This window comes from Olea europaea, chromosome 13 (assembly GCF_002742605.1).
Source record: "Olea europaea var. sylvestris chromosome 13, O_europaea_v1, whole genome shotgun sequence".
Classification (NCBI taxonomy): Eukaryota; Viridiplantae; Streptophyta; class Magnoliopsida; order Lamiales; family Oleaceae; genus Olea; species Olea europaea.
Window position 1 is genome coordinate 16,383,706 of NC_036249.1, and position 142,351 is coordinate 16,526,056.

General features: G+C 34.8%; 5 protein-coding genes and 1 pseudogene across 11 annotated transcripts; 3 read left to right on the forward strand and 3 right to left on the reverse strand.

Moving 5' to 3' along the window:
• Positions 1-43,555: 43,555 nt before the first annotated feature.
• LOC111408484 lies at positions 43,556-81,761 on the forward strand (annotated as a pseudogene).
• Positions 81,762-89,991: 8,230 nt separating this feature from the next.
• Positions 89,992-92,420, forward strand: LOC111407732 (copper transport protein ATX1-like). The gene is made up of 3 exons (XM_023037377.1): positions 89,992-90,214; positions 90,969-91,044; positions 92,048-92,420. Exons 1-3 carry the CDS (start codon positions 90,206-90,208, stop codon positions 92,188-92,190), a joined length of 228 nt encoding a protein of 75 aa, XP_022893145.1. The 5' UTR covers positions 89,992-90,205; the 3' UTR covers positions 92,191-92,420.
• Positions 92,421-93,906: 1,486 nt separating this feature from the next.
• LOC111408485 (pentatricopeptide repeat-containing protein At2g27610-like) lies at positions 93,907-96,060 on the forward strand. Its single transcript, XM_023038236.1, has one exon. It carries the CDS (start codon positions 93,907-93,909, stop codon positions 96,058-96,060), a length of 2,154 nt encoding a protein of 717 aa, XP_022894004.1.
• A 1,497-nt stretch (positions 96,061-97,557) lies between these two features.
• Positions 97,558-105,481, reverse strand: LOC111407733 (histidine-containing phosphotransfer protein 2-like). 3 transcript variants are annotated; one of them, XM_023037381.1, is made up of 6 exons: positions 105,200-105,476; positions 104,377-104,507; positions 104,208-104,276; positions 103,642-103,713; positions 101,056-101,128; positions 97,558-97,845 (listed from the first exon to the last, which is right to left on the reverse strand). In XM_023037381.1, exons 1-6 carry the CDS (start codon positions 105,272-105,274, stop codon positions 97,804-97,806), a joined length of 462 nt encoding a protein of 153 aa, XP_022893149.1. In that variant the 5' UTR covers positions 105,275-105,476; the 3' UTR covers positions 97,558-97,803. The 3 variants fall into 3 exon arrangements, with proteins under 3 accessions (XP_022893149.1, XP_022893148.1, XP_022893146.1); XM_023037380.1 differs by lacking the exon at positions 97,558-97,845 and adding an exon at positions 100,803-100,913 and having other exon boundaries at positions 105,200-105,480; XM_023037378.1 differs by lacking the exons at positions 97,558-97,845; positions 101,056-101,128 and adding an exon at positions 101,722-101,889 and having other exon boundaries at positions 105,200-105,481.
• Positions 105,482-106,562: 1,081 nt separating this feature from the next.
• Positions 106,563-108,131, reverse strand: LOC111408486 (serine/threonine-protein kinase D6PK-like). Its single transcript, XM_023038237.1, has 3 exons — positions 107,794-108,131; positions 106,763-106,781; positions 106,563-106,643 (listed from the first exon to the last, which is right to left on the reverse strand). The coding sequence occupies exons 1-3, from the start codon at positions 108,129-108,131 to the stop codon at positions 106,563-106,565; spliced, it is 438 nt and encodes a 145-aa protein (XP_022894005.1).
• A 2,936-nt stretch (positions 108,132-111,067) lies between these two features.
• On the reverse strand, positions 111,068-116,328 carry LOC111407734 (alkaline/neutral invertase E, chloroplastic-like). 5 transcript variants are annotated; one of them, XM_023037382.1, is made up of 7 exons: positions 116,201-116,328; positions 114,946-115,693; positions 113,829-113,994; positions 113,518-113,729; positions 112,274-112,767; positions 112,118-112,166; positions 111,068-111,706 (listed from the first exon to the last, which is right to left on the reverse strand). In XM_023037382.1, exons 2-7 carry the CDS (start codon positions 115,606-115,608, stop codon positions 111,380-111,382), a joined length of 1,911 nt encoding a protein of 636 aa, XP_022893150.1. In that variant the 5' UTR covers positions 115,609-115,693; positions 116,201-116,328; the 3' UTR covers positions 111,068-111,379. The 5 variants fall into 5 exon arrangements, with proteins under 5 accessions (XP_022893150.1, XP_022893154.1, XP_022893151.1 ...); XM_023037386.1 differs by having other exon boundaries at positions 116,308-116,327; XM_023037383.1 differs by lacking the exon at positions 116,201-116,328 and adding an exon at positions 116,028-116,171.
• Positions 116,329-142,351: the final 26,023 nt, after the last annotated feature.

The following is a 142,351-nucleotide window of genomic DNA, read 5'->3' on the forward strand; positions in this document are numbered from 1 at the left end:
ATGTATGATGGATTTTGGCACATTGAATTCGTGTGGAGGAACAGGTGCTTGCGCACATAGAACGCTTGGATTGTCGACATTGAAGAAATTAGCATAACTTTCGCATACGCTGTTCGTTTTGGAGCCATGACCCCATTTTTGAAAGTGATGACGACTCTGAATGAATCATAGCTTTGTTGTGATGTATGATGGATTTTGCCACTATGAATTTTTGCGGAGGAATAGGCGCTTGATTACGTGGAACACTTGAATTGTCGATGTTCAAAGAAATTGGCATAACTTTTGCATACGGTGCCTGATTTGGGCCCATAACTCTATTTCAGAAAGCTCACGATGATTGTAAATGATCAATTAGCTTAACCATGATGTATGATGGATTTTAACAGTTCGAATTCGTGTGGAAGAATAGGCGCTTGCATACATGGAACGCTCGGATTGTCGATGTTCGAAGAAAATGGCATAACTTTCGCATACTGTGTCCATTTTGGGCCCACAACCCCATTTCGAAAATCTCACAATGATTCTAAATGAATAGATAGCTTCACCATGATGTATGATGGATTTTGGCAATTCAAATTCGTGTGGAAGTACAGGCGCTTGCGTACATGGAACGCTTAAATTGTCGACGTTCGAAGAAATTGACTTAACTTTCGCATACGATATCCGTTTTGGGCCCATAACACCATTTTCGAAAGGTCACGATGATTTCGAATGAACTTATAGCTTCGCCATGATTTATGATGGATTTTAACAGTTCGAATTCATGTGGAACAACAAATTCTTGCATACAAGGAACGCTTGGATTTTCGACGTTCGAAGAAATTGGCATAACTTTCGTATACAATGTCCGTTTAGGGCTCATAACCCCATTTCGAAAAGTTCACGATGATTCTTAATAAAGTAATAGCTTCGTTATGATGTAAGATGGATTTTAGCACTTTGAATTTGTGTGGAAGAATAGATGCTTGCGTACATGGAACGCTTGGATTGTCGATGTTCGAAGAAATTACCATAACTTTCGCATACGGTGTCCGTTTAGGGCCCATAACCCCATTTCAGAAAGCTCATGACGATTTTGAATGAACTCATAGCTTCACCATGATACAAGATGGATTTTAACACTTTGAATTCATGTGGAAGAATAGGTATTTGCATACATGGAATGCTTGGATTGTTGACGTTCGAAGAAATAGGAATAACTTTCGCATACGGTGTCTGTTTTAGGCCCATAACATAATTTCAAAAAGCTCATAATGATTCTGAACAAACTCATAGCTTCATCATTATGTATGATGATTTTTGGTAGTTTGAATTCATGTAGATGAACAGGCGCTTGCTTACATGGAAAGCTTGGATTGTCGACGTTCGAAGAAATTGGCATAACTTTTGCATACGGTGTCCGTTTAGGGCCCATAACCCCATTTTGAAAAGCTCTCAACGATTTTGAATCAACTCCTAGCTTTAACATGATGTATGTTGGATTTTGGTAGTTTGAATTCGAGTGGAAGAACAAGCACTTGCGTACATGGAACGCTTGGATTGTTGACATTCGAAAAAATTGGCGTAACTTTCACATGAGTTGTTCGTTTAGGGCCCATAACCCTGCACATCGAAAAGCTCACGATGATTTTGAATGAACTCTTAGCTTTGCCATGACGTATGATGGATTTGACATTTTTGAATTCGTGTAGAAGAACAGGCGCTTGCATACATGGAACGCTTGAATTGTCGAAGTTTGAAGAAACTGGCATGACTTTCGTATACGGTGTCCATTGTGGGCCCATAACCCCATTTCGAAAAGTTCACGATGATTTTCAATGAATTTGTAGCCTCTCCATGACGTATGATAGATTTTGACAGTTTGGATTCGTGTGGAAGAACAGGCGCTTGTGTACATGGAACGCCTGGATTGCCGACGTTCAAAGAAATTGGAATAACTTTTGCATACGTTGTCCGTTTTGGGCCCATAATCCCATTTCGAAAAGTTCACAATGATTCTGAATGAACAATTAGGTTCACCATGATGTATCATGGATTTTAACATTTTGAATTCATGTGGAAGAATAGGCGCTTACGTACATGGAATGCTTGGATTGTTGACGTTCGAAGAAAGTGGCATAACTTTCGCATACTATGTCTGTTTTGAGCCCACAACCCCATTTCAAAAATCTCACGATGATTCTAAATGAATAAATATTTTCACCGAGATGTATCATGGATTTTAGCAGTTTGAATTCGTGTGGAAGTACAGGCACTTGCATACATGGAACGTTTGAATTGTCGACGTTCGAAGAAATTAGCATAACTTTCGCATACGGTGTACATTTTGGGCCCATAACACCATTTTGGAAAGGTCACGATGATTTTAAATGAGCTCATAGCTATGCCATGATGTATGATAGATTACAACATTTTGAATTCATGTGGAACAACAAACTCTTGCGTACACGAAACACTTGGATTGTCGACGTTCAAAGAAATTAGCATAACATTTACATACGGTGTCCCATTTAGGGCCCATAACCCCCCACATCGAAAAGCTCACGATGATTTTGAGTGAACTCATAGCTTTGCCATAACATATGATGGATTTTGGAAGTTTGATTTCATGTGGAAGAACAAGCGCTTGCGTACGTGGAGCACTTGCATTGTCGACGTTCGAAGAAATTGGCATGACTTTCGTATACGGTGTCCGTTTTGGGCCCATAATCCTATTTTGAAAAGCTCACGATGATTTTGAATGAACTCATAGCCTTGCCTATGACGTATGATCGATTTTGGTAGTTTGAATTCGTTTAGAAGAACAGGCGCTTGCGTACATGGAACCATTAGATTGTCGACGTTCGAAGAAATTGGCATAATTTTTGCATACGGTGTCCGTTTTGGGCCCATAACCCCATTTCGAAAAGCTTACGATGATTTTGAGTGAAATCACATCTTTGCCATGATGAGGATAGATTTTGACAATTTGAATTTGTGTGGAACAACAGATGCTTGCATACATGGAATGCTTGGATTGTCGATGTTCGAAGAAATTGTTATAACTTTCTCATACGGTGTCTGTTTTGGGGCCATAACCCCATTTCAAAATGTTCACAATGATTCTGAATGAACTCATTGCTTTTCAATGATGTATGATGGATTTTGGCAGTTTAAATTCGTGTGGAAGAATAGGTGCTTGCGTACATGGAATGCTTGGATTGTTGACGTTCGAAGAAATTCGCATGACTTTTATACACAGTGTCCATTTTGGGCCCATAACCCTCCACATTTCGAAATGCTCACGACGATTCGAAATGAACTCATAGCTTCACCATGACATATGATGAATTTTGGCAGTTTGAATTCGTGTAGAAGAATAGGTGCTTGCGTACATGGAACGCTTAAATTGTCGACGTTTTAAGAAATTGGCATAACTTTTGCATTCACAGTCCATTTTTGGCACATAACCCCATTTCAAAAAAAGCTCACAATGATTCTAAATGAAGAAATAGCTTCATCATGATGTATGATAGATTTTTCCAATTTGAATTCTTGTGAAAGAACAGGCGCTTGCATACCTAGAACGCTTTGATTGTCAAAGTTTGAAGAAATTGGCATAACTTTCGCATAGAGTGTCCATTTTAGGCCCATAACACCATTTCGAATAAGCCACGATGATTTTGAATGAACTCATAGCTTAACCATGATGTATGATGTATTTTGATAGTTTCAATTTGTGTGGAACAATAGACTCTTGCATATATGGAACGCTTGGATTGTCGATGTTCGAAGAAAATGGTATAACTTTCACATACGGTGTCCTTTTTCGGCCCATGACCCCATTTCGAAAAGCTCACAATGATTCTAAAAGAACTCATAGCTTTGCTATGATGTTTGATGGATCTTGACAGTTTGAATTCACATGGAAGTATAGGCACTTGCGGACATGGAACGCTTAGATTGTCGATGTTCGAAGAAATTGGCCTAACTTTCGTATACGGGGTCAATTTTGGGCCTAAAACGCCCCACAATTCGAAAAGCTCACTACAATTAGGAATGAACTCATACCTTCACCAGGATGTATGATGGATTTTGGCAGTTTGAATTCGTGTAGAAGAACAGGTGCTTGAGTACATGGAATGGTTGGATTGTCGATGTTCGAAAAAATTGGCATAACTTTTGCATACGGTGTTCGTTTTGGGCCCATAATACCATTTTGGAAAAGTCACGATGATTTTGATTGAACTCATATCTTTTCCATGATGTTTGATGGATTTTTGTAGTTTGAATTCACGTGGAAGAACATGCGCTTGCGTATACGGAATGCTTAGATTGTCGATGTTCAAAGAAATTGGCATAACTTTTACATACAGTGTCCGTTTTGGGCCAATAACACCATTTCTGAAAGCTCACGACAATTCTAAATGAACTCATAGTTACACTATAATGTTTGATAGATTTTAGCACTTTGAATTCGTGTAGAAGAACAGGCAGTTGCGTACATGGAATGCTTAGATTGTTGACGTTCGAAGAAATTGGCATAACTTTCTCATACTGTGTCCATTTTGGGCCATAACCCCATTTCGAAAAGCACAAGATTATTTTGAATGAACTCATAGCTTTGTTATGACAAATGATGGATTTTGGCAGTTTGAATTCGTGTGGAGGAATAGCCGCTTGTGTACATGGAACGCTTGGATTGTCGACATTTGAAGAAATTAGCATAACTTTTGCATACGATGTCCGTTTTGGGCCCATAACACCATTTCAAAAAGCTCGTGATGATTTTGAATGAACTCATAGCTTCATCATAACGTATGATTGATTTTGGTAGTTTGAATTCATGTGGAAGACAGAAGCTTGCGTACATGGAACACTTGTATTGTTGACGTTCGAAGAAATTGGCATAACTTTCACATACGGTATTCGTTCTAGGCTCATAACCCCATTTCAGAAAGTTCACGATGATTTTAAATGAACTCATAGCTTGACCGTGATGAATGATGGATCTTGGCAGTTTGAATTCGTGTGGAAGAATAGGCGCTTGCATACATGGAATGCTTGGATTGTCGATGTTCGAAGAAATCGGCATAACTTTCGTATACGGTGTCCATTTTGGGCCCATAACACCATTTCAGAAAGTTCACGATGATTTTAAATGAACTCATATCTTTCCTATGACGTACGATGGATTTTTGTAGTTAGAATTTACGTTGTAGAACATGCGCTTGCGTATATGGAATGCTTGGATTGTCGATGTTCGAAGAAATTGTCATAACTTTTGCATACGGTGTCCATTTTGGGCCCATAACACCATTTCGGAAAGTTCACGACAATTTTAAATGAACTCATAGCTACATCGTAATATTTGATGGATTTTAGCACTTTGAATTCGTGTGGAAAAATAGGAACTTGCGTACATGGAACGCTTGGATTGTCAACGTTCGAAGAAATTGGCATAATTTTGGCATACTGCGTCCATTTTTGGGCCCATAACACTGTTTCGAAAAGGTCACGATGATTTTGAATGAACTCATAGCTTTGTCTTAATGGATGATAGATTTTGGCAATTTGGATTCGTGTGGAAGAATAGACGCTTGCGTGGATAGAATGCTTGGATTGTCGACATTCGAAGAAATTGGCATAACTTTTGCATACAGTGTCCATTTTGGGCCCATAACACCATTTTGAAAAGCACATGATGATTTTGAATGAACTCGTAGCTTCGCTATGATGTATGATTGATTTTGGCAATTTGAATTCATGTGGAAGAATGGAAGCTTATGTACATGGAGCGCTTGGATTGTCGACGTTCGAAGAAATTGGTATAACTTTCACACACGGTGTCCATATTTGGCCCATAACCCCATTTTAGAAAGTTCACGATGATTTTGAATGAACTCATAGCTTCACTATCATGAATGATGGATTTTGGCAGATTAAATTCATGTGGAATAATAGGCGCTTGTGAACGTAGAATGCTTAGATTGTCGATATTCAAAGATATTAGCATAACTTTCGCATACGGTGTCCATTTTGGGCCCATAACCCTTGGTTTCGAAAAACTCATGATGATTCTAAATGAACTCGTAGCCTCATCATGACATATGATGGATTATGATAGTTTGAATTCGGGTAGAAGAATAGGCACTTGCGTACATGGAACGCTTGGATTGTCGACGTTCAAAGAAATTGGTATAACTTTCGCATACGTTGTCCATTTTGGGCCTATAACCCCTTTCGGAAAGCTCATGATGATTCTGAATGAATGACCAGCTTCGTCGTGACGTATGATGGATTTTGATAGCTTGAATTCATGTGGAAGAACAGTCGCTTGCATACATTGAACGCTTGGATTGTCGACGTTCGAACGAAATGGCATGACTTTAGCATACGTTGTCCATTTTGGGCCCATAAGCCCATTTTGAAAAGCTCACGATGATTCTGAATGAACAACCAGCTTCACTGTGATGTATGATAGATTTTGGCATTTTGAATTCATTTGGAAGAACAGCTGCTTGCGTACATGGAATGTTCTGATTGTCGACATTCGAAGAAATTGGCATAACTTTCGTATACAGTTTTCGCTTGTGCCCATAACCCCCCACATCAGAAAGCTCACAATGATTTTGAATAAACTCATAACTTTGTCATGACGTATGATGGATTTTGGAAGTTTGAATTCGTGTGGAAGAACAGGCGCTTGCATACATGGAACGCATGGATTGTCGACGTTCGAAGACAATCGCATAACTTTCACATACGTTATCCATTTTGGGCCCATAACCCTATTTTCGAAAGCTGACGACGATTTTGAATGAAAAAATAGTTTCGTTACAACGTATGATGGATATTGACAGTTTGAATTTGTATGGAAGAACAGGAGCTTGTGTACATGGAACGCTTGGAATTTCGACGTTCGAAGAAATTGGGATAACTTTCGCATATGGTGTTAGTTTTGGGCCCATAATCCCCCACATCAGAAAGTTCACGATGATTTTGAATGAGCTCATAGCCTTACCATGATGTATGATGGATTTTGGAAGTTTGATTTCGTACGGAACAACATGCGCTTGCGTACATGGAATGCTTACATCGTCGACGTTTGAAGAAATTGGCATAGCTTTCGCATACGGTGTCCATTTTGGGCCCATAACCCCATTTCAAAGAGCTCATGATGATTTTGAATGAACTCATAGCTTTGTCGTGAAGTATGATGGATTTTGGAAATTTGAATTTGTGTGGAAGAACAGGCACTTGCGTACATGGAACGCTTGGATTGTCGACGTTTGAAAAAATTGGCATAACTTTCACATACGGCGTCCATTTTGGGCCCATAGCCCCCCACATTTCAGAAAGCTCACGATGATTCTAAATGAAATCGCATCTTTACAATGATGTATGATGGATTTTGGAACTCTGAATTCTTGTGGAAGAATAGGCACTTGCGTACATAGAACACTTGGATTGTCGACGTTCGAAGAAATTGGCATAACTTTCACATACGGTGTTCGTTTTGGGTCCATAACCCCATTTCAAAAAGCTTATGATGATTTTAAATGAACTCACAGCTTCACCATGTTGTATAATGGATTTTAGTAGTTTGAATTCGTGTGGAAGAACGAACGCTTGCGTATATAAAATGATTAGATTGTTGAGGTTCGAAGAAATTGGCTTAACTTTCGAATACGAGGTCAATTTTGGGCACAATACCCCCACATTTCGAAAAGCTCACCACAATCAGAAATGAACTCGCAGCTTTTTCATTGTGTATGATGGATTCTGGCAGTTTGAATTCATGAAGAAGAACAAGCGCTTACGTACATGGAACGCTTTGATTGTCGATGTTTGAAGAAATTGGCATAACTTTTGCATATGGTGTCCATTTTGGGCCCGTAACACCATTTTGAAATGCTCACGATGATTTTGAATGAACTGTAAGCTTTGACGTGATGTATGATTGATTTTGGCAGTTTGAATTAGAGTGGAAGAATAGAGACTTGCGTATAACGAACGCTTGGATTGTCGACGTTCGAAGAAATTGGCATAACTCTCGCATACGGTATCCATTTTGGACCCATAACGCCATTTCAAAAGGCTAACGATGATTTTGAATAAACTTATAGCTTCACCATGATGTAAGATTGATTTTAACAATTTGAATTCGTGTGGAAGAATAGGCGCTTGCGTACACGGAACACTTGGATTGTCGACGTTCAAAGAAATTTGCATAACTTTTTCATACAGTGTCCGTTTTGGGCCCATCATCCCCGACATCAGAAAGCTCATGATGGTTTGAAGTGAACTCATAGATTTACCATGACGTATGATGAATTTTGGCAGTTTGAATTCGTGTAGAAGAACAGGCGCTTGGATACATGGAATGCTCAAACTGTCGACGTTCGAAGAAATTGGCATAACTTTCGTATACGGTGTCCGTTTTGGGCCATAACCCCATTTCAGAAAGGTCACAACGATTTTGAATGAACTTATAGCTTTTTCATTACGTATGATGGATTTTGGCAATTTGAATTAGTATGGAAGAACAGGCGCATGCGTACATGGAACACTTGGATTGTTTACGTTCGAAGAGATTGGCATAACTTTCGTATACAGTGTCCGTTTTGGACCCATAACCCCATTTTGGAAAGCTCACGACCATTCTAAATGAAATCACATCATTGACATGATGTATAATGGATTTTAATAGTTTGAATTCATGTGGAACAACAGACGCTTACTTACATGGAACGCTTGGATTATCGACGTTCGAAGAAATTGGCATAACTTTCACATACGGTGTCCATTTTGGGCGCATAACCACATTTCGAAAAGCTCACAACAATCTTGAATGAACTCATAGCTTTTTCATAATCTATGATGGATTTTGTCAATTTGAATTAGTGTGGAAGAACAAGTGCTTGCATACATATAACGCTTGGATTGTCGACGTTCATTGGCATAACTTTCATATACAGTGTCCATTTTGGGCCCATAACCCATATGAGAAAGCTCACGATGATTTTGAATGAACTCGTAGCTTTGTCATGATGTATGATAGATCTTGGTAGTTTGAATTCATGTAGAAGAACAGAAGGCTGTGCACATGGAACGCTTTAATTCTTGACGTTCGAAGAAATTGGCATACTTTTCGCATACAGTATCCGTTTTGGGTCCATAACCCCATTTCAGATAGCTCACGATGATTCTGAATGAACTCAAAGCTTCACCATGATGTATGATGGATTTTTACAGTTTGATTTCGTGTAGTAGAAGAGGGAAATGCATACATGGAACGCTAGGATTGTCGACATTCAAAGAAATTGGCATAACTTTTGTATTCGGTGTCCATTTTGGGCCCATAACCCCATTTTGGAAAGCTTACGATGATTCTGAATGAATTACCATTTTGGGCCCATAATCCCATTTTGGAAAGCTCAAGATGATTCTGAATGAATTACAACTTTACCATGATGAATGATGGATTTTGGCACTTTGAATTCATGTGGAAGAACAAGGGCTTGTGTACATAGAATTCTTGGATTGTCAATGTTCTAAGAAATTGGCATAACTTTCGTATACGGTGTCCGTTTTGGTCCCATAACCCATTTTGGAAGGCTCACGATGATTCTGAATGAATTACATCTTCGTCATGATGTATGATGGATTTTACCACTTTGAATTTGTGTGGAAGAATAGACGCTTGCATATGTGGAATGCTTAGATTGTCGACGTTCATGGAAATTGGCATAACTTTTGCATACGGTGTCCATTTTGGGCCCATAACCCTCCACATTTTGAAAATCTCACAACGATTCTAATGAACTCATAGCTTCACCGTGATGTATGATGGATTTCGGAAGTTTGAATTCATGTAGAAGAACATGCGCTTGCATACATAGAACGCTTAGATTGTCTAAGTTAGAAGAAATTGGATTAACTTTTGCATACGGTGCCCACTTCGGGCTCATAACCCCATTTTAGAAAGCTCTCGAGGATTCTGAATGAACAAATAGCTTCAATATGATGTATGATAGATTTTAGTAGTTTGAATTCATGTGGAAGAATCGGCGCTTGCAAACGTGGAACGCTTGGATTGTCGAAGTTCCAAGAAATTGCCATAACTTTCGTATACTGTGTCCATTTTGTGCTCATAACACCATTTCGGAAAGCTCACGATGATGTTGAATAAAATCAAAGCTTTGTCGTGTTGTATGATAGATTTTGGCAGTTTGAATTCGTGTGGAACAACATACTCTTGCATATATGGAACGCTTGGATTGTCGATGTTCGAAGAAATTTGCATAACTTTCACATACGGTGTCCGTTTTAGGACCATAACCCCATTTCAAAAAGCTCACGACAATTTTAAATGTACTCATAACTTTACAATGATGTATGATGGATTTTAGCACTTTGAATTTGTGCAGAAGAATAGGCGCTTACGTGCATGGAAAGCTTAGATTGTCGACGTTCGAAGAAATGGGCATAACTTTCGTATACGGTGTCCGTTTTAGGCCCATAACCCCATTTGGGTAAGCTCATGATGACTTTGAATGAATTGATAGCTTCATCATGATATATGATAGATCCTGGTAGTTTGAATTCGTGTAGAAGAATAGGCGGTTGCGCACATGGAACGCTTGGATTATCGACGTTCGAAGAAATTGGCATAATTTTCGCATACGATGTTTGTTTTGGGTCCATAACCCCATTTCGGATAGCTCACGATGATTCTAAATGAAATCAAAACTTTACCATGATGTATAATGGATTTCTATTGTTTGAATTCGTGTGGAAGAACAGACGCTTGCGTACATTGAAAGCTTGGATCGTCGATGTTCAAAGAAATTGGCATAACTTTTGCATACTGTGTCCGTTTTGTGCCCATAACACCATTTCAGAAAGCTCATGATGATGTTGAATGAAATCAAAGCTTCTTCATATTGTATGATAGATTTTGGCAGTTTGAATTCGTGTGGAACAACAGACTCTTGCGTACGTGGAACACTTGGATTGTCGACATTCGAAGAAATTGCCGTAACTTTTGCATACTGTGTCCGTTTGTGCCCATAACACCATTTTGAAAAGCTCACGATGATGTTGACTGAAATCAAAGCTTCATCATGCTGTATGATAGATTTTGGCAGTTTGAATTCATGTGGAACAACAGACTCTTGCATACATGGAACGCTTAGACTGTTAATGTTCGAAGAAATTTGCATAACATTTGGATACGGTGTCCGTTTTGGGTCCATAATCCCATTTTGAGAAGCTCACGATGATTTTAAATGTAATCATAGCTTTATCATGATGTGTGTTAGATTTTGACACTTTGAATTCGTGTGGAAGAATAGGCGCTTGCGCACATGGAAAGCTTAGATTGTCGACGTTCGAAGAAATTAGCACAACTTTCGTATACGGTGTCCGTTTTGGGCCCATAACCCCATTTGGGAAAGGTCATGATGATTTTGAATGAACTCGTAGCTTTGTCATGATATATGATAGATCTCGGTAGTTTGAATTCATGTAGAAGAACAGGCGGTTGCGCACATGGAACGCTTGGATTGTCGATATTTGAAGAAATTGGCATAACTTTCGCATACGGTGACCGTTTTGGGTCCATAACCCCATTTAGGATTGCTCATGATCATTCTGAATGAAGTCACAAGTTTACCATGATGTATAATAGATTTTTGTAGTTTGAATTCGTGTGGCAGAACAGACGCTTGCGTACATTGAATGCTTGGATTGTCGATGTTTGAAGAAATTGGCATAACTTTCGCATACGGTGTCAATTTTGGGCCCAAAATTGCCCACATTTTGAAAAGTTCACAATGATTCAAAATGAACTCGTAGCTTCATCATGACATATGATGAATTTTGGTAGTTTGAATTCATGTAGAAGACCAGGCGCTTACGTACAAGGAACGCTTGGATCGTCGACGTTCAAAGAAATTGGCATAACTTTCGTATACGGTTTCTATTTTGGGCCCATAACCCCATTTCGAAAAGCTCACGATGATTTTGAATGAACATATATCTTGGTCATGATGTCTGATTGATTTTGATAGCTTGAATTCGTGTGGAAGAACAGGCTCTTGCATATATTGAACGCTTGTATTGTCGACGTTCGAAAAATTGGCATAACTTTCGTATACGGTGTCCGTTTTAGGTCTATAACCCCATTTCAGATAGCTCACGATGATTTTGAATGAAATCATAGCTTCGCCATGATGTATGATGGATTTCTGTAGTTTGAATTCGTGTGCCAGAACAGACGCTTGCGTACATTGAACGTTTGAATTGTCGACGTTCGAAGAAATTGACATAACTTTCGCATATGGAGTCCGTTTTGGGCCCATATCCCCATTTCGGAAAGCTCACAAAAATTTTGAATGAAATCACAACTTTTCCATGAGGTATGATGGATTTTGGCACTTTGAATTTGTGTGGAAGAACAGGCGCTTGCGTATATAGAACGCTTGGATTGCCAATGTTTGAAGAAATTGGCATAACTTTCACACATTGCCATGACATATGATGGATTTTGTCAATTTGAATTCATGTGGAAGAATAGGCGCTCGTGTATGTGGAATGCTTGGATTATCGACGTTCAAAGAAATTGGCATAACTTTCGTATAAGGTGTCCGTTTTGGACCCATAACCCCATTTGGGAAAGCTCAGGATGATTTTGAATTAACTCGAATCATTGTCATGATATATGATAGATCTTGTCGGTTTGAATTCATGTAGAAGAACAGGCGGTTGCGCACATAGAATGCTTGGATTGTCGACGTTCGAAGAAATTGGCATAACTTTCACATACGATGTCCGTTTTGGGTCCATAACCCCATTTTGGATAGCTCACGATGATTTTGAATAACTCAAAGCTTTTCCATGATGTATGATGGATTTCTTCAGTTTGATTTCGTGTGGCAAAATAGACACTTGCGTACATGGAACGTTTGGATTGTCGACGTTCGATAAAATTGGCATAACTTTCGCATACGGTGTGCGTTTTGGGTCCATATCCCCATTTTGGAAAGCTCACAATGATTCTGAATGAAATCACAACTTTTCCATGATGGGTGATGGATTTTGGAACTTTAAATTCATGCAGAAGAACAGGCACATGCATACATGGAACGCTTGGATTGTCGACGTTTGAAAAAATTGAGAGGGACGTGAGTACATGGAATGCTTTGGTGTGTTCTATGGAGTAAGTTAGGAACTAAGTTATTATTTTCTACAACTTGTCACCCACAAACAGATGGACAAACTAAGGTAGTTAATCGAACTATGACTCAACTACTTAGGACAGTGATCAATAAAAATCTGAAATCATGGGAAGAGTGTTTACCGTTTATAGAGTTTGCATATAATCGAGCTACACATTCTACTACTTCGTTTTCTCCTTTTGAAATTGTTTATGGTTTTAATCCACTAACACATATGGATTTAATGCCTTTGCCTGTGCATGAACGAGGAAGCTTGGATGGGAAACGAAAAGCCGAGATGGTCAAAACACTCCATGAAAAGGTCAGAATACAGATCGAAGAGAAAGGAAAGCTGATTGCATCAAAAGCAAATAAAGGAAGAAGACGCGTTACGTTTGAGCCTGGAGATTGGGTCTGGGTGCATTTCAGAAAAGAGCGTTTTCCAGAACAGAGGAAGTCAAAATTGCAACCACGAGGCGATGGACCATTTCAAATCATCGAGAGGATCAATGACAATGCATACAAAGTGAATTTACCTGGTGAGTATAATGTTTAAGCTACTTTTAATGTATTTGATCTCTCTCTGTTTGATGCAAGTTTAGATTCGAGGACGAATCCTTTTGAAGAGGGAGGGGATGATATGATCCAAGAGTCGAGCCCGACGAAGGCAAGTGCGAGACGAGACCCATTGATAGTCGATAGCGGACCAATAACGCGATCAAGGGAAAAACAAGTGAAACAAGCAATGGGATTGCTCGTTCAAGAAACCATTGATGGAACCATGTTCGGGACTCAAAACGGAGCAACTTTCATGTTCGGGTCGAAGGCCGAATCAACTTGGATCAATTTGTTATCAAGCGACAAAAGCGAATGCTGAAGACAACCCCATGCGGCCGCACATGCATACCGAAAACCAAAAGACTAATTCCTGTTGAACCATGCGACCACATGGATTTACAACATGCGGCCGCACAAGCCAAAAAAATTGGTGATTTTTCTAATTTTGGCCGAATTTCCTAGTTTCAATAGAATTCTTATGAAATCAAATTATTACCATAATTTGATGGTTTTGGACGTTTTTATTCATTAGTATAAATAGGAGATTACTTTTCATTGTAACAACTTTTGAACTTTTGACTTTTGAATTAATATTATAGAGAGAGAAATTTCTTCTTTCAATTTATTGTTCTTCTTGAACAATCTTGGAACTTATCAAAATTCAACTTCTTGTGGCGTTCTAATCAATCGGATTGTGGGTTCTTTTGATTGTAATTCAAGGGGTTTTAGGTTCGTCTCTAATCTAGGGTTTCTTGGTTCAATTCTTGGGGTTCAAGATCTAAAACTGGGTTAGTATTGGCGTTCTTGGGTTCCGCATCAATCTCGTTGTGGGTTTCGTAGTTTCCATTGCTACGGCGTTCACTCATTTCACATACCGTGTCTGTTTTGGGCCATAACCACATTTTGGAAAGCTCACAATGATTCTGAATGAATTACTACTTCACCATGATGTATGATGGATTTTGGCACTTTGATTTCGTGTGAAAGAACTGGCGCTTGTGTACATGGAACGTTTAGATTGTCAACGTTAGAAAAAATTGGCATATCTTTCGCATACGGTGACCATTTTGGGCCCATAACCCCATTTCGAAAAGTTCTCGATGATTCTGAATGAACAAATAGCTTTAATATGATGTGTGATGGATTTTAACAGTTTGAATTCATGTGCAAGAATAGGTGCTTGCGTACGTGGAACGCTTGGGTTGTCGACGTTCGAAGAAATTGTCATAACTTTCGTATACGATGTCCGTTTTGGGCCTATAACACCATTTCGAAAAGCTCACGATGATTTTGAATGAAATCAAAACTTCATCATGATGTATGATAGATTTTAGCAGTTTGTATTCATGTGGAACAACTGACTCTTGCGTACATAGAACAGTTGGATTGTCAACGTTCGAAGAAATTTTCATAACTTTCGCATATGGTGTCCATTTTGGGCCCCAAAACCCCATTTCGAGAAGCTCATGATGATTTTGAATGTATTCATAGCTTTACCATGATGTACGATGGATTTTTTCACTTTGAGTTCGTGTGGAAGAATAGGCGCTTGCGTACATGGAACACTTGGATTGTCGACATTCGAAGAAATTGGCAAAACTCCCGTATACGGTGTCCATTTTGGGCCCATAACCCCATTTGGAAAAGCTCACGATGATTCTGAATGAACTTGTAGCTTCGTCATGATATATGATAGATCTTGGTAGTTTGAATTCGTGTAGAAGGATAGGCAGTTGAGCACATGGAACGCTTGGATTGTCGAAGTTCGAAGAAATTGGCGTTCGCATACGGTGTCCATTTTGGGTCCATAACCCCATTTCAAATAGCTCATGACGATTCTGAATGAAATCACAGCTTTTTCATGACGTATAATGGATTTCTATAGTTTGAATTCGTGTGGCAGAACAGACGCTTGCGTATATTAAACACTTGGGTTGTCGATGTACGAAGAAATTGGCATGACTTTCACATATGGTGTCAATTTTGGGCCCAAAATTGCCACAATTCGAAATGCTCACGAAAATTCAAAATGGACTCGTAGCTTTATTGTGATGTATGATGGATTTTGACAGTTTAAATTCATGTAGAAGAATAGGTGCTTGCGTACAAGGAATGCTTGGATTGTCGACGTTCGAAGAAATTGGCATAACTTTCGCATACGGTGTCCGTTTTAGACCCATAACCCCATTTCGGAAAGCTCATGATGATTCTAAATGAAAATATATCTTGGTCATGATGTATGATTGATTTTGGTAGTTTGAATTCATGTGGAAGAACAGGCTCTTGCGTATATCGAACGCTTGGATTGTCGATGTTCGAAAAAATTAGTATTACATTCACATACAATGTCCGTTTTGGGCCCATAACACCATTTCGAAAATCTCATGATGATTTTGAATGAAATCATAGCTTCACCATGATGTTTGATGGATTTCGGTAGTTCAAATCCGTGTGGAAGAATAGACACTTCTGTACACAGAACGCTTGGATTGTCGATGTTTGAAGAAATTGGCATAACTTTCGTATACAGTGTCTATTTTGGGCCCATCACCCCCACGTCAGAAAGTTCACGATGATTTTGAATGAACTCATAGATTTGCCATGACGTATAATGGATTTTGGTAGTTTGAATTCGTGTAAAAGAACAGGCGCTTGCATACATAGGGCACTTGGATTGTAGACGTTCGAAGAAATTAGCATAACTTTCATATATGGTGTCTGTTTTGGGTCCATAACCCCATTTCAGATAGCTCAGGACGATTTTGAATGAACTCATAGCTTTGCCATGATGTATGATGGATTTCTATAGTTTGAATTCGTGTGGCAGAACAGATGCTTGCATACATTGAACGCTTGGATTGTCGACGTTCGAAGAAATTGGCATAACTTTCGTATACGGTGTCCGTTTTGGGCCCATATCCCCATTTCGGAAAACTCACGACAATTCTGAATGAAATCAAAAAATTTCCATGATGCATGATGGATTTTGACACTTTGAATTCATGTGGAAGAACAGGTGCTTGTGTATATAGAACGCTTGGATTGTCAATGTTCGAAGAAATTGGCATAACTTTTTCATACAGTGTCCGTTTTGGGCCCATAACCCCATTTTGTAAAGTCACGATGATTCCTAATGAACTCATAGCTTTGCCACGACGTATGATGGATTTCTTCAGTTTGAATTCATGCGGAAGAATAGGAGCTCGCGTACATGGAATGCTTGGATTGTCGACATTCAAAAAATTGGCATAACTTTCGTATACTGTCCATTTTGGGCCGATAAGCCCATTTCGAATAGCTCACGACAATTCAAAATGAACTATAGCTTTGCCATGATGTATGATGGATTTTGTTAGTTTTAATTCATCTGGAAGAACTGGTGCTCGCGTACATGGAACGCTTGGATTGTCGGGGTTCAAAAAAATTAGCATAACTTTCACACACAGTGTCCATTTTGGGCCCATAACCCCATTTCGAAAAGCTCCTGACGATTCTATATGAACAAATAGCTATGCTATTACGTATGATAGATTTTGATAGTTTGAATTTATGTGGAAAAACAAGCACTTGCGTATATGGAACGCTTGGATTGTCGACACGCGAAGAAATTAGCATAACTTTCACATACGATGTCCATTTTGGGCTCATAACCCTCCACAATTCGAAAAGTTCACGTTGATTCTGAATGAACTCATAACTTCATCATAACACATGATGGATTTTGACAGTTTGAATTCGTGTAGAAGAATAGGAACTTGCATACATGGAATACTTAGATTGTCAACGTTCGAAGAAATTTGCATAACTTTCGCATATAGTGTCCATTTTGGGCCCATACCCCCCACATTGAAAAGCTCACATTGATTTTGAATGAACTCATAGCTTTTCCACGACGTATGATTGATTTTGGCAGTTTGAATTCGTGTGGAATAACAGGCGGTTGTGTACATGGAACGCTTAGATTGTTGACATTTGAAGAAATTGGCATAACTTTCACATACGATGTCAGTTTTGAGCCCATAACCCCATTTCAAAAAGCTTATGATGATTCTGAATGAATTCCCAATTTTGCTATGATGTGTGATGGATTTTGGCAGTTTGAATTCATGTGGAAGAACAAGCGCTTGCGTACATGGAACGTTGGATTGTCGACGTTCGAAGAAATTGGAATAACTTTTACATACGGTGTTCATTTTTGGGGCCAAAAACCCATTTCGAAAAGCTCACGGTGATTTAGAATGAACTCATAGCTTCACAGTGACGTATGATAGATTTTGGCAGTTTGAATTCATGTGGAAGAACAGGCACTTACGTACATGGAACGCTTGGATTGTCGACGTTCGGAGAAATTTAGCATAACTTTCACATATGGTGTCCATTTTGGGCCCATAACCTCATTTCGAAAAGCTCATGATGATTCAGAATGAATTCACATTTATGCCATGATGTATGATGGATTTTAGGAATTTGAATTCGTGGAACAACAGACTCTTGCGTACATGGAACACTTGGATTGTTGACGTTAGAAGAAATTGGCAAAACTTTCGTATATGGTGTCCGTTTTGGGCCCATAACCATTTCGAAAAGCTAACGATGATTCTAAATGAACACCTAGCTTCACTGTGATGTATGATGGATTTTGGCAGTTTGAATTCATGTGGAAGAATAGGCGCTTGCGTATAAGGAATGCTAGGATTGTCGACGTTCGAAGAAATTGGTATAACTTTCACATACGGTGTCCGTTTTGGGCCCATAACCCCATTTCAGAAAGCTCACGGTGATTCTAAATGAACTCACATCTTTTCCATGATGTATAATGGATTTCAATAGTTTGAATTCTTGTGGAACAATAGACGTTTGCATACGTGGAACGCTTGGATTTTCGACGTTTGAAGAAATTGGCATAACTTTCGCATATGGTCTCTGTTTTGGGCCCATAACACCATTTTAGAAAGGTCACAATGATTTTGAATGAACTTGTAGCTTCTCCATGATGTATGATGGATTTTAGCAGTTTAAATTCGTGTGGAAGAACAGGCGCTTGCATACATTGAACGCTTGGATTGTCGACGTTCAAAGAAATTAGCATAACTTTCACATACAGTGTCTGTTTTGCACCCATAACTCCCCACATCAGAAAGCTCACGATGATTTTGAATGAACTCATAGTTTTCCCATGACGTATGATGGATTTTGGCAGTTTGAAATCGTGTGGAAGAACAGGCCCTTGCGTACACGAAATGCATGGATTGTCGATGTTCGAAAAAATTGGCATAATTTTCGCATCTACTATAACTGGAATATCAATGAACCCAATTATTGCAATTGCTCAGGATGCCCTTTTTTAGCTTCTATGGTTTGTTTCTTAGTTCAAGATCTCTCTTACTAACTGGAATCAAAGAATTAGTAGGTTTGGTCCGTTTTAGGCCCATAACCCCATTCGATAAGCTCAAGATGATTTTGAAAGAACTCATAGCTTTGCCATGACGTATGATGGATTTTGGCGATTCGAATTCATGTGGAAGTACAGGCGCTTGCGTACATGGAATGCTTGGATTGTGGACGTTCAAAGAAATTTGCATAACTTTCGCATACGGTGTCCGGTTTGGGCCCATAACCCCATTTCGGAAAGCTCACCATGATTCTGAATGAATTCATATCTTTGCCATGATGTATGATGGATTTCAACAGTTTGAATTCATGTGGAACAACAGACGCTTGCATACAGGGAACACTTGGATTGTCGATGTTCGAAGAAATTGGCATAACTTTCGCATACGGCTTCCATTTTGGGCCCATAACACCATTTCGGAAAGCTCACGATGATTCTAAATGAAATCCTAGCTTCTATGTGATGTTTCATGGATTTTGGAAGTTCAAATTCGTGTGGAAAAATAGGCGCTTCCGTAAATGGAACACTTGGATTGTCGATGTTCAAAGAAATTGGCATAACTTTTGCATACATTGTTCGTTTTGAGCCCATAACCCCCCACATTTTGGAAAGCTCACGATGATTCTAAATGAACTCATAGCTTCACCATGATGTATGATGGATTTTGGTAGTTTCAATTCCTGTGGAATAATAGGCGCTTGAATCCATTGAACGCTTGGATTGTCAACGTTCGAAGAAAATGGAATAACTTTCTAATACGGTGTCAGTTTTGGGTCCATAACCCATTTCGAAATGCTTATGATGATTTTGGATGAATTCAAAACTTTGCTATGACATATGATGGGTTCTAATAGTTTGAATTTGTGTGGAAGAACAGGCGCTTACGTACATAGAACACTTAGATTGTTGACGTTCAAAGAAATTGGCATAACTTTTTCATACGGTGTCCATTTTGGGCCCATAACACCATTTCGGAAAGCTCATGATGATTCTGAAGGAACTCATAGCTTCACCATGATATATGATGGTTTTAGCAATTTGAATTCATGTGGAAGAATAGGCACATACGTACATGGAACGCTTGAATAGTCGACGTTGAAAGAAATTGGCATAATTACGATGTCCGTTTTGGGCCCATAACACCATTTCGAAAAGTTCATGATGATTTTGAATGAACTCATAGCTTTGCCATGATGTATGATGGATTTAACAGTTTGAATTCGTGTGGAAGAATAGGCGCTTACATACATGGAACGCTTGGATTGTTGACGTTCGAAGAAATTGGCATAACTTTCGCATACGATGTCTGTTTTGGGCCCATAACCCCATTTCGATAAGCTCACGATGATTTTGAATGAATTCATAGCTTCACCATGATGTATGATGGATTTTAACAGTTTGAATTTGTGTGGAAGAATAGGTACTTGCGTACATAGAATGCTTGAATTGTCGACGTTCGAAGAAATTGGCATAACTTTCGCATACGGTGTCCGTTTTGGGCCTATAAACCCATTTCGAAGAGGTCACAATGATTTTGAATGAACTCATAGTTTTTCCATGATGGATGATGGATTTTTTTAGTTTGAATTTGTGTGGAAATTTAGGGGCTTGCGTACATGGAATGATTGGATTGTCAATGTTCGAAGAAATTGGCATAACTATCAGATACGAGGTCCGTTTTGGGCCCATAACACCATTTCTAAAAGATCACGATGATTTTGAATGAACTCATAGCTTTGGCATGATGTATGATGGATTTTAGCAGTTTGAATTTGTATGGAAGAATGGGCGATTGCGTACATAGAACACTCGGATTGTCGACGTTCAAAGAAATTGACATAACTTTTGCATACGGTGTCCGTTATGGGCCCACAACCCCATTTCAAAAAGCTCATGACGATTTTGAATGAACTACATCTTTACCATGATGTTTGATGGATTTTAACCATTTTAATTTGTGTGGAACAATATACGCTTGTGTACATGAAACGCTTGGATTGTCGACGATCGACGAAATTGGCATGAGTTTCACATATGATGTCTGTTTTGGGCCCATAACACCATTTTGAAAAGGTTACGATGATTTTGAATGAACAAATAGCTTCACCATGATGTATGATGGATTTAAGAGGTTGAATTTGTGTGGAAGAACAGGCGCATGCGTACATGGAACGCTTAGATTGTTGACGTTCGAAGAAATTGGCATAACTTTCATATACAGTGTCTGTTTTGGGCCCATAATGCCATTTTGAAAACCTCATGATGATTTTAAATTAACTCATAGTTTCATCATGATGTATGATAGATTTTGGTAGTTTGAATTCGTGTGGAAGAATAGGCACTTGCGTATATGAAACGCTTGGATTGTCGATGTTCAAAGAAATTAGCATAACTTTCGTATACGGTGTCTGTTTTGGGCCCATAACCATCTTAGAAAGCTAACAATGATTCTAAATGAACACATAGCTTTGCTGTGATGTATGATGGATTTTGGCTTTTTGAATTCATGTGGAAGAATAGGCGCTTGCGCATATGGAATGCTTGGATTGTTGACGTTCGAAGAAATTGGCATAACTTTCACATACGGTGTCCGTTTTGGGCCCATAACCCCATTTCGGAAAGCTCACGGAGATTTCGAATGAACTCACATCTTTTCCATGATGTATGATAGATTTGAGCAGTTTGAATTTGTCTGGAACAACAAACGCTTACGTACATGGAACGCTTGGATTTTCGACATTCGAAGAAATTGGCATAACTTTCGCATACGGTGTTTGTTTTAGGCTCATAACCCCATTTTGAAAAGACGAAGATGATTTTGAATGAACTTATAGCTTTAACATGATATATAAAGGATTTTTCCAGTTTGAATTTGTGTGGAAAAATAGGGGCTTGTCTACATAGAACGCTTGGATTGTCGACGTTCGAAGAAATTGGCATAACTTTCACATACGGTATCCATTTTGGGCCCATAACACAATTTTGGGGAGGTCAGGATGATTTTGAATGAAATCATAGCTTTGATCTAACGTATGATGGATTTCAGTAGTCTGAATTCGTATGGAAGAACGGGCGCTTGCATACATGGAATACTTGGATTGTTGTTGTTCAAAGAAATTGGCATAACTTTCGCATACAGTGTCCGTTTTGGGCCCATAACACCATTTTGGATAGGTCACGATGATTTTGAATGAACTTATAGCTTCACCATGATGTGTGATGGATTTTAGCAGTTTGAATTTGTGTGGAAGAATAGGCGCTTGCATATATGGAACGCTTGGATTGTCGTTGTTCGAAGAAATTTGCATAACTTTCACATAGGATGTCCGTCTTGGGACCATGACCCCATTTCAAAAAGCTCACATTGATTCTGAATGAACACACATCTTTTGATGGATTCAACAGTTTGAATTCGTGTGGAACAACAAATGCTTGTGTACATCGAACGCTTGGATTGTCGACGTTCGAAGAAATTGGCATAACTTTCACATACGATGTCTGTTTTATGACCATAACACCATTTCGGAAAGGTCACAATGATTTTAAATGAACTCATAGCTTCGCCATGATGTGATGGATTTTAGCAGCTTGAATTTGTGTGGAAGAACAGGCGCTTGTGTATATAGAACGCTTGGATTATTGACACTCAAAGAAATTGCATAACTTTCGCATATGGTGTCCGTTTTGGGCCTGTAATCCCATTTCAAAAAGCTCACGATGATTTTGAATAAAATCGCATCTTTCCCATGATGTCTGATGGATTTCAATTGTTTGAATTCGTGTAGAATAATAGACGCTTGCGTACATGGAACGCTTGGATTGTCGACGTTCGAAGAATTTGGCATAACTTTCGCATAAGGTCTCCGCTTTGGGCCCATAACACCATTTCAAAAAGGTCACGATGATTTTGAATGAACTCTTAGCTCTGCCATGATGTATGATGGATTTAACAGTTTGAATTTGTGTGGAAGAACAGGCACTTGAGTACACGTAACGCTTAGATTATTGACGTTCAACAAAATTGGCATAACTTTCGTATATGAGTCTGTTTTGGGCCTATAACTGTCATACCCCCAAATTAATATTGATATATATACACAACCTAGACATAGAATTTTACATATATTTTTTTTTTGTTTGTTAACTTCTAATCACCTGTGACACGATCATATAATATATCGAAACCCAAAATCATTCGCCATAATCCAACATCTATATTCAGAGCTTATAAACATGTCTATAGGCCATTTCAAAAGTACACTATATAGGATTCCAAAATATAACCCAACAGATGGCAGCCTACAAAATAACCCTACAGGTCGTCATCCATGTACATCGAACTCTGGAATCCTGTAGGAGCTCCACAGCTAGCCATGCTCTCTATGTAGTTCCATGTTCACCTACAATGCAAGAACTACATAAGCCAATGCTTAGTAAGCAAAATCATGCATGTCCTGAACATGAGTAATAATGACATATGACACCATGCCATTTACTTTAAATATCACGATAAAAAGTATCATATTTCAATATTCGTCAAAGTCGACTAGAAATCATTTCACTTGAAATCTTTCATTTCATTGGGCCCTTGACCCACCTACTATGTACCGGATAGAGCTCTGCATAATATCAATATCAATAATCAAGTGGCCAATATGAAATCGACACCGGCGAGTGGACCATCCTCTCGTGACCACTAGAGGCCCATCCCCTAACTACCCCTATGATCACTGAAGAAGTCTCCCACCCGACAGTGCCAATAATCATAACAAGGGCATAGTCGAGTTGTCCGCCCTCCCGTGATTACCAAAGGCCCATCCCCTATCTACCTTTGCAATCACACAGGAAGTAACACCCGCAATGCCAAACATATCACATAAACATGCCTTAGTGCCCTAGTAGTGGTCAATAAAACATTTATAATGAAACTCACTTTGAAATCATGTTTTGCATGCAGGATTTTCAACCATGTCACATGTCGTGCATGCATATGAAAATGCTCATGAATGACATGCTTAATGGAAGTTGTTGTCAATGTATTTTGCAATCGCATACTCAATGATCATAATCATCATATAGGGTACAACGAGCTTTCTTATCAAAGTATGAAAATATCCTAACATCACTATACCACAAATTTTAGGTTCTTGCATCGTAGTTGCAAAATGGATTTTTACTTACCTTTCGCCTTTATTTGTGTAAGCTCCTATGGAGTGTGTATCAATTCCCTTTTTCGCTCAACGTCGAAAAGTCGCCTGTATTATCATCTAATATTAAATACAATCCTCCATTTAATAATCTTAACACACACAATCCCAAAATACGTCCATTCACGCCAAAACAATTTAGACAAAATCATTATTTCAAGTTACCGATGGCATTACAAACTAATCCCATAAGTCTCGCTATTTCTCGAGTCCAATTATGAACGTCAACGTCATCCAATTTTTTTCGACAACCTAATATTCCTTAGGATATATTTTCTAGGCCCAAGAGTTCATTAGGGGACATCTAAATGTTGAAATCACATTAAATACCCAAATGGACAGAATCTGTTTTCTAGGTTTCCATCACCGTCCACTCATTTTTTCAAATTCTTTTTCATGTCCTTACCTACATTAACGGCTCCCAAACTTTGTGACGATAATCAGATCATAACGTTGTGACAAATGAAGTGTTTGGAGCTTCAAAAACAGTCCATTTTCCACTACACAAAATCAGGCAGTTTTTCCCTTTGACTGTTTTCAGTTTCCATTTTATTATTATAATATCAACAGAATTCTAGGCCATTAAAATCATTTCTACACTCCCTACTTACATATAAAAATGTTCATATTGATATATATATATATATATATACACTAAGTATCATCCCAAAATCAAGGTATAAATCACTCAATCCAGCAATTCCTCATCTCTGTCCAGATTACTTTCTTTCAAATCCTTGCAATTAATTACCCCTATTTAGGCATCATAACATCATTAAAAACACTCCAACTTAATCACAAACAAGTTCGGATGTTCAAGAAATCATAAGCCCCTTAAGAAATAATAGAAACAAACCTCAAAACTGTGGAGTAACAAAGCTGTTCAGAAATTCCAGCTTCTTGTTTCTATTTCTCTTTGACTGTTTCACCCTCTTTTCACTTGGAATCACTTAGGGATGAGTTAAGGGAGTTATATATTAAGGTGGCTTCTTGCAGCCAACTTTAACTTCTCCCTTGCACCACATGGAGCCATATGTGACTTAGAAGAGTTATAAATATCTTGTGTAAAGTTCTAAGGACTCATAGGACGTGTTGGAGGCTTAAGGTTGAAGGAGTTAGAGGTTAAAGTGGCAAGTCGTCACATGTTAAGTAGGTGTTGTCTCCTTTGATTAAATTCTGATTTTACATCTATCCTTGCAGGTATAAATCAAGTGTCATTCGTTTATTTTGATGTGCTTACAATCTATTTCACTTGCATTAAGATCCCAAAGTACTTTATAGATCTAATTCCTCAGCTGTTCATTTAATTTCTTACCCGATTCTCAATCGATTTCAACAATTCGCACCTCAATATTTATAATGTCATATGAGACTTATATTATTACGTTGTGATAATGTCACTTCATCCCTCATGTCCCAAATATGTGAATTACTTATCTAGGGTTTAAGGTGACCTCAATTAGCAGAATGGAAAGCTTGAACCTTCTTTAATACGAATTTTCGACCTTTCAAATATTACATTACTTACCAAGCCAATCTCCAACATTTAGTTAATCTAACTTCCTATCATAGCTCAATATAAAATTCACCACCTAAATTGAAGAGTCGAAGGTTATCACCATGTAAAGATTTTAAAGCCTTGATGATCAAATGCATTGTTTTAAGAGAAGGCAATCAGGAAATTGATACAAATGACAATGTAATTAGCATGAAATGCATGAATCATATTGGCTAAATGTAGAACGTGAAGTTCTGGGTATTACAATAACCCCATTTCAAAAAGCTCACGATGATTTTTAATGAACTCATAGCTTCACCGTAATGTATGATGGATTTTGGCAGTTTGAATTCATGTGGAAGAACAAGCACTTGCATACATGGAACACTTAGATTGTCGTCGTTCGAAGAAATTGGCATAACTTTCGTATATGATGTCCGTTTTTGGCCTATAACACCATTTTGGAGAGGCCACGATGGTTTTAAATGAACTCATAGCTTCATCATGATGTATGATCGATTTTACCAGTTTGAATTTATGCGGAAGAATAAACGCTTGTGTACATGGAACGCTTGGATTGTCGTTGTTCGAAGAAATTAACATAACTTTCGCATACGGTGTTCATTTTGGGCCCATAACCCCATTTCAGAAAGCACACAATGATTTTGTATGAACTCACATCTTTGCCATGATGTATGATGGATTTTAGCAGGTCAAATTCATATGGAAGAACAGGCGCTTGTGTACATGGAACGCTTGGATTATCGATGTTCGAAGAAGTTGGCATTACTTTTGCATACGGTATCTATTTTTGGCCCATTACCTCATCTCGAAAAGCTCACAATGATTTTGAATGAATCCATAGCCTCTTCATGATGTATGATGGATTTTGGCAATTTGAATGCGTGCGGCAGAATCGGTACTTGCATACATGGAACGCTTGGATTGTCGACGTTCGAAGAAATTGGCATAACTTTTGTATACGGTATCCGTTTTGGGCCCACAAACCCATTTCGAAAAGGTTACGATGATTTTAAAAGAACTTATAGCTTTTCTTTGATGTAAGATTATTTTTGGTGGTTTGAATTCGTGTGGAAGAATAGGCGCTTGCGTACATGGAATGCTTGCATTGTCGACGTTCAAAGAAATTGACATAATTTTCGTATACGGCATCCGTTTTCGGCCCATAACCCCATTTCAAAAAGTTCACGATGATTCAGAATGAACTCACATCTTTGCCATGATGGATGATAGATTTTAGCGGTATGAATTCGTATGGAGCAATAGACGCTTGCTTACATGGAACGGTTAGATGGTCGATGTTCGAAGAAATTAGCATAACTTTCGCATACAGTGTCCGTTTTGGGACCATAACACCATTTCAAAAAGGTCATGATGATTTTGAATGAACTCATAGCTTTACTATGATGTTTGATGAATTTTACCAATTTGAATTCGGGCGGAAGAACTAATACTTACGTACATGGAACGCTTGGATTGTCGACGTTTGAAGAAATTGGCATAACTTTCATAGACGGTGTCCATTTTAGGTCAATAACCTCATTTCGAAAAGTTCATGAAGATTTTGAATGAACTCATAGCTTCGCCATGATGTATGATGGATTTTGACAGTTTGAATTCGTGTGGAAGAACAGGCGCCTACGTACATGGAATGCTTGGATTGTCGACATTCGAAGAAATTGGCATAACTTTCACGTACAGTATCCATTTTAGGCCCGTAACCCCATTTTCGAAAGCTCGTGACGATTTTGAATGAACTCATAGTTTTGCTGTAATGTATGATGGATTTTTCCAGTTTGAATTCACGTGGAAGAACAGGCGCTTGCATACATGGAACGCTTGGATTGTCGACATTTGAAGAAATTGGCATAACTTTCGCATATGGAGTTCATTTTGGGCCCATAACACCATTTCAGAAAGGTCACAATGATTTTGAATGAACTCATAGCTTCACCATGATATATGATGGATTTTTCCAGTTTGAATTCATTTGGAAGAACAAGCGTTTGAGTAAATGGAACGCATAGATTGTCAACGTTCGAAGAAATTGGCATAACTTTCGCATATGGTATCCGTTTTGGACCCATAACCCCATTTCAGAAAGCTCACGATGATTCTTAGTGGACTCATAGTTTTGTTGTAATGTTTGATGGATTTTGACAGTTTGAGTTTGTGTGGAAGATCAGGTGCTTGCATACATCGAACTGGATTGTCGACATTTGAAAAAATTGGTACAACTTTCGCATATGGTGTCTGTTTTGGGCCCATAACACCATTTTAGAGAGGTATCGACGATTTTGAATGACCTCATAGCTTCTCCATGACGTATGATAGATTTTAATAGTTTGAATTCATGTGGAAGAACAGGTGGTTGCGTACATGGAACACTTGGATTGTCGTCATTCGAAGAAATTGGCATAATTTTCGCATACGGTGTCCGTTATTCGCCTATAATCCCATTTCAGAGAGCTCACAATGATTTTGAATGAACTCAAAGCTTCGTCATGATGTATGATAGATTTTGGCAGTTTGAATTCGTGTGGAAGAGCAGGCGCTTGCGTACATGGAATGCTTAGATTGTCGACATTTGAAGATATTGGCATAACTTTCACATACAGTATCCGTTTTAGGCCCGTAACCTCATTTCGGAAAGCTCATGATGACTTTGAATGAACTTATCATTTTGTTGTGATGTATGATGGATTTTGGCAGTTTAAACTCATGTGGAAGAATAGGCGCTTGCGTACATGAAATGCTTGTATTGTTGACATTCGAAGAAATTAGCATAACTTTCGTATACGATATCTGTTTTGGGCCCATAACACCATTTCAAAAAGGTCACGATGATTTTGAATGAACTCATAGCTTTGCCTTGATATATGATGGATTTTGGCAATTTGAATTCGTGTTGAAGAACAAGCGCTTGCGTACATGGAACGCTTAGATTGTTGACGTTTAAAGAAATTGGCATAACTTTCGCATACGATATCCATTTTAGGCTCGTAACCCCATTTCAGAAAGCTCACAAGATTCTGAATGAACTCATAGCTTCACCATGACATATGATAGGTTTTAGCAGTTTGAATTCATGTGAAAGAACAGGCACTTGCGTACATGAAACGCTTGAATAGTTGACGTTCGAAGAAATTGGCATAGCTACGGTGTCCATTTTGGGCCCATAATACCATTTCGGAAAAGCCATGATGATTTTGAATGAACTCATAGCTTCGCCATGATGTATGACAGATTTAATAGTTTGAATTTGTGTGGAAGAACAGGCGCTTGCGTGCACGGAACGCTTGGATTGTCGACGTTAGAAGAAATTGGAATAACTTTCATATACGGCGTCAGTTTTGGGCCTATAACCATTTTGAAAAAGCTTAGTATGATTCTGGATGAATTCAAAGTATTGCTATGACGTATGATGGATTTTGGTTGTTTGAATTCGATTGGAAGAACAGGCGTTTAAGTACATGGAACGCTTGGATTGTCGACTGTTCATGAAATATTTCTTTTGATTTAAATTATCGCAAGTGTACGGGTCGTGACAAGTAATAAAGTGGACTTTAGAAGTCTGAGTATCGTCCCACAGAGAAAGAGTAGTTCAATTTTATTTATTTTAGCCTTAACCGAAACTAATTGTCTTAAGATGAATTTTAGAATTAAAAGCCCTAATTTTGAGAGAAATCCCCAAATTGAAGAACCCTAATTTCAAATCAAACCCTAATTACTCAAATTCACTTAACGAATGACTCAATTACGAAATGTTATGAAAATAAATGAAATGTATTGTCAATTTATGAAAATCTATGTAAAACAAATGCACTATGATCACGAATCCCCAAATAATTATTAAGTAAACCCTAATTTCACAATTTTGATAATCCAAGGAGAATTTGACAAATCAATGCTCCTAAATCTATTCAATACTCTCTCTAGAGATGTATTGAACCTATTCTCATAAATCACCAGCCTATATTTCTATGACGGATGCAATTATACAAGAACGCATGTTTTTTTTTTTTTGAGCAATTAAAGATTTACATAGGGCATAGGGGTATATTTCTATCCCCTATCGGACCCTATGATGAATTATATATGTCGAGTTTAATCCAATTTTCTCAAATTCAGAATTAAACCACCAAATTCACACAAATTAAGCGCACATTAATTTATGGAAACAAATAAATCAATATAATTCATTCAAATAATCCCATCGAACTATGAATTCAAAGTCATGAAATAACAGGTTTAATAATAATTACATGGTTCATCGATCACCTAGTTACAGAAATCTAGCCTATCACGATAAAAATAACGAAATCTATCAAGTTTTGAATAAAATACATCACCGGGTTATCAAAACTTGAAGAAATCTTGTAAATCTTCGCGTCAATCCTTGTTCTTGCGCTCCAATCGTCTTTAAGAGATGTTTTTCAGCCTCCAATTACGTTTTTTCTCGGCTTCTGGACATTTTTTGCTATTTAAACCCGTCGAAATTAGGTTACCAAAGGAGTTGCAATCATATAAGAAAATTGCAAAAATCGGGCACAGATTATACCTATACAACCGCATAGGCATATGGATTTTGGCGTTTTTAATCCCTGGAGGGTTACTCGCGATCGCATAGCTTTTCTACTATGCGACCGCATAGTAGAGTGAACTTCCAAATTGAGTCATTTTGATCCTCAAGTTTCATTCCTTCACTCCTTAACCTCCTCTCTTATTTCTAGTTGCTCCAATGTTCCATTATAACTTCCAATTAGTGCTTAGCTTGATCAATTCCTTGATGTGTTCATTGGATCAACTTTCAGATAATTGCAATTTGGTCCCTGAATTTTCATTTTGCTCCAATTTGGTCCTTTTTTTGGCTCTTTTGTCCTAAATTCCACTATTTCCATAGACTCACCTACATTGCATGAATTCAGCAAAATTAAGTCACAATTCAATCATTTTACTTGTATTTAAGTCATGTTTGTGATGTAAATAAGTGTGCAAAAACACACTTATCATCGACGTTTGAAGAAATTGGTATAACTTTCGTATACGATGTCTGTTTTGGGCCCATAATGCCAATTCGAAAAGCTCACGAAGATTCAGAATTAACTCATAGCTTCTCCATGTTGTATGATAGGTTTTAGTAGTTTGAATTCATGTGGAAGAACAGGCACTTGCGTACATGGAATGCTTGAATAGTCGACATTCGAAGAAATTGGCAAAACTACGGAGTCCGTTTTGGTCCCATAATACCATTTTGGAAAGGTTATGATGATTTTGAATGAACTCATAGCTTTTCCATGACATATGACAGATTTAACAGTTTGAATTCATGTGGAAGAACAGGCACTTGTGTACATGAAATGCTTGGATTGTTGACATTCAAAGAAATTGGCATAACTTTCGCGTACGGTGTCTGTTTTGGGTCTATAACCCCATTTTGAAAAGCTCATGATGATTTTAAATAAACTCATAGCTTCATTATGATGTATGATAGATTTTGGCAGTTTGAATTCATGTGGAAAAACATGCACTTGCGTACATGAAATGCTTGGATTGTCGACATTCAAAAAAATTGGTATAACCTTAGTATACGGTGTCCGTTTTAGGTCCATAACCCCATTTCGAAAAGACCACATGATTATGAATGAACTCATAGCTTTACTATGATATATGAAGGATTTTTCTAGTTTATATTTGTTTGGAAGAATAGGCGGTTGCCTACATGGAATGCTTATTGGCATAACCTTCGTATACTGTGTCCGTTTTGGACCCATAACACCATTTTGGAGAGGTCACGATGATTTTGAATGAACTCATAGCTTCACTCTGACGTATGATGGATTTTAGTAGTTTGAATTCATGTGGAAGAATAGGCGCTTGCATTCATGGAACACTTGGATGCTTGCATATATGGAACACTTGGATTGTTGTCGTTCGAAGAAATTGGCATAACTTTCGCATACGATGTCCATTTTAGGCCCATAACACCATTTTGAAAAGGTCACAATGATTTTGAATGAACTCATAGCCTCGCCATAATGTATGATGGATTTTAGCAATTTGACTTCATGTGGAAGAATAGGCGCTTGCGTAAATGGAACGCTTGGATTGTCGTTGCTTGAAGAAATTGGCTTAACTTTCTCATACGGTGTCTGTTTTGGGCCCATGACCCCATTTCAGAAAGCTCACAATGATTCTGAAGGAACACACATCTTTTCTATGATGTTTGATGGATTTAATAGTTTGAATTCATTTGGAACAAAAGACACCTACGTACATGGAATGCTTAGATTGTCGACGTTCGAAGAAATTAGCATAACTTTCGCATACGGTGTCTGTTTTGGGACCATAACACCATTTAGGAAAGGTCACGATGATTTTGATTGAACTCATAGCTTCGCCATAATGTACGATGGATTTTAACAGTTTGAATTCGTGTGGAAGAACAGGTGCTTGCGTACATAGAACACTTGGATTGTCGACGCTCGAAGAAATTGCATAACTTTTGCATACGGGTGTCCGTTTTGGGCCCGTAACCACATTTCAAAAAGCTCACGATGATTTTGAATGAAATTACATCTTTTCCATGATGTGTGATGGATTTTAATAGTTTGAATTCGTGTAGAACAACATACGCTTGCATACATGGAACGCTTGGATTGTGGAGGTTCAAAGAAATTGGCATAACTTTCGCATAAGGTCTCCGCTTTGGGCCTATAACACCATTTCGAAAAGATCAAGATGATTTTGAATGAACTCATGGCTTTGCCATGATGTATAATGAATTTAACATTTTGAATTCATGTGAAAGAACAGGCACTTGAGTACACAGAAAGCTTAGATTGTTGACGTTCGAAGAAATTGGCATATTTTTCGCATATATCTCTATTTTGGGCCCATAACCCCATTTCGAAAAGCTCACGATAATTTTTACTGAACTCATAGCTTCACCATAACATATGATGGATTTTGGCCATTTGAATTTGTGTGGAAGAATAGGCACTTCCATACATCGAACACTTGGATTGTTGTCTTTCGAAAAAATTGACATAACTTTCGCATACATTGTCCGTTTTGGGCCCAGAACACCATTTTGGAGAGGTCACGATGATTTAGAATGAACTCATAGCTTCACCATGATGTATGATGGATTTTAGCAGTTTCAATTCATTTGGAAGAATAGGCATTTGCGTACATGGAATGTTTAGATTGTCATTGTTCGAAGAAATTGGCATAACTTTCGTATACAGTGTCCGTTTTGGGCCCATAACCCCATTTTAAAAAGCTCACGATGATTTTATACGAACTCACATCTTTTCCATGATTTATGATGGATTTTAGCAGTTCGAATTCGTGTGGAAGAACAGGCGCTTCCGTACATGGAACGCTTGGATTATCGACGTTTGAAGAAATTGGCATAACTTTCACTTACGGTACCTGTTTTGGGCCCACTACCTCATCTCAAATTGCTCACAATGATTTTGAATGAACCTATAGCCTCCTCGTGATGTATGATGGATTTAGCAGTTTGAATTCATTTGGAAGAATAGGTACTTGCGTACATGGAATGCTTGGATTGTTGACGTTCGAAGAAATTGGCATAACTTTCGTATACGGTGTCCCTTTTAGGCCCATAAACCCATTTCGAAAAGGTCATGATGATTTTGAAAGAACTCATAGCTTTTATTTGATGTATGATGGATTTTGGTAGTTTGAATTCGTGTGGAAGAACAGGCGCTTGTGTACATGGAATGCTTGCATTGTCAACATTCGAAGAAATTTGCATAAATTTCACATACGGTGTCCTTTTTGGGCCCATAGCCCCATTTCGAAAAGTTCACAATGATTTAGGATGAACTCACATCTTTGTCATCATGTATGATAGATTTTAGCAGTATGAATTCGTGTGGAACAACAGACACTTGCTTACATGGAACGCTTAGATTGTCAACGTTCGAAGAAACTAGCATAACTTTCGCATACGGTGTCCGTTTTGGGACCATAAAACACGATGATTTTGAATGAACTTATAGCTTCACTGTGACATTTGATGAATTTTAGCAGTTTGAATTAGGGTGGAAGAACAAGCGCTTGCGTACATGAAACGCTTAGATTGTCGAAGTTCGAAGAAATTGTCATAACTTTCGTGTACGGTGTTCGTTTTAGGCCCATAAACCCATTTCAAAACTCTCATGAAGATTTTGAATGAACTCATAGCTTCACCATGATGTATGACGAATTTTGATAGTTTGAATTCGTGTGGAAGAACAGGCGCTTGCATACATGGAATGCTTGGATTGTCGACGTTCGAAGAAATTGACATAACTTTCGCATACGGTGTTCGTTTTGGGCCCATAACACCATTTCAGAAAGGTCATGATGATTTTGAATGAGCTCATAGCTTCACCATGATATATGATGGATTTGGGCAGTTTGAATTCGTGTGGAAGAATAGGCGCTTGCGTACATAGAATGCGTGGATTGTCGACGTTCGAAGAAATTGGCATAACTTTCGCATATGGTATCCATTTTGGGCTCGTAAACCCATTTTGAAAAGTTCATGATGATTCTAAATGAACTCTTAGTTTTGCTATAATGTATGATGGATTTTGGCAATTTTAATTCGTGTGGAAGAACAGGCGCTTGCGTACATGGAACGCTCGAATTGTCGACATTCGAAGAAATTGGCACAACTTTCGCATATGGCGTCTGTTTTGGGCCCATAATGCCATTTCAGAGAGGTCACGATGATTTTGAATGAACTCATAGCTTCAACATGATGTATGATAGATTTTGGCAGTTTGAATTAGTGTGGAAGAATAGGCGCTTTTGTACATGGAATACTTGGATTGTCAACGTTCAAAGAAATTGACAAAACTTTCGCTTACAGTGTCCGTTTGGGCCCATAACCCCATTTCGAAAAGCTCATGAAGATTCTAAATGAAATCACATCTTTTCCATGATGTATGATAGATTTAAGCAGTTTGAATTCGTGTGGAACAACAGACGCTTGCGTATATGGAACGCTTGGATTTTCGACGTTCCAAGAAATTGGAATAACTGTCGCATTCAGTGTCAATTTTGGGCCCATTACACCATTTCAGAAAGCTCACAATGATTCTGAATTAATTCACAGCTTGGTCATGACGTTTCCTTGATTTTGGCAGATTGAATTCATGTGGAAGAATAGGCGCTAGCGTACATGGAATGCTTTGGTCTTCAACGTTTGAAGAAATTGGCACAACTTTCACATACGGTGTTCGTTTTGGGCCCATTACACCATTTCGAAAGGGTCACGATGATTTTGAATTAACTCATAGCCTTATCGTGACGTATGTAGATTTCGACATTTTGAATTCGTGGGGAGGAACAGGCACTTGCATACATGGAACATTCGGATTGTCGTCGATCGAAGAAACTGGTATAACTTTCGTATACGGTGTCCATTTTGGGCCCATAACCCCGTTTCAAAAAGGTCACGATGATTTTGAATGAACTCACAGCTTTTCCATGATGTATGATATATTTTGGTAGTTTAGATTCGTGTTCAAGGACAGGTGCTTACGTACATGGAACACTTAGATTGTTGACGTTCAAAGAAATTAGCTTAACTTTCGCATACGATGTCTGTTTTGGGCCCATAACCCCATTTCGATAAGCTCACGATGATTTTGAATGAACTCATAGCTTCGCTGTGATGTATGATGGATTTTGGCAATTTGAATTTGGGTGGAAGTACAGGCCCTTGAGTACATGGAATGCTTGGATTGTCGACGTTCGAAGAAATTGGCATAACTTTTGTATACAGTGTCCGTTTTGGGCCCATAACCCCATTTCGAAAAGCTTACGCAATTCTAAATGAAGTAACATCATTTCCATGATGGATGATGGATTTTAGCAGTTTGAATTCATGTGGAACAACAGACGCTTGCATACATAGAATGCTTGGATTGTCGACGTTCAAAAAAATTATCATAACTTTCGCATACTGTGTCCATGTTATTTTGGAAAGGACACAATGATTTTGAATAAACTCATAGATTTACCATGACATATGATGAATTTTAGCAGTTTGAATTTCGGGTGGAAGAATAGGCGCTTACGTACATGGAACTCTTGGATTGTCGACGTTCGAAGAAGTTGGCATAACTTTTGCATACGGTGTCCGGTTTTAGCCCATCAACCCATTTCAAAAAGCTCGTGATGATTTAGAATGAACTCATAGCTTCCCCATGACATATGATAGATTTTAGCAGTTTGAATATGTGTGGAAGAGCAAGCGCTTTCGTATATAGAATGCTTGGATTGTCGACGTTCGAAGAAATTGGCAAAACTTTCACAGACGGTGTCCATTTTGGGGCCCATAACCCCATTTTGGAAAGGTCACAATAATTTTGAATGAACACATTGCTTTGCCATGTCGTATGAAGAATTTTAGCAGTTTGAATTTGTGTGGAAGAACCGCGCTTGTGTATGTGGAACGCTTAGATTGTCGACGTTCGAAGAAATTGGCATAACTTTTGCATACGGTATCCGTTTGGGGCCTGTAACCTCATTTTGAAAAGCTCATAGCTTCCTTGTGACATATGATAGATTTTGGCAATTTGAATTCATGTGGAAGAACAAGCGCTTGCGTACATGGAATGCTTCGATTGTTGACGTTCGAAGAAATGGCATAACTTTCGCATACGGTGTCCATTTTGGGCCTATAATTTCATTTCGAAAAGCTCACAATGATTCTAAATGAAGAAATAGCTTCACCATGACGTATGATGGTTTTTGATAGTTTGAATTCTTGTGGAAGAACAGGCGCTTGTGTACATTGAATGCTTGGATTGTCGAAGTTCGAAGAAATTAGCATAACTTTCGCATACGGTGTCCGTTTTGGGCCCATAACACCATTTCGGAATGCTCATGATTATTTTGATTGTACTCATAGCTTTACCATGACGTATGATGGATTTCAGCAGTTTGAATTCCTGTGGAATAGCAGACGCTTGCGTACGTGGAATGCTTGGATTGTCGACGTTCGAAGAAATTAGCATAACTTTAGCATACGGTGTCCGTTTTGGGCCCATAACCCCGCACATCAAAATGCTCATGTTGATTTTGAATGAACTCATAGCTTTGCCATTATGTATGACTAATTTTGGCAGGTTAAATTCATGTGGAAGAACAAAAGCTTGCGCACATGGAACGCTTAGATTGTCGACGTTTGAAGAAATTGGCATAACTTTCGAATCTGGTGTCCATTTTGGGTCCATAACCCCATTTCAAAAAGCTCACGATGATTATGAATGAACTCCTAGCTTCGCTATGATGTATGATGGATTTTGTGCAGAACCCCAAATAATTTTAAACACCTTAGTGGCACTAAAACATGAATATTGGATGGCTAAAGTATACTTCAGATTTTTAGTCTCATTTGAGACCCATTTACAGCATAGAAAACATTTGATTTGGAGATATCTAGAAGATTTTAGCTCTTTGAGTTAGCTTTCCAACGCACTTTGAATTACCTCAATTGGATATCGGGAGAAGAAGTTATGATAGAAATACTAAAGGCTTTACAGTATCAACCGAAGTACGCGGAATATGAAAAGTCAAATTCCTACACGATTTTCTAGCACCTTCTTAAACCTATGACTCCCACATAAATGGCACCTGTATTAATGAGTATTAGGCCCTTCACTTGCCCTTAAGTTGTGAGATTTTCATCTATAAATAGGCCCCAATGCATACACATTTTTCACACCAAGACAAAAGCTTCTAAGCATAAAAGAGAGAGTTTTCAAGTCTAGAAAAAAAAGAAAGGAGAGGGAGGAAAATTAGTTTTTCCTAGAAGTTTTGGTGCTATCAAGAAGTATTTTCCAAGCATCAATTCTCAACGGAGTGTTTTTTTTTTGAAACATCAAAGGAGTACATTTTTCAACAAGGTTCAAAGCATCAATCAATGTAGGTAGAGGTGCAAAGTGTTAATTCGTGTGAAGTTATAAGTTTCTAACAATGAAGATTTATTTTAATGTTTGTATGTCTAATGGTACCTCCAGTACGGCATACACCTCCATGTCTAATGGTACCTCTTGGTACAGCATGTACTTCCGGTCGAGGCGTCGTGTTAAGTCATGACTCTACGTGTTTGGAATTCTACCAAAATTCTACTATGAAAAGGTTTCTAAAGTTACAGCTTTGAAATGTATAGCTTGATCACGAATGCACCAATGATGTCTATTAAGTTTTTTAACTCACGGGTTTAACCCCTTCTCTACAGATTGATATGATTCTACCTTGGGCCTGGATGTTGGAAAATATGGAGAGTGGTGCAACGAGCCCATGGAAAACCCGGTGAACAAGTTATTTAGATTTATTTTTGTGAACGTTTTTAATGTTATTTTTTTAAAGTATTTGAATAACGCTGAACGCGAGAACAAGTTGTGTTTTCTTCAAATAAATTACGTTCCGTTATTTTTTTATTCAGTGTTTTATTTAAAGTATTCGAAAGGTTTTTGTTAAAATTATCATTGTAAAAATTAAGCTTCCGCTAAAACATATTCTCCTATGACTAAACCACCGGTTAGTTAAGTAAAGTAAGTAGCGTTCCGGTCCACAAGGGGTCGGGGAGTTTCAACGTGGTATCAGAGCACGGTTTAGCTGGTTCTGTAGACTAAGTATATTTTTTTTTTAAATGAAAAAGTCTAAGCTGCTCCATGGCATCTTGCATCCATCCATCAATCTCATCCTACGGCCCAGGTATGTTCAAAGTTAATGTTTTCTTGAAAAGACTATGTTATGATGCTTTGCAATGCTATAGTACAACTTATGCTTATTTTCAAAGATATATTATGCCAGTTAGAAATGATTTCAAAGATATGTTTTTTTCAAAAGATACGTATTGGGCTAGAATTTATAGGTAGAATGTTATGTAACAGTAGCCATTTTTCCAAGAGTAAAAAAAAGTGTATGATATGTGAAAATGCAACAGATATGGCTCGTAGAACAGCTAGGGCATATAGAGGAGTATTGAATCGTAGAATCGCCATTCAGTCCTATGAGAATTACGTGATTGATCTACTTCGTCCACTTGACGAACATATACATGATGTCTATGAGAGATGCATGACAGCGGTGACAGTGGTGAATGCTGGAATGGATATAACGTATATTGAGTCTATAAATAACCTCATACACTCTCTTCCACCTCAATGGGGAGATATGGGAGTCATGATTAGGGATGTAATGGTAGAGGAGCACCCAAATATATTTGAATTTGAAGTGTATTGCCAATCACTTCTACACCTATGGAGGGAAAACTTAGAACCTCAACCGGAGATAGTAATTGAACTTGATGAAGAAGAAGGGAATGATCCTAAGCCCGAGCCACAGGTTGAGATGGACATAGAATCCAGACCTGAGGCGGAAGACTCCTCTGGAGATGAGGCTTCACCAAAGAAGATCCGTAAAACTTATAGGGATTAGATTTAAATCCTTGTAACAACTTCCTTTATGTCAAGAAATAAAAATTTATCTTCTTTGTTAGAATTGGAAGTATGAAACTAATAAGAACCATATGTTTTGTCTAAAGGAAAATGGCCCATGCAAACCAAACCAACTTGATAAGAGATCTCCTCCAAGCGGTCCAAGACCTTGGCAGGCAAAACCCGAACCAGGCTCAACCCCTACCACTAGCTCCTAATGCACCTCTAACCCATGCTTCAGTGGTCGAGCAATTTAGAAGACACAAGGCCCCTACCTTCAATGGAGCAGCTGATCCACTTGCAGTCGAGGAGTGGCTTCGCAAGTTGAAGAGAATATTCCAATTAATAGGGTGCACAGACACCCAGAAGGTCTAGTGTGCTGAGTTTATATTCTCTGATGATGCAAGCTACTGGTGGGACTCGATATGAAGGATGAGGACCCCAGAGCAACAAGCAGAATTGACTTGGGAGCGATTTAAAGAGGAAGTAATGGACAAGTACTTCCCACAGTCTTTGAAGGATCACAAAGAAAGTGAATTTCTCCAACTCAAGCAAAGGACTATGTCCCTGACTGAGTATGAAAGGAAGTTTGACCAACTTTCAAGGTATGCTCCACATCTGGTAGATACAGAGGACAAGAAAGTCAGGAGGTTTGAACAAGGGTTGAACCCAGATATAAGCATGATACTTATGTCCCATCGTTTCACCTTATACCGTGAAATGCTGGAAAGAGCTCATGCTATCTAGTACCAAAAGACTAGCACTGAGCAATATAGTCAACTGTTCAATCAACCAAACAATAGCAGTATGGGTAAAAGAAAATGGAATGGTCAGGACAAGGGAAAGGGCAAGTGGCAGAACAAGAAAGCTAATGGTGGAGCCAATGCCAACAAGAGCATTGTGCCAGTTATAGAGCCATATCCTAAGTGTGGAAAGATGCATCGTGGCATGTGTTTGCAAGGGAAGAATGTCTGTTTTAGATGTGGCAAGCCAGGGCATGTTTTTAAGGATTGCCCCACATTTACCCGAAGAAGGATGATAACAATGACCAGAACCAGAAAGGGAAAGCACGAGTTTTTGCAATGACTCAGAAAGATGCAGAGGAAAACTTGAACGTCATAGCAGGTACTTTATTGATAGCCAATACGCCTGCTTATGTATTGTTTGATTCAGAAGCCACACACTCCTTTGTATCGACAACTTTTATGGCTAAATCTAGTATTACCTGTGATAAGTCGGAAGGTACATTAGAGGTTAGTATTCCTTCGGGCAACCCTTTGAGTATTGATAGAATAGCCAAATTAGTAAGTATTGAAGTTGAGGGCAAACCAATGGAAGCAAACCTATACATGATAGAAATGAAGGATTTCAGAAACTAGGAGAGGAACCATTTTCGTTCCTTGGAATGAAGACGAAACCCCTTATTCCACTAGTATCGACTTTAGCTGAGAAGATGTTGAGAAAAGAAACATGTCAAGGATATTTAGTAAACATCTCAGGAAGGAAAATAGGAGACGATAAAGGTTGAAGACGTACCAATAGTACGGGAATTCGTAGATGTGTTTCCAGAAGATCTATCTGGTATTCCACCAGATAGGCAAGTGGAATTCACCATAGACCAAATTCTTGGAGTGGCACCAGTGTCAAAAGCCCCATACCGAATGGCCCCGAAGGAACTACAAGAGTTAAAGAAGCAGTTGCAAGAACTCCTAGATATGGGCTTTATACGGCCAAGCGTATCTCCATGGGGTGCGTCGGTGTTGTTCGTGAAGAAAAAGGATGGAAGCATGAGGATGTACATCGATTATAGTGAGTTAAATCGATTAACTACCAAGAATAAGTACCCACTCCCGAGAATCGAGGATTTGTTAGATCAACTTAAAGGAGCTAATGTATTTTCCAAGATCGACTTACGATTGGGATACCATCAATTGAAAGTAAAGTCAAAGGATATACCCAAGACAGCTTTCAGAACTCGTTATGGACACTACGAGTTTACAGTGATGCCGTTTAGGCTAACCAATGCACATGTAGTGTTCATGGACCTGATGAATCGTGTATTCATTAGTACTCGAATAAATTTGTCAGTCTTCATTAATGATATTCTGATATATTCCAAGAGTAAGGAGCAACATGAAGAGCACCTAAGAATAGCATTAGAGGTATTATGCAAGGAGAAGCTGTATGTCAAATTCAAGAAGTGTGAGTTCTGGGTTGAACGAGTTGGATTTCTTGGACATATAGTCACTGCCCAAGGGATTGAGGTAGATCCACTGAAACTGGAAGCAGTAACCAACTAAAAAGCACCAACTAATGCTGGCGAGGTACGGAACTTTCTAGGATTAGCAGGATATTATCTGAGATTCATAGAAGAATTCTCCAAAACAACTAAACCAATGACGCAGAAGGAAGGGAGTTTATTAGTGTCTAAAATTACTTCAATGATATATCATTTACAAGACATTTTACATTCACTTTGTTTAAAAACACTAATGTTAGTCTCTAATTTCAATTCTCTTGCCGTAAATTCAATTTCCATAAATAAATAGTTAAAAATGCAATTAATTGAAATACGTATTTACATACATGTCGGCATGAGTATTATACATTTGAAAGAGTATCTATTTGATGTATTTCACATGTATTTCCAATTTAGAACAAGTGGAGCACGTGGAGGAAAAAAAGTGTTGAAAAGTCAAGAATAGTGACTGTCTCAAGCAAGAAGCGGCTGTTTGTAAACTAATCATAACTTGAACTTAAGACATTGAACCGAGGTGATTAAAATTGGGTTGGAAAGATAAGGAATTTTTCTATAACTTTTATGTTTTGGAAGAAGTCAAATTCGTATCAAAAGGCAGCCAAAATTACCGTGCAAAGTCCAGCTTGTTACCTGCCGGATACAGCTTTTCTACCTGTGAAGCAGTACTCATTGTTTTTGTCATACCTGGAGTTATATAGATCCAATGAACCTGATATTTGTACCATTGGAAAGATAACTCAAGTGTAAATAATTTATCTGTTGATCATATGTCCAAATTCCCTGTACAATGTATCTGAAAATTGGCATCAACTTGCATGTTCCAGCTGTCTTGAAGCTGGACGGAAGTTGCATTGCCTACTTGCATTTTGGATGTTCCTCTGCCTATAAAAGGGGACCTTGGCCACGATTTTGAGGAAATCAATTCCTCTCCATCATATTCTAGTTTTCTTCATTTTCTTTGTAGCATTTCATTATATATTTCTAAACCATTAGTTAGAGCTAGGGGTGAAACTTCGGTGAATACATAGTATTGTCTTTGACCTTTCATTTTGTTCTTCAATGTTCATCTTCTTACTTGGTTGAAGTATATGTTCTACAAATGGTTTTGGTTTGTTAAAGACTTTGATTTATTGTTGAGAATTTTGGAACAATTAATGCTTAGATAATCTCTACATTCCAACAACTCATTTTGACATATTCTCTCAAACAATTATCAAGATCTATCTTTTAATATATTTGTGATTAATGTTTTATCTTCCATATGAGATCACTCCTTAGTTGATTTTCATATGAGTTAAATTAAAGATCAAGGGCAATTTCTACTCATTTATCCGAAGTGAATCCCCGATGCTCTAGTGTTGGCCTTCGTCGTATTTTCACCAACTGTTTATTACTCATAGAATAGTTTATTTCCTTCCAATTCCCTATGGTTCGACCTCGGACTTCCAAGATTTACTACTTACAACAACCTGTACTTGGGTTTGTAACCTTAAAGTTGTAGAAAGTTTTTGGCACCGTTGCCGGGGATTTGCGTCAAGGATTATTTTTTGCTACTTTCTATGAGGTTTTCTTCTCTTTCACAATCTTCATAAATCAGGTACACTCGTTCCTTTTTCAATCTTATTACTTTAGCTATTTTACTTTAAAGGAAGGCCGAGCCTCCTTCATTTTCTTATTTTCTGTTTATTTTCTTTCTTTAAAGGGAAGGCTGAGCCTCCTGATCTGCCGTTTCTTTATTATATGGTTGGCTATGCCACCTAATTTTTGTTCTTATTATATGGTTGGCCGTGCCACCTAATTTTCGTTCGTTATATCTACTTTTTGTTATTTTATGTCATATTGGTTTTATGAATTTAATTCTCATCGCTTAGTTAAATATAATTGTGAAACTTTCTTTAGTAATTTATTTGACTCACCTCAACACTCACTCACATCTTCCACCATGGCTAATAATGAAAGCATACACGATGAAAATGAAAACCAACAAGTACGAACCATGCGTGATTACTTGCAACCTCGTCGAAATTCTGCTCATTCATGTTTCATTTTCCTTCTTAATGCTAATAATTTTCGATTCAAGCCGGGTATGATTCCATTACTTCCTAATTTTCATGGCTTAGAATCCGAAAGTCCATATTTGCGTCTTAAAGAATTTGAGGAAGTGTGTGCCACATTTAACGATCAAACTTGTCCTAATGAAATTGTTAAGTTGAAATTGTTTCCTTTTTCTCCAAAAGATAAAGCAAAAACTTGGCTTAACTCTTTAAAACCTAGGTCGATTGGCACATGGCAAGAAATGCAAAGTGAGTTTTTAAAGAAATTCTTTCCAGCACATAAAACTAATGCTTTGAAAAGATAAATCCAAAATTTTTCTCAAAAAACCAATGAAGCATACTTTCAATGTTTAGAAAGATTTAAAGATTTGTTAAATACATGCCCACATCATGGTTTTGAAAAATGGCATACTATAAGTTTCTTTTATGAGGGCCTAACTCCTGAAACAAAACAATTTGTAGAAACGATGTGCAATGGTGAATTTTTAGATAAAGATCCAGAAGAAGCTTTGGAATTTCTAGATCATCTAGCTGAAAATTCTCAATCTTGGTAAATAGTAAAACCAATCGAAAACTCAATTAGATCTAGTCTTGCTAGTTCTAGTGGAGGAAAATATCAATTGAGTCAAGATGATGATCTAAATGCTAGGATTGCTAGTTTGTCTAGAAAGGTTGAAGCTATGGAATTAAGGAAAGTAAAGGAAGTTAAACCCGTGCAAAATGATGAAATTTGTAGCATTTGTGAAACTTTTGGTCATCTTACTCATGATTTTCCTAACATTCTACTTTTCAAAGAATCTTTACATGATCAAGCCAATGCTATGAACACTTTCAAAAAGCTTTTTTCTTCTCCATACTCAGAAACCTATAATCAACAATGGAGAAATCATCCCAACTTTAGTTGGAGAGATGATAATCGTGTTCATATAACACAACCTCAAGGGCTTTCAAAATTCCCTTCTTTTCCACCACCACAATCAAAGAATCTTGAGGAAACATTGCAGTCTTTTATGTAAGGACAAACAAATATTAATAATCAAACTTCACAAGCCATCAATAAAATCAAGAACACACTTTCTTCACTGACATCTTCTTTGCATTCTCAAGAGAAAGGCAAATTTCCTGCTCAACCTCAACCAAACCCTTCTGGGCAATTTAATGTAAATCTTCAAGTTCCTCTAAAAGTCAACAAGAAAATGCCAACTCCATCACGACTCTTCGTAGTGGAAAAATTATTGACAAAACCATCCCTTCAAAAGAACTAAAATTTGGTGGTACTTCAAAGCAAGAAAATGACGTTTCCAAAAGTGAGGAAAAGATCATTTCTGAACCTATTGTTGAAAAATATCCCATTCCAACTCCATTTCCTCAACGATTGCAACCAATTTCAAAACTCAACCATAATTTTGAAATTTTTGAACTTTTCAAACAAGTCAAAATTAACATACCATTATTGCATGCAATTAAACTAGTTCCTTCATATGCAAAATTTTTAAAAGACTTGTGCGCTGCCAAGAGGAAACTTAATGTTCAACAGAAAGCATTTTTAATAGAGAATGTGAGCTTAATCATTCAACAAAACACTCTACCTAAATTCAAAGATCCTGGTTGTCTAACAATTTCTTGTGTCATTGGGAATAATAGGATAGAGCGTTCTTTCCTTGATCTTGGTGCTAGTGTTAATCTATTACCTTTTTTTGTGTATAAGCAACTTGGTTTGGGAGAGTTTAAACCAACAGCAACAACACTTCAACTTGATGATTGTTCAGTAAAAGTTCCAAGAGGGGTTGTAGAGGATGTTCTAGTTCAAATTGATAAATTCTATTATCCTGTTGATTTTATAGTTTTGGACACACATCCTGTTTTAAATTCAAATGCACAAATACCTATCATTTTAGGACGTCCCTTTCTTGCTACTTCAAATGCATTGATAAATTGAAGAAATGGTATCTTGAAACTGTCTTTTGGAAATATGACCGTGGAAATGAATGTTTTTAACATTTGCAAGCAACATGGAGATAAAGATGATTTGCATGATGTAGTTTTTATTGAACAACTTGTTGATGATCAGTTTATCGCTACATCTTCATCTGATGTGCTAGAATTTGAATTTAATGATAATTCTGAAAATTCGCATATAATTTCTTTGTTGAATTCTTTTCAGGAGAAAAAGACAAGTGATTGGAAATCAAAGCTTGAAAAATTATCACAACAGACCAATATGTCCAATGTTTCAAGTGTTCAAATGCCAAAGCTGGACTTGAAGCCATTACCATCTAATTTGAAATACTCATTTTTGGGTGAAGATGAAACTTTTCCGATAATAATTTCTTCCCAACTTGATGCGCACCAAGAAGGTAAGTTGTTACAAACTTTAAAAATGCATAAAAATGTTTTAGGATGGACCAGAGCTAATATAAAGGGGATTAGTCCTTTGATTTGCACGCATAAGATTTATTTGGAGGAATATGCTAAACCTACAAGAGAAATGCAAAGAAGGCTTAGTCCTATTTTAAAAGAGGTGGTAAGAAATGAAGTCACTAAACTCTTAGATAATGAAATCATTTATCCTATTTCTGATAGTAGATGGGTAAGTCCAACCCATGTTGTACCAAAAAAATCTGGTGTTACTGTAGTCAAAAATGAAGAAAATGAGTTAATTCCAACTAGAAGTGTTACTGGTTGGCGCATGTGTATTGACTATAGGAAACTCAACTCAATGACTAAGAAAGATCATTTTCCTTTACCTTTTATGGATCAAATGTTGGAAAGAGTGGCAGGACATGAATTTTATTATTTTCTAGATGGATATTCTGGATATAACCAAATTGAAATTGCACCTGAGGACCAAGAAAAGACCACTTGCACATGTCCCTTTGGTACTTTTGCTTATCGTAGAATGTTTTTGGATTATGTAATGCATCAACTACATTTCAAAGATGCATGCTTAGTACCTTTAGCGACATGATTGAAAGATCTTTGGAAGTTTTCATGGATGATTTTACTATTTTTGGGGGTTCATTTGATAATTGTCTAACTAACTTGCAAAAAGTTTTAGTTAGGTGTGAAGAAAAGAATCTTGTGTTCAACTGGGAAAAATGTCATTTTATGGTCACTAAGGGCATCGTACTTGGTCATATTGTATCACCTAACAGAATTGAGGTAGACAAATCTAAAACTGAATTGATTTCTAATTTGCCTACTCCACATAGTGTTAAAGAGGTAAGATCTTTTTTAGGACATGCTGGTTTTTATAGAAGGTTTATCAAAGACTATAGTGCCATATCTAAACCATTGTGTAATCTCTTATCTAAAGACATGTCTTTTGAATGGACTAAGTCTTGTCAAGAAGCTTTTGTTAAACTTAAGAACATGCTTACTTGTGCTCCTATCATGCAACCTCCAGATTGGAATTTACCTTTTGAAATCATGTGTGATGCTAGTGATTATGCTATTGGAGCTGTCTTAGGCCAAAGAAAAGATAAAAAACCTCATGTCATTTACTATGCAAGTAAAATTCTAAATAATGCTCAAATGAATTATTCCACCACTGAAAAAGTATTGCTTGCTGTAGTGTTTGCTTTGGACAAATTTCGATCATATTTTGTTGGCTCACCAATTGTTATTTTTAGTGATCATGCAGCTTTAAAATATCTTCTCTGTAAAAAAGAAGCCAAACCTAGGTTGATTAGGTGGATTCTTTTACTCTAAGAATTTGACATCACCATTCGAGAAAAGAAAGTAGTAGAGAATGTTGTTGCTGATCACTTATCTAGGCTACTTGTGATGAATCATTTGAAACAACATCGATCGAGGATACTTTCTTTGATGAACAACTTTTTAGTGTTTCTAACTTGCCTTGGTTTGCTGATATTGCTAATTTTCATGTGACAGGTCAAATACCATCTCATTGGAATGCCCAGGACAAAAAGAAATTCTTCAAAGAGGTACGACATTTCTTTTTGGATGATCCTTACTTGTTCAAATATTGTCCAGACCAAATAATAATAAGATGTGTACCAAATAATGAAATCCAAAAGATAATTGCCTTTTGCCATTCTGAAGCATGTGGTGGTCACTTTTCTTCAAAGAAAACTGGTGCAAAAATCTTGCAGTCTGGATTTTATTGGCCAACTCTTTTCGAAGACACATATGAATTTTGTAAAGCTTGTGAATGTTGTCAAAAATTAGGTGGGATAACTCGTAGAAATATGATGCCACTGACACCCATACTAGTTATTGAAATATTTGATTATTGGGGTATCGATTTCATGGGTCCATTCCCATCATCTTTTGGTTATTTATACATCTTGGTGGGAGTTCATTATGTTTCTAAATGGGTAGAGGCAATTCCTTGTAAGCACAATGATCACAAAATTGTTTTGAAATTTTTGAACGAGAATATTTTGTCAAGATTTGGAATACCTCGAGCCATTATAAACGATGGGGGTTTACACTTCTGAAATAAACCTTTTAATGCCCTAATGAAAAAATATGGGATTACTCATAAAGTGTCTACTCCTTATCACCCAAACACTAGTGGTCAAGCTGAACTTGCAAATAGAGAGATTAAATGCATTTTGGAAAAAACAGTGAATCCAAATAGAAGAGATTGGTCTTTACGATTAACTGATGCTCTTTGGGCTTATCATACAGCTTTCAAAACACCCCTTGGTATGTCACCTTATCGACTTGTTTTTGGAAGGCCTTGTCATTTACCTGTTGAATTGGAACACAAAGCATTTTGGGCTATTAAAATGTTTAATTTCGATTTAGATGAGGTAGGTACACTTAGAAAACTTCAACTGAATGAGTTGGAAGAAATCAGGATTGAAGCTTATGAGAACTCTCAAATTTACAAGGAAAGAATGAAGGTATTCCATGATAAAAACATTGTTAGAAAAACTTTTGAGCCTTTCCAAAAAGTTCTTTTGTACAACTCAGGATTACATTTACTTCCTGGAAAATTACACTCCAAGTGGATGGGTCCCTTCATTGTCAAAACTATATACGCACATATAGCTATAGAAATTGAAAATCCAAGTAATGGAAATATTTTTAAAGTTAATGGACTTCGTTTGAAACCATTTTTTGAGAATTTCTCTAGATTAGAAGAGTCCATTGCTTTACATGATCCTAAAGATTAATATCCTTTTCTCATTGTTTTATTTTGTTATGTTTGTTTTCGATTTTATAATGTTGTTTGTTTTTTTTAGGTGTGTTTCTTTTATTGTCATTTTTTTTTACTAATGGAATTGAAGGTTCATTTAGGCCAAGTTTATGCAGACTTTCCAGGTAAAGCTCAAAACCCGTCAAATTTTTGCTCCTTATTGTCCTTCATACATTTTGCACATTTAATATTTACATTGAGGACAATGTTTCATTTAGTTTGGGGGAAAGGAATCAAAAACGTTACCAAAAAAAAAGTTCTTACCGACCAACAATAATATTTGAAATTGTTTTTATATTATTGTAACTAGGGGATGCTTCTTTGATTTAGTTTAGGCTTGTTCATGTTAGATTGATTTACATTGAGCACAATAATCATGAAAATCACATATTATTTAGATTGGATCAATGGATAGAATATGTAGAATTAACTATGAAAAAAAAATACAACTAAACCAATTCTAGGATAGTTTGGGGTGGTTGAGCTGTTGTGGGAAGACATTGAGATAGATGTGGATTCCATGTGTTTTAAATTTTGTGTGGATTGCTTAAGACCAATGAGATGATAATTAGGTGAAAATCTTAAGTTAAAGATCGATTTTCGAGAATAAGTGTTTAATAAGGGGCATTGCACTAATCATTGCATAAAAGGAAAAAAGCTGCCATGTTGTGAAGCTACCCTAAAAGAGCTCAATGAGGACAATTATATACATAACAAGAGATAGGCTAGTGCATGAAACAAAATACGCACGACAAACTTGAAAAAAAGCAAGTGCATTGAAAAGGAGACGCACTACATGCCTTGATTAAGTCCCAAACACTTATTTTAGAGAATTAGACCTTTGATAAGGGATAAGTAGCTTAGTCGATTCTTGGAGGTTGAATCAGTCAAAATTAAAGAGAATCCTCATTTATTGATGTGTTCAGCTACAATCAGTAAAATCTAACCAAACTAGAGAGGGTGAGTAATAGTATATAAATTTAACCATAAATCACACCCTGAGAAAATAGTTTCAAAATCAAGTTTGGGGTGTGCATCCCACGAGAAAAGAGAGAAATAGTTTTCCATTGAGGGTCGGGATGAGTCCAATTTGAAAATGGTATGTAATTGAATTGATTATGCACACACACACGTCGGTTGAGCATTGGACAAGTTAGACTATATTTTGGTAGCAAACCTCAGAAGAATTTTGATAAGCAATTTCAAATCTTAAGGCAAATGCAACAAGCTATATCATTTGAACTATTTTTGAATTTTTATTGCTAGAGTCTAGCAATATCTTGGTTGGGGAGTGTGATTAGTGTCTAAAAGTGCTTCAATGATATATCATTTACAAGACATTTTACATTCACTTTGTTTAGAAACCCTAATTTTAGTCTCTAATTTCAATTCTCTTGCCGTAAATTCAATTTTCATAAATACATGGTTAAAAATGTAATTAATTGAATACGTATTTACATACATGTCAGCATGAGTATCATACATTTGAAAGAGTATCTATTTGATGTATTTCACATGTATTTCCAATTTAGAACAAGTGGAGCAAGTGGAGGAAAAAAAAGTGTTGAAAAGTCAAGAATAGTGACTGTCTCAAGTAAAAAGTAGCTGTCAGTAAAATGATCATAACTTGAGCTTCAGACACTGTGCCGAGGTGATTCAAGTTGGGTTAGAAAGACAAGGCAGGTTTCTACAATTTTTATGTTTTGTAAGAAGTCAAATTCGTATCAAAAGGCAGCCAAAATTACCATGCAAAGTCTAGCTTGTTACCAGCCGGATACAGCTTTTCTACCTGTGAAGCAGTACTCATTATTTTTGTCATACCTGGAGTTATATAGATCCAATGAACCTGATATTTTCAGAATTGGAAAGATAACTCAAGTGGAAATAATTTATCTGTTGATCATATGTCCAAATTCGCTGCACAATGTATCTGAAAAATTGGCATCAACTTGCATGTTCCGGCTGTCTTGAAGCTGGACAGAAATAAGTTGCATTGCCTACTTGCATTTTGGATGTTCCTTTGCCTATAAAAGGGGACCTTGGCCACGATTTTGAGGAAATCAATTCCTCTCCATCATATTCTAGTTTCCTTCATTTTCTTTGTAGCATTTCATTATGTATTTCTCAACCATTAGCTAGAGCTAGGGGTGAAATGTTGGTGAATGCATAGTATTGTCTTTGATCTTTCATTTTGTTCTTCAATGTTCATCTTCTTACTTGTTAGAAGTATATGTTCTACAAATGGTTTTGGTTTGTTAAAGACTTTGATTTTTTGTTGACAATTTTGGCACAATAAATGCTTAGATAATCTCTACATTCCAACAACTTATTTTGACATATTCTTTCAAACAATTATCAAGATCTATCTTTTAATATATTTGTGATTAATGTTTTATCTTCCATATGAGATCACTCCTTAGTTGATTTTCATATGAGTTAAATTAAAGATCAAGGGCAATTTCTACTCATTTATCCGAAGTGAATCCCCGACGCTCTAGTGTTGGTCTTCGTCGTATTTCCACCAACCGTTTATTACTCATAGAATAGTTTATTTCCTTCCAATTCCCTGTGGTTCGACCTTGGACTTCCGAGATTTACTACTCGTGACAACCTACACTTGGATGGTAACCCTAAAGTTGTTGTAGCAAGAGTAAAATTTCAATGGACAGATAAATGTGAACAAAGTTTTCAGGAACTTAAACAGAGGTTGATATTAGCACCCGTGTTAACTATACCTGAGGGTACGGAAGGGTTTGTTATATACAGTGATGCATCCAAGCAAGGATTGGGATGTGTGCTAATGCAGAATGGAAATGTGATAGCCTTTGCATTAAGACAATTGAAGAAACATGAGCAGAACTACCCGACACATGATTTAGAACTTGCGGCGGTAGTACACGCCTTGAAGATATGGCGACACTACTTGTATGGAAGGAAGTGCGATATCTACACAGATCACAAGTCTTAAATATTTATTCACACAGAACGAATTGAATATGTGACAAAGACGATGGTTGGAATTGGTGAATGATTATGATTGCACTATCCATTACCATCCAGGTAAGGCTAATGTTGTGGCCGACGCCTTAAGTAGAAAATCAATGGGACAGTTGGCGTCACTACCCTCTTTTCAAATGGAGTTAGTCAAGGACTTGGAAAAGTTGCAGATCGAAGTGTTTACCATACCAGGACAAGTCACTGCTCGTCCAGCAGCTTTGATAATTCGACATATTCTTAGAGATCGAATTATAGAGACACAAGGTAATGACCCATTCTTGTTGAAGATCAAGAATGAAATTGGTACTGATAAGAGAAAGGATTTTGGAATAGCTTTGGATTAGGCACTGATGTTTAAGGGGAGAATTTGTGTGCCTAAGGATGAAGCCTTGAGAAATGAGATATTAAAAGAGGCCCATTCCACCCCGTACACCGCACATCCCGGTGGTAGAAAATGTATCGAGACCTCCGAGATACATTTTTGGTGGAGAAATATGAAAAGAAGTATAGGGTTGTACGTGGAAAAGTGCATGGTATGTCAACAGGTTAAGGCAAAACACCAAAGATCGGCTTGATTGTTAAATCCACTAGACATACCCGAATGGAAATGGGAAAATATCACAATGGACTTTGTGGTTGGATTCCCGAAGGCAGCAAGAGAAAACAACGATGTATGTGTAATAGTGGATCGATTAACAAAGTCAACTCATTTTCTTCTAGTGAAAATGGCATTCAGTTTAGACCAATTGGCACAGTTGTACATTAAGGAGGTTGTGAGATTAAACGACGTACCTATGTCCATTGTGTCTAACAGAGACCCAAGGTTCACGTCCAAGTTTTCGAAAAGTCTACAAGGAGCTATGGGAACGAAGCTGAACTTTAGTACAGCATATCACCCTCAGTCCGATGGTCAATCTGAAAGGACCATCCAAACTTTAGAAGACATGCTGAGAGCATGTGTCCTGGATCTAGGGGGTAGTTGGGAGTCATACATACCCATAGTAGAATTCACATATAATAACAGCTTTCAAGCAACTATTGGGATGGCACCGTACGAAGCTCTCTATGGTAGAAGATGTAGGTCCCCTATTCATTGGGATGAAGTAGGGAAGAAGAGAGTTTTGGGACCAGAAATAGTTGAAAGGATAGTTGAAGCAATCGATAAGATCCATGCAAGGATAAAGACAGCACAGGATTGATAGAAGAGCTATGCGGATACAAGGAGAAAGGATTTAGAATTTAAAGTTGGAGAAAAGTGTTTCTGAAAGTGACACCGATGAAAAGTGTACTTAGGTTTGGCAAGAAGGGAAAGCTACGACCCCGCTATATCGGACCATTCGAGATACTTGATAGGGTCGAAAATGTATCCTATCGGTTAGCTCTCCCACCTAGGTTATCGGTAGTACACAATGCGTTCCATGTATAAATGATCAAGAAACATGTGCATAATCCTAATCATGTAGTGAACTATCAATCCGTGGAAGTACAAAAGGACTTATCCTATGAAGAGGTACCAATTAGGATATTGGATCGAAAGGTGCATAAACTAAGGAACAAAGAAAATCAATTGGTCAAAATACAATGGAATAATCATGAAATAGAAGAGGCCACTTGGGAAGGGAAAGAGAAAGCCAAAAACAAGTATCCAACACTATTCGCCCAATCAGAAGGTAAATTTCGAGGATGAAATTTTAATTAAGATGTGGGGGATGTAGAACCCTGAATAATTTTAAACACCTTAGTGGCACTAAAACATGAATATTGGATGGCTAAAGTATACTTCAGACTTTTAGTCTCATTTGAGACCCATTTACGACATAGAAAACATTCGATTTAGAAAATGATATCTAGAGAATTGTAGCTCTTTGAGTTGTCTTTGCAACACACTTTGAATTACCTCAATCGGATATCGGGAAAAGAAATTATGATAGAAATACTAAAGGCTGTACAGTATCAACCGAAGTACGCAGAATATGAAAAGTCAAATTCCTACACGATTTTCTAGCACCTTCTTAAACCTATAACTCCCACATAAATGGCACCCGTATTAATGAGTATTAGGCCCTTCACTTGCCCTTAAGTTGTGAGATTTTCACCTATAAATAGGCCCCAATGCATACACATTTTTCACACTAAGACAAAAGCTTCTAAGCATAAAAAAGAGAGTTTTCAAGTCTAGAAAAAAGAGAAAGGAGAGGGAGGAAAATTAGTTTTTCCTAGAAGTTTTGGTGCTATCAAAAAGTGTTTTCCAAACATCAATTCTCAATGGAGTGTTTTTTTTGAAACATCAAAGGAGTGCATTTTTCAACAAGGTTCAAAGCATTAATCAATGTAAGTAGAGGTACAAAGTGTTAATTCGTGTTAAGTTATAAGTTTCTAGCAAATGAAGATTTATGTTAATGTTTGTATATCGAATGGTACCTCTGGTACGGCATACACCTCCATGTCTTATTGTACCTCCAGGTACGGCATGTACTTTCGGTCGAGGCGTCATGTTAAGTCATGACTCTAAGTGTTTGGGATGATGGAAAAGATGGAGAGTGGTGCAACGAGCCCATGGAAAACCCGGTGAACAAGTTATTTAGATTTATTTTTGTGAACGTTTTCAATGTTATTTCTTTAAAGTATTTGAATAACGCTGAACGTGAGAACAAGTTGTATTTTCTTCAAATAAATTATGTTCCGTTAATTTTTTTATTCAGTGTTTTATTTAAAGTATTCGAAAGGTTTTTGTTAAAATTATCATTATAAAAATTAAGCTTCCGCTAAAACATATTCTCCTATGACTAAACCACCGATTTGTTAAGTAAAGTAAGTAGTGTTCCGATCCACAAGGAGTTGGGGTGTTACATTTTGGTAGTTTCAATTCGTGTGGAATAATAGGTGCTTGCGTATATGGAACACTTGGATTGTCGGCGTTTGAAGAAATTTGCACAACTTTCGCACACGGTGTCCGTTTTGGGCCCATAACCCCATTTCGGAAAGCTCACAAAGATTCTGAATGAAATCACTTCTTTGTGATGATGTATGATGGATTTTAGTAGTTTGAATTTGTGTGGAACAGTAAACTCTTGCGTACATGGAACGCTTGGATTTCCGACGTTCGAAGAAATTGGCATAACTTTCGCACTCGGTGTCCATTTTGGGCCCATTACAGCATTTCGGATAGCTCACGATGATTCCAAATGAACTCATAGCTTTGTTGTGATGTTTGATTGATTTTAGCAGTTTGAATTTGTGTGGAAGAACAGGCGCTTGCGTACATTGAACGCTTGGGTCTTCGACGTTTGAAGAAATTGGCATAACTTTCATATACGGTGTCCATTTTGGGCCCATTACACCATTTCAGAAAGGTCATGATGATTTTGAATTAACTCATAGCATCTTCATGATGTATGATAGATTTTGGCATTTTGAATTCGTGGGGAAGAATAGGCACTTGTGTACATGGAACGCTTCGGATTGTCGACGTTCGAAGAAATTGGCATAACTTTCGTATACGATATCCATTTTGGGCCCATAACCTAATTTCAAAAAGGTCACGATGATTTTGAATGAACTCGTAGCTTTTTCATGATGTATGATGAATTTTGGTAGTTTGAATTCGTGTGGAAGAACAGGCAATTGCGTACAAGGAATGCTTGTATTGTCGACGTTCGAAGAAATTGGCATAACTTTCGCATACGGTGTCCGTTTTAGGCCCATAACCCCATTTCGGAAAGCTCACGATGATTCTGAATGAACTCACATCTTTGCTAGGATGTGTGATGGATTTTAGTAGTTTGAATTCATGTGTAACAACAGACATTTACATACATGAAATGCTTAGATTGTCGACGTTCGAAAAAATTGACGTAACTTTCACATATGGTCTCCGTGTTATTTCAGAAAGGACAAGATGATTTTGAATGAACTCATAGCTTTGCCATAATATATGATGAATTTTAACAGTTTGAATTTGGGTGGAAGAATAGGCGCTTGCGTACATGGAGCGCTTGGATTGTCGACGTTCGAAGAAGTTGGCATAACTTTCGCATATGGTGCCTATTTTTGGCCCATAACCCCATTTTAAAAAGCTTGTGATGATTTAGAATAAACTCATAGCTTTACCATGACGTATGATAGATTTTGGTAGTTTGAATTCAAGCGAAAGAACAGGCACATGCGTACATGGAACGCTTGGATTGTTGACGTTCAAAGAAATTTGGCATTACTTTCGCATACGGTGTCCATTTTGGGACCATAACCCCATTTCAGAAATTTCACGATGATTCTGAACGAACTCACATCTTTTCCATGATGTAAGGTGGATTTTGATAGTTTGAATTCATGTGAAAAAATAGACGCTTGCGCACATTGAATGCTTGGATTGTCGACGTTCGAAGAAATTAGCATAACTTTCGCATATGGTGTCCGTTTTGGGCCTATAACACCATTTCGAAAAGGTCAAAATGATTTTGAATGAACTCGTAGCTTCACCATAATGTCTGATGAATTTTACCAATTTGAATTTGCGTGGAAGAACAGGCACTTGCTTATATGGAACATTTAGATTATTGACATTCGAAGAAATTGGGATAACTTTCGCATACGGTGTCTATTTTGGGCCCATAACCCCATTTCGAAAAGCTCACAACAATTTTCAATGAAGTCACATCTTTCCCATGATGTATGATGGATTTCAATAGTTTGAATTCGTGTGGAACAACAGACGCTTGCGTACATGGAACGCTTGGATTGTCGACGTTCGGAGAAATTGGGATAACGTTCGTATACGGTTTTCGTTTTAGGCCCATAACACTATTTTGAAAAGCTAATGATGATTTTGAATGAACACAAAGCTTCACTGTGATGTATGATGGATTATGGCAGTTTGAATTCACGTGGAAGAATAGGCGCTTGCGTATATGGAATGCTTGGATTGTCGACGTTCGAAGAGATTGGCATAACTTTCACATACGGTGCCCGTTTTGGGCTCATAACCCCATTTCAAAAAGCTATCTTTGCCATGACGTATGATGGATTTCAATAGTTTGAATTCGTGTGGAAGAACAGGCGCCTACGTACATAAAACGCTTGGATTGTTGACATTCAAGAAAATTGGCATAGCTTTCGCATGTGGTGTCCGTTTTGCACCCATAACTCCCCACATCGGAAAGCTCACAATGATTTTAAATGAACTCATAGCTTTGCCATGACGTATGATGGATTTTGGCAGTTTGAAATCATGTGGAAGAACAGGCGCTTGCATACATGGAACGCTTGGATTGTCGATGTTCGTAGAAATTGTCATAACTTTCGCATCTACTATACCTAGAATATCAATGAACCCGATTATTGCAATTGCTCAGGATACCCTTTTTTAGCTTCTAGGATCTGTTTCTTAGTTCAAGATCTCTCTTACTAACTGGAATCAAAGAATTAGTAGGTCTGGTCCGTTTTGGGCCCATAATACCATTTCAGAAAGGTCGCGATGATTTTGAGTGAACTCATAGCTTCGTCATGATGTATGATGGATTTTAGCAGTTTGAATTCATGTGGAAGAATAGGCACTTGCGTACATGGAACACTTAGATTGTCGACATCCGAAGAAATTGACATAACTTTTCCATACGGTGTCCGTTTTAGGCCCATAACCCCATTTCAGAAAACTCACGACGATTCTGAATAAACTCACATCTTTTCCATGATGTATGATGAATTTCAGCAGTTTCAATTTGTGTAGAACAATAGACACTTACGTACAATGGATTTTGGCATCAAATTCGTGTGGAAGAATAGGCGCTTGCGTATATGGAACACTTGGATTGTTCACATTCGAAGAAATTGGCATAACTTTTGCATATGGTGTCCGTTTTGGCCTCATGACTCTCCACATTTCAGAAAGCTCATGACGATTCTGAATGAACTCGCAACTTCGCCATGACGTATGATGGATTTTGGCTGTCTCAATTCGTGTAGAAGAATAGGCGCTTGCGCACATTGAACGCTTGGATTTTCTACGTTCAAAGAAATTGGAATAACTTTCATATACGGTATCAATTTTGGGCCCATAACCCATTTTGAAAAGCTTACAACGATTCTAGATGAATTCAAAGTTTTACTATGAAGTATTATGGATTTTGGTAGTTTGAATTCGTGTGGAAGAACAGGTGCTTACGTGTAGCACCCCAAATAATTCTAGACACCGTAGTGGCACTGAGACATGAATATTGGATGACTAAAGTATACTTCAGATTTTTAGTCTCATTTGAGACCCATTTTTAACATAGGAAATATTCGATTTGGAAAATGATATCTGAGTAAAAGTTGTAGCTCTTTGAGTTAGCTTTCCAACGCACTTTGAATTACCTCAATCAGATATCTGGAGAAGAAGTTATGACAGAAACACTAAAAGCTATGCAGTGTCAACGGACTACAACCGGTTGACCGAAACTGCCTGAAATGAAAATTCTCGTTTTTCTCTAGAATTTAAATATTTATTTTCATCAATTATTTTCTCAAAGTGCCACCCACGTTTTTGGCAATAAAAACCCCCACTAAATTGAAGCATTTAACCTCAAACTTAAATGGCACCCATGTTTTCTCTCTTAAATAAAATTTGACCCTTCATTTGCTTTAAGTTATAGGATAATTACCTATAAATAGATACCTCATTTCACTCATTTTTTCTCACACCAAAAGCAAGAGCTTTTACATACTAGAGAACGAGTTTCCAAGAGAGAAAAAGAGAGGGAGGAAAACAATTTTTCCTAGAAGTTTAAGAAGTGTTTTCAAGCATTTTTCATAGAAGTCTTGGGTGCTATCAAGGAGTGTCTTCAAGCATCAATTCTCGACGGTTTTCAAACATCCAAGGAGTGCATTTCTTTCAACGTCCAAGTTTCATCGAAGTTTTCAATCCAAGTTTTCAAAGTTTCAAAAGCATCAATCAAGGTAGGTAGAGGTGCAATGTGTTTAATCGTGTTAAGTTATAAGTTTCGATTCATGTTAATATTTGTATGTCAAATGGTACTCCGGTACGGCATATCCCTCTATGTTAATGGTTGTATGTCAAATGGTACTCCGGTACGGCATACCCCTCTATGTTGAAGAAATGTTTGTATGTCAAACGGTGCCCTCGGGTACGGCATATCCCTTCATGTCAAATGGTGCCTCCAGGTACGGCATGTATGAAAAGTTATAAAGTTAATGTTCTGAAATGTATAGCTTGATCACGAATACACCTATTGAGTTTTTCAACTCACGGGTTTAATCCCATCTCTACAGATTGAAGGAATTCTACCTCGGGCATGGATGGAGGAGAAGATGGAGAGTGATGCAACAAGCCCATGAAAATCCGGTAAATAAGTGATTTGGATTTATTTTTATGAAATGTTTTCCAATGTTATTTCTTTAAAATTTTGAATAACGCAGAATGCGAGAACAAGTTATGTTTTCCTCAAATAAATTGCATTTTGTTGTTTTGAAAAATGATTCAGTGATTTTGTTTAAAGTATTTGAAGTATTGTTATTTAAATTATTATCCGAAAATGCAAGCTTCTGCTAAAACGTATACACTTGTTACTAAACCACCAGTTAAGTTAAGTAAAGTAAGTAGCGTTCCGGTCCACTAGGGGTCGGGGCGTTACATCAATGAACCATATTCAAGTGAAATTTTAGTCAAATTTGGTTGGAAACGCGCCAAACAACAAAATTTAGGTGAAATTTTAGTCAAATTTAACTGGAAACGCATCGATGAACTAAACTTAAGAGAACTATTAGTCAAATTTTATTAGAAGAGCACCAATGATCAAAATCTAGATGAAATTTTACACAAATTTGATTAAAACGCGCCATTTAACAAAACTCAGATGAAATTGTAGTCACATTTGATTTGAAGCGAGACGATGAACAAAATCCAGTGAACAAAATCCAGGTGAAATTTTAGTTAAATTTGATTGGAAACACACTAATGAACAAAATTCAGGTGAAATTTTAGTCAAATTTGATTGGAAACGCATCAATGAATCAAATACAAGTGAAATTTTAATCAAATTTGATTAAAAGTGCACCAATGAACAAAATTTAGGTGAAATTTTGGTCAAATTTGATTTGAAACGCGCCAATGAATCAAACTCAAGTGAAATTTTAGTCAAATTTGATTGGAAGCGCACCAATAAACAAAATCTAGACGAAATATTAGTCAAATTTGATTGAAAACACGCCAATAAACAAAATGCAGGTGAAATTTTAGTCAAATTTGATTGGAAACACACTAATAAATCAAACTCAAGTGAGATTTTAGTCAAATTTGATTTGAAATACGCCAATGACCTAAACCTATGTGAACGTTAAGTCAAGTTTGATTGGAAACACAACAATGAACAAAATCCAGAAATTTTTTTAGCCAAATTTGATTGAACACGTCAACAAACCATGCTCAAGTGAAATTTTAGTCAAATTTGTTTGGAAACGTGCCAACGAACTACATTCATGTGAAATTTTTATCAAATTTGATTGGAAACACGCCAATGAACAAAACATAGGTGAAATTTTAGTCAAATTGGATTGGAAACACGCCAATGAATTAAACTCAAGTGAAATTTTAGTCAAATTTTATTGGAAGCAAAATTCAGATGAAATTTAGTCAAATTTGATTTGAAACGTGCCAATGAACCAAACTCAAGTTAAATTTTAGTCAAATTTGATTGGAAACACACTAATGAAAAAAACTCATGTGAAATTTTATTCAAATTTGATTTGAAGCGCGCCAATGAACAAAATTCAGAAAAAAATTTAGTCAAATTAAATTGAAAACGCGTCAATGAACCACACTGAAGTGAAATTTTAGTCAAATTTGATTGGAAACGCACTAATAAACAAAATCCAGACGAAATTTTACTCAAATTTGATTGAGAATGCTCCATTTAACAATACTCAGATGAAATTATAGTCATATTTGATTTGAAGCGCGACAATGAACGATTTCGAGATGAAATTTTAGTCAAATTTGATTAGAAACACACCAATGAACAAAATCCAGGTGAAATTTTAGTCAAATTTGATTGGAAATGTGCTAATGAATCAAACTCAAGTGAAATTTCAGTCAAATTTGATTGGAAGCGCACCTATGAACAAAATCTAGACAAAATTTTAGTCAAATTTGATTGGAAATGCGCCAATGAACCAAACTCAAGTGAAATTTTAATCAAGTTTGATTGGAAACAAGCCAATGATCAAAATTCAGAAGAAATTTACTCCAAATTGATTGAAAACGACTCGTTTCACAAAACTCAAAGGAAATTGTAGTCATATTTGATTTGAAGCGCGACAATGAACTAAACTCAAGTCAAATTTTAGTCAAATTTGATTGAAAATATGCCAATGAACAAAATCCATGTGAATTTTAGTCAAATTTGATTTGAAATGCACCAATAAACTAAACTCATATGAAATTTTAGTCAACTTTGATTGGAAACGCACCAATGAACAAAATCCAGATGAAATTTCCTCAAATTTGATTGAAAATGCGCCATTTAACCAAACTCAGATGAAATTGTAGTCATATTTGATTTGAAGCGCGACAATGAACAAAATCCAGGCGAAATTTTAGCCAAATTTGATTGGAAACGCGCCAATGAACCAAACTCAAGTGAAATTTAGTCAAATTTGATCGGAAACATGCTAGTGAACAAAGTTCAGGTGAAAATTTAGTCAAATTTGATTGGAAACGCAATAATGAACAAAATCTAGAAGAAATTATAGTCAAATTTGACTGGAAACGTGCCAAACAAAAAAATTCAGGCGAAATTTTGGTCAAATTTGACTAGAAACGCGCCAATGAACCAAACCCAAGTGAAATTTATTCAAATTTGATTGGAAGAGCACCAATGATCAAAATCCATATGAAATTTTATTCAAATTTGATTGAAAACGCACCATTTAACAAAATCCAGATGAAATTGTAGTCATATTTTATTTGAAGCACGACAATGAACAAAATTCAAACGAAATTTTAGTCAAATTTGATAAGAAACGTGCCAATGATCCAAAATCAAGTGAAATTTTAGTCAAATTTGATTGGAAACATGCCAATTAACAAAATCCATGTGAAATTTTAATCAAATTTGATTGAAAACGCCCCAATGAGCCAAATTCAAAGGAAATTTTCGTCAAAATTGATTGGAAGCGCGTCAACGAACCATGCTCAAGTGAAATTTTAATCAAATTTAATTGGAAACATGCCAATGAACTACACTCAAGTGAAATTTTAGTCAAATTCGATTGGAAACACGCCAATGAACAAAACACAGGTGAAATTTTAGTCAAATTGAATTGGAAACACACCAATGAATTAAACTCAAGTGAAATTTTAGTCAAATTTTATTGGAAGCGTACCAATGAACAAAATTTAGATGAAATTTAGTCAAATTTGATTTGAAACGTACCAATGAACCAAACTCAAGTGAAATTTTAGTCAAAATTTGATTGGAAACACGTCAATGAATTAAACCCAGGTGAAATTTTAGTCAAATTTCATTGGCAACGCATCCATGAACCATACTCCAGTGAAATTTTAATCAAATTTGATTGAAAACACACTAGTGAACAAAATCAAGACGAAATTTTACTCGATTTTGATTGAGAATGCTCCATTTAACAAAACTCGAATGAAATTATAGTCATATTTGATTTGAAGCGTGACAATGAACGATATCCAAATGAAATTTTAGTCAAATTTGATTGGAAACACGCAATGAACAAAATTCAGGTGAAATTTTAGTCAAATTTGATTGGAAACGCGCCAATGAATCAAACTCAAGTGAAATTTCAGTCAAATTTGATTCGAAGCGCACCAATGAACAAAAATCTAGACGAAATTTTAGTCAAATATGATTGGAAACACGCCAATGATCAAAATTTAGAAGAAATTTTACTCCAAATTGATTAAAAACACGTTGTTCAACAAAACTCAAATGAAATTGTAGTCATATTTGATTTGAAGCGCTACAATGAACTAAACTCAAGTCAATTTTGATTGAAAGTACGCTAATGAACAAAATCCAGGTGAAATTTTAGTCAAATTTGATTTGAAACTCGCCAATGAACTAAACACGTGTGAAATTTTAATCAACTTTGATTGGAAACGCACCAATAAACAAAATCCAGATGAAAATTTCCTCAAATTTGATTGAAAATGCGCCATTTAACAAAACTCAAATGAAATTGTAGTCATATTTGATTTGAACCGCAACAATGAACAAAATCCAAGCGAAATTTTAGCCAAATTTGATTGGAAACGCTCCAACGAACCAAACTCAAGTGGAATTTAGTCAAATTTGATTGAACACATGCTAATGAACAAAGCTCAGGTGAAATTTTAGTCAAATTTGATTGGAAACGCAACAATGAACAAAATCTAGAAGAAATTTTAGTCAAATTAGATTGGATACGCGCCAAACAAAAAAATTCAGGTGAAATTTTGGTCAAATTTGACTAGAAATGCGCCAATGAATTAAACCCAAGTGAAATTTATTCAAATTTGATTGGAAGAGCACCGATGATCAAAATCCATTTGAGATTTTATTCAAATTTGATTGAAAACGCGTCATTTAACAAAACTCAGATGAAATTGTAGTCATATTTGATTTGAAGAGTGACAATGAATAAAATTCAAACGAAATTTTAGTCAAATTTGATGAGAAACGTGCCAATGATCTAAACTCAAGTGAAATTTTAGTCAAGTTTGATTGGAAACACGCCAATGAACAAAACCCAAGTGAAATTTTAATCAAATTTGATTAAAAACGCCCCAATGAGCCAAATTCAAAGGAAATTTTGGTCAAACTTGATTGGAAGAACACCAATGAACAAAATCTAGATGAAATTTTAGTCAAATTTAATTGGAAACGCACCAATAAACCAAATTCAAGTGAAATTTTAGTCAAATTTGATTGGAATCACGCTAATGAATAAAACCCCATTGAAATTATAGTCAAATTTGATTGGAAACGCACTAATGACCTAAACTCATTGAAATTTTAGTCAAATTTGATTGAAAACGCAACAATGATCAAAATCCAGACGAAATCTTAGACAAATTTGATTGGAAACATGTCAATGAACATACTCAAGTGAAATTTTAATCAAATTTGATTGAAAACGCGCCAATGAATAAAATTCAGATGAAATTTTAGCCAAATTTGATTGGAAGCACGCCAATGAACAAAATTCAAGTGAAATTTTAGTCAATTTTGATTGGAAATGCGTCCACGATTCATACTCATGTGAAATTTTATTCAAATTTGATTGGAAATGCGTAGAGGTGGCAAATGGGCCGAGCGGCTCGTCGGCTTGCCCGCTCGGCTCGCGAAAATGGAGCTCGTGGGTGGCTCGGGCTCGTTTACGAGTCCGAGCGCAAGCCGAGCAGGCCGGTTCGATGGGCGAGCCGAGTGCGAGTGACTCGTTTTAAATGAGCCACAAGCCTATATTGATGAAAATTTATTTTCTTATCGTTACTTTTAATTTTCTTTAAAAAATTGTACACGCTACAAAAAATTGTTCGTGTACAATTTTTAACTTCGTCTACTGAAAATTTAACTAGCCGGTCCCAAACTTGGATAAAGGAGGAGGGTTTATATTTTATCTATTTTAAAAAGAAAAATAAAAAAATAAAGATTTCATTTTTATTTTTTTTATCTCTTTTAGTTAAAAAAATAAAAAAAATTTCTTTCCACCAATATAGTTAACTTTTTGTTAGTACTTGGTATATTACTACTATATGTCTACATTTTAAATTCTTTTCTCGAACAACGCTGTGTGTACCTTTGCATATAATTTTCGAAGTAAATTCTTTCTAAAAATTGAAAGGGTAATCGAATGATTGCCCTTTCAATTGTCAAAAGTCTTTCACTTCGAAGATTATATATAATATTCGAAGTGAAAGACTTCTATACAATTTTCGAAGTGAAGACTTCTGACAATTGAAAGGGCATTCGATTACCCTTTCAGTTTTTAGAAGGGATTTACTTCAAAAATTATATGCAAAGGGACGCGCAGCGTTGTTTGAAAAAATAATTTTTAATACTGTTTTAAATTTTCTTTAAAAAATTGTACACGAACAAACAAACAAAACAATTTTTAACTCCGCCTACTCTAAATTTAAGTAGCCGGTCCCAAACCCAAATAAAGGATGAGAGTTTAAATTTTTTACCTATTTTTTTATATATATAAATTTTTTATATAAAAAATTCACGATTTAAAAATTCAAATTACTTTTTTATTTTTCAATTTACTGATTTGTTTCCAAAAAAAAAACGACAAACTCATGGGCCGAGCCGAGCTCGCCCATTTTTGGGTAAGCCGAGCTCGTGCTTTCATGGGCCAAACTAGCTCGGCCCATTAATACCCCTAGAAACGCGTCAATAAACTAAACTCATGTGAAATTTTAGTCAAATTTGATTGGAAGAGCACCAATGATCAAAATTCAGATGAAATTTTCTTCAAATTTTATTGAAATGTGCTATTTAACAAAACTCATATGAAATTGTAGTCATATTTGATTTGAAGACCGACAATGAACAAAATCCAGACGAACTTTTAGTTAAATTTGGTTAGAAACACGCCAATGAACCAAACTCAAGTGAAATTGTAGTCAAACTTGATTGGAAACATGCCAATGAACAAAACCCACGTGAAAACTTAGTCAATTTTGATTAGAAACGCGCCAATGAACTGAATCCAAGTGAAATTTTAAACAAACTAGATTGGGAACGCACCAATGAACAAAATCCAGATGAAATTTTTCTCAAATTAGATTGGAAACGCGCCATTTGACCAAACTCAAATGAAATTATAGTCATATTTGATTTGAAGCGCGACAATGAACGATATTCAGATGAAATTTTAGTAAAATTTGATTGGAAACGCGCCAATGAACCAAACCCACGCGAAATTTTAGTTTAATTTGATTGGAAACACGCCAATGAACAAAATCAAGGTGAAATTTGAGTCAAATTTAATTGGAAACGCGCAAATGAATCAAACTCAAGTTAAATTTTAGGCAATTTGATTGGAAGCGCGCCATTGAACAAAATTCAAACGAAATTTTAGTCAAATTTGATTTGAGACGTGCCAATGAACTAAACTCAAGTGAAATTTTAGTCAAATTTGGTTGGAAACATGCCAATGAACAAAATTCAGGTGAAATTTTAATAAAATTTGATTGAAAACGTATCGTTTAGAAAAACTCAGAAGAAATTGTTGTCATATTTGATTGGAAACACGACAACGAACAAATTTCTGACGAAATTTCAGTCAAATATGAATGAGAACACGCCATTGAACCAAACTCTAGTAAAATTATAGTCAAATTTGATTGAAAACACACCATTGAACAAACCTTAAGTGAATTTTTTGTCAAATTCGATTGGAAAGCGCCAATGAACTAAACCCATGTAAAATTTTAGTCAAATTTGATTAGGTACAAACAATGAAATTTTAGTCAAATTTGATTGGAAACGTGTCAATAAACCACACTCGAGTGAAATTTTAGACAAATTTGATTGGAAACGCGCCAATGAACTACATCCATGTGAAATTTTAGTCAAATTTGATTGGATACGGAACAATTAACAAAATCCAGAAGAAATTTTAGTCAAATTTGATTGGAAATGTGTCATTGAACCGTACTCAAGTGAAATTTTAGTCAAATTTGGTTGGAGACGCGCTAAACAACAAAATTTAGGTAAAATTTTAGTCAAATTTGAATGGAAACGCACCAATGAACTAAATGCAATAAATATTTTAATCAAATTTGATTGGAAGAGCACCAATGAACAAAATCCAGATGAAACTTTGCACAAATTTTATTAAAACATGCCGTTTAACAAAACTCAGATGAAATTGTAGTCATATTTGATTTGAAGCGTGACAATGAAAAAAATCTAGACGAAATTTTAGTCAAATTTGATTGGAAATGCACCAAGGAACTAAACTCAAGTAAAATTTTAGTCAAATTTGATTGGAAACACGCCAATGAACGAAATCCAGGTTAAATTTTAATCAAATCTGATTGAAAACGCATCAATGAATTAAACTCAACTGAAATTTTAGTCAAATTTAATTGAAAGCGCACCGATAAACAAAATCCAGGTGAAATTTTTGTCAAATTTGATTGGGAACATGCCAATGAATCAAATTCAAGTGAAATTTTATTCAAGTTTGATTGGAAGCGTACCAATGAACAAAGCCTAGGTGAAATTTTTGTCAAATTTGATTGGAAACGAGTCAACGAATCAAACTCAAGTGAAATTTTAGTCAAATTTAATCAGAAACACGCTAATGAACTAAATTCATGTGAAATTTTAGTCAAATTTGATTGGATACGGAACAATGAACAAAATTCAGAAGAAATTTTAGTCAAATTTGACTGGAAATGCGTCAATGAACCATACTCCAGTGAAATTATAGTCAAATTTGGTTGGTAACGTGCTAAACAACAAAATTTAGGTGAAGTTTTAGTCAAATTTGACTGAAAATACGTCGATGAACTAAACTTAAGAGAAATATTAGTCAATTTTGATTGGAAGAGCACTAATTATCAAAATCCAGATGAAATTTTACACAAATTTGATTGAAACCCGCCATTCAACAAAACTTAGATGAAATTATAGTCATATTTGATTTGAAGCGTGATGATGAACAAAATCCAGGTGAAATTTTAGTCAAATTTTATTGGATACACGCCAATGAAAAAAATTCAGGTGAAATTTTAATCAAATTTAATTGGAAACGCACCAATGAATCAAACACAAGTGAAATTTTAGTCAAATTAGATTGAAAGTGCACCAATGAACAAAATTTAGGTGAAATTTTTGTCAAATTTGATTGGAAACGCGCCAATGAATCAAATTCAAGTGAAATTTTAGTCAAATTTGAATGGAAGCGCATCGATGAACAAAATTTAGATGAAATATTAGTCAAATTTGATTGAAAACGCGTCAATGAACCAAACTCAACTGGAATTTTAGTCAAATTTGATTGGAAACACGCCAATGAAAAAAAATCAGCCGAAATTTTAGTCAAATTTGATTGAAAACGCACCAATGAATCGAATTCAAGTGAAATTTTAGTCAAATTTCATTTGAAATGCACCAATGACCTAAACTTATGTGAACGTTTAGTCAAGTTTGATTGGAAACACAACAATGAACAAAATCCAGAAAAAATTTTTAGCCAAATTTGATTGGAAATGCGTCAACGAACCATACTCAAGTGAAATTTTAGTCAAATTTGATTGGAAACGTGCCGATGAACTACACTCAAGTGAAATTTTAGACAAATTCGAATGGAAACACGCCAATGAACAAAACGCAGGTGAAATTTTAGTCAAATTAGATTGGAAACACGCCAATGAATTAAACTCAAGTGAAATTTTAGTCAAATTTTATTCGAAGCGCACCAATGAACAAAATTCAAATGAAATTTAGTCAAATTTGATTAAAAACGTGCCAATGAACAAAATCCAGGTGAAATTTTACTCAAATTTGATTAGAAACATGTCGATGAACTAAACTCAGGTGAAATTTTAGTCAAATTTGATTGGCAACGCATCCATAAACCGTACTCTAGTGAAATTTTAGTCAAATTTGATTGGAAGAGCACCAATGATCAAAATCGAAATGAAATTTTACTCAAATTTGATTGAAAATGCGCCATTTAGCAAAACTTTGATGAAATTGTAGTCATATTTGACTTGAAGCGCGACTATGTACAAAATTCAGACGAAATTTTAGTTAAATTTGATTGAAAACGCGCCAATGAACTAAACTCAAGTGAAAACTTAGTTAAATTTGATTGGAAACACGCAAATAAATGAAAAACCATGTGAAATTTTAATTAAATTTGATTGATAACATGACAATGAACTAAACCCATGTAAAATTTTTGTTAAATTTGATTAGAAGTGCACTAATGATCAAAATTCAGAATAAATTTTACTACAAATTGATTGAAAAACGTCGTTTAACAAAACACAGATGAAATTGTTGTCATATTTGATGTGAAGCGTGACAATGAACTAAACTCAAGTCAAATTTAGTCAAATTTGATTAGAAATGCGCCAATGAACAAAATTCAGGTGAAATTTTAGTCAAATTTGTTTTGAAATGCACCAATGAATTGAACCTGACGTAGCGAAAATATTATAGGGAAGATGAACAATCACAAATTGAGAAAACTCTCAAGGAAGATTTTATTGAATTCAAGAACTACTGCCTCTAAGGGCTTACAACTGATTAAATAGAAAAAACCTAGGAAAATTCGGAAAATAAAATAAAATAAAATAAGATATTTTTTTCCAAAAATGGAAAATATGAGATAATTACTAAGATGAAAAATACTTATCTTCGGGATCATCCTCCAACAAACGGAATCTAATTCCAAATTTCATGGAAAGAGATTGCAAAAATGAAAATTGCCATAAATAGCAAAAACGATTAAACGAGGGCCTAAACGATGGATTAAACAAGACCAATTTTGGGGAAAATTCATCGTTTAGGCCCTCGTTTATTCGTTTTTGTTATTTATGGCAATTTTCATTTTTGCAATATCTCTTTCCATGAAATTCGGAATTAGATTCCGTTTGTTAGAGGATGATCCCGAAGATAAGTATTTTTTATCTTAGTAATTATCTCATATTTTCCATTTTTGGAAAAAAATATCTTTTTTTATTTTATTTTATTTTCCGAATTTTCCTAGGTTTTTTCTATTTAATCAGTTGTAAGCCCTTGGAAGCAGTAGTTCTTGAATTCAATAAAATTTTCCTTGAGAGTTTTCTCAATTTGTGATTGTTCATCTTCCCTATAATATTTCCGCTACGTCAGAACCCATGTGAAATTTTAGTCAACTTTGATTGGAAATGCACCAATGAACAAAATTCAGATGAAATTTTCCTCAAATTTGATTGAAAATGCACCATTTAACCAAACTCAGATGAAATTATAGTCATATTTGATTTGAACCGCGACAATGAACAAAATCCAGGCGAAATTTTAGCCAAATTTGATTGGAAACACACCAATGAACCAAACTCAAGTGGAATTTAGTCAAATTTGATTGAAAACATGCTAATGAACAAAGCTCATATGAAATTTTAGTCAAATTAGATTGGAAACGCGCCAAACAAAAAAATTCATGTGAAATTTTGGTCAAATTTAACTAGAAACACGTCAACGAACTAAACTCAAGTGAAATTTATTTAAATTTGATTGGAAGAGCACCGATGATCAAAATTCAGAGGAAATTTTAGTCAAATTTGATTAGAAACGCACCAATGTTCCAAATTCAAGTGAAATTTTAGTGAAATTTGATTAGAAACATGCCAATGAACAAACTCAAGTGAAATTTTGATCAAATTTGATTCGAAACATTCCAATGAACCAAATTCAAGTGAAATTTAGTCAAATTTTGATTGAAAACATGCCAATGCAAAAAATTCAGGTGAAATTTTAGTCAAATTTGACTGGAGTCTCGCAAATGAATCAAACTCAAGTGAAATTTTAGTCAAATTTGATTGAAAACGTGTTAATGAACTAAGCCCATGTGAAATTTAAGTCAAATTTGATTGGAAATGCAACATTGAACAAAATCCAAAAGAAATTTTAGTCAAATTTGATTGGAAACGTATCAATGAACCATACTCAAGTGAAATTTTAATCAAGTTTGATTGGAAATGCGCAATGAACATAGCTCAGGTGAAATTGTAGTCAAATTTGATTGGAAACTTTCAATGAACAAAACTCAGGTGAAATTGTAGTCAAATTTGATTGAAAACGCGCCAATGAATGAAATCCACGTGAAGTTTTAGTCAAATTTGATTGGAAATTCACCAATGAACAAAATTCAGATGAAATTTTTCTCAAATTTAATTGGAAACGTGCCATTTAACCAAACTCAGATGAAATTGTAATCATATTTGATTTGAAGCACGACAATGAACAAAATTCAGACGAAATTTTAGTCAAATTTGAATGGAAATGAACCGATGAACCAAACTAAAGTAAAATTTTAGTCAAATTTGATTGGAAATACACCAATGAACAAAGCCCAGTTGAAATTTTAGTCAAATTTGATTGGAAACGCACCAATGAAACAAACTCAAGTGAAATTTTAGTCAAATTTTATTAGAAATGCACCAATGAACTAAACTCATGTAAAATTTAAGTCAAATTTGATTGAAAACGTAACAATGAACAAAATTCACAAGAAATTTTAGTCAAATTTGATTGGAAACGCGTCAACAAACCATATTCAAGTGAAATTTTAGTCAAATTTGATTGAAAACGCGCCAAACAACAAAATTCAAGGGAAATTTTATTCAAATTTGAATGAAAATGCGCCAATGATCTAAACCTAAGTAACATTTATTCAAATTAGATTGGAATAGCACCAATGATCAAAATCCATATGAAATTTGACTCAAATTTGATTTAAAATGCGTCATTTAAAAAAACTCAGATGAATTGTAGTCATATTTAATTTGAAGCGTGACAATGAACAAAATCCAAACGAAATTTTTGTCAAATTTGATTAGAAATGTGCCAATGATCTAAACTCAAGTGAAATTTTAGTTAAATTTGATTGGAAACACGCCAATGAACAAAATTCAGGTGAAATTTTAGTCAAATTTGATTGGAAATGCACCATTTAACAAAACTCAGGTGAAATTGTAGTCATATTTGATTTGAAGTGTGACAATGAACAAAATCCAGATGAAATTTTTTTAAAATTTTATTGGAAAAGCGCCAATGATCCAAACTCAAGTGAAATTTTAGTCAAATTTGATTGATAGCGCTCCAATAATCAAAATTCAGGTGAAATTTTTATCAAATTTGATTGGAAACGTGCCAATGAATCAAACTCAAGTGAAATTTTAGTCAAATTTGATTGGAAGTGCCCCGATGAACAAAATTCAGACAAGATTTTAGTCAAATTTGATTGGAAACACGCCAATGAACAAAACATAGGTGAAATTCTAGTTAACTTTGATTGGAAACGTGCCAATGAATCAAACTCAAGTGAAATTTTAGCCAAGTTTGATTGGAAATACGCCAATGATCTAAACACATGTAAACTTTTAGTTGAGTTTGATTAGAAACACAACAATGAACAAGATCTAGAAAAAATTTTAACCAAATTTGATTGAAAATTCGTCAATGAACCATACTCAAGTTAAATTTTAGTCAAATTTGATTGGAAACAAGCCAATGAACTACACTCAAGTGAAATTTTAGTGAAATTCGATTGGACACACGCCAATGAACAAGACACAGATGAAATTTTAGTCAAATTTGATTGGAAACACGTCAATGAATTAAACTCAAGTGAAATTTTGGTCAAAATTTATTTGAAGCGCACTAATGAACCAAATTCAGATGAAATTTTGGTCAAATTTGATTTGAAATGTGCCAATGAACCAAACTCAAGTGAAATTTTAGTCAAATTTGACTGAAAACATGCCAATGAACAAATTCAAGTGAAATTTTACTCAAATTTGATTGAAAATGCGTCAATAAACTAAACCCATGTGAAATTTTAATCAAATTTGATTGGCAACACGTCCATAAACCATACTCAAGTGAAATTTTAGTCTAATTTGATTGGAAACGCACCAAACAACAAAATTTAGGTGAAATTTTAGTCAAATTTGACTGAAAACTTACCAATGAACTAAATCCAAGTAAAAATTTTGTCAAATTTGATTGGAAGAGCACCAATGATCAAAATCCAAATGAAATTTTACTCAAATTAGATTGAAAATGCACCATTTAACAAAACTCTAAAGAAATTGTAGTCATATTTGATTTGAAGCGTGACAATGAACAAAATTCAGACGAAATTTTAGTTAAATTTGATTGGAAACGCGCCAATGAACTAAACTTAAGTGAAATTTTAGTCAAATTTGATTGGAAACACGCCAATAAACGAAACTCAGGTGAAATTTTAGTTAAATTTGATTGATAACGCGACAATAAACTAAACCCATGTGAAATTTTTGTTAAATCTGATTGGAAGTGCATCAATGATCAAAATCCAGAATAAATTTTTCTCCAAATTGATTGAAAACACGCCGTTTAACAACACTCAGATGAAATTGTGGTCATATTTGATTTGAAGCGCGGCAATGAACTAAACTCAAGTGAAATTTTAGTTAAATTTAATTTAAAATAGGCCAATGAACAAAACCCAGGTGAAATTTTAGTCAAAATTGATTTCAAACACACCAATGAACCAAACTTAAGAAAAATTTTAGTCAAATTTAATTGGAAAAATGCCAATGAAAATAACCTAGGTGAAATTTTACTAAAATTTGATTGAAAATGCGCCATTTAACAAAACTCAGATGAAATAGTAGTCATATTTGATTGGAAGCACGACAATGAACAAAGTTCAGACGAAATTTTAGTCACATTTGAATGGAAACACGCCAATAAACCAAACTCAAGTAAAATTTTTGTCAAATTTGATTAGAAATGTGCCAATGAATCAAATTCAAGTGAAATTTTAGTCAAATTTGATTAGAAATGCGCCAATGAACTGAACCCATGTGAAATTTTAGTTAAATTTGATTGGATACAGAACAATGAACAAAATTCAGAAGAAGTTTTAGCCAAATTTGATTGGAAACGCGTCAATGAACCATACTCAAGTGAAATTTTAGTAAAATTTAATTGGAAATGCGTCAATAAACTAAACCCATGTGAAATTTTAATCAAATTTGATTGGATATGGAACAATAAACAAAATCCAAGAGAAATTTTAGTCAAATTTAATTGGAAATGCGTTAATGAATTATACTCAAGTGACATTTCAGTCAAATTTGGTTAGAAATGCACCAAACAACAAAATTCAGGTGAAATTTTAGTCAAATTTGACTGGAAACGTGTCGATGAACTAAACTTAAGAGAAATTTTAGTCAAATTTGATTGGAAGAGCACCAATGATCAAAGTCCAGATGAAATTTTACACAAATTTGATTGAAACACGCCATTTAACAAAATTCAAATAAAATTGTAGTCATATTTGATTTGAAGCATGATGATGAACAATACCCAGGTTAAATTTTTGCCAAATTTGATTGGAAACATGCCAATGAACAAAATTTAGATGAAATTTTAGTCAAATTTGATTGGAAATGCACCAATGAATCAAACTCAAGTGAACTTTTAATCCAATTTTATTGAAAGCGCACCAATGAACAAAATTCAGGTGAAATTTTTGTCAAATTTGATTAAAAACATATCAATGAATCATACTCAAGTGAAATTTTAGTCAAATTTAATTGGAAGTGCACCAATGAATAAAATCCAGACGAAATATTAGTTAAATTTTATTGAAAACGCGCTAATGAACAAAACTCAACTGAAATTTTAATCAAATTTGATTGGAAATAGACCAATGAACAAAATTCAGGTGAAATTTTAGTCAAATTTGATTGGAAACACGCCAATGAATCAAACGCAAGTGAAATTTTAGTCAAATTTGATTGGAAATGCACCAATGACCTAAACCCATGTGAACTTTTAGTCAAGTTTAATTGGGAATAGAATTTTTTTAGCAAAATTTAATTGGAAACGCGTCAATGAACCATACTCAAGTGAAATTTTAGTCAAATTTGATTGGAAACGCACAATGAACTACACTTAAGTGAAATTTTAGTCAAATTCGATTGAAAACACGCCAATGAACAAAACAGAGGTGAGATTTTACTCAAATTTAATTGAAAACATGCCAATGAATTAAACTCAAGTGAAATTTTAGTCAAATTTTATTGGAAGCGCACCTATGAACAAAATTCAGATGAAATTTAGTCAAATTTGATTTGAAACGTGCCAATGAACTAAACTCAAGGGAAATTTTAGTCAAATTTAATTGGAAACACGCCAATGAACAAAATCCAGGTGAAATTTTACTCAAATTTGATTGGAAACGCGTCAATGAACTAAACCCATGTGAATTTTAGTCAAATTTGATTGGCAACGCGTCCATGAACCATACTCTAACGAAATTTTAGTCAAATTTGATTGGAAGAACACCAATGATCAAAATCCAAATGAAATTTTACTCAAATTTGATTGAAAACGCGTCATTTAACAAAATTCTGATGAAATTATAGTCATATTTGATTTGAAGCGCTACAATGAACAAAATTTAGACAAAAATTTTAGTCAAATTTGATTGGAAATGCGCCGATGAACTAAAATCAAGTGAAATTTTAGTCAAATTTGATTGGAAACACGCCAATAAACGAAACTCAAGTGAAATTTTAGTTAAATTTGATTGATAACGCGACAATGAACTAGACCCATGTGAAATTTTTGTTAAATTTGATTGGAAGCGCACCAATGATCAAAATTCAGAAGAAATCTTTCTCCAAATTGATTGAAAATGCGCCATTTAACAAAACTCAGATGAAATTGTAGTCATATTTGATTTGAAGCGCGACAATGAACTAAACTCAAGTGAAATTTTAGTCAAATTTAATTGGAAAGAAGCCAATGAACAAAATTCAGATGAAATTTTAGTCAAATTTGATTTGAAACGTGCCAATGAACCAAACTCAAGTGAAATTTTAGTCAAATTTGATTGGATATGGAACAATGAACAAAATTCATACTAAATTTTCCTCATATTTGATTGTAAATGCGCCATTTAACTAAACTCAGATGAAATTCTAGTCATATTTGATTTGAAACGCGACAATGAACAAAATTCAAGCGAAATTTTTTAGCCAAATTTGATTGGAAACGCACCAATGAACCAAACTCAAGTGAAATTTAGTCAAATTTGAATGGAAACATGCTAATGAACAAAGTTCAGGTGAAATTTTAGTCAAATTTGATTGGAAATGCAACAATGAGCAAAATTTAGAAGAAATTTTAGTCAATTTTGATTGAAAACGCGTCAATGAACCATACTCAAGTGAAATTTTAGTCAAATTTGATTTGAAACACGTCAAACAACAAAATTCTGGTGAAATTTTGGTCAAATTTGACTGGAAACACGTTAATGAACTAAACCAAGTGAAATTTATTCAAATTTGATTGGAAGAGCACCAATGATCAAAATCTAGATGAAATTTTACTTAAATTTGATTGAAAACACACCATTTAACAAAATTTAGATGAAATTGTAGTCATATTTGATTTGAAGCGCAACAATGAACAAAATCCAAGAAAAATTTTAGTCAAATTTGATTAGAAATGTGCCAATGATCCAAATTGAAGTGAAATTTTAGTCAAATTTAATTGGAAACACGCCAATGAACAAAACTCAGGTGAAATTTTAATCAAATTTGATTGGAAACACCCCAATGAGCCAAATTCAAGGGAAATTTTGGTGAAACTTGAGTGGAAATATGCGAATGAACAAAATTCAGGTGAAATTTTAGTCAAATTTGATTTGAAACGTTCCAATGAACTAAATCCATGTGAAATTTTAGTCAAATTTGATTGAAAACGCGTTAAACAACAAAATTTAGGTGAAATTTTAGTCAAATTTGACTAAAAATGCGCCAATGAACTAAAATGAAATTTTAGTCATGTAGTAGCAATGGCTATGTATAGTGGAATTCCACCACACACCTTATGTAGTGTTTATTACATGACTGGTTTTTGGAGAGCAACATATGTTGAAATCATATTTCCTGTACGAATGAAGCCAAGTGGGAAGTTCTCGATCATATTCTTTCATTGAATAACTTGTTACCACCAACAGTTGGCCCACGTACTCCTGAACGTACACGTACATCTAGAATATCATCGACCGGAGAATTTCTCCGACCTCGTAAGTGCGGCAAGTGCGGTGCAACAAAACATACCAGAAAATTTTGTGCAAGTCACATCCCTCTACATGATAATGTAACAGATGTATAATTGAAGTTTATGTAACATTATTTATAACACTGATATTAATTATTTATGCATATTATTAATGTTAATTATTAGATTTAGTTTTTTTTTTCAATATTTCATTAATTAGTTTCATAATATTTGAAGTTTTTTTTAAACACAGTGCGTTCTCCACAATATACCCAAATATTATAAATACATCATGAAACATTTAAATAAACACATAAACTAGAAAATAAAAATTAAATATTAGAAAAATAATATACATTTTACAATTATTTCGTAATTACAAATGAATGAAATATACAATGTTTAAACGTTACAATGTGTACAATTATTTCAAAAAACACAGCTCTAATATCTATAGATCACCATTAAATTCAAATAAATCGCAAGCTAATTTATTTCTTCAATTTTGTATCCACGCCTGGTTGATTGCATCAACCTTCTATACTACATTCAAAAATTCATGTACTTGATGACGAATATGTCGTAATCACTCTTACAATTACAAAATATTATATTAGCACATCACCATCTAACTAGAACGTAAGTTGTAAATAAAAATAATAATAAACACTTACGATAATTGCTGTCTCGTCGTCGTCCTGTCCTGTACAATGGCCAGTCTGTCCTGCACAGTAATGTTCGCTCATCTAGTCAGCATGGGGACGATCACAAACACTGACTCCAGATTTTACTCGAGCTGACCTTGTGTCAGGCCTGAATGATCGGGGATATATATATACATAGTGGAGTCGGCGAATACAATCTTCACTGCAATGTAGTGATTATTCACACACACCGGGATGTACAGATGTTTACAACCCTCCCATGACTTTTCCCCGACACTCGGCCACATCCCTATGACCCCACTCTATCATGTATGTAGGCACTGTGTACCCGCTACCCACAGCTTGGAATGTCTAGTACTCAATGTCAACAGCACGTATGAACTCAGTGTTCAATATGAGTCGGCCAGGAATGTTGAACAATCTTGGATGTCTTTCAGCTCGATTTCATAGCAAATCCATGGCGAAGTCAATGTGCTGCATCAGGAAAAATCAATTAAAAATGGAGTTATTTAATTTTATGAATTCAAAACTCAAAAATATGAATATATAATAAATAACAATATTACTACTTCACTTACATCATCGGCGAGCCAAGCCCCCCGAAATGGTGATGTTGTGAAACCACTTGTAAGCGTCCAAAATCGTCTTATAAGCAATGCGACTTTCTGAAAAAATAAGAAAAGAAATTGTTAAGTAAAAACATAGATGATTAGTGTCTAAAAGTATTTCGAAGATATATCATTTACAAGGTATTTATATTCACTTTTGTTTAAAAACACTAATGTTAGTCTCTAATTTCAATTCTCTTGCTGTAAATTCAATTTCCATAAATATATGGCTAAAAGTGCAATTCATTGAAATATGTATTTAAATACATGTCAGCATGAGTATTATACTTTTGAAAGAGTATTTATTTGATGTATTTCCAAGGTAAAACAAGTGGAGCAAGTGGAAAAAAAATGTTAAAAAGTTAAGAATATCAACTGTCTTGAGTAGGATACAGCTGTAAAATGATCATAACATGGGCTGTAGTTATCAAAACAAGGTGATTCAAATTGTGTTAGAAAGATAAGATATATACCTAAAACTTTCATGTTTACCAAAAAGTTAAATTCGCATCATAAGGTAGTTAAAGTTATCGTGCACAGTCTAACTTGTTACCTGTCGGATACAGCTTTTCTACCTATAAAGCAGCACTCATTGTTTTTGTTATATCTGGAGTTATAGATTCAATGATCCTGATATTTGCACTAATGGAAAGCTAACTCAAGTGGAAACAATTATCTGATGATCATAAGTCTAAATTCACTGTACAAAGTATCTGAAAATTAGCATCAAGTTGCATATTTCAACTGTCTTGAAGCTGGACAGAAACAAGTTGCATTGTCCATTTGCATTTTTGATGTTTCTTTGCCTATAAAAGGGGACCTTGGCCAAGATTTTGAGAGCATCAATTTCTCTTCATTATATTTTAGTTTTCTTCATTTTCTTTGTAACATTTCATTATATATTTCTAAACAATTAGCTAGAGCTAAGGGTGAAATTTTGGTGAATGCATAGTATTATCTTTGATCTTTCACTTTATTCGTCAATTTTCATCTTCTTACTTGGTTGAAGTATATGTTCTACAAATGGTTTTGGTTTGTTAAAGACTTTCATTTATTGTTGACAAATATTGGCACAATAAATGCTTAGATAATCTCTACACTCCAACAACTTATTTTGACATATTCTCTCAAACAATTATCAAATCTATCTTTTAGTATATTTGCGATCAGTGTTTTATCTTCCATATGAGATCACTACTTAGTTGATTTCCATATGAGTTAAATAAAAGATCAAAAGTAATTCTACCCATTTATTCGAAGTGAATCCCCAAGGCTCTAGTGTTCTTCTCCATCGTATTTCCACCAGCCATTTACCACTCATAGAATAGTTTATTTCCTTCCAATTCCCTGTCATTTGACCTTGGACTTCCGAGTTTACTACTTGAGACAACCTGTACTTGGGTTTGTAACCTTAAAGTTGTAGCAAATTTTTGGCGCCGTTGCTAGGGATTTGCGTCAAGGATCATTTTCTGCTATTTTCTGTGAAGTTTTCTTCTCTTTAATAATCTTCATAAATCAGGTACACTCGTTCCTTTTTCGATCTTACTACTTTAGTTATTTTACTTTAAAGGAAGGCCGAGCCTCCTCTGTTTTTTTATTTTCTATTTATTTTCTTTCTTTAAAAGGAAGTCCGAGCCTCTCGAACTTCCTTTTCTTTATTTTATGGTTGGCTGTGCCACCTAATTTTCGTTCTTTATATTATTATATGGTCGGCCATGCCACCTAATTTTCATTCTTTACATCTACTTTATGCTATTTTATGTCATATTGGCATCATGAATTTAATTCTCATCATTTAGTTAAAGATAATTGTGAAACTTTCTTTAGTAATTTATTTGACTCACCTCAACACTCACTCACATATTCCATCATGGATGATAATCAAAGTGTATGTGATGAAAATGAAAACCAACAAGCACGAACCATGCGTAATTACTTGCAACCTCATCGAAATTCTGCTCCTTCATGTTTCATTTTCCCTCTTAATGCTAATAATTTTCAATTCAAGCCGAGTATGATTCATTACTTCCTAATATTCATGGCTTAGAATCTGAAAGTCTATATTTGCATCTTAAAGAATTTGAGGAAGTATGTGCCACATTTAACGATCAAACTTATCTCAATGAAATTCTTAAGTTGAAATTGTTTCCTTTTTCTCTAAAAGATAAAGCAAAAACTTGGCTTAACTCTTTAAAACCTAGGTCGATTGGCACACGGCAAGAAATGTAAAATGAGTTTTTGAAGAAATTCTTTCCAACACATAAAACTAATTCTTTGAAAAGACAAATCCAATTTTTTTCTCAAAAAACCAATGAAGTGTATTTCCAATGTTTAGAAAGATTTAAAGATTTGTTAAATACTTGTCCACATCATGGTTTTAATAAATGGCGTACTCTAAGTTTCTTTTATGAGGGCTTAACTCCGGAAACAAAACAATTTGTAGAAACGGTGTGCAATGGTCAATTTTTAGATAAAAATCCAGATGAAGCTTTAGATTTTCTAGATCACCTTGCTGAAAATTCTCAATCTTGGCAAACAGTAAAACCAATCGAAAACTCAATCAGATCTAGTCTTGCTAGTTCTAGTGGAGGAAAATATCAATTGAGTCTAGATGATGATCTAAATGCTAGGATTGCTAGTTTGTCTAGAAAGGTTGAAGCTATGGAATTAAGGAAAGTAAAGGAAGTTAAACCTGTGCAAAATGATGAAATTTGTAGCATTTGTGAAACTTTTGGTCATCCAACGTATGATTGTCCCAACATCCCAGTTTTCAAAGAAGTTCTATATGATCAAGCCAATGCTATGAACACTTTCAAAAAGTTTTTTTCTTCTCCATACTTAGAAACATATAATCAACAATGGAGAAATCATCCCAACTTTAGTTGGAGAGATGATAATCGTGTTCATATATCACAACCTCAAGGGTTTACAAAATTTCCTTCTTTTCCACCACCACAACCAAAGACTCTTGAAGAAACAATGCAGTCTTTTATGCAAGGACAAGCAAACATTAATAATCAAACTTCACAAGCCATCAATGAAATCAAAAACACACTTTCTTCATTGACCTCTTCTTTGCGTTCTCAAGAGAAAGACAAATTTCCTATTCAACCTCAACCGAATTCTTCTGGGCAATTTAATGTAAATTCTTCTAGTTTCTTTGAAAGTCAACAAGAAAATGCCCAACTCTTCGTAGTGGAAAAATTATTGACAAAACCATCCCTTCAAAAGAACTAAAATCGGGTGGGACTTCAAAGCAAGAAAATGATGTTCCCAAAAGTGAGGAAAAGATCATTTGTGAACCTATTGTTGCAAAATGTCCCATTCCAGCTCCATCTCCTCAATAATTGCAACCAATTTCAAAACTCAACCATAATTCTGAAATTTTTAAACTTTTCAAACAAGTCAAAATTAACTTACCATTATTGGATGCAATCAAACAAGTTCCTTCATATGCAAAATTTTTAAAAGATTTGTGCACTATCAAGAGGAAACTTAATGTTCAACAAAAAGCATTTTTGACAGAGAATGTGAGCTCAATCATTCAACAAAACACTCCACCTAAATTCAAAGATCCTGGTTGTCCAACAATTTCTTGTGTGATTGGGAATAATAGGATAAAGCGTGTTTTACTTGATCTTGGTGCTAGTGCTAATCTATTACCTTTTTCTGTGTATGAGCAACTTGGTTTGGGAGAGCTTAAGCCAACAACAACAACACTTCAACTTGTTGATCGTTCAGTAAAAGTTCCAAGAGGGGTTGTAGAGGATGTTCTAGTCCAAATTGATAAATTCTATTATCCTGTTGATTTTATAGTTTTGGACACAAATCCTGTTTTAAATTCAAATGCATAAATATCTGTCATTTTTAGGACGTCCCTTTCTTGCTACTTCAAATGCGTTGATAAATTGTAGAAATGGTATCTTGAAACTCTCTTTTGGAAATATGACTGTGAAAATGAATGCTTTTAACATTTGCAAGCAACGTGGAGATAAAGATGATTTGCATGAAGTAGATTTTATTGAACAACTTGTTGATAATTAGTTTATTGCTACATCTTCATCTAATGCGCTAGAATTTGAATTTAACGATAATTCTAAAAATTCGCATATAATTTCTTTGTTGAATTCTTTTTAGAAGAAAAAGACAAGTGATTGGAAATCAAAGTTTGAAAAATTACCACAACAGTCCAATATGTCCATGATTTCAAGTGTTCAAATGCTAAAACTCGATTTAAAGTCGTTACTATCTAATCTGAAATACTCATTTATGGGTGAAGATGAAACATTTTCGGCAATAATTTCTTCCCAACTTGATGCGCACTAAGAAGGTAAGTTGTTGCAAACTTTAAAAATGCATAAAAATGTTTTAGGATGGACCATAACTGATATAAAGGGGATTAGTCCTTTGATTTGTACACATAAGATTTATTTGGAGGAATATGCTAAACCTACAAGAGAAATGCAAAGATGGCTTAATCCTATTTTAAAAGAGGTGGTAAGAAATGAAGTCATTAAACTCTTAGATAATGAAATCATTTATCCTATTTCTGAGAGTAGATGGGTATGTCCAACCAAAGTTGTACCAAAAAAATCTAGTGTAACCTGTAGTCAAAAATGAAGAAAATGAGTTAATTCCAACTAGAATTGTTACTAGTTGGCACATGTGTATCGACCATAGGAAACTTCAACTGAACGAGTTGGAAGAAATCAAGAAGGAAGCTTATGAGAACTCTCGAATTTACAAGGAAAGAATGAAGGTATTCCAGGATAAAAACATTATTACAAGAACTTTTGAGCCTTCCCAAAATGTTCTTTTGTACAACTCAAGGTAACATTTATTTCTTGGAAAATTACGCTCCAAGTGGACTGGTCCTTTTATTGTCAAAACTGTTTATCCATATAAAGCTGTAGAAATTGAAAATCCAAGTAACAAAAATATTTTTAAAGTTAATGGACATCGTTTGAAACCATTTTTTTAGAATTTCTCTAGATTAGAAAAGTCCATTGCTTTACATGATCCTAAAGATTGATATCCATTTCTCATTGTTTTATTTTGTATGTTTGTTTTCAGTTTTATAATGTTGTGTGTTTGTTTTAGGTGTGTTTCTTTTATTGTCTTTTTTTCACTAATGAAAATGAAGGTTCATTTAGGCCAAGTTTATGCACACTTTCCAGGTAAATCTCAAAACCCGTCCCTTTGTTCAAAATTTTGCTCTTTACTATCTTTCATACATTTTGCACGTTTAATCTTTACATTAAGGAGAATGTTTCATTTAGGTTGGGGGAAAGGAATTAAAATGTTCAAAAAAAAAGAAAAATAGTTCTTACCAATCGATGATGATATTATTTGAAATTGTTTTTATATTATTGTGACTAGGGGATACTGGTTTGATTAGCTTGTTCATGCTAAATTGATTTACATTGAGCACAATAATCATGAAAATCACATATTATTTAGATTGGATCAATGGATAGAATATGCAGAATTAACTATGACAAAAAAATAAAAAATAAATAAAAATTCCTACTCTAGGATAGTTTGGAGTGGTTGAGCTATTGTAGGGAGACATTGAGATAGAAGTGGATTTCATGTGTGTTAAATTTTGTGTGGATTGTTTAAGACCAATGAGATGATAATTAGGTGAAAATCTTAAGTTAAAGATCAATTTTCGAGAATAAGTGTTTAATGAGGGGCATTGCACTAATCATTCCATAGAAGGGAAAAAACTGCCATGTCGTGAAGTTACCCTAAAACAGCCCAATGAGGACAATTATACATATAAAAAGATATCATGCTAGTGCATGAAACAGAATACGCATGACAAACTTGAAAAAATTAGGTGCATGAAACAGAAGACGCACTACATGCCTTGATTAAGTCACAAACACTTATTTTAGAGAATTAGACCTTTGATAAAGGATTAGTAGCTTAGCTGATTCTTGGAGGTTGAATCAGTCAAAATTAAGGGGAATCCTCATTTATTGATATGTTGAGCTACAATTAGTAAAATCTAACCAAACTAGAGAGTGTGAGAAATAGTATATAAATTTAACCATAAATCACACCTTAGGAAAATAGTTACAAAATCAAGTTTGAGGGTGTGCATCCAACGAGAGAAGAGAGAAATAGTTAACCATTGAGGATCGGGATGAGTCCAATTTGAAAAAGTATATGATTGAATTAATTATGCAAACACACACGTTGGTCAAGCATTGGACAAGTTAGACTATTTTTTGGTAGCAAACCTTAGAAGCATTTTGTTAAGCTGTTTCAAATCCTAAGGCAAATGCGACAAGCTATTTCATTTGAACTATTTTTAAATTTTTATTGCTAGAAACTAGCAATATCTTGGTTGGGGAGTGTGATTAGTGTCTAAAAGTGTTTCAAAGATATATCATTTACGAGGCATTTTACATTCACTTTGTTTAAAAACACTAATATTAGTCTCTAATTTCAATTCTCTTGCCGTAAATTCAATTTCCATAAATATATGGTTAAAAGTGCAATTAATCGAAATACGTATTCAAATACATGTTGGCGTGAGTATTGTACTTTTGAAAGAGTATTTATTTGATATATTTCACATGTATTTCCAAGGTAAAACAAGTGGAGCAATTGGAGAAAAAAATGTTGAAAAGTCAAGAACAGCTGTCTTGAGCAGGAGACAGCGGGAAAATGATCATAACTTGAGCTGTAGTTATCGAAACAAGGTGATTCAAATTGAGTTAGAAAGATAAGATATATATCTAAAACTTTCATGTTTACAAAAAGTCAAATTCGCATCATAAGGCAGCCAAATTACCGTGCACTGTCCAGCATGTTACTTGCCGGATACAGCTTTTTTACCTGTGAATTAGCACTCATTGTTTTTGTCATATCTGGAATTATAGAGATCCAATGATCCTGATCTTTGCACTAATGGAAAGCTAACTCAAGTGAAAACAATTTATTTGTTGATTATATGTCTAAATTCGTTGTACAAAGTATTTGAAAATTGGCATCAAGTTGCATGTTCCAACTGTCTTGAAGCTGGACAGAAACAAGTTGCATTGTCCACTTGCATTTTGGATGTTCCTTTGCCTATAAAAGGGGACCTTGGCCAAGATTTTGAGAGCATCAATTCCTCTTCATCATATTTTAGTTTCCTTCATTTTCTTTATAACATTTCGTTATGTACTTCTAAACCATTAGCTAGAGCTAGGGGTGAAACTTTGGTGAATGCATAATATTATCTTTGATCTTTCACTTTATTCTTCAATGTTCATCTTCTTAATTGATTGAAGTATATGTTCTACAAGTAGTTTTGGTTTGTTAAAAACTTTCATTTATTGTTGACAAATATTGGCACAATAAATTCTTAGATAATCTCTACACACCAACAACTTATTTTGACATATTCTCTCAAACAATTATCAAGATCTATCTTTTAGTATATTTGCAATTAATGTTTTATCTTCCATATGAGATCACTCCTTGGTTGATTTCCATATGAGTTAAATAAAAGATCAAGAGTAATTGTACTCATTTATTCGAAGTGAATCCCCAAGGCTCTAGTGTTCTTCTCCATCATATTTCCACCAACCATTTACTACTCATGGAATAGTTTATTTCATTTCAATTCCCTGTGGTTCGACCTCGAACTTCCGAGTTTACTACTTGCAACAACCTGCTGGGTTTGCAACCTTAAAGTTGTAGCAATAGATGTGTTAGTGTCTACGTAATGTACTAATCCTTAACGAGTAGTACAATACTTACCCAAGTGTAATTGCTCTCCACTCCATCTCGAACGCTTTCCAGTTGGCGTCGTCCACCTCCCTGAATAAATGGGGGTGCGTGCCGTCGACAAACCTCCTCTTCTTCACCTCTGTGGTAAATGGAGAAACAACGTACTATGATGGTGCCCTCGAGCTCTTGTCGAACACCAGCTCCAGCACGTCAACAGCACACGATACCCTTCCGATCTTCGGTACTCCCACACCTACCATCGGGACCACCTCCTTCGTCCCCTCCAACATAAAAATTATGTCCGACGAGTCTGATGTCTGAGATGGTACCCTCTCCGCCTCGGGTACCCCCTCCTTCTCTGGCACCCTCCCGACTTCCGCCTCGGGTACTCCCTCCTCCTCCAACACTGTCACGACTTCCTCCTCCGACACCCTCCGGACCTCCGCCTTTGGTAACCCCTCCTCCTCTGACACCGTCACGACCTCCTCCTTCGGAACCCTCCAACCTCCGCCTCAGGTACCCTCTCCTCCTCCGACACCCTCACGACCTCTTCCTCCGACACCCTCCCGACCTCCGCCTCGGGTACCCCCTCCTCCTTCGACATCCTCACGACCTCCTCCTCTAACACCATTCCGGCCTCCACCTCTGGTAGCTCCTTCGCCCTGAACACCCTCACGACCTCCTCTTCCAACACCCTCATGACCTCCTCCTCTGATACCCTCTCCACCTCGCGTACTTCCTCCGCCTCTATCTCCATCTCCATCGGGCCATCAAGATATGAAGTTAATGCATCATTCGATGCCTACAACGAGTTAACATACCCCATCTAACCCCCGCGGCCCTGATAACCATCGACCCTTCCATCCCGATAGCCACCGTCCCTCCATCACCCCCTCCATCCTGATAGCTGTATGTCCCTCCGTTACCCTCTCCGTCTTGATAGCCGCCTGTCCCTCCGCCACCCACTCCATCCTGATACTCGTCAGTCCCACATAGGCCTACTATGTCGCCCCGTATCGCTATGACCTCAGCATAAAGGTTTCCTAAACCGACCTGTACCATCCCAACATCACGTCATAAGTCAGCTACGTTGCCTTTGATCTCCATCATAAGTCGAAACATATCATCGATGGAAACACTTTGACTACATGCAGCAGATCCACGTGGGAGGTGTCCAGAAGCAGGAGATGGTGATCTCATGTAGGGAGGTGACATTCTCGGCGGAGGTGATCTCATGTAGGGAGGTGACACCCTTAACGGAGGCGACATCCTCGGGGAATGTGACACCGTCGACGGAGGTGATAATCAACTGTGCTCCTAAAAAAATAAACATTACAAATGAATAACTTAATTAAAAAATTATAACGATAATCAACATATTATATTCAATTAACATACCATGTCCCGATCGACGATGGACTCAGACCTCTTTCAAGCATCACGATTTGTCAACAATTCACGGATATACCTTCGATCCTCCTCCTCGATTGATGGTGTCAGCTCAGTGAGGACTTCAAGCTGACATATTAACATTTCATCGAATTACTGACCAATTATCAAAATTTCAAAAATGACATACAATAAAAAACGCAAATATATAATACGTGCATCAGGATCGTCGAGGATAGCCTATAACTGTTTTGCAAAGGGCTTGTCTTGTGCTCACCAACAGTGCATCCGAGGGATGCATGTATCCCGTCTCCTCGCATACCGACCAGCCAGAATGGGGGACAGTCTCGTAGACCCATATCTGCAAGAATTACGATTATTATATGTACAATTCAATCAAAAAAATAGATAACTCATTATGCTAAACATTTACCTGCAAAGCTAACGGCATGTCATATACATCGCACTTACACTCCAATCTATCTCCCCTAGGCATCAAATGTCCCCTCCTGAAAACACGTAAAGTATCGGCAAAGCATCCCTACCCCCATGGATAGCTGTTAAACGTATCGATGTCATCAACAACTTGTAAATGAAAAACGTCAATCAACGTCTTACTGTGATGACACCTCAGTACGCTCTCAAGTATAAACATCATCCCTAACTTCAACTTGTCGAACATCTGGTAGCATCCCCTGAATGCATCTCCTAACTGCGCTAGTGTCACTGTTGTGTGCCCATTAAAATAATCATTCAACAGCCTCTTGTCTATCGAAATACTGACCCTCGTTGCCTCTTCGCATGTACATCTCAATCCAGTGATAAGGGTAAACTCGAGTATGAAAAATGTAGCAACCTTGCCTCCAAGATCAAAGTGGAGGGCATAGTAATAAATCGATCAATTGTCCAGAAAATTGTACAGATCACAGCGAATACAAGGGTCATAGGCAGGATCGACGTAATATCTCTGCATGCTCCTCGTCCAATGAATCCAACACTGCTGTGAAGCTGATAAAGTTACAATTCGACGTAACTTTGTCAGGAACCTATTTCAAGACGACATCCAAATGGTAATCCATCTTGCAAAATTTCAAACGTTAGAACATTTGAAACATAATGTCACAAAATTCAACTAACCAAACTGTAAGTAACATACGCACGAAATAACAGATAATAAAGGAAATGGATTAAAAATTAGACAACAAATTATAAAAAACGAAAACTAATTTTTGTAAAATTATTTATTGCATAGTTTATTTTAATCCTTGTTAGAAATTTATTTCAATTCTTTATTTAATTAAATTTGATTATTTATATTTAATTACTTATTTAAATAAATTATTTTGAATATTTATATTTCTTAGTTATTTAAATTGTTTATTTTTATTTAAATGTTCATTATTTATTTCAATTTTTTATCTAAATTATTTATTTCATTTGTTTATTTGTTTATTTAACATTTATTTTTATTGTTTATTGAATGCTTAATTTTAATTATTTATTATAATTATTTATTTAATTATTTTCTTTAAATTATTTATTAAACATTTAAACGTAAATATGTAATTATTTGTTATATTTTTCTTTAGTTGTTTATTCAATATTTATTTTAATTATTAATTGAATATTTAATTATTTATTTTAAATGTTAGATATTTATTTCAATTGTTTATCTACATTTTCATTACTTACTTTGATTAATTTTATTTAAATGTTTTTTATTTATTTGTTTCAATTGTTCATTTAAATTATTTGATTTAATTATTTATATTGATTGATTATTTAAATTATTTATTGAGCAAGTAAACGTAAATATTATTTATTTAAATGTTCATTATTTATTTTTGTGCATTTAAATTAATTAATTATTCCAATTATTTTTATTTATTTAAGTATCTATTGAACAAGTAAACGTAAATATTTAATTATTTATTTGAAATATTTGAAATTTATTTTAGTTAAATTTTAATTACATATTTTGATTATTAATGTTTATTCATTATTTACATTTTTCATTTATCATTTAAATAATTATTTTATTATTATTTAAATATTCATTTTTTATTTTTGTACATTTAAATTAATTATTTATTCTAATTATTTTTCATTTATTTGTTCCAATTTTTCATTTAAATTATTTGATTTAATTATTTATATTGATTGATTATTTAAATTATTTATTGAACAAGTAAACGTAAATATTTAATTATTTATTTTAAATGTTTGAAATTTATTTCAATTAAATTTTAATTATATATTTTGATTATTAACATTTATTTATTATTTACATTTTTTATTTATCATCAGTCCATTATTTATTTTTGTGTATTTAAATTATTTATGAAAAAAAAAGACCACCGGGCTATCTGGAAAATATGGCCCAGAAGCTAGGCCGTCTATTTGACAGGCAGCTGGATGGCCCATCGCGCCTTCTTCTTCGTCCTACGCCTAGGATTGTCATTTCCGGCGATCTCCGGCCCAAAAAACCTCAAAAATGTTATTTCTTACTATTTTACATAATCTACAAAGATTTCTACCACTATTTCTTCACCTCTAATGGTGACCAGTCAATCGACTTCCAAGAAAGAAGTCGTCGATTTTCTTGCAATTTCTTTCCCTTCTTTCTCCAGTCGTCGATTTGAGAGTGATTTGTTAGAAGAAATATTGGGTTTTCATTATTTTTAATATTTTTACAAATTTTTCAATTTTTTTTAAAATAAACCCCTGCTTAATCCCCATTACTTGAAAATGAAAATGGGAGAAATAGTATTTTTTTAAAAAATGAGTGGTTGAAAAAAAATTTCGATTTACGTGTAATATTATTTTATAAAAAATTGAGTGATTGAAAATAAAAAAAAGGAAAATAAAATATAATGTAATTTAATTTAACAGAGATCAAACAGAGGTTATAGTAAACGACAATTAAAAAAATAAAAATAAAAATAAAAATCTCTTTTTGATAGCTATCTGCGATCATTTCCTCATTTTGACTTGCCCTTTAAGAAGCCGCAAAATAATTGCATCTTGCGTAATGCCTTACGTGAAATTTTTCCCTCCTTTATAAATTTCACTTTCAATCCCCATCTCGTATAATATCGTCTTCGTTTACTCTGAATTTCATCATATCTTTCGCACCATAAAATTTATATAATTTTCTTCCATTTATCAGATAACGATCATCATGTCTCAGGTACATTTATTCCCTTTTAAATTTTTCTTTCGGGCAATTAATTGCGTTTTATTTTTATTATTTGATATGTTTGGTGTTGGATTTTCTGATTGTGTTTTTATTGCCCCTAGAATTTAGATATTGCATCGGGGAATTTTTTGCGATTGTTGATTTTTTGGTTGGAAATTATCGAATTGGGGTTTGATTTTCTGAGCTGAAAAATAAGGAAATGCATCAAATTGATGTAGTATTCTATTGAATTCTGCTAAATTGTGTTCATATGAATATTAATCTGACCTTTTTTGTTGCCATAGATGTATGAGGCCTGTTGTTTAGATTTAAATGATGAGAATAATTTCGCGAACTCCTTCGTTTGTTGTTCTCTTCATTTTTGTTCAATTATCTTTGATATAAAATAAAATAAAATTACTTAGAAGACTTGGTCATCTTTCTTTTATGGACTGTTTGAAGAGCTGATATTACCTTTTATCATGAGAACTGAAAAATGAATTTTCCTATTAAAAGGTATACGCAACTATGAAACTATTGTCTGGTTGTACTTTAAGGATGGCCTGAAAACAATCAAAGATTCAGAGTGTTACAGTGCAGCACTCTCAAAAAAAATTAGCTTGTATATTAATAAAACTTGAATGAAGGATGTATTCTGGTTTAAATATTAGACCCCGTGATTTTATGATAAGTTAATGCAAATTCATTTACATGCCTATGTTTTTTTATCTTGACAACTTCAACACTCGTACATGTTTGATTGCAGACTGTTGTCCTTAAAGTTGGCATGTCCTGCCAAGGCTGCGTTGGAGCTGTGAAGAGGGTTTTAGGGAAAATGGAAGGTTTGTGACCTTTTCCTGATATCAGCGATAATGCATGAGCAGTGTACACCAAGCACTGCTCTTAATGCATTCTTTTATTTTCCAAGACGTCAAATCAATATCTTAGACCATTCACGATAATGTCCACTATGAGGCCAATAATAAAATGCTTAGAAACGGGAAACCATACTAGTGCACACCTTAGCCACATTGAAACTTAGGCTAGAGGCAGAAGACTCAGTGAAGCAAGGCATAAGCCTTTATAAATTTCACTAAAGACGTAAGCTTCAGGGTGTTTAACGAAAGCCTAAGTTGATGTGCTTTTCAAGCCGTAAGCCTTAGACAGCTTTTCAAAACAATGTTGCCTGGGCAATAGAGCTTGAGTGTCTTTTCCATGCTACTGTTTGTGTTTTTCTTTTTCAGTCTTTTGTTGGCTATGACCTATTGCTATACACGTTGGTTAAATGTTGCTTTCATGATTCTTAAGCTTCAATTGTTGTGCATCAACGACAAATGTAACCATATTTTAGGGTGTGTACGTGTGGCAATACTCTGTGAAGATGAGTGTTTTGCTAGCACTGTGCTTTTATGTTTAAAGTGATCGTTGTATTGGCTATATTTCATTTACCTTTATCGAATTTGGTTTGAAAAATGATTTCATTTTAGTTTTTCAATAATCCCAACTATGAAGAATCTCCCTCCTTTCAGTTAGAATTTTAAAGCTATTCTCTTGAAATTTAGGAAGAAAAGGTAATGTAGATGACTTTTATTTGCAATAAATTCTTTCCAACCAACTCTAAGAAGGTACCTTTGTTAAGTATATTTTGGGCTTAGCTTTTGTTCTTGGCCATTAGGGAAGATGTATTGCCTACTTTCTCATCAAACGAATTCTGGGCCATAGAATTTTTCTCGGCCATGTGGAACTAAAACAAAGAGAAGTTCCTTTCCATTCGCTTGATAAATTTGAAGGTCAAATTTTCATAAAAACCTATTGACTTATGGAATCTTAATTCTTGATGAACAGGTGTTGAATCGTTTGACATTGATATGGAGCAGCAAAAAGTGACCGTGAAAGGCAATGTCCAGCCAGAGGCAGTTCTGCAGACTGTTTCAAAGACTGGGAAGGCGACCTCTTTCTGGGAAGCACCCCCTCAAGCTGTTGCTTAATATGCTCATTTACTACACCGGATAAATGGAATGTTTGTTGTGGAACTCGATTTAATAACCGCAAGAAAAACAGTGTGTGGGTTGGTGTTTGTGGGAGTATTTGTCAAGCTTTTTATGCAAACTCGTGATGTAAACATGTGTTATTGTCTATAAAGACTTTTCAACTACTGTCCAAAAACATATGACCTTCTCGCGCGCCTCTCTTCTTTAATGCAAATGGTTTGTGCCAACACAGTATAGTCCTAGATTTTCTTAATCAAGTTTCAACCAACTCGATTTAACATTTTAGTTTTATTTACGAGGTAAAACAAATATTAGAATATAAATTATTCTAAAAATGAATTGAGATTTTGTATTTAGTAGTATGAGAAGATGTATTGGGCATTCTCCTAATCATCAACTCGAGCTTCCTTCTTTTACAGTTGACGAGATGGATTAGCCTTGTTCATTTGGTGTTCATTCTGTTCTCTTAAAATTGAAATATTTGGAAAAAATAATTTTCTCAAATTTATTTCTAATCTTATATTTTTTTTAAATTAAATAATTTTACACGTAAATTTATAATTTTTGTTTACATATTATTCACTCAGTTTTATAAAAATCATCTTTCACTTCAAATATTTTTCTCTAACAAACACTACAAGTTCATTAGGATGAGAAATAATATGAATAGAAATGCATTCTACTTGCCCCCGGGCATAGTCTAGTGGTGCAAATAACAGGAGTGAGGTTATCTCACGCCTTGTTGGTAGTCGCAGTGTACAGACAGCTCTTATTCCCTGACCTGGTGGGGCACATCCCGCGATTTACCTCCATCACAAAACTCTATAGGCAGAGCGTTAGGAGCCCTCAATTGGAGTTCAAATTTTTTTTTTTTTTTTTTTTTTTTTTTTTTTTTTTTTTTTGTTTTAAGAAATGCATTCTACTTAGAGTTGGTGCACCGTGGACTCAATGTCACCTCCACAGATTTGCTAGATGATGAAAAATCTCGGGTGTAGCAGTGAAAAATCAATCGCCTCAGTCCATCCAGAGAGCCTGGTACAGTGTCCATGTAGTTAAAGAATAAAGAGAAGCGAAATTTTCCAAAAAAAAAAAAAAAAAAAAAAAAAAAAAAAAAAAAAATTAATTGTGTGCCATGCCGAACGTTGCACTTCTTATTGATGGACTAACTTGGCAGAGCACAGAGGTTGATATAGGATGTTGGATCCGCATTGAACCAATTCTAATGGAAAATTTGTGCATGAAACGCTCAAGTTCCATGTGTATAGGTAGAGCCTAGTCCCCATTTAGTTTGGTCATGTTCTAAATATCGAATTCAAGCAATTCGTATGCAATTTTTCAGATTTTGAAATTTGAGCATGTCTCGACATATTTTGAATTCAAGTAGTTAAATATATAGAAATTTTAGTTTATGTTTGGTGTGGATTAAAAGTTAATAAAAAATTAAAATCAATAATTAATTTTAAACGAGAGAAAGTTGTGTTCTTCACAAGATTCAAATCCAATTGAAATTCACAAGCATCCTACGTAGTTCCAGAAACTCAAACCACTATTTGACAAAGTTTCTTGATTGTGCCATTATAAACTGGAACTATCAAATGAACTAGAGATGTAGGAAATGGAGGACTTATGATCATAAACTGAACTCCCCAGCCTATTTATCATGAATACTTTCATTGATGCTTCGACTGACTTGTCGCAAATATCTTGAGAGAAATGCTTCTTGGTCATGGGATTGAATTCCACCTTTCTTTCCCGCAAAATGCTCTTCTTCCACTGTCATTATCTCGCCTCATTCGCTTATGCACCAAAACAAATTCCATTTCCAAAGGGAAAGCAATTCATGCTCAGCTTATTACATCCGTGTCGAAACCAGATGTCCAAACAATTAATCATTTACTCACGATGTATTTAAAGCTAGGCCACACTGACTATGCCCAGAAACTGTTCGAGCAAATGCCTGAAAGAAATCTTATCACTTGGACGACGCTAATCTCCTCGTATTCTCAAATAGGTCTTTCAGAAATGGCCCTAAATTGCCTTAGATCAATGGTTCTTGATGATGGGATTTCTCCAAATAATTATACTTATGTTGGTGCCATATCGGCTTGTGCTAATATGCGCGCCATGAGGACCGGGAAAGAAATACATGGGAAACTATATAGGACTGAGATTGTTAATAGCTTTGTTAATAACTGTTTGGTTAATTTTTATGGGAAATGTGGGTTATTGAAGTCTGCTAGGCTAGTGTTTGATGGCATTTTAGAGCCCAATACAATTAGTTGGGTTTCACTTATAGCTTGTCATTGCCAGTGTGGGGAGAATGATGAAGGGATGAGAATCTTCTTGCGATCTTTAAGGATGGGAGTGAAGGTAAATGAGTTCTCTTATGGTAGCGTTTTGGGAGCTTGTGCTGCCTTGGAGATGTTGGAGGTTGGAATGCAACTACAATGCCTTGCTGTTAAGTGTGGTATTGTTATCGACCAGTATGTTGTGACCGGGTTGGTTAATTTTTATGCTAAATGTGGTGAGTTGGAGTTAGCATGTAAAGCTTTCAAAGAGACAGATGAGCCTCACTTGACAGCTTGGACTGCACTGGTTGGGGGTTGTGTGCAGCTAGGAAAGGATAGGCAGGCAATTGATCTTTTCCGTCAGTTACTTTCTACGGGCTTGAAGCCAAGTGAGCAAACCCTGGCTTCTGTGCTTGGAGCCTTTGCTAATGAAAAGGAAGTTATAGGCGGGACACAGCTCCATGGTTTAATCATAAAGTTGGGATTTGATGCATTCACTTTTGTTTGCAATGCAGTGTTGGATTTTTATGCAAAAAGTGGTCATCTAGAGGACTCTTTGAAAACTTTTCGGGAAATGGATGCACGTGATATTGTTAGTTGGAATGCTTTCATAGCTGGACGTGTGAACTCAGGTCAATATGAAGAAGCAATTAGATTCATCCAGAATATGTCTTCGGAGGGTTTCCATCCTAATCTTTACACGTATTCTAGTCTTTTAGGTATGTGTGGGGATTTACCTGCGACTGAGTGGGGCAAGCAAACTCATTGCTGTGTCATAAAACCAGGATTCGATTCCAATGTGGTTGTTGGAAGTGCTCTTGTTGACATGTATGCCAAGTGTGGAAGACTGGATGATGCTAAGAAAGTTTTTAATATTCTTCCTAATAAGAATTTGGTTTCCTGGAATTCCATGATTGCAGGGTATGCCCAACATGGGTTGTGGATGGAAGCTTTGGAGATTTATGACATAATGCTTAAGAATGGAGTTAAACCAAACGACATCACATTCATTGGAGTCTTATCTTCCTGTGGACATGTAGGACATTTGGAGGAGGGGATGCACCATTTTAATTCAATGGTCAAAGATTTCAAAATCATCCCAAAAACGGATCATATTGCTTGTATGGTCAGTCTATTTGCACGCAAAGGACAAATGAGAGGAGCTTATGATTTCATAAGCCGTTTCCCCGGGCAGCCAGATAAAGTAGTTTGGCGCTCTCTTTTATCAGGATGTATAACTAACAAAGACTTGGAATTGGGTAAATATGCTGCTGAAAAGATTTTGAGTATTGATCCAGATGATACATCGGCCTATATCACACTATCAAATATTTATGCTGATTCAAAGATGTGGAACGAGATATCCCAAATCAGGAAACTGATGAAAGAGAAGGCATTAAAGAAAGAGATGGGTTATAGTTGGATTGAGTTACATAACACTATATATTTGTTTTCTGCTGGTCATGATATGCTAGTACTGAGAAATGGGGTTGTTGAAGTTCTAAGTGGATTGACAGCCCAATTGTTTGATGCAGGATATGTTCCTGATGCTCTGATCTCATTGGTTGATGGGCACTAAACCAAAAACACATTAATTTAACTCCTGCTTCACCCCTGGTTGGTAGGTAATCAACTTCAGTCTACCAGAAAAAAATCGTAAACTCGAATATTGCCTCAAGGTTGTGATTGGTCTGGACAAAATAAGTGTCCAAATGTTGTTCAACTCATTCTGAAGAGATAATACCTGGTATTGTTAAATGAAGAGTTGTATGAAATGTAAAGTTGGAATTCTTCAAGATTAATGCCACTGTCCTGCAGGAAGGCGAATCTCAACACAAGCTGCCCTATACACAAAACAGGCAGAGCAGTAATGTTACTATAAGCTGATACCGACTGAAAGTGGAACAATGCGACTTTTTCAAGCAGTCCACAGCATATATGCTCTTAGTTTTATCTTTAAGTTGAATATATGACTTTTTATTAGACCAAAATGAAATACAGTTTCTGGTGGTTGCGAAGGGTTTATTTATATTGGATTTTCCGCTTTGTTGCCGCTATCAACAGGGTAGTATAGAGAATAATGATTGATGTAGTCGACTCGAAATTTATTGAAAATAAGACTTGTTTTGTTAACTTGTGTTCAGAGGAACGAGAATGACACACTTTTTGCCATTGAGTTTCTTTAGAGATTCTTTCTCCCCTTTTCCATGCTATCTGTATATTGCATCCTATATATCTTTCACTAAAGAAGAAGAAAGAAAAAAAAAATGCAAAATTGGGGAAAAAAATGAAGAGAGAAAGATTTAGCCCCTGTTTGGCCCCCATTTTTTGAAGTAAAAATGGGTGGAATAGTGTTCTTTTTGAAAAATGAGTGGTTGAAAAAGAAGTAAAAATTTTCGATTTACGTGTAATATTATTTTATGGAAGATTGTGTGGTTGAAAATTGGAGAGAGAAAAATGAAATGTAATGAAATTTAATATAATGGGAGCCAAACAAGAGCTTAATTTTTGCATATTGTGGCTCAAAGCTAAGCTGGACTGCCAAGGACTTATTAGGCACTATTGGAGAGAGCGTGTTCTCCAAGCCTACAGCCCAACGGGCTTTTATATTTTCCTTTTTGTCTTCTGAATAATTTTAAAAGATTTTGACGGTGATTGTCAAGTTTTTAAAAAAAAAATTCGGGTGACAATCTTATTTTCTTTGTGACGTTGCTAGTAAAAATATGACATCAAGAGTGTATCTAGTAACAATTTACACTTTTTTTGTATTTAATTATATTCAATTCAACATATCAATTATGAAAGAGATTCAAAACTAAGTTCATTCCCTTTCCTTTTTATAAACAATTGAAATTTATGCTAATACATAAACTTGTTGGTTAGATTAGCTTATAAATATATCGTCTTAAATATATTAGATTGGCTTATAAATATATCATCTTAAATATAGTGTTTAAATTTCATTAAAGTTGTTGGTGGTTGTTTGACTTGTTTTGACATAATCTAGCATGGATCAGGACACTAAAATCTCTCAATCACCAAGCAAACATGTCGAGCCTCAATAACCAATAACAGCTACGGGGTCCACAAATGACTCGTCACGAACTTAAAATATAGTTCAAACATACCAAATCAAAGAAAAACCCATCAATTCCAGATCAAAAAATCTATACAATAAGGCCCGATTACCAAGCAATTACAAACTTCACAATTGGGGAAAACAAGGATCTACATATACTAAGTACTTGGCCAGAAGAAACTATATCTGCGTTTATACTCGAAATCTCTGTCCACACAATGAGAAAGCATAAATGCTTGCTTATCAAGATTTTGAAGCTTCCCTAGAAACAATTTCCTGCTCCAGCTATTCAAAAAAAAAAAAAAAATTAGGATAAGGAGGTGAACAAAAATGTAAAGAATGGAACACAAGTCAAAATCTTAGAATGAATAAGGATGCAAGATAAAATTGTTTAAAAAATTGAAAGCACCGAAAATACATAGCCATGTGAGCGGCAAAAATAAATCCATCCGTGAAAGGAGTGAAGACTGGATGTTATAGGAAAAAGTTATGTTCCACTTTCCAAGACTAAACGACAAGAGAAGTTGATGTGCGTATCCTAGAAAACTATTAAGATTCACTTTGATCACCAAAGGAAAAAACAAAATCTTGACAAATCACAAATCTATAGTCGAGATCTTCCCCATTCTCCGTTCCAAGATATGGCATCTAGACTAAGGCCAACTTAATGCAGCTAAATGCACCTGGTCAATTCTGTTAAGTACATTCAAAACCATGATATGCGTGGGATACTACATACAACGACATTGGAAAGAACAAGCGACTTTCATAAACCATATGCGTGCAATACACAATTATGCAATGAAAAAGAAGGGCATAAAAATAAACAGAAGTAAATAGATGCCTCTATACCACCATAGGAGTACAGAACAAAATTACCCCAGCGAAGTAGGATGAAGAAATAGAAGGGCGTAAACATAAACAAAAGCAAATAGATGTCTCTATCCGATCCATTATTAAATACATGAAACCAGTGTGATCGATATATTTGAAGTACGAAAGGTAAAAAAATATTGTCCAAGAAGAATAATTGGCATCATGTGCAGGATAACAGATAACTACTTTTTTACACTTGGTTGATGATCTTAAACAATAAATACAAGTATCCGGATCCATGTAGAAGTGGATCTTGGAAAATTTTAGATCTTTGTATTATACCATAAAAGAGTGCAGAGATTCATCTACACTGAGTCTGAATAGAAATCATGGCCAACTAATTAGAAGTAAATTTAAATTTCTTGAAAACTAGACCCCACAAGCTTGGCAAGCATATGGCTTATCAATCCATCTAAATGGTAACCATATGAAAATTGTTAAATAAATAATGGAGACTTAGGAAATAATGATCATTTACGTTTACTACCACAATTAAAAACAGTAGCAGCATCACAAAAAACTATATATTGATTTATAAATTTGTGGGCTACTACAAAATTTCCTGCACAACACATTTCAGTTTGAGACACGTACACAGTAAATAAATGGTCACCAAATACTTTGGGATCACACTATACTTGAAATAAGTGCTAGCTGAAGCACTACCTTGACAAACATCCCTGTCTAATTGGTAGCAAGATATATAGAATAAGTGCATAGTAAATTCCACATACGCTATTTTTCTAGTCAAAGAAACTAGGACAAATTAGAATTACAGAAAAAATCCTATGTCCTGGCCTCTAAGCCCCGTTTGGGCTCCATTTTATCCAAAATGCATTTTTCTCTCTCCTCTTTTTATCCACAGATTCTTCAGTAAAATAATATTACACATAAACCCAAAAGTTTTCTTTCTTTTTTAACCATACACTCTTCAATAAATTTAAGTTGCACTGCATTGTAAATGAACAATTATGCAATTTGTTTGCATTCTCTGTTTCTCGCACTGTATATATAGATTATCTTGTACCCTTGCATAAAAAACAGGAAGTCATTTAATAACAGATTCATTTGGAGGTGGCGTAGTGTTGGTATGTTTTTGCAAACAGATTGGAAAAACAATTCAATTATGCATCCAGTGACCAAAAAACATTCCTTACACAATAACTAGAAACAAAAACAAAGTTGCGGTTTCTGTTAAACAAATATGGTTTCCGTAATAACTTCATGGTTTCAACAACTCATCTAAAAAGCATGAACATAACATCATCCAGAGGTAGTAATGCTTAATAGCATTCGAAAGGAACAAAATTTCATTTTGGCTTCACCACGAAGTTCAAATTATAACTGGCTAACTGCAATCAGCCAAAGCAACAGATATTCCATTTTCTTGAAGAAAATGAAAACATTTGAACACAATTTCCATTTAAGACAAACAAGCTCTACTCTGTTTTCATATTTAAGGTATTTACTACTATTAAAGATCCATTTTCTAATTGATATCTACCAACACTCGCATGCACCACAAGGTGCTTTAGAGTAGACGAGGAGGTTAAAAATGACATCATGGCTATTAGATATGTAAACTAAAAATCACAACTAAAATAACTAGTTCACCACCTGGTTCTTTTACAAAAGATAGAGATGGCACAGCAGGAGTTTTGAAGTCTAAAAAATAATAAAAATTGAAGGGTTTCGATTCTGGTAAATCGACTATTTGTGTCTATGGATTCAGGTTCCGGACTCGAGGCATAGACATATGAAAGGTTGTGCATTGTGTCCATTGGATATTTGTCTGGCTATAAGTAGCTGACTAGAAAGTATAAAATCAAAGGATGCAACAAGGGCAAAGCAAACAAAATATAATATAGTTATCCATCAGATAATTTTTGGCAGGATAGAAAAAAGAAAATAAAGGATAAAAAGACTCAAATTTTACTAAAACTACCATGTTACTAATGGCTTTTGACAATCTAACCTTAAAGTATATCCCTCACCTATAATAATGAGCTAAAAATATTCTGATATTATTTTTTTCTCTTTAAATGTCATTCGTACATGAAACTTAGACTAAAAGACTCTGTTTACTAACAGTTTAGATTTACACCATCTCTTCACAAGCTAGTATACTATCTTTAAAAGAACAATTTGAGAGAAGCAAGCAGCATTATTTATTTCCGAAGTTTCTGGTCATATTTCCTTAAGTGAAAATTATGCAACTTGATTGGGATTTTCATATTTTCAGGGCAAAATATCACATTAATATTTTTCTATTTTCATACTGTTTTCAAATGTCAGAAGTATATTAATTAACATTGCCATTTTTGTTCGTAATCTAAATGCAAGAATTGATGTTTCTCTATAATTTGCTCTCTTCGGGTCTCACCAGTCAAAAGTTCCCTATTATGGGTATGTACTGACTACTGAGGAAAGCTCTAAGATTTCATCATCTCAATAATAGTGGCGTTTGGTCCCAGTTGCTGCTCTTGAGAAAATGACAAGTGAATATTATCCAGACATAAACGATGGTAATATGGGAAACAATTGTAACTATTCAGCCAATGCACAGATATAGTTCCATAATAAAACTGTTCAAATGAAAATTTTCATGTTATATGTCACCTTGACAATGCTTTCTAATGGATTTTGCAGATATTTGTACTCTTGCTTAATATCATTCAATGCCAGGCAACACCTACAAAAATAAATTACAAAGTTGAAGGTAACAATTTCCATCAATAGAGATAAAAGAATGAAATTCAAAGATTAATATGCAAGATACTGATTCTTATGCCATAATTAATGTGCCTCTAGTGAAAAATATTTTGTACGGTCTTGACAAATTTCCTTTATAAGAGAATATGTTTAGACAAGCATAAAGAGTAGCAGCTAAGGATAAAATGGTACAAAATTAAAGAAAATGTGTTTGTGAAGAAAGTGATGAAAATATGTTCTCACAAAGACGAGGAAAATCAAGAAAATCCTCACTGAGAATGCTAACCATGACAGTTCCTGACATTCTAATTATAGTCAGTAATCCCAATGCTTCCATTGAGTAAATTTACTGAAAGTTATTATTCACTCCCTCCATTTGGTACCAGAAGAGCTGACTGACTGGTTTGGAATAAAGCTAACTCTTGCTTATACACTCCCTTTCTTCTTATTATTTGATAGGGTGCCCCTTTCCCTTTTGATAGCTTTCAAAGCTTCATCCCTTGTGGTTGAACCATCATTTTTAGGATTGTTTCTACCCAATTCGCTACACCTGTAGTTCAGTTCCCAGTGGATTTACCATGATCAAAAAGGCAGGAATACAAGCATGGGTTTCATGACCAATTAAGGCCAGGAACGACAGCAGCATAGCCATGTTCACTGGAGTCAATACTGAGTCTTGAAAAACAAATAATTTCCTGCTTTGTCCTCCCAAGATTTTCTGCTCTGCATGAACTCACCCTACTGGAAATTAAGAAATTTCAAGGAAGAGGGTGGAGGTGTTAAACTTTGACCCGTTAAAAAGAATATACTTGTGGCATTAACATAGTGGAGCTTAGAATAATTTTGCATGCCACATTGTGATTAAGTTTTGATATTTTTAAAACAAAATAAAATGAGAAGAAGAAAGCCCGCAATATGAGTTCTAGAAAAAGTAAAGCCTACCTGTGTCATTATATCTATATGTGCATTTGAATTGCGCTGCATAATCCTTTTGTCAATAGTAGTGATCAATTTTCTCTGGTTCTTTTGCATGTAGTGTATGTAAACATTTTTTAGAGTGGATTCACACATCTAGTAGATGCAATAAAGAGTTAACTAATTTGCCTATTGAACATTATCCTATGCGACTAAGAAGCTACTTGAGGACTAGAAGTGAGATAACCATAAGGTTAATGACTCTCAGATACAATGCTCAAATCCACATGATAATAGAAATTAATGATGCTAACCGTGGTTGGTTAAAGAAGAGGAGAAACATAAGTCACATTACTCTTCTTAATTATTTTAAGAAGAGGAGAAACATAAGTCACATCTAGTAGATGCAATAAAGAGTTAACTAATTTGCCTATCGAACATTATCCTATGCGACTAAGAAGCTAATTGAGGACTAGAAGTGAGATAACCATAAGGTTAATGACTCGCGGATACAACGCTCAGATCCACGTGATAATAGAACTTAATGATGCTAACCGTGGTTGGTTAAAGAAGAGGAGAAACATAAGTCACATTACTCTTCTTAATTATTTTATCAACACTGACATTGGCCAACCTGTCAGTTAATGCTAATAATAATTATTTGCATTTTTAATACCATGCAAGCTGCTATAGACAAAGCATGCCATTTACTCGAGCTGCAAGAGTAAAGGAATTCGTCAACTCCCACTTAAATTCAATTTCTTCTTTATTAACACCAGAAAAGCCGAGCCGGTGTGATAACGGAATGGTGCAGCACAGGATGATCAAAATGGTCAAGAAAAATGAACTAAATATGTTCGTATAATCAGAAAAGCCAAAGGGTCAACAGGTCAGGGTTAAGACTATCCTAGGAATAGAGGGATAAGATTTCTGCCTCCCAGGAAGGAGAGATGGGACGATGAAAGCATATAGTTCCTGCTCTTTAACCACTGACATGGATGCCCAGCCCAACTTGGTCGGTTGAAGCAGTCATCACTTTTATAAACAATACGGGAAAAACTTCAGTCAATGTGATGGTCCGGGCACAGTGCTGTCATAAAAGGAGAGAACAAAGGCTGACATCTCTTTTTTGAACTGAAATGCTTGAGCTGGAGCTTTGGACTCGACGACCATGGAGGGGTGACCGACCTAACAAATTCACGTTTTTCGAAAGGAACTAAGGTTTTTTGGCTATTGGAAGAACAGGTATACAAACCATTTCTTCTCTCCTCATATTTCTTTTTGATGTTCCTTACCAGTAGTCAGTGTACTCGTTTATCCCCCCCCCCAACCCCCAAACAAAAAATCCCAAGCATTAAACTCAGTAAAAATTAATGGCACTAAACCTAATAAGCCAAATAGTTTAGGCATATACCAACCTGTTGCATTTGTCATTTTATAACTTTTAAATTATAGCAGCAAGGATTTACTAAGTTCTCCTAAAACGAATCACAAAATAACAAACATAATTCTCCAGAATGAAAGCAAATAAGGATTTCGGGCAAGTTATGGGTTTGCTTAAAGATAAAGGTTTCTTACCGATCTCTGGATTTATCATCAATAGCCTGGCTCATATAAGTGCATGCATTTCTCAAGCGACAAGCTCCAATGCTGTCAATTACATTCCAGGACGTGAACACAATAATTTCAACATCAAGATAACAGTTACAGGCAAATGCCAGACACATAAAAGCAATATTGGAGTATTGCATTAGAATAAGGCCACTTGTACAATGCTTATGCACAACTTGGTTGACAACAAGTGTGTTGAAAAAATCATAGCCATTGATTTTAAAAACAGTTTTTCAAATAAATGGACGTGATGTTTGCCAACTCATGCATTGTAAACCAAGTTGTAAAATAAATTGTACAAGTAGCATGATTGATTTCATTAATGCAATCTCCCAGAAACTCCAGGTATCTTTGGAAAATCTGTGGTGTCAACATACAACTACAGATTCCTTAGAAGAACTTAAGCTGAAATAGAGAGGGATTTAAATCTACCCATGCATTAAAACATTATCTCTGTAAACTGTTTTAATATATCAAAGCAGTTCTAGGTCTTAAAACAATGCTTAATAAACAAAAACCAGCCATTATATTACCATGCAGCACTTCCTTTGAGCTTGATACAATGCACATACATTTGATTGTAGTCCACAAGCGATTGATCTCTATTGACAACCAAGAAAAAAAAATGATTTCAGAAAATAAAGTTCCCTACAAAAACATAAAAGTAAAGAAATGCTGTTTGATATCATAATAGGAACTTACATAGCTTTTGCCATTTCATTCACAACTTTACGAGCATCGGCTAAAAATACAGGTATAAGTTCCACAAAAAAGAACGGACCGTTTTCCTCCTTCAAAGAATGACAATGCCGAAAATAGTCATCAACCAAACCCTGCAAGCAGTGAAAATTGATCGTTATCGACTGAAAAATGAAATATATCCAATAAATCAAATATTTTGTCTTTGACAAGACAAATGATAAGATACCCTATTTTCACTATAAAATTAAACTCATTCCAGAACCCCCTACCTCTATTTTTCTACAATGAGTTAAAAGAAAAAGGAAAATCCAATTGGAAAAGCTACAAAAACAAATTTCTTTTCCGCAAACTTAATTTATGATTTGATGCATTTCCTACACAAGCGTGGGATAGGGAATAATCCGGATAGGAGTTCAAATATTCGCTAAAACAGTTCCTGAATCAATTGCCAACAACAGATATGTTAAAATGCTAGCACGGATAAATATATAAATATATACATTGATACAAACGGGTAAACAATTGCATATCAAGCAACTAAATGTATAAACACATATACGAATGCAATCTCACGTATATACAAATATGAATGTTTTTCAGGATACACAAACATATAAATTACCAACATCGGATATTACTCACCCGAATCTAATTCAACAAACCGAAAAAAAATATTAATAATAACTGAATTTCCAGTTCGAATTTTTCCGTTCTCAAATAATCAACTTCAATGCTATCAAAAATTAAATCAAACCCAACTTAAACCAAATTCGAAGGTTAAAAGTTTTAAATTAAATTAAATTAAAAAGAAGAGGAAAATTACTTGCTGTTGGAGTTCGCCAATGCTATTAATCAGCAACTGGTTGAGAGACTTTGTATCCAGATTCTTGTAATCCATGGCTCAACAGTCCGACGTGTGACACACAACAAACGAGAAATAGTACTGTTCTAGACTTCTAGTACATATGCATGGAAGGCGGTTCGGTTCAGGTGATGTTTCCTTCAAAAATGGCGTAAAATGCGAAATAACTTTGATTTGAAAGGCTGTTCTCATACACAGATCTTTATCTTCTTTTCAAAGTAGTCAAATTAACACTAGTTTTCGTCAAATTACTCTCTTTTATTACTTTCTTAGAATACCTATTAACACTTTATATTTAAAGATCAACTATATTAGCATATGCCCGTTTTGGTATTTTCACTCTATTTCAATTATTCTTTTCAACCATAAGTGTGTGATTAAAGGCCTATTTGGTACTGATTCTTCGAATCAATTTTTTGATCGGTATAGAAAAATGTGAATCCTACTTATGAGTGAAGAAATCAAAAATGACTACTGACGGTATTAAATAATAATCAAAAATTAATTTTTTGGCTTGAAAATTAGAACCAAACAGGAGCTAAAACTTTTTAGAATTAGCTTTTCAAGTATTGCTTGTTTTTTAAATAGTTTTCTTCCCGTCAAATAGTAGTATTGATATCTTGAAAATGTCAAAAATTGTAAGTAGTAATCGGTTCATCTAATAGTTCGGAATAGTCGTGGTTCGATCGGTTTGTTTACGAAGAAAATAAAATTGAAGTGAGAAAAAATAGTTATTTATAATGTAACAAATTGTCCATACGCAATTATCCAAATAACGTGACCAAAATTTTAAATTACTAATGCAAATCTATGCACAAACAAAAAAAGCCTCGTTCAATGCACAGGACTAGGCTTTGCAGTTTGAAGAAATGTAAAAGATGTTACATTGCATGCTTTAGATTGAGTTTATCGTAGTGTTTTAAAAAAATTAAAATGGATTAATTGGTCCATATTCACTAGCCTCAATATTAATATTAAAAAAAGGGGTGGTCAAAATTGATTATTGGTTCTTGTTCGATTTTTTGGTTTCGATTCTTTTATCCATCCTTGTTAGTAGTGTCAAACTATATAAAAATAACCCTTGCGAGTTAAGATGATTATGTAAAGATAAATAATTGGACCAAAATTTTATTACTTTTTTCAATGTATAGGACTTGAGCTAATAATAATCTACATTAATATCACAATTATCGTAATTAGATGAAACAATGTCCCTCAAGTTTGAAGGGTTAGGGAATATATGGTGGTTTTGTGCATCTCATAAGTGCCCAATTCATCCCCATGGAAGAAAGGGTGGTGCTTGATTTGATTGCTGCATCACCCATCATAAACCCCATTCTCTTTTGGGATCCTTGTTCAAGAGTTGGCTTATCAAATCCTTAGCCGTCGAGTTTGAGTTACCACACTTTAACGATAAATCAAAATCTGTCAACATTAAGTGACCATTCGATCTTACTAAAATATTTTCGGGCTTCAAATCGCGATAAATTATCACTAACACGTGTAGGTATCTAGAGTGGCTACCACTTCAGATGCATAGTACCTGATAATTAACAATAAAAATCATTAAATCGTGTTTATACATTATTATTTAATAATTTCTAAAATTAATCAATTAATATTTTAATATTTTCTTAACTTATTCTAGTTGTATTATCTCACACGGTCAACCTTATTGGTCCATACTGAAAATGACCACGTAACAGAATAATTTTGAACCAACTTTTTGTACTAAAATTTATATCCCGGTTCACTCAATATTGACTTTACGATTAGGGTGTGTTTGTTTGATAGTACACCCTTTTTCATGAAAAATGAAAAATTAATATTATTTTTCAACTTTTGTAGTATTTGATAGGTGAAATTTTCCATGAAAAATGAATTTCATCTTTCTTGGCCACATCAGCATTTTCCATGAAAACCTTGAATTCTAATTCTCACCAAAATGGTGAGAATTAGAATTCTCGATTACTGTAGCAATTTTTTAATTTTTTCTATTATTTAATTATTATTATTTTTTTATTTTTATTTTTTTACAATGGAAATAAGTTTTAAGAATTATTGTAAAAAAAAATTTCCTTTAACTGACAATTTCCATTTAAAACAAAGTCAAACGAATACCAAAAAATATATTATTTTCTTGATTGATTTTTTTTGTTGGCAATGAAAATAAATTTCATACCCAATACCAGTAAATTATATCCCTTTAATTAACAATTTTCATTTAAAACAAAGCCAAACGTACATCAAAAAGCATTTTTATTTCCATATTTTTCATGTGGAAAATTATATCAATTAAACACAATAATTTATAATTCCCAGAAAAATAATTTATAGGCAATTCAATTCCCTAGAATTCGTTTTCAATTCAATTTAATTTCATCTTTACAATCAAACGGATCCTTATTTTAGCATGTAATAATTAACAAAATCATTTTTTTTTCCCTAATAATTAACTTTTTAAATGAGGATGTACTACAACATAGCTACGTAAATTTAAATTTCACAAAAAATGAGGATGTGCAGAAGAGTGAGGATCGTGAACAAATACTTACCGGACAGCAACGTCGTCGAACCTTTTTTCGGGTTGTTGTTGCCGGAGAATGTTGAGGTCGCCACCGGGACAAAAATTGGTCAACGAACAAGACCACCTAGGACAATCCAATATGGTACAGAGTGAGGGCAAAAATGGGTGGTCCAACATTTCAAGTATTTCCTTCTCTATCCCTGCCCTACTCTCTTTGTTCCTATATGCCAATTCCTTTTTGTCCATAACCTTGGCTGCAAACATGCGCCCTTTAGACCCTTTGAGCTCCACAAGATACACAGTGCCTATGTCACCACTTCCAAGCTTCTTAATGAAGGCGAAGTCATCAAGTGTTGCAATGTGCATACTGTGGACATCAGTCGAGGTGGCCGAGGTGGAGATAGGAGATTAGGAGTGTTATCGAGGCTATCGGCTCTCTTTCATGGTGGAGCAATTTGGTGCGAAGAAAGACGAATGATATATAAAGAAATCAAGAATGTTTCGGGGCGGCAATATAGGGTGGCTCAGTGGCAGATCTAGGTGGTGGCGAGTTAGGACTGGATTCGTCGGAAGCAATTTTTATTTTTTTTTAATTTTTGACAATAGATTAATGTTTTAGCTTATATTACTGATAATTCTTTCTTATTTGATATTTTCCTTTTAGCCGAAATGGTTAGGGCTTATACTTACATTTTGCAAGTCTCAGTTTCGAATCTCTTCATAGCCAATTAAATGTGCAAATTTTTTAGTTTTATAATTTCTACCAAAATTAATGCTATAGGAAAGACTTGGATGAGATTCGAACTGTGAACTCTTATTCTAATCATTGAACGCTTGATCACTCTGGCATCCTTGGCTTTTGAAACTTAATTCAACAAAATAATATATATTACATTTATTGGGTTTAATAAAATTATAAAGATTCAAAATCATGTTCTTCCTTTAAATTATACAAAATTTGGCAACAATGTCATTTGGTGAATATACGATTTATTCTTATAACAAAATAATTGTTATATTTAAATTTTAGGCCTTGTTTTATTTTCATTTTTTTTTTCAAAATACATTTTTATCTATCTTATTTTTAACCATATATTCTTCAATAAAATAATATTATACCTAAATTCAGAATTTTTTCTTTATTTTTAACCTCACGTTCTCCATGAAATCACTATTTCAAAATACATTTTTTGCTTAAAAAAAAGGACATCAAACGGACTTTTAATACTTTATTACGGCTGACGGTCGACAATCAATGATCGCCCGTGCTGACTCAAAATCCTGAATTCGCCACCGGTGGCTGGATCACTCTGCCGACTGTTTGAATGGAGCTAGTTTATTATTCAAAACCCCATGATTAATAATAATTATTGTAGACGTCATAACCCTGTTGGAATCTTCAGTAGATAGTAAGAAGTAGAAACCAAATCCTATTATTACTTGGCCATGTACGAAGACCGTCAAATTGATCAATTGTCAAGAAAGGTACGAGTTTAATAGTCGAAAGCACGACAATACTGATGTCATCATGTTAACTTCGAAGCAAAAGGAAATGAATTAGTGTTGATGTCATAATTGTGCATAAGTGTTGAACTAGGTTTCGGATAGCAGTGGTTGGCGACGCTTACCAAGCCTTCTTCAACCCGATTTGCAGTGGTCATGCCTTGTAGGCAGTGTTCGAAAATGCGCGCAAATGCTTCGAGCATTTCTGAAACGTCCTGTATATGGAGTATGCTCATTAAAATGCGGTCAATCTATTTTGTTGACCATATATGCTCGTTTAAACACCAAAATATGCACGCATTTGTGTTAAAAATTGTGTCCAGAGTTCAACCCATTTTTATCACTCAAAAAAAGCGAATTGAGCCCAACAAATATCAAATTAGCCCAAATCATCCAAACTCATGAATAATATAGTATTTATGATTTTGAGTAATATATATTTTAAAATTTGAAGAATATATATAAAGCTCAAAGAATGCATTATTCTGTTTATTTATTAGTTTAAATATTTAAAATAATATTAAAAATTGAAAAATGCATAATTACATGTATCCTTCGCATAGGCACACATATGCTTGTAATGCTTGATACTTGATCGAAACTTAATGCCACACATTTTATAACCTTTCTTGTAGCGATAATTAAAGTTGTACTTAAATAGTTAGTTACAATAAACCATTACATGATTATATGTCGATTTTCATTCAGAATTAAGGTCTGAGTCTGATAATGGTCAAGGGGACCATAAGACAATATGTGGTCATCGGCTTTGTGATTGAGCAATGGTGTTAGTGGTCATGCCATGTTTCTACCATGTTGGATACTATTTATAACCATTAATAATTAATTAGACTATTATTAAGCAAATGAATGGTGCCATGAGTGACAAAATCAGAAGACCATACTTTTTTGGCAAAATGAAATTTTGTAATAGTTATTTTTTTGAGAATGTGTGGTAAAAAAATATAAAAACAGGATTTACGCGCAAAATTATTTAATAGGAAAATATGTGATTGAAAATGAGGAAAAAAGAGATAATGACGCTCAAATAGGGACTATATCTTAGACGATGCTGTTGAAAGCGGCGGCACGATTAAATTAGTATGTTTTAGTTAAATATTTGTGAATATAATAAGCCATAAATATTACACTCTTGAAGAAAATTCGATTTTGTTAAAAAGTATTACTGTTAATCAATCAAAATATACATTCTTTGATATTTCCGAGTGTGTGCTTTGGTCACTTACGCATCTCAAGAAAGATATCTTTAATTAATCGATCTTGACAATTCTTTGAATTCTTATAAACGACTCACACAGATAACTTTTAAGTAATAAATTATGCCAATTTGAACTCAAGATTTCTATGTACATTATAACATAAAAATAAACGAAAAATCCATGTAATTACCACTTAACAGATCAACGGCAAAGGACTAAAATGAACAAAGTAAAGCTTTTTGTAGATAAAGATTATGTTTCACCAGTTTCTAAACTTGGAAAACCTTTATTAAATAAACTCATAAAATTTCCAGATTCTTTTATTAATATGGTAAAGTCAAATATTCAGTGTCTTCCCAACTGTTGCAGTCTAGTTTAGTTTAGATGGTCACCAAGTTTGTGCAGCTCATAAGGTGCTGGGTGAAAAGAAGATTAAACGCACCAATTCAAGTTCGGCCGACAGGAAAAAAAGTTAAAATCCTTATTTACTGCTTACTCATGTCTAGTACGATATATTGAATATGCCTACAAGTTCTAGAGTTCAAATAATATAATTCGAGTACTAATTACAAAATGCAATACAAAATAAATAATGTCAATTATTCTTTATAATGATATATCCATAAATAGAAGTCAGATAAATTGTACATACAAGAATAGGATGTTTCAATATTGACTCATATACCAGATCACCAAGGATTTAAGCTGGAACTTCAATAGGGCAGAAAATGAAGACAAAAGTAAATAACTATGATACACTTACCAGCCTTGTATCAAATAATTGCAAATGCCATCCCTTCTCTTCGAGATGGTGTAAAGATAGTATATGTACAAGCAAGCAGTCGAAGATCAACTATACTTCTGTTGGGGTGACAAGACACCATCTCATGGTCATACTATGTAGGACTTCTGGGAACTCTTTGGGCCACGCTTTCTCCTAGGATTGGAACTGATTGCACAGGACAAGGCATTGACAAGGTCAGAATCCTCTTCGGTAATCAAAATTTTAGCAGCACTGGGATCCGCCAGTAGAAGTTTTGCGACAAGGTATCCCGCAATAGACCAGGTCTGAAAAAGATGTGCCTGCTTCCCTATGAAGCGAGCTCTTTTGGTATCGTAATATTCAGGCCACTTGTCTTTTGATATGCGCTTCTCTGCAACCTCAACGGCTCTAGCTGCAATTTCTGGTCTATCCATTTTAATGCATGCAACGGTGAGCTGCAACCGATCGAGTTAAATCTCATGTGTTAGTGTTGAAGACTATAATTTAAATTGAATAAATAAATGTGTCTCATATCACAACTTAAGCTTTTAAATGAAATGATTAAACATGGCACCAGAACATGCAACCACCACCCAATTTCAGAAATTGTAAATGCGTAAAAGCTTTCATAAAAATGAATTTCGACAGTACGTAAAAGGGCATAACTAAGACTAAATTTAGATCAATAATTTTGTCCCCACTCTATTAGCTTAAACTTGATTATGTTGTTCCACGTTGAAACTGAATTGCAATTTAACGGAGGCTCGTACTCATTTTGAAACGAAGAGGACACTGCTTATTTAATTAGGATAATGCAGCAGTAAATACGACGAGACACCTCAGTCAAGATTAAAAACAAATTTTACCTGCCAAAGCAGAGTTGGCCATGCACCTCCATTGTGGTATGACCAGGGCCTGCATCAGGAACAACAAAAATTTATGACAAGGCAAAGAATACGAATCAAGAATAATAGACACTCGAAAACTAAGAACGAAGGTTAATTTAAGCAACTAAGAATTACGTGTTTTTGGGATCGCAGCCGGTGATGATCTGCCACTCCTGGCCTTCAAGTGCAGGATAACATATTTTAAACGGCATATCTGCAACCAAATCCAACCATTTAGCTTCAATAAGATCCAATATAGCATTTGATTGATCCACAGTTGCAAGGCTACTGACAATAGCCCACAAATTTCCAAGAGAAAAGAACCGGAAATCCATGTGAGCAGGCTGTAAATTCCCAATCAGATAGCCTCCTTTATTTGGCATCCATTCCACTAACCAAGGAGAAATTTGATCTGGGTAAATATTGAATTTGTTAACAGCATCGTATGAGTACTCTTCGGTCTTGTAGCGGTAAATCTCGTTAAGTTTTCTCATATCGATCCAATAATACTCCCTTATATGAAATGACAGTGCAAGGAGGCGATTGTTTAAAGCACGGACAAGATCAGCTGATCCATCCTCTGGTGCAAGCATTTCACGTGCACAGATTAGTGCTGAATAGAATAGCGCCTGAAACCACATTTGAGATCATTTATTTCTAAGCATGCCACAGATAACATAGAAACTCCCAAAATACAATTTCCCTGAAATCCTAGTAATTCTACCACGTCAATTAGGCTTCTAGCAGTATATGACAAATGAACCATCTGTAACCCTCAGTTTTCCCTTATAAAATGGTCCACAAGGTTTCAGTATCCTTGATCTTAAAATTATAAAATCCTCATATCCTTATTTTGCTGTCTGAACCATGCATGCTCTGATAAACTCGAAAATACATAATAACGTACTTTAACTTCTACAGATATTAAATCCATTATTAATTTTTCCCACAACCAATAATTTGAGTTTTCTTGATAAGATTACAACATTATGATCATAATAAATTAAAGAAAAGCTATAATATAGACATTGATATAAAAAACAGAAGGAATCTTAGCAGGTCACGGGAAGAAGTAGGACCATATCATCAAACTTCACATTGAATTTTCCAGACCAACAAATAGTTTAAATAGGATTTCTATCAAATAACACAACTATAATTCAAAAAGAAATAAATAAATAAATACTTAGGAGGTTTTTCGGTACTCATTCTAAAAATATAAAATGCACATGTAACATGCATGTGGACCCCCTTTGGCAGATAGGAGAAGGAAAGGGAATTAAAGCAGCTCTCTATTCATACTTATTTTTTTGCAATTACTGGCCAAGAGAATTGAATGAAACATATTTAGAAAACAATGATTCGAATGACTTCCTTGCCTGAATCTCCAAAGGATGACCATGAATTCCCATACGGCGATCTATCATGCAAGAACCATCAGTCACTAATAATGTCGGAAACATATCAAATCCATCAGCAAGACATAGCCTTAATATCATCTTAATTCCAGTTTGGACATCAATTCTCTCCTGAACAGATAAATCTCCAGAACATTTACCATATGCACGTAACAAAATAATCCACCATAATCCTGAGAATCACACCACAAGCAAAGGAACTATTTTTGAATACATTATCCAAAAATTATTTTTTCCTATAGATGTAACTAAATCAAATGTCCTGTCGTTACCAGAATCAACTGGTGCAACCCTGCCAATTGCTGCCTCACCAAAGTCAGGATCCAGAATCTCTTCCGTTGCAGAGTCATCACCATCCAGAGGAACTGTGCGCACTTTAAAACTGGCAGGCATCAGCCCTTGACCAGGGCTATGACAGTCCACAGTCTTTTCCCAGCTCTGCAAAATGGGAGGTGTTTAAACTCATCCATTTTTTTCCTTCAAAGCATGAGCTTCACACAAATAATTTTAAGGCACTTGTTCGATATGCACTAAATATACCATCATCGCTTTCTATGCTAGATCAAAAACCTGTTACTGTTGTTCCTAATAGCACTGATTCCTAATAGCGCTGATTCATTGTCGCACGTGCAGTAATTACTGTTGTTCCTAATAGCACTGATTCATTGTCACACTGTTTTGTCAATCGCAAGTTTTCAACTACATAGAAAGAAATAGGCTGCAATTTATATTTTTCCATTAATCTATCCTTTATTGACAGAATGACAGTGGATTTTATGAAGATTTATATTACTAATCTCCAATTCCGATACATGGGGAGAAATCCAAATTAAGATTGTTAGAATGACAAGGTTTATTTTTAATTTTTTTCATTTGCTAGGATGTTAAACCCTTAATGATATTGCGGCTAGATGATGGAAACAGCAACCACTTGGTAGTACATAAATAGTTAGTTTCCAGGTTCAATGAAAATGAGCATCACCTGGAGGTTGACAAAATAGGAGAATCTTCTTAAAATCCTCATAAGAAATTAAAATTTATCATGCCTGTTCAAGATAAAAATATCTCTATTAAAATGACAAAGCCAAACATTGAACATCCAGAATATATAAATCAACATAAATAGATTTCCTTAATGATCAATAAGTAGAAAAATTTAACATGGTTACTACTGGAACGGAATGGAAATAATTTGCTCTTCTTAAAATACAAAATTATAATAGTGATGAAGTGGTTCAATGACCACAATTAGTTGAATTGATAAAGACGGAGAATTCATTTTTCGTGTAACAAAGACAAGTCATTACTCAAGCATTCCAAGACAAGCCAGAATAGTTAAGCAATAATTTGGCAGGAAAATAATCAGTAGATCAGAACAATCATGTCTACCTGTAGCTGAAGTGTGTGAAGGATAAAGTTGCAAACAAGATCATATTCTCCCTTCAGAAGAAAAGCTATACCAGAAGGTATGAAGTCTCGAATAAAGACCTGGTCATAGTTCAGAACATTGGAACTACTCGGGTCCTTTGCAGCAATTGTCCCTATTGGGTTGCCACAATAATAAACAATAGATTCCCTTAGTAGCTCCCATGCTTCATCCTCAACTGAATCAGCAATAACTGTTTGCAAGGTATCTCGTACAGAGCCATTTTCAGGTAAATTACTATTGGACGTCACCTCTTTCTTCGAACTGATTTCTTTGAATTCAAGAACATTCGGCGTATTTACATTCACTGTATAGAACTCCTTCGCATTATCCACAAACCATGCTCCATTTCCACCCTCCGAACTTATCCCATTTGCACTCTGAGGTCGTTGGCATTTGCATTTTGCATACCGTTTTTGGGTTGTTGCAACATTTCCACTTGAGACGTGAGAAAACTGAGGAGATATACTAATGCTACAGTTGAGAACTTTCGAATGACTCGCTCTCTTTCTATATTTTTCTGAGGTTCTAGATTCTGACAGCGATTTGCTAAAATAAGGTCCAGAACTAAAAAGGAGAGGGACAAGCCCATCACAAACTCGCATAATTGCTTCAGATGCAGCCATTAACACAATGCGACCTCGATGTAAATGGCAAATGCTCAAAAGTCAACGAAGAAGAAATCCGACACCCCACTTCGATTTCAAATGCCTAAAAGAGCAGATAAAAGTGACAATGACTATCGATATGTGTGATCAGAATAAATGCGAGCACACTCCACAACTTCTAAATGATAAGAAATTGTTGTCATTCAATATGAATACGCACGAAGACTTCGTTAAAGAAGAATATATATCATTGCGTTTAAGTAAAATAATTCTAGGAAACAAACGTGCAAAATAAATTAATTTATTCACGCCAATAAATGATGAATAAATCAAGCCAGAGGGTTTTCCCAATACCAAAAAAGAAAAATCGACCAAGTTACTTTAACAAAAAATTTCAGCTTACTACACAAGAAATAACAAGAACATGCCCAAAATACCAGATATATAAGCATCAACCTACGCAAATCTTCATTAAAACTCAGATATTCCAAACTTCAGCATCTTTTCCACATAATCTTTAAAAATTGCTGATTGAAAATTTCATTCTCCAAAAAGAATAAAAGAAAATAAACTATTACAAAATAACCCCAGATATAAAATAAATAAATACCTTATAACAACAGTAACTGGAATTTTGTGGGTCGTCGAGACTTATCACAGTTTTTGATGGAAAAAATCTGGGATTTTTAAGGAAAGTAATGGGGGCGTGAAACTCACGTGAATACGGAAATGAGCCAATGGCAGACTTCAATCGCTCTCCGTCACAGAAATATATTTGACGTGCGTGAAAATCATTGATTATATTTATTTTTTATGAACATTCTCTATTGTGCATGTTTGGTAAGTGATGCCCAGATTTTTTAGGGAATGATGAAAAATTGATATCCGTTTTAACTTCATAGGCTATAAGTTTAAGATTGAAGAATTAAATCCAGACCACAATTGAAGTGGACCAATTATATTGGGTGTTTAGAGGTAATCAGTCCATTGGGCTAGATGCTCAATACCCAACTTTGAGGTAATTTGAAAATCACAAGAAAAGATAAATAAATAAATCGATATATTTTCTTCAACTTCCTTATCCCATCTTAGATGAGCTCTATCTCTTGAATTAACATAATATTGCAAATCTTCTATTCTAATCTTGCAAGACTCCTGAGAAATCCATTCTCCCCATTAAGCCTATAAATTGGAGCATTCACCCGTCATTTTAATTCACACCAAAAACAAGAGAAACTCCCCTCCTATTTAGAGCAAAACAAATCCTCCTCTGCCTTCTTTGTGAAATTGTCTTTATGACTGATAATGACCTTTAAATTAGAGATACTTTTGTGGTGTGGATCGAGTTTTTGAGCCAAATCAAAAAGGGGAAAATCATTCTTCATTTTTCAGTTTTTGGTTTTTAATTTTCTTGAAGTTAATTTTTGCAAATCCTACATTAATTAGTTCTTTTGTTTGATTTATAGGTGGGTTAGCTTCACAATTTGTATCAGAGCTTGGTGGTACTGAAAATCTGGCCAAAAATCGACCAGAAAATCGACAGAAAACAGAAAATCGAACTGCCCAATTTTTTGCACCGAAAAATCGCACCTACAAATGCGATTTCCCGTCAATCCAGAAGTCCATTGGTAAAACGGAGACTAGGGTTAAAACGTGCAGGTGGAGGCGGCGCGTGATCCCGGATGAGGCGCATGGCAATGGCGCGTGAGAGCATGTGGATCCAATTTTGGAGAAGTTATTTTCAAGCAGTTTATTCCTCACATTATTTCTAACATTTTTTGTGTTGGAAGTTTTCTGTTTCAGGTTACACGGAAAAAGTTGGACGATTTTGCGTTTGGTGGATCAACGGTCGAAATCGTCACATATTTACTGAATTACTTTAGACAAAAATTGTAGCCCTAAGGCAGTAAATTCGCATCTCTCGTAATTTACAGACTCAGACAAGTCCACTTTGGTAAATTGACTGAAACCTTTCATTATTGCAATAGCAGATCATCGTGTGGAGTGATCATTAGTATTGGAGTTGTCATTGCTTGGCAACCATTACTTGTTGATAGAACCTACGATTACTTGTCATTATCTGTTTAATTTTCTAAGTGAAATTATTTAGATTAATTTGTTGAACGTCATTGAGTTATCTCGTATTATTTTAGACTTGTACCCGAACTCTTATTTTAGTTCTTCCCTTGATCTGAGAACTCGATTCTCACAAAACCCTGGGGTTCTAGAATAGCATATTATTGTGAAACCATAGAAATCTTGTTACTCCATGTAATCCGTGTGACCTGTGACTTCTACATATTTGAATTTGTGTTTTATGCATTTTTTGGTAAAATGTCAACACATCACTTTGAGTTGGGTTTCTTTAATGGTAAAGGAGATTTTTCAATTTGGCATCAAAAAATGAAAGGTATTCTTGTTCAACAAAAAGTTTCCAAAGCTATTGATAACTCTTTTCCTACAAACTTGACTAATGAAGAAAAAGAGAATATGGATGAATTGGCATACACTTCTATAATATTACATCTGTCTAATGCGGTGTTAAGAAAAGTTGGTAAATTAAAATCAGCTCAAGAACCTTGGGAAAAAATTGGAGGAACTTTATGTGTCTAAGTCAACTCCAAACAATTTTTTTATACTTGAAAGTTTTTTTAGCTTCAAAATCGATTCTTCAAAAGATTTGGATGTCCTTAATAAACTCGTGCAAGATATTACTAACTGTGGTGAAAAAGTATTTGAAAAGTATAAGGCAATAATCTTGTTAAATACTATCCCTGAAACTTATAGAGAAGTTAAAAATGCTATTAAATACGGGAGATGTACTTTGACACCTGAAATTGTCATAGACTCGTTAAGAAGTAAAGAAATGGAAATGCGAGCCAAGAGAGTCGAGAGAAGAAGTGGTGAGGTTCATATAATTAGAGGTAGGTTTCAGTTTAGAACCTGTGATAACCAAAGTAGATACGCGTCCAGTAGTAAAAAGAAAAGTAGAAGTTTATCTAGGTCAAGAAATAAAACTAAAGGTAGAAAATGCTATGGTTGCGGTAAAACTGGACACTTCATTAAAGATTGTTATATTGAGAAAAACAAATAAAAGGAAAAGGCTCATGACGAGGCAAATGTTATTACTTCTTCCGATGAATTTTGTAAAGTATATGTGTTATTAAACACTGAACCGACTGAAGTAAATTTGACTGTGAAATCACATTTAAATGAATGGATACTTGATTCTGGTGCATCATTTCATATTTCATTACATAAAGACTGGTTTGAAAATATGCAAGAATCTAAAAGTGGTCATGTTATTTTGTACAATAATCATGCATATAAAATTGCTGGCATTGGTGATATCACGTTGAAATTTGACACTAGTTATGTGCTTAAATTACATGGAATTAGATATATTCCTGAAATGGTTAGAAATCTTACTTCAGTAGGAGCATTAGAAACTGATGGTTTTACTGGTAAAATTGGAAACAACATACTTAAAATGATTACGGGTGCTCTTGTCACATGTAAACGTACTAAAAGAAACGGTATTTATGTGAACACTGCTGAAATTGTTAAAAATTCAACTTCCTCTATAAATTTGACCAACAGTGATAACACACACAAGTAGCATAATAGATTGGCTCACACAAGTATTAAATGACTTAAACTGCTAAAAGATAAAGGTGCATTTGGAAAAGACTGCGTGTCTAATATGCCTTTTTGTGATCATTGTGTATTTGGTAAACATTATAGGTCATTTTTTCATCTGGTATGCATAAACTACTAAAGTATTGGAATATATTCATACTGATTTATGAGGGCATGCTACTAATCCCACAATGGGTAATAATAGATATTTTATGTCCATAACTGATGATCACTCTCGTAGGGTGTGGGTTTATCTGTTAAATGATCAAACTAAAACCTTTAAAATATGAAAATTACAAGTTGAAACTCAAACTGGCAAAAAGATAAAATATCTAAGGACTGATAATGGCCTAAAGTTCTGTAATAATGATTTTGATGATTTGTGTGAAAAATGTGGAATTACTAGACATAAAACTGTTCCTTATACACCTCAACAAAATGGGGTGGCTGAACGTATAAATCGTACTTTACTTGACAATGTTAGATGTATGATGTTGAGTTCTGAAATTCCTAAATTTTTTTGGGGTGAAACTGTTATCACTGCGTGTTATCTGATTAATTTGACACCATCTACTGCATTAAATGGTGATACTCCATATGAAAAAGGGTATGGTAAATGTGCTGACTATACTATATTAAAAACTTTTGGCTGTGCTGCTTTCTCTTATCAAAATGAGGGAAAACTAAAACCTAGAGTTAGGAAATGTGTTTTTTTAGGATATTCTGAAGGAGTTAAAGGTATAAGGCTTTGGGATAAAAGTCAAAATGGAGTTAAGATCATCATAAGTCGTGATATTACATTTAATAAGTCTGAAATGCTGTGTCTAAAATCAGAAAATGACACCTTGAGAGAAAAACTGTGAGAAAACATTAGTGACGAATCTCAAGTAAATTTAAGGTCCTTAAGTGTTCAACCCCCACCACCTCAATCGAGGTGGAGCATCAAAATCCTGAACTAGAAGATAATCAGAGTGAAAATATTGAGAGAAATGAAGTTATAGAGGAATATCAAGGAGAGCAAAGCCCTTTGTCTTATTACCAGTTAGCTAGAGACACAGTTAGAAGAACACATAGGGTGCCTCAAAGGTTATAGTCTGATTTTGAGCTTGCTTATGCTAGTTATGAAGAACTAGTTGATAGAGAACCAAAAACGTATGAAGAAGCCTTAAGGAGTGCACAATCTGAGGATTGGGTGAAAGCGATGAAAGAAGAGATAAATTTCCTCGATAAGAATCAAACATGGGAATTAGTCCCAACACCTAAAGACAAGTCAACAATTAAGTGTAAATGAGTTTTTAGAATTAAGGAAAGAATTACCAAAGGAGAGGGTTTAAGGTTTAAGGTTAGACTTATGGCCAAAGGTTACACACAAAAGGAAGGGGTAGATTATAATGAGATCTTTTATCTAGTTGTTAAGTATACCACAATTACGACTATGCTTGCATTAGTTGCACATTTCAATTGGGAATTTGAACAACATGATGTTAAAATCGTTTTTTTGCATGGAGAACTTGATGAAAAGATTTTCATGGATTAACCTAAAGGTTTTGAAAATAAACAAAAACATGATCATGTGTGTTTTCTTAAACGCTCTTTGTATCATTTAAAACAATCTCCTAAACAATGATACAAACGTTTTGATTCGTTTGTTAAGGAATGAATTTGATCATTGCTTGTACTATCAAGGTAATGCAAACAATAATGACTGTGTGTTTTTGTTACTATACGTGGATGATATGCTTTTGATTGGTCCCAACTTGAAGTGTTAAATGATGTAAAAACTACTTTAAGTAATGAATTTGATATAAAAGACCTAGGTAATGTTAAAAGAATTTTAGGCATGGAAATTCAAAGAGATAGGTCTAAATCAATTATATTTTTACATCAGGCTCCATATATCATGAAAATTTTGAAGAAATTTGGCATGAATGAATGTAAAACTGTCACATTACCTTTAGCTAATCACTTTGTATTATCTAAAAAACAATCACTTGCTAATGAAGAAGAAGAAGAATATATGAAATGAATTCCATATACAAATGTCATTGGTTCTGTGTGTTTCTAATGGTGTGTACTAGACCTGACTTAGCTTTTGCTGTTAGTACACTTAGCATGTATATGTCCAACCCGGGTCCCAAACATTGGGAGGCTTTGAAATAATTGTTTAGATATTTGAAAGAAACATACAATGTTGGCTTAATATATAAGTTTAGTACTGAAGGAATAAAATTGAAAGATTTTACTAATGCTAACTATGCTGGTGATAGAGATAATAGGAAATCTATATCTTCCTACATGTTTACTTTGTGCAATTCATGTGTTAGTTGGAAATCACAATTTCAATATGTTGTTGCATTATCCACTACTGAATCAGAATACATTGCTGCTACTAAAACCTTTAAAGAATCTTTGTGATTTAAAGGTTTATTAAATGAACTTGGTGTTTTTAAGGATAATGTGACAATATATTCTGATAGTCAATCTGCTATTCACCTATGCAAAAATCCTGTCTTTCATGAACGTACTAAACATATAGATGTTAGATTGCATTTCATTAGAGATATGATTTCTCTAGAACTGGTAAAACTTGAGAAAGTACTTTCAGAATATAATCCTATAGATATGAGAACTAAGGTGCTCCCATTGGTAAAGTTTAAAAATTACCTTGATATTATAAACATCGGTACAAACTTGTAAGTCTCGTCCCTTGAGCTATTTGTTATCTTATCTGACTTGCAGGATGATTTGGCATCAAGGTGGAAGTTGTTGGGCATGTTTGGTAAGTGATGCCCAAATCTCCTAGGCGATGATGAAAAATCGAGGCCCATTTTAGCTTCATAGGCTATAAGCCCAGGATTGAAGAATTAAATCCACACCACAATTGAAGTTGCCCAAATATGTTGGGTATTTAGAAGTAATCAGTCAATTGGGCTAGATGCTCAATACCCAACTTGGAGGTAATTTGAAAATCACAAGAAAAGATAAATAAATAAATCGATATCTTTTCTTCAACTTCCTTATCCCGTCTTGGATGAGCTCTATCTTTTGGATTAACATAATCTTGCAAATCTTCTATCCTAATCTTGCAAGACTCCTGGGAAATATGTTTTCTCCACTGAGCCTATAAATTGGAGCATTCACCCTTCATTTTAATTCACACCAAAAACAAGAGAAACTCTCCTCCTGCTTAGTGCAAAACAAATCAACCTCTTGTCTTTTTTGTGAAATTGTCTTTATGACTGATAATGGCCTTCAAATTGGAGATACCTTTGTGATGTGGATCGAGTTTCTGAGCCGAATCAAAAAGGGGACAATCGTTCTTCATTTTTCAATTTTTGGTTTTTAATTTTCTTGAAGTTAATTTTTGAAAATCCTACATTAATTGGTTCTTTTGTTTGATTTATAAGTGGGTTAGCTTCACATTCTCCATACTTGTTTTTGTCCACACATGACTGATACTGTTTTTTTATTTTTATTTTCCTTTCATGTACTAACTTTTATGGTTATGTGATGTGTAAATGGTAATCGGTTTAGATAAACATTAAATTTTAAAAAAAAAAATTGATGAAATTGATTGTTGTAAATATCATAAGATTAAAAATAATTGTTAACTTTAACATAAATTTTAATTTTGTTTTGGTTGAACCAACTGAAAAATGATTAAAATATAGGGTTGCGAATAAGTTTCAAAAAATTGGGGCAAAAGATGGGCTAAAGTTTTTATTAATTTTATCAAATTTTAGTTATATTATAGTGAAGTAAGTAACATAATGTCGATAATAAAATGAAAATAATGATAACATGGCATACGTACTGATTGTAATGAAAATAATGTATGACAAGCTAACAGTGATATGACATTCATGCTTTCCAGCAGTAATATGATGCATACGCTAGTAGTAATATGTCATGACACTAAGCCTCCATTTGGCCTCCATTAAATTCCATTACATTATATTTTATTTTTCTCTCTCCTATTTTCAGCCACATAATCTTCCATAAAATAATATTGCACGTAAATCGAAAAATTTTCGTTCTTTTTTCAACCACTTATTTTTCAAAAAAATACTATTCCACCCATTTTTATTTCTAGAAAATGGGGGTCAAACGAGGGCTAAGATACTAGTATCACAATAGTCCCCAAGTCTGAATCGAATATTTATATGCGACTTGGACTTGAAATATAAGCCATTGTGATAAAGCTGAGCTAATGTAGAGGCGATGCTCAAACATAAGTAACAGAGGCAGTGTCGTGTAAAGAGGTGAGCATGTTGGATGAGGCGATGTCGTGAAGAGAGGCAAGTCTATGTGGATGAGGCGATGCCGTGAAGAGAGATGAGCCTGTTGGATGAGGCGATGCCATGTAGAGAGACGAACATGTCGGATGAGGTGATGCCATGTAGAGAGACGAACATGTTGGATGAGACGATGCCGTGTAGAGAGGTGACCCCATGTGGATGAGGTGATGCCGTGAAGAGAAGCGCGTATATTAGATGAAGCGATGCCGTGAAGATAGGCAAGCCTATTTGATGAGGCGATGCGCGTAGAGAGGCAAGCCTATGAGACTTAAGTGGAATTCGTGATGAGGCCTTAAAGATAAGAGGTTTATGGGCTTGCCATAGAAAAATTAGCTTAAGTAATTTGCAACACATGAACTCATCATATGATAAATATTCCAAAGAGACTTATGGGCTCGCCATAGACAAATTAACTGAGATAATTTGCAGTACATGAACTCGTCATATGATAGATATTTTGAAAAGACCTATGGGCTCACCATAGACAAATTAACTTAGGTTATTTGCAACACATGAACTCTTCATGTGATAAATATTCCGAAAAGACCTATGGGCTCGCCTTAGACAAATTAACTGGGTAATTTGCAGCTCATGAACTCATTATATGATAGATATTCTGAAGAGCCTGTGGGCTCGCCATAGACGAATTAACTTAGGTAATTTGTAGCACATGAACTCGACATATGATAGACATTCAGAAGAGACCTATGGGCTCGTCATAGACAAATCAACTGAGATAATTTGCAGCATTTGTACTCGTTATATGATAGATATTCCCGAAAGATCTATGGGCTCGCTATAGACAAAATAACTTAGGTAATTTGTAGCACATGAACTCGTCATATGATAAATATTCCAAAGAGACCTATGGGCTTGCCATAGACAAATTAACTTAGGTAATTTGCAGCACATGAACTCGTCATATGATAAATATTCCGAAGAGTCCTATGGGCTTGCCGTGGACAAATTGATATCTCGCATGACCAGGAATAAACATCTGGCAAGGCGGGAAATGAACATCTCGCATGGCCATGAATAGGCAATTGGCGAGGCGGGGAATAAACATTCCGCAAGGCGAGGAATATATATCTCGCGGAGCCAAGAATAAGTAGTTGGCAAAGAGGGGAAAATCCCCTGAGACGAGGAATAATTATCTCGTGGAGCCAGAAATAAGCATTTGGCATGGCGGGAAATAAACATCCAGCGAATAAGGGCTCCTTTTGCAAGGGCAAACACTTCTGATAATTTGCCTCTTCCTTTATACAAGGGACAATGACTTCAAGATACTGTCTCTTCCTTTATTCAATGAACGATGTACTCCAATAGGTATCGCCTCTTCCTTTATTCAAGGAACGAGGACTCTATGATGTTCGAATAATAGAGATAATCATGAGTTATGGTCGCTTTCAATGATAAGAAAATCACGAAGAACTAGGGCTTGCCTCGAGCAATTGAAATGATCAATAAAGTCTTCAATAATCAAGATCTGAAATTTGTCCAAGCACCTGGTGTGTATATTAGATTGCTTACTTCAATAGTTTTGCAGTTCGATTCTGGACTTAGTAGAAATATTGATGCCCTTCTACTATAAAATTGTGCGCCACATCTCAGACAAATATGAAGAGTGATTAGCCATGAAGTTGTAAGGTTCACCAATGCCTTGCAGCTGCCTCTCGAACTAGTTTCAACTTTGGAGACCAAAAAGGAAGAACATCTTTTCCATTTTCGAAGAATAATGGCAATCTAACTTTTCCAAAGCATATGGAATTGTTTATTTTTGTGGCTCCTACTGCTATAGTTATCGTCACTAATTCAACTCAACCCAAACAAGGAAGAAGAATGATTCTGGCTCAATAAAGATGCAACTTTGTACAAATAACAATGGTTTAGTCCTTCATGGTTAGAAGAGAAAAATCTGCCACAATATATCCTAATGTTGGATTCCGAGCTAATGCTCTCCAATGATGATGGCTGAAGATTAGTTACATGACCATTTATAACTTCAGCAATTTTTACAAACAGAGAAGTTTCGCTCCAAATAAATAGTCACTCTTATATAGGTGAAGAGAGAGCTTGCTCAAAAATAATACCAAGATTCCAGTAGTAAGCGACAAATAAAAGTTGAAAATGGATACGTATAGCTCCAAACAACTTTCTAAACTTGCAATAAAATTGGTTGAAAAGATGGAAATTCTCTATTTACTTACCATTTCAAGTTCCTCTTAAATGTGCTCCAAATTAAAGGGCAGCCCAAATAGAAAAGCAAGAACACCAAGCCCAATAAAGTTCATAAGCCTAGGAGGCGGCCCAAACGATAATTAATAGCATCCCAAGTAGAATTATCATAACCGCTATGCCATTTTTTCAACTCAAGCCAATAAAAAACCATTACCCAGAAGGAATAATTAGGATCAATAAATTGAAACATTTAGTGGGCCCAAAAACTTTATACTAGATGTGGAATATAAGGCCTAAGAAAAATAAATCCTTGCAATATATGACGGGAAAAATTCACAGTTCAGCCTTTTAAGTATGACCGATTCAAATTGCATACCCCAAGTTTAAAAGTGCAATAATCGGGATTTTATTAGTTAATTAATAATATTTTATTAATTTAATATATTAAGGTCACGTATGTAAAATTCATGATCACAGATGGTACTTTTAGGTCACAAAGTCACATATTATCAAATTAATTGATCACAAATTATTTCATCGGTCACAAATTAAGGTCACAATTTATTTGTGGGTCACAGATTTTCAAATTATATGGTCACAAATTATTTTTCAGTCACATATTATCAAATTTTTAGGTCACAGTTAAATCCTCGGTCACAAAATCAAACATTTTCAAATTAATTGATCACGAATTATTTCATCGATCACAAATTAAGGTCACAATTTATTTGTTGATCACAAATTTTTAAATTATTTTTAAGTCGCATATTATCAAATTTTTAGGTCACGGTTAAATCCTTGGTCACATACACCAAATAGCGGGTCACATTCCATCGCCCAACATCAACCACCGCTAGTGACGCCGCCCACCGCCACCACCATCGATACCACCCTCACTACGACACCAACAGTAACACCGCCACCACCTCCCATAACAACACCATTACCTGAAGCAATCCAACACCCATCACCAAAAAACACCACTACATCACAATCACCGCGACGGTATCGACACCAACAAAACACTGCACCGACTAACCATCACTGTAGCACCATCGTCGCCAACGTCGTCACCTTCTCACCACCACATGCACCACCAATGATTCAGCAACACCACCTACCCACCACCAGCCCTCCATCACTACCACAACATAGCCACAATCTCCACCTAAAAAAAACCCCAAATTCGCGGCTATAGACACCACCAAAAATACCACCACCTCGCCAAATCACTGCACGACCACCACAAGTCACCACCAGCAGCAAAAAAAAATATGTAAACACCATGATCTGTAACGAACAGAGAGCAATGATCGCGCACAGTGGCCATTAATCGGACAGATCTGTGGCGGAGCTCCGATTCTGTTCTCCAACTTGGATCTATAGCAACGAGCGCCTCGCAAACACCACCATTTGCAACGGCGAGCACCTCGATGGTGGCGCTGCGTGCGGTGGAGATAAAGATGGCCAGCGGGAGAGACGGGGTTGTGTCCTGTGGTAGAAATGTATAGTGAGACAGAGAAAGAGAGAGGGGTCGTAGCCTGTGGCCTGGTAGTCATCGGCGATTCAATCCACCACATCCGACGCCAGAGTTTGCTGTCGGTGAAGAGTTGATGCAGAGAGAGAGGGACGGCGATCTGTTTAGAGGAGAAGATGGGATGAAGAGAGAGAAAATAATTAGGGTTTTTAATTGTAAATTGGATGGAAATTTATTAATATTATATATTAAAAACCTGATTTTTGAATAAAATAAACTTATACCTCATTTTTTAAATCGGATCTTTAAACACCTGTAAAGGTGTAATTTCCACTTATATGAATTGCAGCCCAAATGAAACCCAGAAAACTCTTGGATCTAATAAAGTTCATAAGTTTATAAGGGCCCTAAAATAAGAATAATTGGCTTATAGGGAAAAGATGGGCCTAGGGGAAATAATTTTCAAGCCCAATTCACATTATCTGGAAACCCAATCAAGAGTATTCTTCAAAAATGTTGACTAACCAACAACAAAGGTACATATTAACCAGTAAGAGCCGCCCCCGGGGAATAGCCTAGTGGTGTAAAGGATAGGAGTGAGGTTATCTCACGCCTTGCTGACAGCCGCAGTATGGGGGTTCGATTCCTGAAACATTAAATTAGACTCCTTGTAGGCGCAGTGTACAGACAGCTCTTGTTCCCTGTCCTGCTGGGGCAAATCCCGCGATTTACCTCCCTCACAAAGCTCTAGGGGCGGGGCGGTGGGGGCCCTCAAGATTGGGGTTCAACCCTTTTTAACCTGCAAGAGCCGACTTCATTGGCCAGAGAAAAGGGTTGAAATAGACAGCTTCTCTTGATTTAAAATGCATGCCATCTTCACGTGTTGTCTCCATCAACATTGAATGTTGACACAGCAGTCCAAAGCAAGACTAGAGACCATGCATTGTCGGCTACTTCAACGGATTTAATGGTGGTTGCCGGAGATAATGTTTGCCACGGCTAACTAAACACCCATAGTAGGAGGAAAAGTCTTGACCAAGACATTTAGCCGAACACCTTCTGGGCATCATCAAAATATGAAACTTTCCTTGAGAAATTGCATATACTTACTTCGAAGTTTCATCAAATTCAGATGGAATTGCTTGAAAAGATTCTTTTGTTGTTGGAAAAAATATTTTGCTCACGGCGGCTATTTGTCCTCATTTTTCGTGGTTGTCTTATGAAACATATCTGTGGCTCATTTTCTTGAATCTAACCCGTTTGTTTTTCATTTTTGAAAGAATGAGAATGAAAAATATAGTTATTACGGGCTCCACACAAGAAATAGAAATTTAAATTTAGTGACATGATGTGATGGATAACAATCATATTTTTCATTTTAATGAAAAAATAATGGAAACCAAACAGGGGCTAGAAAAAACTCATCCTAGATTTCTCTAAGTTGTCAAGGCTACGTCCATCTTCTTGAAGCGACTTTCCTTATTTTTGGTGGATGACTTCTTTGAATGTCGCCAACAGATCCCTCGCCTCGTCCCCTCCACGTTTATATCACCTGCACGCGAAATACTCTGTTAGGAGGCAAAGGACGTCGGTCGTGAAAAAGGTCCGATGACCATTTGCACTCCAACGGTTTAGTCAACAGTTGGATGAAAATAAAATAAAGAGTGCGAGAGTTGGGAGAAAATGTTTGGCTAGAGTTTAGAAAACATACCTTAAGTTGTGTGAATGAGCTAGAAATGAAATGAAATGGACCAAGCTGGTCATGGGCCAAGTCCCAAAGAAAGGCTCAATGTAAAATGATTTATATGTATAACAATTGACTTCTCATAAATTAGTATATAATTTATTTTTCTTTTTATTCTTATCAATCTCACATTCTCTAATAAAATAATATTACATGTAATTCCAAAAAATTTCTTTAAAAAAAAAACTTTAAAAAAATGTATTCCCACCATTAAAATATCAAATAATAGGGCCAAAAGGGGGGTAAATCAATTTATGTTCAAATGTAAAACAACTGATTTGACAATTTTATTTTTATTTTTTTTTTTCCCTTCGTTTCAGAGCATCCATATAGAAAAATATTGATAAAAATCATCCTCGGGGTTATGATGTGTTAATTGATGAAAATATGAAGATAAGAATTTATAAAAGTGTAATAACTACGATAAATAAGAGTTGAAACATGTTGAAATCAGTTTTAAATTTACCAAAAAATATGCATCGCATTTTTCAAAATGTCACCCCGACTACAAGGCTCGTTTATAAATACTCATTTCGTGGATTTTTTTAGTTGTCTTTTTCTTAGCACCGTTTAGCCCCCAAAACCATAGAGAATCTAGGAGAATTGCATGTAGGAATGGAAATTTACATTATTTCCGTTTGGCCACCATTACATTACATTTCATTTTTCTCTTTCCTATTTTCAACAACAAAATCTTCCATAAAATAATATTACACATAAATCGAAAATTTTTCTTTCTTTTTTAACCACTGTTTTTTCTAAAAAATACTATTTCAATCATTTTCATTAACATTCCGTATAGTATGAGCATTTTTCCAGTATGAGAGTACATTATCCCAAGATTATCTCGAAAATTCAAATTCAAAATTGAAATAATCTTACACTGTTAACAACATCAACTTTTTGAATTTTCCTGCCGGCAATTTAGAAACACGTACTTCCAGTCTTTATTGTTGATTTAATACAATTTATTGTGCACCTACAAAATTATCAAAGCACGTCTCTATGAATATCTTCTTATGACCGACAGACAATCTTCCACATAAGGTACTTAAAATTTTGCCCTTACACGTGCATTAACTTTACAGAGGAACCACTTGTCGGGGTACATGAGGCAATCGCAATCTTGAAGAGTAAGATATGAAAAAACATTAGTATTTAAGTGAAACATTATATATTGAAAGCAATCGAGCTGGGTGTGTAGAACCCCAGCTCACAAACCTCCGCACACATGGGTAGGGTCAGAATTTTTTTACCATTTTTTATTATATCGGATCCCGTAGTGGGACTAACACTTTGTGAGACTTCTGGTTCTCTTCTATAAGAACAATTTTATACAATCAAAATTGCTATTGAAAGAGTTAAGGTACCACTGTAAAATAACATTCATAAACAACATTAAGCTTTACAAAAGCCCAATGAAAGTATCACACTTCAACAACATTTATAATTTTTGGAGTGCAACAGGGTCGCCCTTAAGTTCATGTGTTGGATCACTCAAAAATGATGATCGAATATCATTAAAGGTTTAGCATATTCTCATTGGACATCTCATTTAACATGAACGTCATGTTGAGATAGGGATTGCTGGAGTGCAACAAAGCTGTGTTCTTTAAGCGCCCATTGATTGAGTCGCTCAAACGATGGTGATCGAGTGTCATAAAAGGTTTAGCCTGTATTCAGTACAACACCAATTGTTTTTAAATAAGGTAGTTGAAACTCAGTCATACAAGTAGTATCAGAGCAAGTTTACTTTTTATAAGTGAGATTCATTGATCTAGGGAATAAAGTTTATTTTAAGTTGTGGATAAACCTCTTTTGTTAGATGATATCACCTACGAACGTCAATAATAATAAAGAGGATTTTTCTCGAATCTATTGATGCAAATGTATGGTTCTCTATTCACCTTAGTAAGATAGTGATACTGATAGTGGACAAGTTAAATCTAATCTTAAGATTGATTGGAACACAGATTGTTTGAATATAAGTGACTTAAGTACAAGTGGTTGGAATTCTATTTGCGTTAGTGTCATATTTGATGCCCTTTACGCTAACCATTCACTTTTGATTCTAATTGCAAGGATACAAAAATAGCTTGAAAAATCATAAAAATTACAACTGTACAGTTCATCGTGGATTAGGCTGTGTTGAGAGTCGGGAAGAACGAGTAGGAAAGTGATACTTGTGACAGAGGCAAATTCTAATAACCCTACTAGTGAATTCTGGTGCTTCTACTTGCATTTGCTGGAGTAAATTTTGTCATGTTAGAGCACGTTTATATACTATTTGAACACGACAAAAAATCACATGTAAAACAAAATTGATATTTTAGTAAAATGGACTGAAATCATGTTTAAATTCACCAACTTAAAATCAAGCATGGATGGAATAAGAAATCTGAACTGAATGTCATTGCTGCACAAACTTCATACAAAGCTTCTCTACTTTCAAGACACAAACCCTTCGAGAGCTTAAGAGTGGTGATAATTCAAATTAGAAGCATGTACATTTTTTTGACCAAAAATCTTGGGTCCATTTGATTGCAAGAACGAAATATGGGTGAATAGAAAACGAATTTTAGTGAATTGAATTGTCTAGAACTTGTTTACTGGGAATTGTTAATTAAATGTATTTGATTGGTATAATTTTCTACTTGAAAAAAGTTGAAATTTTGGATCTTTTGGTGTTCGTTTAGATTTATTTTTCATGAAAATTGTCAATTAAATGAATTTTTTTTTTTTACAATTGTCGATAGATTTTATTTCCATTGTTGAAAAAAAAAATTAAAAAAATAAAGTTGGAAGACCCAATTCTCACCAAAAAGGTGGGAATTGGTTTTCCACCAATACAAGGAAAATGCATCACGTGATTGGGGGGGAGGAAAAGAAATTCCCTAGAAAATTTTTGCCATCAAACTCTACCAAAAGGTGGAAAATCCATGAAAAATAAACCATATCAAATAGGACCTTATATCTTCAATAACTTGGATCGAAAGAATAAGGAACTTGTATATTGCATTAAATGGATGCATATCTTTTGTTTGTTTTGACGCATGATTGATATTGTCTTGTGTCTTTATTTTCATTTTGTGTGTCTACACTGTTTAAAATAAAAATAAAATTGTGTGAGCAAGATTCATAAGACTTTATATGAGCCATGATAGTTTTGATATATGTTACATATGAACTTGCTTTAATTCAAAATACAATCTTAAATAATTATATAAGTTCACCTTGTGGACATCTGAACTTAGTTAATTGCATCTGACTATTTGAGCTAAGTTGATTACTTTAAAGTGACATGACCAAGATTATAGGCTTTAAGATCATGATCGGTCTCTCGCACTACAATACAATATGTTAACAAATAGATTCATTGGAATTGATGGCTTCCACCACAGATGAGTGGAGTTATTCTTAATATGAACAAGCCCTCGGGCATAGTCCAGTGGTGCAAAAGATAAGAGTGAGGTTATCTCACGTCTTGCTGGTAGCCGCAGTGTGGGGGTTCGATTCCTGAGACATGGAATTGAACTCCTTGTAGGCACAGTGTACATGCAACTTTTGTTCCCTAACCTGCTGAGACTTATTGCGCGATTTACCTCCCTCACAAAACTCTAAGGGCGAGGCGGTGGGGGCCCTCAAAGGTTAAGGTTCAACCTTTATTCTTAAAATGAACAAAAATCTTGAGAAACTGGTTGCCTCTAGGGATGTGTGAGTTATTTCCATCTACTTGAAAGGTACTAAACCGTGTTGACAAGAAAATAAGTCGGGAATTGAGTAGAAAAAATAATCACTCTAGCTTGGGTTGCAATGTATTTAATTTATATACGGTTTGATTAAAAGCAAATTTAATGAAAATTGTTACCGTTAGAATTATCAATGTACCCTTCATGATTTTGAACTTGGCCGGCAATGAAGAACAAAAATGACAATTGACATAATATGGTGTGCATTTGGGTGGTCAAATATTTCAAAATCTTCTACGATTATTTATTTTATTCCTCTTAAAAACACGATCTTACATATTTTGTTGAGTCATATTTATTAATTGATTTCAAGATCTTTTAAGATTTTTAAAAATAGAGTTGAAAAATAAACTAGTTTAATTTGGATGTTCCATTTGAACAAGCTAGTGAACAAAATTTAGAATGTGTGAAATTCATTTTTGTCTCTCTTATTTATTTGAAGAATGCAAATTTTGATATATTTTTATTAAAAGAGAAAATAAAACGTGTTTTACTTGAAATAAATATCTTGAGTATTTTTTAAAAGGAATATTGACTTACCAAAATTCGAGATTATATTTGTTGTAAGTTATTGATTCAATTAAAGATTCTTTATCATAGAAAACTAAGCAGAATCATTTATGTGTTGATTTCAATTTACATTTTGTTATAGATGACAGAAAAATAGTAGATAAGCGATTATATCAAATAATGTGGAGAAAAATAATTGGAAGAAAAAATTGACTATGTTTTAAACTGACAAATGATATCGTGACATGCGACATTATGTAACACATTATGTAAAGCTCGATATACATGTAGCAATGTTCTTAAATTTAATTGCTGAAACTTTTAGTTTTCTGGTTTCACAAGTCACTGCATGTTTTAAACTAATTGTTCGTACGTGTGTTTGAAAGAATTTGAGAGCATTGCAGAAAATATAGTTTCAGTTTAAATAATCTGGATTTACTATTGACGTGATTGAATTTCTTAAATTTAAAGTTGTTGCATTGTCTTAAGAAACATGTTTATCCATGCGTTCGAACAAAATCGTGAACAGTATGATTAAAAAAATAAAATATAAAAGGATTTCCACTTTATTTATTTCACAATAATTGATTGAAATCGAAAATTTTGACAACATATTCAAAGAATATTTTACAAGTGGTGTCAAAGATAGGATCAAAAGTTCAAATTATGAGAGTGTCAACTCAAATGAGGGATCGTCGGGGTGAAACAAGATCGTTCATAAGTCCATGGATTGGATCACTCAAATAATAGTGATCGAACGTCATAAAAGGTTTCGGAAATTACATAATCTAATATATTTAAAGATTCTATTATTTCATAAAGCATATACAAAGTTTCCTCTTCCAAAAATCAGATTTTTTTATTAATTAATATATGTAAAAATTAACTAATTTACCAACACAATTTCAAACCCTATATTATTTCACCCTCAATTCTCTCTCTCTCTCTCTCTCTCTCTCTCTCTCTCTCTCTCTCTCTCTATATATAAAATTGGGATTATAGTTATACGTCAAAAGCTTGAGAACGAGAGATTTTGCTGTGTAAACGCTGAAGAGAGGAAAGAGATACCATGGAAGTGCTCTTCCTCTGCGGTTTCGGAGTCCAAAAGAATGGGTTATGCTAATGGTGTACTCGGAGTGATTCATCCAGTTAAAAACTAAACCCAAACTGATCCGGATAGTTTGACCCAAACATTTATGATTTGTTAAGTATGGGCAAATATGTTTTGGTGGAGGCTCTTGGTGATTTGTTTGTTGATTTGGAGAGGTGATGGTGAAAATATGGTGGCAGGCGGTGTTGCAGTAAGTTAATCTAGTCGGTAGAAGACTGTACACTTAAGCGATGGTTTTGGGGTTTTTTTGGTGGTTTAGAAATGGCTACGATGGCAATGGTGATGGTAGTGTTGGGGCAGCGACGGAGATGGTGGTGTGGTGTTGGTGGTTACAGTTGCAGTGGCTGTGGTTTGAATTTGTGACCAACTATTTTGGATGGGGACGATGAGGTGATGTTGGCTGTCGTGGTGAGGTCTAGGCAGTGGTCATGGGTGGTTGGGCGATTTTTTTTTTTTTTAAATTATTTGGGTGAAGGTTTTGTTGTTGTTTGGACGGCAATAGTGGTTTTGCGAGGTTTGGTGGTAGTAATGGTGATAATGATGGTGGTTGTCAAGGTCGTGGCGATGGTCATGTGTGGGATGAGATGAGATTGGATGCTTATGATTTGATTGTGACTAATAATTGGTTAATTTATAATATGTGACTTAAAAATTGTGGTTGTGACTCACAAGTGATTAAGTTGTGATCGAAAAATTAATTGTGACCAATTAATCCAATAATTTACATTGAATAAATGAGTTGTGATCAATAAAAATTTTGATTTTGTGACCGATGAATAATTTGTGACCTATAAAATTTATAATTAGTAATCAAAAAATAATATGTAACTTATAAAAAATTTTATTTGTGATCGAGAAATAAGTTGTGACTAAAAGTTAATCCATGACTAATTAATTTTTTGATTTGTGACCGACGAAAAAAAATGTTATTTACAAAATTTTTGAATTGTGATCATAAAATAATTTGTGATATAAAATTTATGATTTGTGACCAAAAAATAATAAGTGACTAATTAATTGTTAATTTGCGACCAAATCATATAGATCTGTAACCTAAATATATTTAATAAATTAATTAATTAATTAAATCATAAATAAATTTTAATAAAAATCTGATTTTTTAAGTTTGAAACTTGCTTTCTTGATTTTGAAATGTGTGATATTTAAACTCTTACTTATGAAATTTTCCCTAAAATGTTTAGTATCAATCATGCTACACATCAAGGCCCAAATTCAGATAGAACACATGTCGATGTATGATCGGACAATTTGAAAAATTAAAACAAAAACACTCAATCATTTTCTAACACATCAATCTGTCTTTTTTCTCCATGTTTTTTAATCTGGATAAGTAGCTTTATTTGGTTTAGTATAACTTCAATAGATATCAATTGATTTTCAGATTACATTGTTGATAATTGATGCTACAATAATCAATAATTACAAAGAACAAAAATATGTCATTTTCCCTCCATGTACAAAAAATGGTGTACTTTCTCTTTTCCGACTTCAAAGTCGTTTTTCCTTTCCTTGGACCAATCTATTAGGGTTGGACATGGTCCGATTCGGGGACCCGAAATTTTTTGGTATTTAGTAAGTAGTATCGTCGGATCCAAATTTAATTATGGATCAGTTCAAGTTCGGTTCCATTTGGTTCGGTTCGATTCGATTCCATTCGGTTTCCAAGTTCCGTATTATAATTAAATTTTTTAATATTTATAAAGTTACATTAATTCAACTAATGATATGTTCAATCTGATTTCTTACAAAATAACGTAGTCCAATCTTATATGTCTTTTGTGTCTTTCTTTGCTGAGTTTTTCATAAATTTAATTGTTAAAATCACAAGAAGAGAAAGATAGCGAGCTCAAAATAAATAATAGAGACGTTTTAGAGTTTTAATTCGATTTCTCCAAAACGGTAAAAACGGCACTACAGTAGAGTAACAAAATTGGATAAAATTTAGGTTAATTTGATTAAGTTAGCTTTGAACTGAAAATTCGAGGAAAATTATATTTTTTTGTTTAAACTAAATTAACTAGTTAACAGATTTATTTAGAAAAAATAAAATAATTTTGCTTATTTAAAATAAATTAATTAAAAAATTAGGAAGATTCAATTCTTCAGGTCTTGATCTAGAACCGAAAATCGAACCAAATCCATCGTTTTTGGATTTGAATACACATTCGGGTATTTAATCTAAGAATAACCACTCAGTTCGGAAGTTTTGTCTAACCCACAATCTATGAGATACTTTAGCCCCCGTTTGGCCCCTTAAAATTTATCAATTTAATTTAAATTTATCATTGAGTTATTCAATTATGTCAATAGCAAGAATAATAATTAACTAATGCAGCGAAAGCTTATAGAATAAAACAAAAACTCATAAAAGCTCATAAACCTGATATAATTTACTGGATTTTCTTAAAAAAACCAGAAGTTAATACTAATTTTATATTATTTTTTAGGGCTTCAATTACGTATATAAAAAGTCGACAAAGAAGGTTGCTTGCAAGGATTTATCTCATTCCAACTCGTTATGTCTTTTCTTAATTAGTTTAAGCCCATGGACAAAAAAAAAAAAAAAGATACTGGTTGAATAAGATGACAGAAAAGTATCACTAGCTTTTGACTATGAAGTATCACTAGCTTTTGACCATGTTGTGGATAATTAATCAAGTTGTTTTTGGAAGTTTTCTCCGGCAATGACAATGAAATTGAAGGGATATGATATGGAAGAATTTTTGAAAGTAATTCATTGGTCGATGATGACACATTAGGTTCCAATACTAGAACTTTCGATAAGATAATTTTGGAACGAGATTAATATTTTTTTTCTAATATATATATATATTATTTATTTATTTATTTATTTATTTATTATTATTATTTTTTTTTTGGGTGTAAGAAAAACATTTGCGACTTGTCTGTTCAAATCAAGTGGACTGTATTAGAAAAAATGAGGAAAACAAAAATTATGATTTTGCTCAAGTTATGTTCAATAGTTAAGGTATGGAGACCTCTAACTTTTGGTATGGATAGTTTCTACCCATTCATGTTTTTGGGGAAATGGGCGGTTAGGGTTGGTTAAAAGACTAATCTTGCAAGGCAAATTCCATTATATGGCCTTGCTTAATTAACAAAGTGCCTATCAAAAGCTAATTACCAATTAGCAAAGTTTGACAAGGGTTGGTTCAGACCTAAACATTTATGATATTTTGAAAATGCGAAAAAAAATTAATAACTCCCTAGAATTAACGATACGTTTTGATAAACTAGTCAAAGTTGAATGTGCATTGCACGTTATTTTAAAATATTTTATAAGTGATGTAAAAGTAATATTTGTTACAAATTTGTTGGAGGATTTGATGAGTTTCAGACGAATTAAAGAAAATAAAATTTAACATAAAAATTTAAGAAAAAATTGTATTCAAATTGTACTCTAAAAACTCAATTTCTATGATTCAAATTTTTTATAATGGTGAAATACTATAAATGAGCAATCTTTTTATATTACATTTGATAAATAAAAGTTAATTGTTAATACATAAATTTAAACACCCATTAAAATTTCTAGATACATGAATATAAATAAATTCATCTATAATAACTTTAGATTCATATAATTGAAGATTCATCAAATGAAAATTCATTTAATCTAGATTAATGTTAATGTTAATTAATTGAGAATTAATAATATAAATTTCATAAATGACAATAATAATGTAACATTTATTATTTATCAAAAAACGAAAAGTAAAGTATTATTGAAATAATTGAATTGAAGAGAGTTAAAATTGTCCAAAAAAATGATTCTCCGTTGATGTGATCCAAAAAATAATTCTCCCTAAATGTGATACTTTAATACATTATAGATAACAATCTTTAGACAAAATTGCTAAAATCAGGTCGCAAAGAAAAAATAATAATTTCAGAAGATTCTGTTTTGTAACATATTTGACGTTTGCCGTAATTTAAAGGATTCGTGTGGCTAAAATGCGGTTAAAAAAAAAACAAAAAAACAAAAACAAAACACACACACGTACCATAATTATGAAAAACATTTTCTTCCGAAATCTCATAAAATATTTTACAGTTTTGACATTTGTGGCTGATTTTTTATTAGAGTTTTGATGCTTGTACAATAATATATATAGCCCTCTTTCTCACATGGATGGATCCCGCGATTATTTTAATCACTGGGCCACCCCTTCCATGTGAAAGAGCTACATAAATTTTTGCATCACTTGTTGTACACCAAACACAATTATTTTCATTACCCTAATCCCATAAAATATGAATGAAAAAGACTCGTGGGGGCTGGATTGTAGGTCGACAAACAATTTGATCCAATATGACCTGTCCTAGAGGAGATCAAATAGAGAAAGGCAACCCAATTTACTTCAATACCTCAATAATGCTCATCGAACATGGTAAATGACGGGATGAGGTGGCAAGGGCGAACTGAGTGATGTAATTTTTTATTTATTTTTTTTTCCCCAAATTGCCCAGTCTATATTAACACGTGTCCCTTCTGTCATTGACTCTGTCGTTGAGTCTATCACTATAGTAAGATTGTAAATACATATATGTTGTATGATTTCGACTAGCAATACATCGTGTGCTCGCATATTTATCATCTGCTAATACACGACCCATTAATGTTTGGATAAAAATCCTTTCCAACATCATCCAAGGGCGAACTGCTAGTTTTCGGGTACAAGATATTCATCCTAGTCACTATGGGTAGATATGCTCAATTGACATATCTGAGGGAATCAATGTTGGACTTGGGTGTGGGTCTTTTGGAATGGCCTTTTCTTTTTATTTATTATTTATCGTAAATGATGGAATCAATACAAATAGTATGCCCCCAACCTATTCACATAGTTATGATCTACATATTCTCACTTTGGTAGTGTAGAACCAAAATATTGCCAATAAATAAATAAATAAATGTATTGCAATTATTCATGACTGTGCACGTGTTGCTTTTTTCCACTATATATGTTTGTTAGGTAAGTTCGTTCGAATATTTTAATACCCGGAATCATCTATTAAATTTCGAGTATTTCGTGAATGGAACACTTCGGGTTCACAAATTATTGAAATTTGAGCATGAGGTCGAATCCAATTTGGGGTTTGATTTTACCTATAATAATATGTTATCTTATATATTTATCTAAGCCGTTAAGCATAAATATTTGGGAGCATTCTAAATGGAATAATTACTTTACTTTGTGTGAATACTGTTTTGTTTAGTTAAAAACTCGATGTTCGAAGTGATTTTCGAGAACAAAGAACAAAAATTGAGCTTAAGGATGGATTTTGTGCTTAAATTTGAGATTGGATACCAACTGGACATGAATTGGGAGATCGATGGCTTAGGATAATATTAGCAGTTAACTAAACATCAAACAACATAAATCCTTGTCTCAGTTACATGGGAGTTCGACAATGAATTAGTACTGTTCAATTTAGAGCTTATTTCTTAGGTGACGATACCTTTACTCAAACTATTATTTGTCAACGAATTCACACACTTTGGGGGATTTCATCGAATTTTTAAAAAATCGTGAGCTAATAATACAAACGAGCTTCTTAATATCCAGTAGAAATATAAGAGATAAAACATGCCACCAAATACACATTTTAATAATTTCTTAATCCACTACAAATAGATGACCAAATACCATTCAAACATGACTGTGACTTTGAAAACGGTAACTCAAAACAGATTTGTTGTATGGACGAATCGTAAAGTGCTATTAGAAGTGGTATATGTACAAGAATGATTTGATTCAATTGTTCAAATGAACGACTCTGATTCATTAGGGTACTTATTACTTTGAGTCTTGCTTAGAATAAATAAATTGTATAAAAAAAACTTATAAAAATGACAAATTAGGTTCCATCCATTTCAAGAACTAAGAACTAACTGTCTATGACTTGATCAAATCTCAATTTCTAATATTTTTTTTGTACTAAACCGGAACCTCCAATTTCAATTCGGGAGGTTCAGTTCTAGTTAAAATGTTCAATTGTAAAATAAGCTATTTTAAGTTGTGTGAGAGTGATTATTTGAAAATAATTTTATTTTTTTTAAATACATGATTAAAAATCTGAAAAAATGATAACTCTTAAATATTAGCATGCCATAATGTTAAGATAGTATATATCCATTGTTTGGTTGTGATTAAAATCAAAATTTCAATAGATTCTAATAAAAGTTGATGAAACGTACGGTTGAAAAATTACGAATTTCATGAAATAATATGGTTCAAATTAATTATTAATTTTGACTTAAATTAAAATTTCAATTTTAATCCCTATCAAAAAGGCATAGTAGTCTATTACATCAATTTATCATCAAGATTTTGAAGTTCATGGTTGTTGGAATTAGGCAACATGCATTCATATGCCAAACTTCTATCGTTTTAAACGTGATTTAATTCATATAATCCAAAACTAATCCACTAGAAAATAGAACAACTCAATTTGCAATCCAATTAAAATCATGAATATCTTATTCTCATTTTTAATATCCAGAATTTTGTAGTCAAACTAAAATTAACTATTCAAATCAACAACAATCGTGAGTCATAACCTAATAAATTTGGTCCAACCATTTTGGAAAATCACAATTCTAATATTTATTTTCAAATTTGTATCATTAAATTTTAATTAATTTTTCACCATTCCTTAAAGTTATTTCTCAAATTTATAAAAATTACTTAATTAACAGTTATATCATAATGAATCTTTTACGTAATCATTGTGTAACACGTCAATTTACCACTACTTTACATCATGAAAGTATGGCATTTTTAAAATTTTTAACCCAAAAAAATTGCCATATTTTCTTTTTAGAACAGCAAGGGACAATTAAGCAATGTATTAATTATTGGACTAACCCCCAACAGGTTCAACTGGGAAAATTGAAAATTGGGACCAAAATCAGTCCGATTAGACTTATAAAATCTCTAATAAAAATTCGCCACAAAAATCGTTAAACTAACCAAACATTCAATTGTTCTTTAAAAGGTCTACCTATTCTATTATAGTCAAGCTTGGAGAACATAGTACTAGGCCTTACAAGGTGAAGGAGAATAGGGGCAGTCTTCTAAATGACCGGGTTATTGATCCTATTTTCCACAATGGCCTCTTCTATTAGAAATACTATTTTACCCTTACTTTTATTATTTGCAAGATGAATCATGTATCTTCAAGGACTTATTAATCAGGACATATATCTATATTTTTTAATCTTTCAAATACCTTTAAATATTCTTTGTATCTTGATAATTCTTCAAAGATCTTAGGCTGATCTTCCTTAATTATGTATCCTCGAACTAATCCTTCTGAGACTTCTTCTTGTATATCTCTATGTTTAGTTATAATATCTTCTACCTTTTTTATTTCTCTACTAGTTCTTACAGAATCAAATCTTATATTGTGCTTACAAAAATAATCTATATCTTGGTATATTTCTTTAATTTTCTCTTTGCCAACAGGAAATATATCTTCAGATTTTTCAGCTAATTTAAATAAAAACGAAATATATTTCTCATCTAAGTATAATCTAAAATCATTAGAAGTGGATGTGAATGCTTGTGAATTGTTCATCAAAATAATCAAAGCATAAGTATATAAAAGCGAGTAAATAATTTACAGTAATCAAATAGAAGTAAACCGGCTTTCCTTCTAGTATGCTCTTATAGATGCTTTGCATGTACTTAATCAATCTTCTGAATCATTTGGGTCCACAACTGCTTCTGCAAAACGCTTTTCAATTAAGGTTGAATTTCTCATTCTAGAGAACTAGCCGTGTTACCACAGACGCTATCTCACAGTATCCAGAATCTCTGTTTTCACCTCTATTCAAACTCTTTTCAGAATCAAGTTCTTATTTGGAACGAAATTTCAAAAGATAACTCACACACAATGTGCTACAATTTTGTTAGAAAACTGTCTTTTTTCCCCTAAACCATTCATCAAAGACGGGTACTTTGGCATGGCTAACATCCATTCAAAATCAATGTTTTGAAAATCTTT

What these genes read in the sequence shown, in the direction of transcription:
- LOC111407732 (XM_023037377.1), top strand. An exon ending in GGTTTTAGGGAAAATGGAAG is followed by an intron (nt 91,045 to 92,047) that starts GTTTGTGACCTT and finishes CTTGATGAACAG; the next exon opens with GTGTTGAATCGTTTGACATT.
- LOC111408485 (XM_023038236.1), top strand. Translation starts at nt 93,907, where the DNA reads ATGCTTCTTGGTCATGGGATTGAATTCCACCTTTCTTTCCCGCAAAAT.
- LOC111407733 (XM_023037378.1), bottom strand. Translation starts at nt 105,274, where the DNA reads ATGGATTACAAGAATCTGGATACAAAGTCTCTCAACCAGTTGCTGATT. An exon ending in TTGGCGAACTCCAACAGCAA is followed by an intron (nt 104,508 to 105,199) that starts GTAATTTTCCTC and finishes CACTGCTTGCAG; the next exon opens with GGTTTGGTTGATGACTATTT. An exon ending in AATGAAATGGCAAAAGCTAT is followed by an intron (nt 104,277 to 104,376) that starts GTAAGTTCCTAT and finishes GGTTGTCAATAG; the next exon opens with AGATCAATCGCTTGTGGACT.
- LOC111408486 (XM_023038237.1), bottom strand. Translation starts at nt 108,131, where the DNA reads ATGCACATTGCAACACTTGATGACTTCGCCTTCATTAAGAAGCTTGGA.
- LOC111407734 (XM_023037382.1), bottom strand. Translation starts at nt 115,608, where the DNA reads ATGGCTGCATCTGAAGCAATTATGCGAGTTTGTGATGGGCTTGTCCCT. An exon ending in GTCATCCTTTGGAGATTCAG is followed by an intron (nt 112,768 to 113,517) that starts GCAAGGAAGTCA and finishes ATGTGGTTTCAG; the next exon opens with GCGCTATTCTATTCAGCACT. An exon ending in GGCTGCGATCCCAAAAACAC is followed by an intron (nt 112,167 to 112,273) that starts GTAATTCTTAGT and finishes TTCCTGATGCAG; the next exon opens with GCCCTGGTCATACCACAATG.